General features: G+C 44.3%; 2 protein-coding genes across 3 annotated transcripts; both read right to left on the bottom strand.

The window, feature by feature from the left end:
- Window positions 1–17,831: 17,831 nt before the first annotated feature.
- Window positions 17,832–75,535, bottom strand: LOC122922794 (chemokine-like receptor 1). 2 transcript variants are annotated; one of them, XM_044273525.1, is made up of 3 exons: window positions 75,510–75,535; window positions 22,645–22,739; window positions 17,832–18,949 (listed from the first exon to the last, which is right to left on the bottom strand). In XM_044273525.1, the coding sequence occupies exon 3, from the start codon at window positions 18,934–18,936 to the stop codon at window positions 17,929–17,931; it is 1,008 nt and encodes a 335-aa protein (XP_044129460.1). In that variant the 5' UTR covers window positions 18,937–18,949; window positions 22,645–22,739; window positions 75,510–75,535; the 3' UTR covers window positions 17,832–17,928. The 2 variants fall into 2 exon arrangements, with proteins under 2 accessions (XP_044129460.1, XP_044129459.1); XM_044273524.1 differs by lacking the exons at window positions 17,832–18,949; window positions 22,645–22,739 and adding an exon at window positions 37,266–38,875 and having other exon boundaries at window positions 75,510–75,527.
- Window positions 75,536–100,605: 25,070 nt separating this feature from the next.
- On the bottom strand, window positions 100,606–129,609 carry LOC122922796 (C3a anaphylatoxin chemotactic receptor-like). The gene is made up of 4 exons (XM_044273527.1): window positions 129,541–129,609; window positions 114,689–114,782; window positions 105,926–106,242; window positions 100,606–100,649 (listed from the first exon to the last, which is right to left on the bottom strand). Coding segments are annotated over exons 2-4 (366 nt in total). The 5' UTR covers window positions 114,736–114,782; window positions 129,541–129,609; the 3' UTR covers window positions 100,606–100,647.
- Between the last annotated feature and the right edge of the window lie 8,065 nt (window positions 129,610–137,674).

Genomic DNA, 137,674 nt, shown 5'->3' with positions numbered 1-137,674 from the left:
AGGTGAATGGATACCATTACCTCAGGTATCTAAATTTGTTTCTGCATGGCTCAAAAAGCCATTAGAAAAATCAGCAAGAAACAAGTTACGATCAGAGTGCCCTAGACCCACTCTTCCACAAAAAAATTTCGGACACTCTGGACATTGATCCAACCCTGGTAAAATTTTTGTCGAAAAAATCCCAAAAAAGGAGTGGATCGTTTTTGGTCAGTCCTCTAACAAAAATTTTAGACTTGGCCAAGCAAGCTTCCACCTCTGATGATCCAGTGGACCTATCAGTTTTATAAGGTTGGTCTCAAAGGGCAATATGTTTATTAGGTAACACCAACGCAACTATATGTACAGAAAGAAAGAGGTCTGTTCTCATGAGATTAGATCCTCAGCTAACACACCTTGTCACTGTACATAATAGCCCAGATGATAACCCATCCTCCAATGGTTTACTTTTCGGAGACTGTTTTGTAAAGGACATAAATAAATATGTAGGGCTATTTTCATCCCTGGATAAAGCCCAGACTTCATTAAGATGAGTCTTTCAAGGCCGTGTTTTTGTAAGGGCTGGGAAACGAAAGGGCCGTTTTCCCAGCCGAGGTTCTCATGAGAGACAATATTTTAGAGCACCCCCTCCTCCTCAACAAGAATTCTCTACCTATCTGACCACCTCCTACACTACCACCCCTTTCTTTCCCACAAGAGGAAAACCGTGGCGCGCCAGAGGCAATAGAGAATTCTCAAGGTCAAGATCCTCTGCAGGTAAGGAATCTTCTTCTTCTACATTGTTCACACATTCCCTTGGGAGGTCGGATAAAACATTTTATCCACGTCTGGGCTATGATTTCAACAGACGTATCGATATTAAACACTGTGGGAGGGTACCAAATTGATTTTTGTTACAAACCAATTCAAACTCAAATACTCCATCCAATAACATTTTCTCAGACAGACCAGAATCTGATACAATTGGAAATCAAGGAAATATGTTCCAAGAACGCTTTAATAGAAATACCCGCACAATCCCCAGGTTTTTGAGCAAAACAGGAATGGCGGCCACAGTCCAGTAATCAACCTAAAAACCCTCAACAATTATGTCACTTACAGATATTTCAAGATGGAGGGTATTAATTTACTGAGAGATCTACTTTTGCAAAAGGATTGGTTAGCAAAAATAGACCTCAAAGACGCTATCTCACGGTGCCTATGCACCCAATGTCTCAACCTTACCTCCAATTTTTATGGAAGGTTCACAAATATCAATTCACTAGCCTACCATTCGGTCTGTCTTACGCTCCATGGTGTTTCACAAAATTATTAAAACCAGTAGTTGCAACCCTTCGGACACGAGGTGTACGTCTCATCATTTATTTAGACGACATCCTCATCATGGCTCAATCTCTTTCACTAATTCACCTCCATATTCACTGAACGTTAACTCTTTTAACCAATTTATTTTTTTATCAACCACGAGAAATTGGTATTAACCCCATCGAGACAGATATAATTTTTGGGATTCTTGGTAGATACTCAATACGCTACCCTTAGCCTCCCATCTAGGAAATTGAAAACTATCAGAAAAGAAATTTGGTCTGTCCTCAACAAAAATTTGGTATCTCTATGAACCATCGCTCAGATTGTAGGCCTACTATCGTCCTCAATCCAAGCGATTTTTCCTGATCCCCTACATTACATATTCCAGCAACTGGAGACTAGACCCAAATATTTTCCATCAAATCGATTTGCTTTGGGGTCCAATGTACCTAGACCTTTTTGCCTCTCGAATCAAACGTCAAATTCCTCGTTTTTTCAGTTGGCTTCCCGATCCAGAATCTCTAGGTACAGACACTCTATCTCAGTCGTGGCCCGCAGAAATTTTGTACGCTTTCCCTCCTTTCAATCTCATTCCGAGAACTCTTCTCCTAACCATGTTACAACAATCAACTCTGGTATCAATAACCCTACTCTGGACAACTCAAACCTGGTTTCCCCAGATACTAGCTATGACGATTATCCACAGATCCTTCCGATTCATCCGTCAATTCTTCTAAATTAGACAGGACAACAACATCCTCTGATTCTATCGAACCTTTTAACCTTAATAGCCTGGTTCATTTCCGCCCGTCAGTAATTGATTTCGAGATTTCACAATCCGCCAACAACATCCCCTCTGACGCCTGGGCTCCAGGCACCCGATCTTCCTACAGATCAGCCTGGAAGATTTGGTCTGATTGGTGCAGTCAACGGTCTTTGGATCCCGTATATGCACATTTAAATCAAGTTATACATTTCCTATCTGATTCTTTAGACACAGGGAAAGCATACAGAACAATTCATGTCTACCGATCAGCCATCTCTTTCTATCATTCTCCTATCCAAACCTTACCGGTATGCAAACACCCTTTAATTTGCAATCTTATGAAGGCATTAAATTTCAAAGGCATCCTATTCCGAAATATAGTTCTACTTGGGATGTCAATTTAGTTTTAAATTTGCTTTTAAATTGGGAGGATAATGATCTCCTTTCCTTGAAACTGCTGTCTTTTAAATTAAACATGTTACTATATCTTTTAAACACGTGTCAGATGTCCGATCTTTAGACATTTCTCGTAGACAGTTCCTACCTCAGGGAGTTCAATTTTCTATAGTTCGTCATACAAAAAACAATATTCTTCGGTTTTCTACCCTGCTTTCCCTTTCCAGGAAAAGCTTTGCGTAGTGAGATGTCTACAATTCTATGAATGTAGAACTTTACCTCTCAGGAATCCATCGATAGCCCAACTCCTTATTTCTTATTGCAAATCCCACTTACCTGTGTCGCCGGCAACGTTAGCTAGATGGGTCTCCCAAACAATGTCCTTAGCTGGGGTAGATACTTCCATTTTTGGAGCTTACTCCACTAGAGGAGCTATGCACACTAAAATTAGACAGGCCAGAAGATCCTTATCTGACATTTTGAAAGCAGCCAACTGGTCCTCCGAATCAACTTTTAAAACTTTTTATTTTAGACCGGATTCACACGTTTCCATGGTATTGTTCAGTAACCAGTAACTATGTCTACATAATTTGTTTAGAGTCATTTCTTAGAACATAAGCTTTGAACTTCTATAATAGAAGTCTCCTGTCTTAAAGTAAAATTGAAGATTTTCCTAGTTTTAATGAAGGAAAATATAGATTTTATGAAAGACAGGAGATGAGCATTGTCCCACCCTATTAACCCAACCCTTGTGGTTTATTTTTTCTTTTAATTTTAGTTTAAAACTCCAATTATATTGAAGATTATTTGATTCCTAACGGTTCATCGAGTGCAGGATTAATCTCCGACGTTTTACGATGCATTTTTATTTTCCTAGGTTCCCTGGTATCCTTCGCCATCATCAAGAAAGAAGGACGTTACTATGTGGGGCAAAACCTTATATAACCTACGCTGACTGTCCATTGGCTATTCCTAAAGGCTGATTTACATATCATATTTACATTTCTTTCTCTGTTGATGTTAACTATTTTGCTGCTGGGAGTAAAAAAAGATTTTAAGCATAATGTTCATCTCCTGTCTTTTATAAAATCTATATTTTCCTTTATTAAAACTAGGAAAATCTTCAATTTTAGCATATGTTACTGCTGCAGCAGTAACATATCTTTAGTTTCTTCAGCAATCTTTAGTTTCTTCACATACCACTGTTGTCCTTGAGTTTTTTCCAAAGTTACGTCTGTTTAAACATTTACAATATGAGGACCTTCTCAAGATGGCTCCTCTGCCAGTTGTCTGAGGCCAAAACTGCTTTCCCTCACTTTACATACACACTTGCTGTAGCCAGCAGCTTCCTGCCAGCCAATCAGATTGGATTACTGAGAGACACGCCTCCTCACTCTGAAGCCTAATGCAGGCAGGCAGTGTGAAGGACCGCCCCTCCATCTTCTGTTTATACTAAAAGGAAGACAAACAAGCCCTAGCAATGGTCTTTTAACCCCTTCATCACATAGCCATTTTTCAGCTTAAGGACCAGGCCAAATTTTGGAAATCTGTCACTTTATGTGGTAATAACTGGAATAATTTTACTTATCCAGGCAATTCTGAGATTGTTTTCTCGTCACATATTGTACTTCATGACAGTGGTAAATTTGAGTCAATACCTAATATGTATCCCGTATTTTCCAGCGTATAAGATGACTTTTTAACACATGAAAATCTTGTCAAAAGTCGGGGGTCGTCTTATACACCTGGGGTCGTCCTATATGCCAGTATACGGCGTGCTGAAACTTACTTCCAAGCCACACTGGAGAAGCTGTCCTTCTCCAGCTTCAGGGACAGGCGCCCTCTAGCTGAGCCACTGTGCGCTGCATCCCAGCCAGCCGCTCCTGAAGCAGCCCCCTCTCCCTGCTCTCAGTGGTTTTCTCATGCCGGCAGTATCACATTACGTACTACCGCTCAGATCGTCTTGGAGACACGGAGGGCTGAGCAGGCACGGAAAGCTGACCCACCCAACCCAAGCAGACTTTGTATGCAGTGTGCACAGATAATACCCGTACATCGCTTGCCGTGATTGGGGGATTGGCTGGTTGTTGTATACTGGGTTGGATTGGCGATTTTGAGGAAAGGCGGGGGGAAGCAGGAGCATCTGCACTTCAGCCAATTCTAATGTTGGAACGGCGGATCTCTAATGAAGTTTGGTGTGCATCTTATTTGTGGTGAAAAAACTGAGTCTATCTGAGGAGCAGATACATGTGGTGGTGAATACAGTACAGCACCAGTATCTGTACATACAGTACAGCACCAGTATCTGTACAAACAGTACAGCACCAGTATCTATACATACAGTACAGCACCAGTATCTGCACCTGTTCATACAGTACAGCACCAGTATCTGAACGAACAGTACAGCACCAGTATCTGTACATACAGTACAGCACCAGTATCTGAACATACAGTACAGCACCAGTATCTGAACATACAGTACAGCACCAGTATCTGTACATACAGTACAGCACCAGTATCTGCACCTGTTCATACAGCACAGCACCAGTATCTGAACATACAGTACAGCACCGGTATCTATACATACAGTACAGCACCAGTATCTGCACCTGTTCATACAGTACAGCACCAGTATCTGTACATACAGTACAGCACCAGTATCTGTACATACAGTACAGCACCAGTATCTATACATACAGTACAGCACCAGTATCTGTACATACAGTGCAGCACCAGTATCTATACATACAGTACAGCACCAGTATCTGCACATGTTCATACAGCACAGCACCAGTATCTGTACATACAGTATAGCACCAGTATCTGTACATACAGTACAGCACCAGAATCTATACATACAGTACAGCACCAGTATCTATACATACAGTACAGCACCAGTATCTGCACATGTTCATACAGCACAGCACCAGTATCTGTACATACAGTACAGCACCAGTATCTGCACATGTTCATACAGTACAGCACCAGTATCTGCACCTGTTCATACAGTACAGCACCAGTATCTGTACATACAGTACAGCACCAGTATCTGAACATACAGTACAGCACCAGTATCTGTACATACAGTACAGCACCAGTATCTATACATACAGTACAGCACCAGTATCTGCACCTGTTCATACAGTACAGCACCAGTATCTGAACATACAGTACAGCACCAGTATCTGTACAAACAGTACAGCACCAGTATCTATACATACAGTACAGCACCAGTATCTGCACCTGTTCATACAGTACAGCACCAGTATCTATACATACAGTACAGCACCAGTATCTGCACATGTTCATACAGCACAGCACCAGTATCTGTACATACAGTACAGCACCAGTATCTGCACATGTTCATACAGTACAGCACCAGTATCTGCACCTGTTCATACAGTACAGCACCAGTATCTGTACATACAGTACAGCACCAGTATCTGAACATACAGTACAGCACCAGTATCTGTACATACAGTACAGCACCAGTATCTATACATACAGTACAGCACCAGTATCTGCACCTGTTCATACAGTACAGCACCAGTATCTGAACATACAGTACAGCACCAGTATCTGTACATACAGTACAGCACCAGTATCTGTTCATACAGTACAGCACCGGTATCTATACATACAGTACAGCACCAGTATCTGCACATGTTCATACAGTACAGAACCAGTATCTACACCAGTATCTATACGTACAGTACAATACCAGTATCTGCGCCTGTTCATACAGTACAGAACCAGTATCTACACCAGTATCTATACGTACAGTACAATACCAGTATCTGTAGCTGTTCATACAGTACAGCACCAGTATCTGTACCTGTTCATACAGTACAGCACCAGTATCTGTACCTGTTCATACAGTACAGCACCAGTATCTGTACCTGTACATACAGTACAGCACCAGTATCTGTTCATACAGTACAGCACCAGTATCTGTACCGGTTCATACAGTACAGCACCAGTATCTGTACCTGTACATACAGTACAGCACCAGTATCTGTACAGGTTCATACAGTACAAGACCCCATCATGGCTCTACCAGCAAGAAGAAAGAAATATGAAGCCAGCTTCAAACTTAAAGTTGTAAACTTTGCCATGGAACATAATAACCGCGCTGGTGCAAGACAATATGGAGTAACAGAAAAGAAGGTTCGGGACTGGAAAGCAAATGAAAAAGCAAACAGCATGGCAGCTCCCATGGGTTTATTGTCTTATCCTTCCTTTCAGCTATAGAGTGAATCAGGAAATGTTTAATCCACTTGCACTGTTTAATGTTTACATGTTTGATGACAAACAGCCTTATGTTTATAAGTGACAGTTTTCCTGCTAAGTCCCTGCATGTCATAAGCATTTGAATTAAAATTACCACATTGAAATCAAATCTGATGTTTATTTATTTTTATTTGGTGTGCGTTGGAAGAGGGGTAGTCTTAGGCTACATGCACACGATCAGGATTCATGTGCGGAGAATCCGCACTGAAATCCGCAGGTGTTCACAGGCAAATTCGTGCGGTCAATCCGCATTAATTGGTGCGGATTTGCGTGCGGTTTTGCGTGCGGATTTGCATGCGGATTTTCTCAACATCTCTCTAGAACAAAAATAGACCCTTTTTTAACATAATTTCCTGTGACATCATTTGAGAATCGGATTTGAGAATTACGTTGAAATCGCGATGCGATTAATTTAACACAAAATAATCGAATTGCGATTTCAACTTAAGCACTGTTATGTTCCATATTCGTTAATTCTAGCCTACTATGGAATATAGCAGTGCTAAGTAGAAATCGCCATGCGATTATTTCGTGTTAAATTAATCGCATCGCGATTTCAACGTAATTCTCAAATCCGACAGTACATTCTAGTATATGGAGATGTTCCCATGGTGATGGGGACGCTCCATTAGTACTGCTATATTCCATATTCGGCGAATATGGAATATAGCAGTACTAAGTTGAAATCGCCATGCGATTATTTTGTGTTAAATTAATCGCATCGCGATTTCAACGTACAGTAATTCTCAAATCCGACAGTACATTCTAGTATATGGAGACGTATATTGCGTCTCCATATACTATATGTAGTATATTGCTTCCTTCTCTTGCTGCAATGAACAGACACAAAATGGTGGCTGATTCTCCTCCCCTTATTTCCCCTTCCTATTACATACATGCGGATTTTGATGCGGATCCGCATCAAAATCCGCACTGTGTGCGTGTACCATCCGGATTTTAGCCTCTCCATTGAAGTGAATGGAGAAAATCCGCAAGATATCCGGACAGGAAAAAAAAAGTTAATTGACATGTCGCGGATTTTAAAATCCGCACCGCAGGTCAAAATCCGCACGCGAAAAATCCGCATTGTGTGCATTGAGAATTTCAAATTCTCATAGAATACAATGGACATGACCTACGGTGCGGATTTTCCGCACGCAAATCCGCGCGGAAAATCCGCACGCAATCCTGATCGTGTGCAGGGGGCCTTATACGGCGAGTATAGCCCAAACCCTATATTTTAACTGGAAAAGTTGGGGGTCGTCTTATACGCCGTAAAATGTGGTACTTCTTTTTATTTATTTAAGTCTTACACACTAACTGCATTTTTGAACCCAAAAAAATCATGTTTTAGTGTTTCCATATTCTGAGAGCCATAGGTTTTCTTAGTTAGGGTCTCAGTTTCTGCGGGATGAGATGACGGTTTGATTGGTATGATATTGGGGTGCGTATGACTTTTTGATCGCTTGGAATTATACTTTTTGTGATGTAAGGTGACAAAAAATTCTGGTTGCCATGGTAACTATTGGGACCGCTGCCACAGCAGTGCAGCACCCGATTGGGGAGGGAGGGAGCCCCCTCCATCTGTGAACCTGTCAAGCATGGGGTCACTACAACGGCACAGCAGTGGCCCCATGGGAGAGGGAGGGAGCTCTCTCCCTGTTAACCCTTACCATACAGCAGTCCCTATGAAGGGGTTAAACGGCTGCCATTGGTGCCAGCACCGATGTCAGTTGTTTCAAGCAGAGTGTCAGCTGTATGCTGACATTCTGCTAACCGCTCTGGCCATCCTGAAAATGGTGTAGCGGGGCGGGTGATCGTGCGCTCACCCGCCCGCTTGGTCATTCTAAAATTAGGGGGGCAGATCAGGTCATTGACAGACTCAGGTATACATGCAGAGCTCTAATAAACTAGCAAATAAATACAAATATGACAGCTATCCTTTAAGTATATTTATGATTCCTTCCGTGTACATCAGGGATCAGCAACCCCCAGCTGTGGTGAAACTTCTACTACCAGGGGTGCACCCAGCCTTTCTGCTGCCTGAAGCGAAAACTGGAAGGGCACCCCCACTCCCCAATGCCAATTACTTAACCCAATTCCTTCCCTTCAGCCCATGGCCCTTCCGCTGCCCCCCCCCCCTCTTGGCCCTACCTGGTGCTACCTGAGGCGATCGCCTCACCTGGCCTCATTGGTGGTGCACTCCTGCCCAGCATGCTCCATTCATTTCTATGAGAGTTCTGAAAACAGTCAAGCTAGTGTGCATGCTGGGAGTGGTAGTTTCACCACAGCTGGAGTCCAAGAGGTTGCTGATTTCTACATAGTGCTCAGCAGGTTTAGTGTCAGCCCTATGGAAGGCCATAGTGACATCCCCCCATAATACAGCAGATAACACAGCCAGCTCTGCTACACTGATACATAGAATGAAGTCTAAACCTGTAGCAACATTCACCGATAGCCTAGTAATAAGAAACACTTATGTATCTGCAGTGCCACCTAGTGGAGGTTACTACACGATAGTCAATGGGTCATTGCCTCCACTAGGTGGCGCCACAGATAAACCTTTCTTTCTCTTGGAATAACAATTATCTGCATATGCTATTTCCTAGGGAGCATTGCTGTGATTTGCAGTCTCCACAAGAAGAAGCTGTATCCCCGAGACCTTATTTAATTGCATGAATATTTCTCCATTATTTTTTTTTTGTATAACATGGTCTTTTAAATTCTCAGTCATCATTGCAACCAATTTTATTATTGTAATTACTGTAATTCATTACTGTAATGCATTTATAATAATAAATTAAATAACCTTGCAAACCGCCTTGATTGAAAATCTCCTACCGTAATGTGTGTACCGATCTATGTGCAATACCGCAGAGCAGGGTAGCTGCACGAGGGTTCATTGTTGTACTGTGTTTTGACAAATTAAAATGTTCAAACTTGTTTCATCTGTCTACTCAATGGTACTGTATGGATAGGTCAGTGTTAATAACCTTGACTCAGCCCCTTTAGGTTACTAGGAGATGAACCGGGGTCCACCCCTAGTCAATATAGAGAGCCTAGCTGTGCTATTGAGAGGACACATGTCTGTCTGCTCCTCAGAACTAGGCTCAGAGAACTATCATTTCTAAGACCGCTATTCTCTATAAAATGCAATGAAATTGTGTGAAAGTAAAACAGGACCTTTCACCTGGATATCCTTAATCTAATTATTATCCTACCTTATAGTGCGGCCCCCACTGATGTCTTGGCACTTTTTTTTTTCTAAAGAACCCCCCGTTCGTCCGCTGTGGTCCCTGTATCTTTTGACGCCTCATATGCTAATGAGGCGACTAGGTTATACTAGGCGTGGACTTGTATTTGTTCTGGGAGCGGTTATCTTCTCCCTGGCTGCGAGCGCATCCAATCAGGGCGCCCCGCTCTTAGCCAAGGAGCTCAAGTTCTCACGGGAGAGGGAGCTGCAATTCTCGCGAGAACTTTAGCTCCTCCTCCCTGGCTCAGAGTGGGGCGCTCTGATTGGATGCGCTCGCAACCATGATTGGCCCAAAAGCAACTTAAGCAGGAAGGAATCATGACTTCAGATGAAAAAAATGACGAATATTCTAAAAAACGAATATACTGTACAGCACTATATTTGAAATATTCGCAAATTCTCGAAGTTGCAATATTCGAGATAAAAATTCGCTGTTCGAATATTCGCGCTCAACACTAGTCAATAGCAGTGGCAGTTACATCACAAAATGGTGGCAGATTACAGTGAGGCAGCAGGCGTGAGGCATCAGGTGGGTGGCATCAGGTGGGTGGCAGCATCTGAATAGTGGCTGAAGCACGTGGTCAGAAGTAACGAGGCATTTGTCGCAGTGTTCCAGTGTGGCAGCACACTGCCAGAATGATCTAATCTGAAGCCTCAGACACGGTGTCTGGAAATCCTGGCTGATCCAGGTCTGATTAATCTTTATGAAGGTCAGTTTCTCCACATTTTGCGTTGAAAGGTGAGTTCCCTTTGGGGTAACTATGGCCCCCGCCGCACTAAACACCCGCTCTGATGCCACACTACTGGCCGGCCAGGAAAGCTTATCCAGGGCAAACACGACAGTTGTTGCAACAATTCAAGTTTGGCTGCCCAGGAGTCCAGGGGATCTTGGATCATAGCTGACAGGGCTCAGTCCATGCAATCTGATGTACAGGGTGGGCCATTTATATGGATACACCTTAATAAAATGGGAATGGTTGGTGATATTAACTTCCTGTTTGTGGCACATTTGTATATGTGAGGGGGGAAACTTTTCAAGATGGGTGGTCACCATGTAGGCCATTTTGAAGTAGGACATTTTGAATCCAACTTTTGTTTTTTCAATAGGAAGAGGGTCATGTGACACATCAAACTTATTAGGAATTTCACAAGAAAAACAACGGTGTGCTTGGTTTTAACGTAACTTTATTCTTTCATGAGTTATTTACAAGTTTCTGACCACTTATAAAATGTGTTCAATGTGCTGCCCATTGTGTTGGATTGTCAATACAACCCTCTTCTCCCACTCTTCACACACTGATAGCAACACCGCAGGAGAAATGCTAGCACAGGCTTCCAGTATCAGTAGTTTCAGGTGCTGCAAATCTCGTATCTTCACAGCATTTGCCCACACATCCTGCATACTGTCAAACTAATGTCATCCAGCCACTTGATAAAAAATTCTCACCCTGCCGAGTATGGCATTTTACCACTCTGTGATGAATAGTGATGAGCAGCATAGGCAATATTCGAATTCGCGATATTTCACACATTTTTGGCCGAATATTCGCCATAAATTCACAAATTTGAGAATTCGTGATCTCGTCATTATTTTCTTGATTGCGAAAATCGGCAATGTAATATATTCGCGATAAAAAAAGTTCATGATTAGAATATTCGCGATGAACACTATGGGGTAGGCAACTTTCCTATTGGTTGCTAGGGATGTTGCTAAGTGCCGATATTCACAATAAATTCGCGATTAGAATATTCACCATCAACACTATTCGTGAATACGAATATATAGCACTATATTCTAAATATTCTCAAATTCTTGAAGTGACGATATTCGCGATTAAAATTTGCGATTCGAATATTCACGCTCAACACTAGTGATGACTGCCTGCCCCTGTCTTCATCAACCTGTGGTTCCGCTAGTTGTTTCCTGACAGGTAGACTCCTTCGTAACAGACGTTTTACCCTAGGTGCGTTTGGCTCCAGATCTCCCACTGCTTCCACCCTGCTGGCTCATTGCCACGCTGCCGCCGTACTGCTGTCTCACGGGCCTGCTGCCACCCTAACCCGCTGATGATGAAGCCTCCTTTTCACCCTGCAATCGGATACATCATCATCCACTACTCTCTGGTTGTCACTTATGTCAACCTCACCAGTCTCATGGCCGCTTGCCTGCCCGCTCATCATCGCTACTTCCACGCCTACAGGAGGAAGCTGTGGACCTCTCCTCCAAATCTAAGCTGGGCAGTAGCTGCTGACTGTCCTCAGTAATATCTTCCTCGCTGAAAAGTGGAGCAGAGCTGGTGGCACACATCACATACAGTATAGGAACGAGGCAGGTTCAGGACAGGTGAGGGGACAGAGTTTGTTCCTGGCTTTGGGTGTCGGATGTTGAAGAGCAAGTCAACTATTCCAGTACAGCCAGATTGTTGGTCAAAACACAACCCTGGATAACAGTGCCAGCTCTGATCTGTTACTGTAACTACTGCTACCATCATCCCTTCTTCTGCTGCTACTTGTGCCGGCTACAATAACATGTTTGCCACTGCCCCTTCCTTTTGAGGGCCCAGGCAACTGCCTGCTTGCCATAGTGTACAGTAACTGAATCGGTATTCTAACTATGTAACAAAGTATAAACGACGCAGCAGATGAAATAGATAAACGCACCTATATATTACACCGGCTGATGCACAGTAAGTCTATCTATAACTGATTAAGTATGAATGCAATTGCACAGTAACATTGCACAGTAAATGGAGTCTGTAGTTTCAGTCTATCTTTGACCACCTCGAATATTGACCTCCAGAACTTTCCAATCTCTGGACAGAGCCAGAGTAGATGCAAAAAATCTAGAAGACTACAACGTGGGCAAAGAGAGGTATCCTTTATGCCCATTATGTTTAAGGTGGGAGAATTATACAATCTGTGAATTACAGTATCTCACCTCACATTTTTGTAAATATTTTATTAAATCTTTTCCTGGGACAACACTGAAGATCTGACACTTTGATACAATGTGCAATAGTCCGTGTATGGCTTCTATAACAGTGTAAATTTGGTGTGCCCTCAAAATAACTCAACACACTGCCTTTAATGTCTACCAAATGCTGTCCGGGCATGCTGGGAGTTGTAGTTTTGCAACAGCTGGAGGCACACTGGTTGGGAAACACTTGTCTAAACCACTGGCAACAAAAGTGAGTACACCCCTAAGTGAGAATGGCCAAATTGTACCCAATTAGCCATTTTACGTCCCCGGTGTCATGTGACTCGTTAGTGTTACAAGGTCTCAGGTGTGAATGGGGTTAATTTGGTGTTATCGCTCTCCCACTCTCTCATACTGGTTACTGGAAGTCCAACATGGCTCCTCATGGCAAAGAACTCTCTGAGGATCTGAAAAAAAGAATGGTTGCTCTACATAAAGATGGCCGAGGCTATAAGAACATTGCCGACACTCTGAAATTGAGCTGCAACGCGGTGGCCAAGACCATACAGTGGTTTAACAAGACAGGTTCCACTCTGAACAGGCCCCGCCATGGTCGACCAGAGAAGCTGAGTGCACGTGCTCGGCGTCGTATCCAGAGTTGTATGAGTGCTACCAGCATTGCTGAAGAGGTTACAGGGGTGGGGTGGTCCGCCTGTCAGTGCTCAGACCATTCCCCGCACACTGCATCAAATTGGTCTGCAGAAGGAAGCTTCTTCTAAAGATGATGCACAAGAAAGCCCGCAAACAGTTTGCTGAAGACAAGCAGATTAACCACTTCCCGACCGCCCATTGACTATAAATGTCCTTGGCCGGTCGGTTTATCTCTGAATAGACGTTCTGGATCACGCTAATCGTGCAGCTGCAGAGCGGGGGGCCGCTGTCAGTGACAGCAGGGCACCCCAGAGAGAAGGCAGGGACAGTTCCCAGGTGTCCCTTCCTTCTAAATCTCTGTATACACAGTGCTCAACGAGCGCTGTGTGTACAGATCAGGAAGCGCTATGAAGCTCCCTGTCCTGGCCCGGTGGTCATGTGATCCCCGGGGCCGGGAGAGTGCAGGAGCTGTCGGATCTTCCACAGACCTTGATCAGTCCTGCACTGAGGCTGTACAGCCTCTCTGGGGGGTGTATTTCCCCTGTAACTGGGGCTACTATGTCAGCCCCAGTTACAGGAGAAATCAATAGTGAGAAAAAAAAGTTAAATGTCCCTCAGAGGTCTTGTATAAAGTGTAAAATAAAAAAAATAAAAATAAAAAAATAAAGCATTTTTATTTATTTTATTTATTAATCAATAGTTTTTATTAGTTTTAAAACATACATGATAGTCGATAAAAAACGGCTACACAGTCAGCGCTTTACATAGCCACATTGGCAGCGCCAACTTAGCCGAAACCAATACAGCGGTAAATAAACAACAGACAGTATAATAAACTGAAGAACATACAGTGCAATCATTGGACAGGTATCATCTTATACAACAAGCCATCATTATGCATATAGAACCATGTTAATCAAGAGATGATATTGCAAGCGGAGAAGACCTCCAAAGGCTCCATTCCCTCTCAAACCTTATAGATGCATGTCCAGCTCCCGCTACAACTTTTTCATGTATATAAGTGGAATTTAACTTACGGGTGACCTCTATTAGACTAGGGACATTCCGTGATTTCCAGTTTTGAGTTATTGCCAATTTAGTTGAGAGAAAAAGGTGTCCCAGCACCACCCTCACATCATGAGGTATCTTATCCAGATCAATCCATAAGAGGGCTAATGAGGGGGAAGGCAAGAGCTGGACACCCACCAGGTCCGAAGCAAGGGAGAATGTAGCGTTCCATATACCTTGTAGCATTTAGAATTTTTTTAAAAAAAAGTTTCACATAAAAAAAAAGAAAATTCCCCCCAAATCTATTTTTTTTTAAATGCTAAAAAATAGAAAAAAAAAAATTGACATAAACATACTTGGTATCATCGTGTCTGCAATGACCAGCTCTTTAATAATATCATATGATCTACCCCATCAGGTGAACACCGTAATTGCTAAATTTATTAAAATGGAAAATCTGCAAAAAAAAGTGACATTTTGAAATTTTACCTCTATTTTGCTTTAATTTTTGTGGAATACCTAAAGGGTTAACATCATTTCTAAAACCAGTTTTGAATAGTTTGAGGGGTGTCATTCCTAATATGGGGTCATTTATGGGTTGGTTCTTAAAAATGTTGACTTTGGAAATTTTCTTAAAATTTTTTAAAGTTGCTCCTAAAATTCTAAACCTTCTAGCGTCCTAAAAAATAAAATTACATTACTAAAATGATGCCGACATAAAGTAGACAAATGGGGAATTTTAATTAATAAATATTTTGAGGCATCACTATCCTAAAAGCAGAGAGATTCAAATTTAGACAACAGTGAATTTTTTTACATTTTCGTTAACTTTTAGATTTGTTTTATAAATAAAGGTAAAACATATTGACTCAAATTTACCATTAACATGAAGTACAATGTGTCACAAGAAAACGATCTCAGAATAGCTTGGAAAAGTGAAAGCATCCCAAAGTTATTACCACATAAAGTGACACATGTCAGATTTTCAAGATTTTCTGCCTCAAATGTTTTCTATTGATGAAAGGTCTGGATGGCAGGTGGCCAGTTTAGCGCCCGGACTCTTCTTCTGTGCAGTGATGCTGTTGTGATGGATGTAGTATGTGGTTTAGCATTGTCTTTCTGAAATATGCAAGGCCTTCCCTGAAAGAGGCATCGCATGGATGGAGCATATGTTGTTCTAGAACATATACTGTTCAGCATTGATATTGCCATTCTAGATATGGAAGCTGCTCACACTGACACCAATACAACCCCATACTATCAGAGATGCAGGTTTCTGAACTGCTTGCTGATAACAAGCTGGATGGCCCCTAAAACATGACATTTTTGGTTAAAAATCATTTCAAATTTTGAATCATTTGATCACAGAAACATTTTTCACTTTGTCTCAGTCCATTTTATGTAAGCTTTGGCTCAGAGAAGACAATGGTGTTTCTGGATTGTGTTGAGCGTGAATATTTGAATTACGAATATTTATCGCGAATATCGCAACTTTGAAAATTTGCGAATATTTCAAATATAGTGCTATATATTTGTTTTTTAGAATATTCGTCATTTTTTTCCATCTGAAGTCATGATTCTTCCTGTATAAATTGCTTGACAAGCAACTTAAGCAGTGAGGAATATACATGCTATATATTCCTTTATGACCCACGCCTGTATTGATCGCGTAATATTCGCATATCACGCAATCTTTGCATTGCCGATTTTTTTAGTAAAAAAAGTAGAATATAACGAATATTCGAATTCGCAAATATTCGCCAAATATTCTACAAAATATTCGCAAAATATGGGGAATTCGAAAATGACCCCACACCCTGACGCTTATCACTAGTGGCGACATATGGTTTCTTCTTTGCATGATACATATGCACAGAGGACTGTGTTCACAGACAGTGATTTCTGGAAGTGCTCCTGAGCCCATGCAGGGACTTCCAGTACAGGATCTGCCTGTTTTTAAAGCCACCTGAGGCATCCAGTATTGACCGTCAGACTAGTTCCTTTAGCCCATGGATTTCTCCACATTTTCTGAATTTGTTGTTGATATTATGTACTGTAGATGGTGGGATATTCCAAGTCTTTGTAACTTTAAGTTTAGGTAGTAGATCTTTATGAAACAATTTTTAGATGCATTTTTTTTTGCGTGTGTTTTTTTAGATTAGTGAACCTCTGCCTAATCTTCCATCCGGGAGACTCTGCTTCTCTTACATACTCTTTTTTTTACCCAGTCGTGTGACAGTAGCAGAATATTAGTACCACTTACTTTTCCAGCGTTTTGTTACCTCTTTGTCCAAGCTTTTTGAGATGTCCTGCTGCCATCAAGTTCATATGTGTCCTGTGATCTATCTCTGAATAAAATGTAGATCTCTGAGATTTGTAAATCACTGCATTCTGTTTTATTGACATTTATTTACATTTTACACTGTCCCAACTTTTTTGGGGGGGAATTGAGGTTGGCATTTTTTTTTATATAGAACAGCATTTTACTTAAAAAAAGAGTCTACTTCTTCATAAAGGGCTTTTCTGTGGAAAATGACGTTGGAAAATGAAAGGGGCTTTTACTAGTGTTGATCGCGAATATTCTAATCACAAATTTTCATTGCGAATATCGGCACTTCGAGAATTTGCAAAGATGTAGAATATAGTGCTATACATTCGTAATCGCGAATATTCTAGATCTTTTTTTTCATCAGTAACCTCCCTTCTTGCTTGTGGGCCAATGAGAAGGCTGCAATGTCTTTGTCTGAGCTTAGCAACATCCCTAGTAACCAATAGGAAAGCTGCCCCTCCCCTTACTATATAAGAACCTCCCCAGCAGCCATTGTCTGTAGTTTTTTGCAGTTCTGAGAGAGAGAGAGAGCAGTGTCATTGCTCTGCTCTGTGCTTTGCTGTGTTACATTAGATAGTTAGTTAGCTTATACATATAATACAGATAGTTAGTGGGAGATAGTCAGTGTAGGTTAGATAGTGATATAGTGTAGCTGATTCCAGTGCAGGGTGTTAGGTAGTGTGATAGGGATTACTGTACTGTGCATTTTCTCCAGTCTCAGGAAACTTCTAGCAGCTTGAAAAATGTAGCAAAAGTGATACACACATATTACATTGCTGATTTTCACAAGAAAATAATGACTGGAGATCACAAATTCTAGAATTTGCAAATTTATGGCAAATTTTAGACCAAAAATTCACTAAATATCGCAAAAACGAATATTGCCTATGCTGCTCATCACTGGCTTTCACATCTCAACAACCTCTGTTAAGAATAAAGCTTCCCTTTTAGGAGTCTTTCTTTCTTCACATGCTATAACCTTCCATTCCAGGTTCCATCTTACTCTGAACTAATCAAGGTTCTATATCCAAAACATCCTTCTCCTTGAATGTGTTTTCCAGAATAAATTTGATGGATTTGAATGATTTTTTCTTGAAACCTCTTCCAAAGAAGACGTAGATCATGGGATTAACACAACTGCTGAAGAAAATTATGCAGCATACAAGGTTGGATATGATCAAGTCAGCAGTCCTACTAATTTCAATATTTAGAACTTCTAGGAAAGTCCATATAAGGAATAGGAACCAAAAGCTGAAAAAGCAAAGTACAATAGTGATAATGACTTTCAGGCGCCTATTTGATCTTGAAAAATGTCTGCTTCTGTTTCTTCTCAACCGAAGTATGATAAGACTGTTACAAATGGCTATGATAGACAATGGGATGAGGAACATGGTAACTAATGTAATGATTGTCATAGTTTGCGTCATTGTGGTATCTGTATCATCATCAGCACCATAGATGGGGATACAATATGAGATGCCTTCCTCAGAGTCATGAAAAATGTTGAAGAAAGCAAGATATGGGGAACTAAGCATGAAGCAAGTTGTCCATATTATAGCTGAGATGGCTAATGCCAATTTGGGAGTCCTATGCTCTTTCGACCACAAAGGACACCAAATTGATGCGCATCGGTCAACACTCATAATCATTAGGAAAGAGGAGTTGATGGACATGTTAAGAAAGAGAATGGTGGAAACCACCTTGCACATGGTTTGACCAAAGGGCCAGTGGCCTTCCATAATTAACTCAGTTATCTGGAGAGGGGAGATCATATCACATACAAAATCAGCTATGGCCAAGTTCAGAAACCATAAAGTGCTGACTGTCTTCTTCATCTTAAATCCTGCAATCCAGATGACCAGTCCGTTCCCAGTAATCCCCAGGATGAAGGTTATGCTGTAAAAAATTATGTTGAATACGTAAATCATGCAGAGAATGATTGGGTTTATTTCTTCTGTATCTACTTCGGTGTCATTGTATGTTGTGTAATAAAATGTTGGAAAAAAAGAAGCATTCTCCATATTTCACAGTCTCCTGTAGTAAAGTAAAAGAAACAAAGACATAGGTATGAAATAATTAGGACTTTCCATTATTTTACTTGCTCACTGTTACTTTGTATTACACTTAAAGGATTTGTGCAAGATTGCAAGATAAGATCTGGTTTTGACCCTATATTTAGAACCCAAACTTTTTCCGTGGTCTATGTTTTGTATTATATGTTCAAGAAAACTGTAATGCAGCAGGTGTGGACCCACTGTGTACAGAGTTGGTTTGGGTCTACTCCTAAGGGTGCCATCTAAGTGGACCCTGGTCTTCATCCTTTCACTCTATATAGAAATCTGGTCTTTACTGCAGAGAACCACCAGGCTGCCACAGTACTCCTTGTTTCCATTTCTGCTCACTGACAGTTGACCTAGGTAGGACATTGTTACAACGCACTAAGGGCATAAGCAAAATTGTAGTCAGGCAACAAGCCAAGGTCAGGGTAGGCAAAGTTAAAGGGTTTCTACCACCTCATTTGGACCTAATTAGCTGTCAGACACTAGCGATTTTCTAGTGTCTGCTCTACCTAACCATGCTATTCTAAGACCTTTGTGTGCAGCCGTTACACTAAAAAAACAACTTTTATTGCTATGCAAATGAGCCTCTAGGTGCTATGGGGGGGTCTTTTCAGCACCTAGAGGCTCCGTCTACTCACCCTGTATTCCGCCCCGCTCGCCCGCCCATCTCCTTTAGATTGCCAGCCTCCATCTCATTCATCGGCCGAATTCTTGCGTTTTCGCCGTGTGCGTCTGTATTCAGCACAGGCGCTGTGACTGTCTGAATGCTCCCTGTGCCGGCATCTCCACTGCGCCTGCGCCGTCTGTTCCTCAGAGCACTCTGACGTAATCGGCGCAGTGGAAATGCCGGCGCAGGGAGCATTCAGACAGTCAAAGCGCCTGTGCTGAATACAGACGCACACGGTGAAAACGCGAGAATTCGGCCGATGAATGAGATGGAGGCTGGCAATCTAAAGGAGATGGACGGGCTTGACGGACGAGCGGGGCGGAATACAGGGTGAGTAGACGGAGCCTCTAGGTGCTGAAAAGACGCCCCCATAGCACCTAGAGGCTCATTTGCATAGCAATAAAAGTTGTTTTTTTTGTGTAACGGCTGCACACAAAGGTCTTAGAATTGCATGGTTAGGTAGAGCAGACACTAGAAAATCGCTAGTGTCTGACAGCTAATTAGGTCCAAATGAGGTGGTAGAAACCCTTTAAATCAAACTCATAAACAGACAATGGGTCAGGGCAGGTAGCACAGGTTCAGTATGTTCTACAGGGAGAGGTCAGGGCAGAAAAGGTTCAACACAGTAAACAAAGGTCAAATACGGGAGTTCAAACAACACACATACACTTTCACAAAGACTAAACCATCTAGAGACCTAGGCACATTCCCATAGGGGAAGTCACCTTAAATAACCCAAACTTTCATACTCTGAAAAAAGAATTTTGAAATATTTTTATTTGGTGTTCTCTAGTCTAATAGAGGGCTACTAAGGAATATCAAGCATACTGTAAATCCTTTCACATCGGATTTTGTCTACCGGGAGAAATTTGGTTAGTCTTGATTAAAGGCCATGTTCCAGTTTTTACAAACAAAGGCTTATGATCAGGATAGGGCATTAATATTTGATCTTAGGTGGGGTCTGACACCCTAAAACCCCGTTGAGTTGTTTCAGAGTAACTTTGGTGCCAGAAATGTGCTCCAGAACTACACATCTCTGTTCATTCTTATTCCATTTACCTGAATAGGATGAACACTGCAGTAACCAGCTCCATCCACTACACATTGGATGGAACCGTGTAGGTCCACTGCCAACTTCTGGCACCAGCTGATTGATGGGGTGTTAGTCAGTTTGTAATGCCTAATCCTGATGATTGGGTGTCAATTGAAAAATCTTGGACATCCGCTTCGAACGATAATGTTGACTTGGAGAGTTTTTTATGCTGTTCTTTTATGTTTCTTATTTAGGTGGGTAACTGCTGACATGGGTGGAAAATGTGGAGGATTAATTAAGGTGAGTTAACATTTGCTTCTGCATATTTTGTTGAGATGTACATTGTTGGATCATTTTTGTTATATGTGCCATGTTCTCTTGATGTGTTTATGATAAATACAGAGTTCAAGAGAAAATATCTATATGCATTGTTATGGATCAGTGAGTGGACCCACTGTGCCAACTAACCAATTTGGCATAGAGCTAACCTTAAAGGCATTATTCTGGCCCTTTCCAGATAACTCCTAAATAGGTATATAAACTTTGGTGTGGGGTAGCAACCACACTGCTATCTCCTGGGGTATTCCTGGTATAGTTGCCAGCTGACTTATTGAAGTCAGTGACTCCGGTGCAAGCACCAGTTGCTCATGATATAGAAAACAAACCAGAATTGCAGGAAAAACATAAATACAGTCTGAACAGTCATGGAGGCTTAGAAGTTTTTTTTTTTATCCAAGCAATGCACAGTTAACATGATTGAGGCTAGACACAGGATAGACTTGTGGACAGGAGAGTGGTGAAGCAGACACAAGGCAGTCAGAATAAGAAAAAGACTGCAGCACAAACTGGGTACAAGGACTGGGTATAGAACTGAAAAACAAATAAAATTGAACTAAACTAGAAGTGCAGGAGCATACAGGCAGGATGGGTACTGGGCCGGAACACAGGGCAAGAATAATGCAGGTAAATAGACTATCAAACAACTTTGAACTGGACCTTTCAGGGGCCAGAGGTGAGTGCATGCTCACCCTAAGCGAATACTGAGGCAACAACATGGAGATGGTGCTGGTGACCAGTACGTCAGATGGCATGGTGAGTGGCACAGCTTCCATGCCCGCAGGCTAAAGCAGAAGGTCGTAGACCACAGTCCTAACACTTGGGAATTTGTATTGTATATATTGATCAAGTACCCTACTGTTCTAATCCACCCTTTCTGTAGACAGAAGGAACATTACTAGGCTTATTCCAAAAAGGCAGGTTGGATCGGAAAATAGATAATAGTGAGCTAAACGTCCTGTACTATGGACCTGTACAACACACATTTGTAATGGATATTTAATCCAAAAGTCCATTAGAAAAAAAATCATATCTAGTAATCATTACTGAAGCCAGTTTGGAAGGAATCTACCTAATGAGCTTCTTGGAGCATTTTAGATGTCACAGCACTTTAAGAGAAGTCAACGTGATCAGTTGAGTGAGACCTTTGGATTACCCATAGTCATGAGCTCATTCTTAATGTGTAGAACACCTAAATAAATAATAAAGGTTCTAATTCTTCAGATGTAAATTATGTCCTGGGGATTCCTACTACTCTGATATAAACAGGTGAGGTAGAGGGACCTAAGGTATGGGGAAAATTGTCTTGTGGACAGTCGTAATGAGATCTACGCAATGAGCATCTTGGAGCATGTGAGATGTCACTGGCGTTTTAAGAGAAGCCAGCAGGAGCAGGTAGGTAAGTCTTCCAGATTACCCTTAGTCATAAAATAGCTTTCACTGTATAGAATACCTAAATTAATAAAAGAGGTGCTCTTTCTTCACATGTTAGTGATGGTGTGGTGGTTCCTACTTCTCTAACTTGTAGTTGAGTTAGAGGGACCTAGACTATGGGGAATAATGTTTCCTCTACCCACCATAATCTCCTAAAGGTAAGTTTTAAGTTGAAGAAAGGGGAAAACTGATAGTTTACCTGAGAATGAAAGTCTACAGTAGCTTTTCTTCTTTCTGGTCCAGCTACTGGTAATACTGTATGTGTCACAATGTGTAATCTACATCTCCAAAGATCTGCAAAACCAAATAGTAGAGTTATATTGTGCATTAACTTGTATACAATCTCCTTACAACAGTGGTCTCCAATCATTAAACCTATTGGGGCTACAAAACTAGAACGACCATCATGCTGGAGAGCCAGAGGTTGGAGAAATTAATTTACAGTATCTAAAATATATGTAATAAAAAAAATCGGCTCATTACCTGTTCACTGTTGAATAATTTTTGCCTCTCCACGCTTGGTGTTATCGAGGAATAAAATGTTCTCTGTATTTCTCTATCATTTGTCATTGGCACAAAAAGGAGGAAGGAAATGATAAGGAACCACACAGTCTTTGTGATCTTCAAAGATATTTTCTCTTATGAAGGGTTATGTTTGATTTAGATAAGACATGGAATCTCCTATCTTGAATATGATATTCTTATATTCAAGATTTAATACCCAACTAGTTCAATAGGTAAAAAAATAATTAGATATATATGCTAGGAAATAAACCTATAGGAATACAGAGACATGAGGCCTTTAGATCAGTGTTTCCCAACCAGCGTGCCTCCAGCTGTTGCAAAACTACAACTCCCAGCATGCCCGGACAGCCTTTGGCTGTGCGGGAACGCTGGGAGTAGTAGTTTTGTAACAGCTGGAGGCACACTGGTTGGGAAACATTGCTTTAGATGACATAATTTCCCATATGTTCTTAGACACCAGGATAGTGCTTGGTTATTGTAAATATTGTATCTAGTGTTGAGTGAAATTTGGGAAAATTTGATTCAGCTGCTTCATTGAATTTCACAAATTACTTCATCATGAAGAGCATTTCTTTGTAAGTAGTGGGCACAACGAAGAGGAACAACGAATGCATTTCCCCCCATTATTGAACCACTCAGTTGTCTTGTTCATCGCTGATCGCGGCATCTGAGATTATCTTTGAGGGCTTTCAGAGGTTAATCTGATAAAAAAAAATACTCATCTTATCCATTTGAGCATGAAGAGGCTGCTGCTGCTGTTATGTTGATGAAGATCCCACACAAAATCTCGCACAGTGCATGATGACATCATCACGCTGGCCGGTGTGGTGACATCATACGTTACCACACACGAGATTTTGAATTTTTCCTGAAATTCAGATCAAAGTCCACTTTGGGTACTTTGATTCTCTCAACACTCGATAATTAGATAATTGGAGACTTTTGATGTGTAGGAGCTACCCTCACAGCTGATTAATAGTAGAAACACTTCAGTTTGCTCCTTCCGAAAATGGGTTGAGCATTACAACTCGAGATGAGCGAAGTTTTCAAATTTCGATTCGGAAGCTTCGCCAAATAAAATAAATAAATATTACATTCGATCCAAAAATCAGTTATTTCCTGGCTGCAGGGAGACTGTATATTGGTGTATACTGTGCATTGCAGTAACACGCATAGGGAGTCCGCTGTGCTAGTGAAACAGTACTGTGAGTCAGTATGACATGCAGATGACAGGCGTCACTCTTAGAATCACTTCACACTTCCCTTATTTGGTCAGTTACAGGGTCAAAACTGACCAAATAACTCAGCCTTGCAGGTCAATAGTAGCACCAGGTATAAAGAACCGTGCAGTGGCCAAAGATTCTACTATAGAGTTAAAGAGCGCGCTCCTTTTACACCATAATCAGCTAATTCCACATAGATTTCTATAGAACCTGTTCTTTTCCAACCTGATACAAGTAGCGGGCCCATGACAGAGTGGAGAGGGTGTCAGGGTAAGTTTCTGTTGACGTCACTGTTTATTTTGCCCTTCTTCTGATCCGTCATAAGAACAACACCCAAAAAACGGATCCTGTCTTTTGAGCAACCGCCTTCAAATGGTCAGCATTAGGTCAGTAATCCATCAGTATTGCTAAGGCCCAAAAAAACCAGGAGTGGATCCAAAACAGAGATGACACGTGATTTGGGATGAGCAAACCCGTAGAAGTTCGGGTTTCACCGGGTTCGGCCAAACTTCAGGTCAAAGTTCGGATTCGGGATCCGAACTTGACTCCAAACCCGAACCCCATTGAAGTCAATAGGGACCCGAACTTCACTTTATTATTTTCCGTTATAACATGGTTATAGTGGAAAATAATAGCATTCTTAAGACAGAATGCAAAAGATGCAAAAGAATTTGGCAATTTAGGAGTTAAGAAAAAAACTACTTACCTCATCCCCATGATCGCGATGCAGCACTGTCTTCTATCTTCATTCAGCAGGACCTGCCAGAGTACCTGCGATAACGTCACCACGCTCCCCACGTCATAAGCGTGGTGACGTCATCGCAGGTCCTTTTGCAGGTCCTGCTGAAAGAATATAGAAGACACTGGTGCATACTCTTTTGCATTCAGTCTTAAGAATGCTATTATTTTCCGCTATAACCATGTTATAATAGAAAATAATAAAATTACTCCAATACCGAACCCGGACTTTGGTGAAAAAGTCCGGGTTCGGTCCGGGTACCCGAACTCGCAAAGTTCGGTATTAATCTGAACTTTGCAGTTCCAGTTCACTCATCCCTACACGTGATTGGAATGTTTGCATGTTTTCTGTGTTTTGTACCCTCTCCTGCTTTTGGCTTCCAAATCATGAGAATATCCTGATGCAAAATAGTGATACAGGCCATACAGATGCTCCAAAGACAGGATCCACTTATTTTTTGTATTTTTTTGTTCTTCTGACAGGTTAATGGTAAAATAAATAGGGATATCAACAAGGCCAAACAGGGACACTAGCGAGAGGAGTCAACATAGTGGCCCCGTCACAGAATGGTGAGGGTGGCAACCGCATGAGGGGCCAACACAGTGTCCCTGAATCAGGAGTCAACAGAGTGGCCCAGTGACACAGTGGGGAGGTGGTGGGCAACAGCAGTGGCAGTAACAGCACAAAATGGTGGGTGGCAGTAGGAGAAGATGGTACCTGAGGTAGCAGGTGTGTGGCATGAGACGCGTAGTTGCATCAGAATAGTGGCTGGAGCAGGTGACCAGAAGAAACTGGTGTTTTTTTTACATTTATCTAGTCTGATGCATCAGGCACTAACATGTGGAAATCGTGGCTGATCCATGTCTGATTCATCTTTACAAAGGTTAGTCTCTCAAAATGTTGTGAAGAAAGGGGTAACTATGCCCCGAGCTGCACTAAACTTTTTATCGTAACAATGTTCCCCACCACACTAGACACCTGATCTGATGCCACACTATTGACCTGGCAGGAAAGCTTGTCCAGGGCAAACTTGGCCAGTTGCGGCCACAAATCAAGTTTGGCTGCCAAGTAGTCTAGGGGATCTTGAATGAGGGGTGGCAGGGTGCTGTCCAAGTATGCCACCACCTGCATATTCAGGTTCTGCTCCATGCCCTGCTGCTGCTGGGTGTTTTTATCAGTAGGCGGGTGAAGAAAAGTGCTTATTAGAGACTCCAGACTTAAGGTGCTGCTGATGGAGCTGGTGCTGCTTCTGTTTCCCTCTTCCCCCACTCCAGCAGTCATGGCAGTGGAGAGTAAGCGCAGAAGACTCCATGGTCAGACCTTCGTGATGATAAGCGATGACGCACATAGGCAGCGGCCATCTGACTACATAGGATGTCTTGATACTAGTTGAGTTTATCCTCCCTCTCAGCAGGTGGAAAAAAGGCCCATATTTTGGAGAAGTAGCAAGGGTTTAACATGGTGGAGAGCCAGTAGTATTTTCTCTGCCGAAAGGTGATAATACGGCTGTCACTACGCAAGCAACTCAGCATGCATCTGGCCATTCTCGCAAGGGACTCCCTGTCTCCATCTCCACTGCATTAGTGATGAGCGAGCATGCTCAGCTGAATATCTGTTTGGCTCGAGCATCGGTATGCTCGGCACATGGCGGTACTCGACCGAGTACCTCATGTGCTCGAGAACAATGCTCAAGTCTCCTCCCCGCACGTTTCATCAGACCATGTTGGCTGCTGGCATTACAGTGATTGGCTGGCCAGAATGCGTCATCGGGTGCTATGACGCATGTTCGACTCAGACGTTGACAGGGAGAGCAGAACGTAGGAAGGGAAAGACAGAATAGGGAGCGAATTTCACAGTTTCTATTCTGAGAAAGCTTTTCCAAGACCCAAAAGTCCTTTTAAGGACTACTGTGTGTGTGTGTGCTTTAGAACTGCAATATTTTTACCTGCAGTGTCAGGGACATCCGTGCTCAGGAAAGGACGGATAGTGCAGAGAGAGAAATTTTAAGACCTTTTAAGGACTACTATATGTGTTTGACAGCAGCAAGATATTTTTATTTTATTCCTATTAGTGACATATAGTGTACATCATCCGCAGACTGTGGGCCAGATTTATCATTAGCTCAAGTCAGAATAATGGAGTGAAAATTGCTAAAACTGCGCAAAAATTTGCGACTTTTTTCTGCTCTGCACTATGCTCGCCAGTTTTCTGAAAGTGGGGGTGTTTTCTTATGTAAATGAATCTCTAGACAGATTTACTATTGCGACTATTTAAAAAGTCACAAAAAAATCGCAAAATAATGCGCAATTTCACTCCAGTGAGGACCATGCTTATCTTATGACACTTTTTAATAGAACAAGCGACTTTTTCGTAAAGACGTGCGACTTTTGTAAAGCTGCTTACTGACGGATAAACTGCTACCTTCAAACCACATTTATTACAGTATTAAAGGGCCGATCATAAATCTGACTTGGCTAAAACTGACTTTAGCCATATGTGAAAATGGAGTGAGCTGTCAGAGTCATGATAAATCTGGCCCAGTGTCTTTAATAATCTGGGCCACATCTAGTGTCCATAGTGTGTGGCTTTGTGTAAAAAATACTGAACTACATCTGCAAACTGTGTCTGTATTGCAAATTCCAAAATCTGGGCCTAATATAGTGTCCATATTCTGTGGTGTTCTGTGACATATACTGTCCTGCATCCTAAAACTATGTCTTTAGCGGACAGTAAAACAATCTGCACCACATCTAGTGACAAAACCATTAATATGAAGAAGCCGATCACTAAGGGACGGGGAAGTGGGCGTGATGCTGATGGTGCACGCAGAGGCCATGGCAATGAAACTGTGCCTGCTGCCAGTGCACCAGAAAAAAAAAACATCCACCATACCCAGCTTCATGTCCAACTTAGCTGGGCGGCGCAGGACAACACTGTCCAAGTCAGACCAGTGCGAACAGTTGATCGGTTGGATTGCTGAAGATAATGCTTCCAGTCAGTAAAGCACCACCCTCTCTTCCACCAAGTCCAGTCTCTGTAGCCAAGAGTCTGGTCAACCGAATCCTCACTTTGATCATCCTTCCTCCCACCATGGAGAGGCTTGCCAAACTCCCACACTCGGATTTTCAGAGGAGCTCTTTCCAGCACCACTATTAGATTTGGCCCTCGCGCCCAGCATGCTTGAAGAGGGACCTGAGATATTGTGCCCTGATTCCCAACCTCTTGAGCCTTCACAGTCTCAAGACGATGAAGGTGGTGAACGGCAATCATTCGTTCACGAAGTGGATGATGATGAGACACAGTTGGCAATCACTGAGGTTGTGGTTAGGTCAAGTCAGGAGGATAAATAGAGTCAGGAAGAGGTGCTACTTGAAAGCAAGGAATTCCTGCACTTACGTTTTTGGTAGCTAAAATTTTGTCTTTTATTCAGGCAGTAGACAATTTGTACAGGACATCCACCCATAAGTGTAGCAAACTTGACGCGTTTCGAACAAAAGTTCTTATTCTTAACAATGAGCTGTGGCTCCCTTGGTGGTTTTATACCATTTGGAAAAGCATTAGAACGCCTTCCACCTGGAGGGCGGGGAATGTAGGAGTAGGGAGACACATTAACCCTCTCTTTTCCAAAGGGAGCCCAGTTCATGTGTTTTACAATATAAAATTACGCATCTCTATAACCTCACTGAGTTTTACATGATAATCAATCTAAAGTGAAAATAACCACAAATAAACACAAGTAAAACAGTGAACATAGTTAAAAGGTTGCGATCAAGGAAAATTTATATTTGTAATACTAGATATAGATTAAAGAATTTAGTAACTATGAATTCATATATATTAAACAATATAAATTTCGACATTAGACCTTTTTTCTCTAATTCTTTTAGGACAGAATGGAACAGAGTCGAAAGTTGGAAATTCGACTGGAAATCAGAGGATACGGAAATATTTATGGAAATTGAAAATAGAAAATAGAAAAATCGGACCTTCTTCGATTAGTTTTATCTAGAAAAATCAGATTTTCGAATTTTCTTGATTTTGTGACTTAGAAAAATTGCATGAATTAGTTTTTCATATTGAGACCATTTGGATGTCTGGTATTCAATTTAAAAATCCAAAAGGCCTCTCTAAGTCTCACTATACGTTTTAGATCTCCTCCTCTTTTTGGTAATCTCACTTGTTCGATTGCATAGGCTTTAAAATTTCGCACTTGTCGTTCATGTTTGTTAATGAAGTGTTTGGCTGCGTTCGATGTGTTCACACTATGCAGATTTTTTATGTAGTTGAGATGCTCCAAAATTCGAACTTTGAATTTTCTGGTGGTGCAACCCACATACATCATGTCACAGGTTATGCATTTATGATATATATTACCCCTGTTGAATTACAATTAATATAAGATTTAATTGGATATGTATGCGAGTTATTGGCATCATGAAAAGTTTTGGTATTGAATGCAAATGAACAAGTGCGGCACCAGGAGCCTCCGCATTTTGTAAAGCCTTTGTATATAAACCAAGGATCACTCCTTTGTTTAACCCTTTGAGTATATAGGGAAGGGGATAGATCATTACCCAACGTTTTGGGTCTTCTAGACAGAATTTTACAACCTTGCTTTAGCATACAGTGCAATTGCTCATCATCATAGAGAATAGGCAGATATTTCTGAATTGTTTGTTGAATTGTTTTAAACTGTTTACTGTATGTCAAAACAAGTGTAGGTGTATTTTTAAAGGTGTCGTTATTTTTCTCGTTGTTGGACCTTTGTTTGTAACGGTTTATCTTTTCATTTTGTCATTTCTATCTTGTCCGAATTGAGGGATGGTTTTTGAAAAGAGTAGATCCTCTCTACTCTTTTTCTTCGTTATGGCCAAACCTCTTGCTATCATCCATTTGGGGTATGCTCTCTGAATCAGTCTATTTTCAATGATCTGAACTTCTTTTTCGAAAGCCGCAGCAGTGCTGCAGTTTCTATACGCACGTGTGAATTCTCCCACAGGGATCGATTTTATCGTATGAGCAGGATGGTGGCTATCTGCACGCAACAATGTGTTTCCTGTAATTTCCTTGCGAAAGGTTTTTGTTTGTATAGTTTGATCGGGTATTCCCGAAAGTGTTAAATCGAGAAAATCTATATTTTCGGAATGTTCTGTATATGTAAATTTTAAGTTATACTGATTATTTTCGAGGTAGTGCATGAAATGTTGTATGGCAGGCACATCGCCACTCCATATTAGGAGCATATCGTCGATGTACCTGCCATACCACACCACATGTTCTGCAAATGGATTTTTGATGTTGTATACATATGCTTCCTCCCAATAGGACATGGTTAGGTTGGCCAGGGACGGTGAATATTTGGCCCCCATCGAAACCCCTGAGATTTGGACATAGTATGTAGAATTAAACTAAAAATAGTTGTGAGACATAAGGAATTGGGTAAAGGCCAGAGTATATTCGATAAAATCATTGGAAAGACCACTATATTTATGCAGATGAAACTCGAGTGCTAGCATCGCCACATGGTGTGGTATCGATGGATATAGTGACACCACATCAATAGTTAACCACCTATAATTCTGAGCCCAAGTCATATCGTAAAAGGACTTTAAAACCGTTGAAGTGTCTTTAATGTAGCCAGGGATTCTTTTAACAAGGGGCTGTAGGCTACAATTCAGCCAATCTCCCAGCCTCTCTGTTAAAGATCCGATTCCACTGACTATAGGACGTAAAGGGGGAGGGAACTGTCCCTTATGAACCTTAGGGAGGGCATGCATTATAGGTGTAACTATATTCTCCACATTTATGTACGTGAATTGTTTTTGGTTAATGTGGCCATGTTCTAAACCTGTGCGCAAAATTTCAAGAAATTCCACCTTGTATTTAGGCAAGGGATCTATGTCCAGCCTACAATACACTGTGGGATCTGACAGAAGTTTGTTCATTTGATCACAATATAAGTCGCTATCCAGGACGACTACAGAGCCTCCCTTGTCGGACATTTTTATGACTATACCATTATTATCGGACAATTCTTTGATCGCCTTTTTGTAATTCAGCGACAAATTGGATGGCCCTCCTTCGTCTCGGATGCGACTATATATTTGTTTATGCTCTCTTTCTATAATGTCCTGGAAAATATCCATGTTGGTAGTTCTGGCCATAATTGGGTAAAAACCTGGGTTATATGTTTTAAACTTCTAGACATTGATTTTGCTATCATTTTCAGATGATTCATTGTGGAGATCGCTGAGACATGTTAGAGCCAATTGCTCCTGGAATGATAAAAACTGATATTCATTTTCAATCCCCTCCTCCTTACATGTCTGAGCGATATCCTGTTCAGGTTCTCTCATGTCAATATCACTAAAATGTCTAGCAACTGTCAGCTGTCTAACAAACTTATTTATATCCAACAGAGTAGAAAACAAATCAAAATTAACAGACGGTACGAAATTAAATTTGTTCAGCAGTGAGGATGTAGAAGACAGATTTATCACATCTAACTGTGCACAGTCCACTATCTTTGCTGATGTCGTGTGGATCTGGTTTGCGGCATTTTTGTGTTTATATCCCTGCCCGACGTATTCGTTTTTTAAAGATGTTGTCACATTGTCCTCTTTTTTATTAATGTTGCTGTTCTCCATATTCGTATTTTTCGATTTTTTGTAATACGATAGTTTTGGTTTAGCTCCATACTCCATCAGTTGTTGAGAGCTTGAAGATAGATCCTGTGAGCCGTCAGAAGTATCGACAGTATCTAGCTCAGAGGAAAAACTCACTCTCTGTGATTTATTTTGTGACTTTGATCTGTAGTTTCGATTGCCTCAGGAAGAGGTGGTGGTTGATGATGAGGTCACTGACCCAACATGGGAAGGTGAAAAGCAGAGTGAGGACAGCAGTACAGAAGGGGAGGTATCTGCAGCACCGCAACAGGCTGGAAGAGGCAGTGGGGTTGCAAAAGGGAGAAGTCAGCCACACAAAACAGGCCCGCAACCTTACACCGAGCACCCCCATGTGTGAAATCTACCTTGCCAAGGAGTAGGTGTTCCGCAGTATGGCGCTTTTTTGAGGAAAGTGCAGATGACAAAAGAGTGTTAATTTGCAACCTGTGCCATACCAAAATGAGTCGGGGCGTGAACACTAATAACCTTACCACCACCAGCATGATCTGCCACATGGCATCCAAGCACCCTAATAAGTTGGCCAAACGCCTGGGTCCACAATTTGGGTCTGCAGGTCACACCACTACCTCCTCATCCCCTGTGTTACGCACTGCTGGCCAATCCCCTGTCGAAGGTGCAGGCCCGGATGCCCCTTGCCCTGCACCTGGACCTTCGCATTAACCATCAGCAGCAACTTCCACTTCCCTGTCCCATGTGCAGCATCCAAATGTCCATAACAAAGTCATTTGAACGCAAGCACAAATACCCACCCACCCACAGGCCATAGCACTAAATGCGCAACGTTTCGAAATTACTGGCCCTTGAAATGTTGCCATTTAGGCTTGTGGACACTGAAGCCTTCCGCAGCCTGATGTCGGCGGCCATCCCTCGGTAAGCAGTCCCCAGCCACCACTATTTTTCACGGTGTGCCGTGCCCGCCTTACACTAGCATGTGTACCAGAACATCACCTGTGCTCTGACCAACGCAGTTACTGGGAAGGTCCCCTTCACCCTGGACACATGGACAAGTGCTGGTGGCCAGGGACGCAACATTTCCCTGACCGCACACTGGGTGAATGTTGTGGAGGCCAGGAGTGAGTCGTACCCTGCGATGGCACAGGTGCTACCCATGCCCAGGATTGCGGGCCCTACTGTCCATCAGGGTCTCCGGGAGCAGCTATGTTACTGGCTCCAACCCCCACTTCTCCTCCTCCACCGCCTCCTACTCCACTTCCACCTCCAGCAGCAGTCAGCCATCAGTTGCTAGCTGGAAGCAGTGTAGCACTGCTGTGGGTAAGCGTCAACAGGCTGTGCTGAAGATTATCTGCTTAGGGGACAAACAGCACACTGCCGCAGAGCTGTGGCAGGGTATAAGGGACCAGACCGAGCTGTGGCTCTCGCCACTCAACCTACAACCAGTCTTGAAAGGCGAAGACCATGTTGCAGCTGGTATTCCGCAACTGCCCTCTGCTGCTCACAAAGCCTGGCCAACATGTGGAACATAGAGTTCCAGCGTGTGCTCATGTCGCATAACAGTCGGTGAGCTGGAAGACGCAAGCGCTGCTGCAGCGATGACAGGCCGGCTGAAGCTGTTGACGACTTGTGGAAATGGGCACACACATAACGTTCCTTCACTAGTAGCTCTGGAAAATTGGGGTAGGTTTTGATAAACCGCTGAACCACTAAGTTTAAGACGTGGGCTAGTCATGGGATGTGTGTAAGTTTGCGGAGCTCCAAAGCCGCCACCAAGTTACAGCCATTGTCAGACACAACCATGTCAACTGCCACTATTCACAAGCGAGGAGTGGGCATTAATGTCAGACCTCTGTGAGGTTTTGAAAAACTTTGATGAATCCACACACATGGTTAGTGGACGATAACGCTATTATCAGAGTAACCATCCCATTGCTGTGTCTACTCAAACAATCGCTGCTCACAATTAAGGACGACGCTCTGAATGTGGCAGACAAGGAAATGGGGTAGAACATTACACAGGGTGATAGCAGACCACCCTCAGTTTGTCTTCTCAGCGCGAATTGGACCATGAAGAGGAGGAGGAGGAGCTGGAGACAGTTGCCTCTGCTACAGAGGGTAGTACCCATGGTACTTAAATTCCATCTGTTCAGCGTGGATGGGCAGAAGAGGAGGAGGAGGATGAGGAGATGGAGAGTCATCCTGATTTCGACATCAATGTCTTGCCTGATTGGTACTCTGGCACACATGGCTGACTTCATGTTAGGCTGCCTTTCCCACGATTATACAAATTTTAGATAACATGGATTACTGGGTGTTCACCCTTCTCAAGCCCCGCTACTAAGAGAACTTCTCATCTCTCATTTCTGTGGTGGAAAGGACGACTGAAATGGTGCAATACCAGAAGGTACTTGTTGAGAGATTGCTTCAAAACTTTCCATCTGACAATGCTGGCATCAGAGTCTGTACTTCCTTAGGCAACCGAGGAAGGGAGACAAGGGAAACACACTGCAGTTCCAACAAAGGCAGGGCAACACTCTCCAAGGCATGGGACACTTTCATGACACCCTACCAGCAACCTCACCCTGAAGCGCGGCCTAGTGGTACAAGGAGGGAAAAGTTTTGGAAGATGGTGAAGGAATACATAGCAGACAGTGTCAGCATCCTAAATGATCCCTCAGTGCCTTACAACTACTGGTGTCCAAGCTGGATACGTGGCACGAACTTGCGCTCTATGCCTTGGAGGTGCTGGCCTGCCCTGCAGCCAGCGTTTTGTCTGAGCGTGTATTTAGTGCTGCTGGTGGCATTATAACAGATAAGCGTATCCGCTTGTCCACTGGCAATGCTGGCAGGTTGACTCAGATAAAAATGAACAAGGCCTGGATTGCCCCTGACTTCTCAACTCCACCAGAGGAGAGCTGAGCTGATGATGAACATAAAGGCAATTTAAATCTATCATTTATAATGTACTCAATCTACTGTAGTGTATTCGCATGCACCTTTTCCACCACAAAAAAAGAGTATATGGTTGAATCTTGTTTTCTCCTCCTCCTCCTCCTCCTTATCCAGATTGTATATATTCCCTCAAGTCAAATTTTTTTAATAGGGTCAGCTCAACTGCAGGCCCTCAACTCAAATATCTTTATAGGGTCAGCTCACCTGCAGGCACTCGCATATAATGTTTTACAGCATCTGCTCACCAGCATGAACTCACATATAATGTTTTAAAGCGTCATCTCACCAGCATGCCCTCTCCCCTAATGTTTTAGAGGGTCAGCTCAGCAGGAGGCTCTCGCATATAATGTTTTACAGGGTTAGCTCAACAGCAGGCCCTTGCATATTAAGTTTTAGATGGCCAGATCAGCAGGCCCTTGCTCCAAATGTTTTAGAGGGTCACCAGCAGGCCATCAATCATAATTTTTCAAGGTTGTGTATAATGCCCTCCTTTATGTGTAATAAAGGGTGTATTGGAGTGCCGGTTCCTTGTAATTTTTGGCAGCCCTTTCACTTAGTGCATAGGCTTTATGAGTGTAGGAGTCCCACTACCTGAACTATTGTAGCACAATGTGAATGAGGCCCTCCTTTATGTGATATACAGGCTGTTTCGGAGTGCCTCTTCTTTGTAATTGTTTGCAGCACTTGCACTTTATACACAATTGAATATACAGGAAAGAATGTTTCCTAACATGTGCGCATTTTTGTCAGTCTGTAAAAGTGGCGTACAACTCAGACAACATGGTTCCCAGCAGTGACCATTCTGTTCCCGATCCATTTCGGTGGTGTTTCTGTCACTTTCTGACTTTTTCCAATGGACCAGGCACCCTCCCCTCTTCAGAGCAGTAAAAGATAAAAGAAAAAATTGGAGTGGATGTGTGGAAAGGGGGAATGGGACAAGGAAAGGAGGAGGGGTGAAGCGTAATTATGGTTATGGCATGTTTTTATATAGCTACAATATAAAAATAATAGACTCACCAACTGAACTGTTGTAGCTATTTTATCTATTATCATATATACATATATTTCTATACTGCTACCATTGTGATACCGGTCACGTGCAACTGGCGCCCCACTATACTGTTATGTGTTTCCTCTTCAGAGCAGGGGGTGCCTGGTTGTCTCCCATTGACTTCCATTATACTCGGTAAACGGAATCCATGTTTTTATAAGATTCACTCGGGTGGTCGGCCGAGCACACGAATATAGCAATGTGTTCGGGCCGAACACCCGAACATCCGAATGCTTTGGTGCTCGATCATCACTAGTAAATATGATTATTTTTAAAGTTTTTTTAGACTATTTTAGTTTAAAGCTACATGCACACAAACGTTTGTTTCTGTGCCCGTTCAATTTTTTTTGCGGATAGGATGTGGACCCGTTAATTTCGATGGGTCCGCAAAAAATGCAGACAGCACACCATGTGCTGTTCGCATCAGTATGTCCGTTCCGTAGCTCCACAAAAAAAATAGAACCTGTCCTATTCTTGTCCGTTTTAGGCATTGTTACAATGGATCTGCAAAAAAAAACTAATGGCATACAGATGTCATCCGTTTTTTTTTTGCGGATCCGGAATTTGCGGACCACAAAACACAAACGGTCGTGTGCATGTAGCCTAAATCGATTCGCTAACACAAAGCACGAGGAAATTCAGCTTCAAGGCAAATCAAATTTATCCTAAAATTCGGATCGAATTCCACTTCAGTGGATTCAATACCCTCATCTCTAGTTTTCATCATTTAAGATGGCTGTGATGGCCTCTCTGCTAGCAAATGGAAAAGGTGAGTACATATATATCTTTTTTTAACCCCAAATCAACGGGACCCTCACATGCCGCAATCAGCATTGAAAGCAGCATCTGAGAGGTTTAATGATGGGGGGTGGAGTGATTGCCGTTCCCTATCATTGCGCCCAGTACATACAATGGAGAAAGGAGATTTTAAGAAAACGGTACAACTAAAAGGAGGATCCTAGACCCTGTTGGACGCTTCTAGCTTGGGTACAAGATGAGATACTGCCTCTAGTCTGGGTACAAGATGAGATACAGCCTCTAACCTAGATACAAGATGAGATATAGTTCGGCATGGAGACAGGTTCCCTATTATATCACATTTGTCCACAGGTGTTACAGTAGGTTGCCAAAGCTGGCATCCCAGATGATCCCACAAATGCTCAATTGGTGATAACTCTGGTGACCGGGCAGCCCAGGAAGTGTTGTAATCTGGAGGAGACATTCCGGGGAAACCTTGCTATATGCAGGCGAGCATTATCTGCTGAGAAATGCCAGATGGAAGCCCTGCCATGAGAGGACCACATATGGCGGCAGGATGTCCTGCACATATGCCTGAGCTGTTTGTGTCCCTCAAATCACTACTAGGGGTGAGTGTCAGAGGATCAGATCCTTCACCCACATTGATATCCTTACAGTTAGCACCAATTATTTAATATATACATATATTCTAACAATTGAAACATATGGAAGAGCAGTTCATTGTTGATTGCAGAAGGGGAGAAAATAGCTAACTTCTCCTCCTATGTGAGTTTTCATAGAAACTGATGACAAATCAGTAGCAAATAGGTATAGCAGTTTTATTGTTTACTGTCCGAGCCTAAAATTTATTTTTAGTATAAAATTCATATAAAGCCATATTAATCCATATACAATAGAAATAGTAAGTACAAAACAGAGACGTGTTAATGATCAAGCCTTAGTAGTCCACTTATTATGTCATGTTTTCATTGTATTATTTGAATATGCTCCACAGATTAAAGGGGTATTAGAGGGGAACTATAGGCAGGCTATGTTGCCACATGGGTTCTCTGTTAAGCAACAAGTACATGTAATTTTCCTTTTCTATGAAATTACAGACATATAGAGGTACCAGATGGGTCCATAGGCTTCTGTTGATACTCTTATGAATCCAAACAACTCAAATGAAGCCATAGTATGGCCATCTGCACTAGGCATTTTAGGAATTTTTTCATTTACACGAAAGCCCACTGCAGTTTTGACCCAAGATAACCGTTCTACTAGTATTGTCTGACTAAAATGAGTATTGCCTTACAATTGTTATGGGAAACATAAAATTCCAAAAGCATATACTGTGCGTAAGTATTCCATTTCTTTCTCTGGGGCTTTCCTCTGGAGCCTGACGTATAAAGAATACAGAGTTTCAGTCCCATTAGAGAATGAAAAGTTGTTGTGACATCTAGACAATCACTAATGAAGCTCCCTATTGAAATGTTTTTCTTCATACAGTATAATCTTCCATTTCAGTTTCCATCACAGTCTGTTCATATTGAGGTTCTGTATCAGAGATATCCTTCTCCTTGAATGTGTTCTCCAAAAGAAATGAAATGGACTTGGTTAAAGTTTCCTTGAAGTCCCTTCCAACAAAGACGTAGACCATGGGATTAACACAACTGTTAAAGAATCCGATGCAGTATACAAGGTTGGACATAATAAAGTCAACAGTTATACTCAATTCAACGTTCAAGACTTCTAGAAAAGGCCACATATAGAACGGAAACCAAAAACAGAAAAAACAAAGTACAATAGCGATAATGACTTTCAGAGGTCTATTTGATCTTGCCAAACTTCTGCTTCTTCTAATCTGAAAAATAACAAGACTATAACAAATTGCTATTATAGAAAATGGGATGAGAAACATGGTGACAAATCTGACGACTGTCAAAGTTTGATCTATCTTGGTGTCTGCATCATAGTCATCAGCGTAGACTGAGGTACAATATGAAATGCTGTTCTCAGAGTCATGAATAATGTCTAAAACAGAAAGATATGGAGAACTAAGCATGAAGCAGGTTGACCATATCATAACTGAGATGGTTAATGCAGTCCTGGGAGACCTGTGGTTTTTTGACCACACAGGACACATGATTAATAAGCATCGGTCAATACTGATAATCATCAGGAAAGAGATGCTGACAGACATGTTAAGGAAGAGAATGGTGTATATGACCTTGCACATGGTTTGACCAAAGGGCCAATGTCCATCCAAAATCCACTCCGTAATCTGGAGAGGGAAGAGAATATCAAATGCAAAATCAGCTATGGCCAAGTTGAGAAACCATAAAGTGTTGACTGTCTTCTTCATCTTGAATCCTGCAATCCAGATGACCAGGCCATTCCCCGTAATCCCCAGGATGAAGGTTATGCTGTAAGACATGATCATAAAAGTCTGGACCATGTGATAAATTATTGGGTTTATTTCTTCTGTATCTTCAGTGTCACTGTAGATTGTATAATAAAATGTAGGCGAAATGGAAACGTTCTCCATGTTTGACAGTTTTCTGTAGCCAAATAAAAAACAAATCAATGGTATGAAAAACATTACCACCTCCCTTTATTTTACTCATTCTGTTACTTTTTTACACTTAAAATATTTCTATGAAATTTCAAAGCAGAATCTGCTTTTGATATCACTTTTTATTTTAGATTTTGAATTAATGTCTCAGGTATAGTTGTTGCATGCCACAGGTGCCTTAAGTGCCCTTTAACCCCTTGATCCATCATAAGAACAGAAAAATAAACAAAAAATTGATCCTCTGCTTTAAGCAGCCGTTATACTGTATCATCCATCTAAAAAAAGGCTCTCATATGGAAATGGCAAAAAACTGATAAAAAATGTGCTTTAATGAGCATAACGAATGCTTAAAATACAGGATACATTTTTTCTTTATTTTTATGTTCTTCTGAGGAAACAGAAGACCTGAAAACTAAATGGTGATCTGATTTCATATACAGGTAGAGACAAATGGACGGCACTCACCAACTTTGCGCTGTAACAAATTTTCCTTTATTTTCGGTAGAGAGTGGACATCATAAACAAGTGTGTACCAGCTGAATAGGCGATGGCCGTTTCGCACCTTAGTGCTTCATCTGGCCCTTAATCAAGTGAACCTTCCACCTGCTCTTTAAGAGATTCAGCCTGTGACGCGATATTACCTGCGCCAAACAGGTACTGCGCCCGCTCGGCGCTTACCCCCGTGCGTCAGAGTAAGCCGCGTCACAGGGAAAGACATACACTAAAACACAACTTTAAAATAGTACCATAATATTGCGACTATATATGCAACCTATTAAAGACAGAGTTTAGGTCCCTATAGGAATACCCCATGTTGATTTTATCATTCAGACCCAGGGGTCCCATTGCATTTGTACGTAGGATCCATTTGCTTCTCTTCTGAGAAGCTCCTTGTGTCTATCACCCCCTTGTGGTAAACTCTGTACTACCTCTATCGCAGCGAAGCTATGGGTGAGATGGTTACCTGCGTGCTATTCCCTCGCATGATTTATCAGTCGTACGCAGCCTTTGCCCGTGGACAGTGAATTTATATGTTCCCGGATCCTCTCCTGGAGACTCCTGATCGTTTTGCCTATATAAAACCTGCCGCATGCACATTTGATAAGGTACACCACGTATTTACTTTTACAGGTGATGAGGGTATTGTAAGGGATCGCCTCTTATTTGGGGGTCATTCTCACAGATACGACTTTAGGACACCAGGTTTCAGGTCCAAACCGTGCATTTATTGTGCACACTCCAACCAATACAGGTTATCATGAAGTCGCAGCTTCACCTTACACATGTGACATCCACATAAAATAATAAACACTTGCCCGGCTAGGCTCTAACTAACACAGAGTTTCCTGACTCACCTAAGTCCTTGTTCACACCCTGTGAACACAAGCAGCTTTCTCAGCCAATGTCCCACAGCCTCCTGGCTGTACAGAGCACAGTACGCCCACTGCCTCCAGTCCAGTGTCTCAGCACACATGGGGAATCGTGGTCTCTCAGCCCTCCTGGCTTGGACCACACAGAGCCTCCAGGCCTCTGTCCACAGGCAACACATTCCCCCCTTGCTGACACCCTGGGAGGTGCTTTGTGCCAGGCTGATTACTTCCAGCTGGTCTCACCTGTGGTGGAATAGGGGTGTGGACCGCACTATCCACCCCTTCCTTGCCTCTAACCTGTGTGAGACCTGTCACTGTCTCACATATCCCCCCACCCTTTGTTCAAGCCCATGAGGGTGAACACCTGCATAACCACGGGAGGCTGGTGAGAGGGCATCCACCTGGCCTGAACGTGGGGAACAGCCACCCACCCTGCTCTTTGGCTGCTCCCAATAAGAACCGGCCCAGATTGGCTTTACAGCCACACTAAGTAACACAGTGTCAGCGAGCACTAGCTGCCGCTGACCCAGAAAATGACCGGTTCTTATTTCACAGAGGCCAGGAACCTCGGTGACACGTACCTTCCCTTTGTTCTGCCAGACCCACGCCAGCAGAGCTTGGTTTATCACCAAAACCAACATCTTGCTTAACCGAAACTGCCTAAAGGCCTCATGTGCCCATCTCATGACCAGATACTCTTTTCCAACTTTTTCCCGAGTGATAATGATGCGCTGTCGTATATTTTGATCTCTTTCTCTTTTTAGATCCTCTGGCTCCTGTACATGCGCCTCACGTCCTTTCTTGGACTGCTGCAGCTCTTGCCTGAACTGTTCCCAGTCATGGTCATATCCCGACACTTTCTCCTTTGCTTTGCAGGGCTCCTTCAGCAGAGCATGCTTGCCCCTACTTGCTTCTTTTATGTGCATCTGGGTCACTTCTTCCTTCTTTCCAGCAGTAGTTACCCCAGTTACTATGGCAATTTTAGAGACCTCTGTTTCTTTAGCGGCTTTTGCCACTTCGGCCGCGGCTCCCTTTGGCTTAACTTTGGTCTCTGTAGCACCTGGGGACTTCACGTCAACCAACACATCGGCCTTAACTTTTTCAGTCTTTGTCTTCTTGAAGTCTCCAGTCTCTTTGACCGCCTTCTCATCCTTCTCGGACATGGCACCATACACTTGCCCTGTTAACCCCTCCCCCTCTTTCTCATCGAGGCAGGAGGCACCAGGGTCTTCAGCAGACTCCTCGTCTTCTGTCATTTTCTCCAGAGGCTCACCCAGGACACCGTTCTCCTTTTGGGGAGGAGTCAGGAGAGACAGCCCATCGTAATAGCCCGGATCTGCATACTGGTCGTCCATCTCCTCATATTTCTTCCCCAGCAGGCAGCTGGCTACTTGGAAGGCCTTGTAGGCGGAGGGGACGTCTTTTGCGACCTGGTCCTGGTTACACACTGTCGTGAGACTCTTGGCCTCTGCATCAACATCAGCCCCATCAACTGGTTCAGCGGATACCTTTTCCACCTTCTCTGCCTTGGCCAGCACCCTGGCACCACCATTTCCAGACCCACTCTTACCAGGCTCTGACTTCTTGGCACCTTCCAGAGGATCTTCCTCTTCAGGTTTCTCACTTTTTTCCACCTGCTGTGCAGGAGCACGCTTAGGCTTCTCCACCTCATAGATGGCATCTTTTGAGCTCATAAGAGCTTCCATATCTGCTCCGAGTTGCTTGTTCAGCCTCTCTAATTCATTTCGCTCCTCAAGCACTTCTTCAAGGGCTCTAGCCAAGGAGGGGGCCTTGGACTCTTTCTCCCGAGCATCAGCCTCCGCTCGGTCACGTTCTTCGGCATATCGAGCCGATATGTATTTCTCTTCAACCAAGAGCTGGTCAAACTTCTTTTGTTTCTTCTCCAATCTAGATACAGTTTGTCTCTGGTGGTCCAGGTCCACCTTGCGATCACATAACTCTTGATCAAGTTGAGACATCCTGGCTTCCAAATGTCTTTTCTCCTCCAAAAGAGCAGATTTTTCTGAGGCGCTGTTTAGAACCTCATCAGCCAGCTCATCTCTTTCCTGCTCTGCATGAAGTCTGGATCGCTCAGAAGCTGCAAGTTCCTCTTGAAGTTGGAGAATTTCCGCTTCTATTAGTGACTCCAGTTCCTTCAGTTCATTCATCTCTTTCTGTGACTCCTCTGGAGATTCCTGCAGTTGCTCTGCGAGAACCGCTAGCCCCATCTCTAGTGTATTTAGGGACTGTGCAGAGTGAGCGAAAACATCTTCAAGTTTGTAGCTGTACTGTCCTGTCAGGTCCTCTACAACTGTCAGGATATGAGCTTCAGACACTAGGCTGTCACCCGACTGAACTCTCGTCTCATCAGATATAACTGTCATCTGGTCGCTAGACTCGCTACTAGTAACCACTTTAGTTTTGCTGGGTCTTGACATGGTAGTCCTCACTCTCGGAGTTGCTGTCACGGCACATAGGCCACTTATACTGCTCAAGTCATTATTAACCCTGGCCTCTAGGGGCACCCCTGAGTCAATCCCCACCTGGGACATTTTATTAATCATAGAAACCTGTGGAGACTGCACATCCACCTCTGATCCGTGTGGTACACCCTCTAGCCCCGCCACATTGTCTACAATGGGGTCTCCTAGCGGTGTTTCTTCAACATTTATCAACACTTTTATATCAGACACATGTTTACCAACAGGGGGAGCTTTTTCCCCAATCACAGCCTGCAAAGGAAAAGGCATGTCATTATCACATATTTCATATGACATCACATTTTCCTTATGCATTTCCGCACTTTTGTCACCATCACTTTGCATTTGACCAGCACCATTGTTTCCAATGGTCAATATTCTTTCCCCATGCAGGTCAAAGTGCAGCTCCCTTAAAGGGACAGGTACAGGTTCTGCAGGAGTTTCTGCACTCTCTGCAGAAGTGTCTCCATTTCTCCACCACTCCCAGCATAAGGGAAAAGTACACCCAACACTCCCTCATGCATGAGCTTATCTGTAACATCAAGTTCATCAGTCTCTGTTCTCATTGGAGTCTCACGCTCAGTGAAAATCAGTGGATAGTCCTTCTCCGCACGACTGTCCAGCACCTTTATTATTTTACCAGTCTCAGGTTTCAATATTGTGCTACCCCTCACCCGGGCTAGCATGGGATCCCGGATCCTTGTCATCCCAAAACTAGCTTTGGTCATGGGCAACTGAGGTAACCCAGAAACCTTCTCCCCTGCAGGTTTCTTCGAGGGAGCGATCACAGCCGGCTTATCCACCTGTCCAGACACAGTTGTCTCTCTGTGTGACTTATTACCTACCGGCCCAGCAGATATCCCCCGCCGCCGGCTCACTGTCACTGGCTCTGCCACATAGTTAATAACAGGAACAGTCTTACCCTTTGTAATCAACCAGTCCGGTAAAGCAGTGACATCCTCTCCCGCGGACTCATCAAGGTTGTGGTTGCTCCTAGCAACAGCTTTACCGCACCTCCGCACTTCCCCTCTAGTACTCCGGGCACAGTCGCAGGGAAGATATGCGCTCCTGAGAACCGCACCGCTCTCCACCTCTTTGTCTTCCCGACGGTTGCCCTTGGCAACGGCACATATCTGCTGTTCATCGGATTCTCCAGGTACACAATTGGTAGCATTTTCTCCGCTCCACAGCTGCCAAAATAATGGGAAGTCTTTGCCAAGCACAAACTTTACTTCCAGGGTCTCACATTTTAAGAGCTCCCATTGCACAGGGCCATAGTCTGTTATTAAGGTCAGAGACACGGTGACATCTGTCTCTGGCCCTCTCTCCAGAAAGTCCAGCACTTCAGGCCTGACGCGAGACACCTGCTGCCGGGCATCTAGAGTGACCCCCAGTGGGATTCCCCCAATCACCAACTCGCAGGATCTTTCTGTATCGGATCTTCTGACATCACCATCCTCTTGGAACTTTGTACAGGGTCCATACAGTGTTGAGAACCCATTTCTCAAGGCCAGCTGCAACTGTGCCTCCAAAGCCTCTCACTCTGCATCAAATTTCACCAATTCATTTTTAGTGTAGCCAATTGCTATGGCCATTTCTTCTGCCTGCTGTATGCGCCAGAGCTGCCGGACGTACTCTTCCCCGAGAACCATGGTAGCAGGAAAAGCTTTCAGCCACAAGTCCACTTTTGCTGGGCTACTGGCCCTTTAATTCACTGCAGTTTTACTTGCACCACAGCAAAATAGTTCACACTCTTATGAGCAGCACCTGCTCCACTGGACAAAAAAAAGCTTCCGTTCCTTTAACGCCACACACGGCAAAAAACAGCTTTTAGCAGCACCTGCAGTCTCAGCATTGCCCCTAGCAACCGACTGTTGCCCTTCTCTCATGGACAACTTGCCCGCATCCTCCACCAATTGTAAGGGATCGCCTCTTATTTGGGGGTCATTCTCACAGATACGACTTTAGGACACCAGGTTTCAGGTCCAAACCGTGCATTTATTGTGCACACTCCAACCAATACAGGTTATCATGAAGTCGCAGCTTCACCTAACACATGTGACATCCACATAAAATAATAAACACTTGCCCGGCTAGGCTCTAACTAACACAGAGTTTCTTGTCACACCCTGTGAACACAAGCAGCTTTCTCAGCCAATGTCCCACATGTTGTGCCTTTTCATAGGTAAATGCATTGCTATCCAATTTATTCTAGTCAAGAAGAATGTTCATTCCATTTAAGAGCCATGCTCGATTATAGTTACAATTTTGTATGTCTTGAGTAGGCCAAGGTAAGGTCATACAAAGGTTTCTGCTCTTTAGTGTTATTCTTCTCATGAGTATACCAGTCTGAGAAGAATCCTCCTTGTCTACTTATAAATTTATGACGGGAGGTAAAGATAAGCTCTATGCAGCTGGTGATAATTACCTATACAATTAGGCATTTATCAATGAAGCAAATATATAATATTCTTGTATTCATTTAATGAGCCTTAGTCCTTAGCATAAGACAATCAGTAGGACATATATATACTTTATATTATACTGTTATATGTTATGAAGACATGTATCCAGTATATTATATATATTTCTCATTAGGAGAATCTTTGTCTCTAAAAGAGTGTCTGTGAAGATGTATGTTTTGTAACAATTATTCACCTCTTTGGTATGAGAGGAGGTACTGATATCTCTGAGAAAACAAAGCCATTGAAGTTATTTACGATTAACAAATAAACAGTGTGAGAAACATTTAGAGAGACGCCTAGAGGTCTGTCTCTAATTGCTACAAGTGTCAGAATTAATCCCTATAGCTTTGAATTAAATCTTTTAAGGTCAAAATGTATATTATACCTTTATTCAGACTTACAGAAGTTAACCGTTTATACTATGATGCAAATAGCTTACACAGCAGTGCCACCTAGGTATGAGTAGGTGACATTACAACAGTAGCAAAAGTGCATTCTGGGTAAGGTTATGATGTAATTTCTTATCAATAGTCACGCCCATCAGACTATGATTGGAAACTTCCAAATTAGGAAGGTGTGTCTAACTGATAAGCTTGTGATCATAAACCATACACAGGGGGGAGAAGAGACACACACAAGAAAGAGGAGAGAGAAGTGGAGCTCTCTAGAGGGGTCTATCAAGATGAAAGCCATAGTGAGATGCGCTATGATGGACCACCCAGCTTTCCTAAGAGCAGAAGTGAGATTTCTACTAGGACTTGGTAAGAGACACAGAAAATTATATTTCATTTTATTAAGACTAATTTGATAGTGTGGGTGAAATTATACAATCTAGATTGGCGAATAAATAAATAAATAATTAAATTAATTGATCATCTCCATATTGAGATGTAGTTTTAGGATATTGTGAGGCTTCATTCTACCTGCAGAAGAATCAAGACTCATAATTAGGGATGAGCGAACTCGAACTGTATAGTTCGGGTTCGTACCGAATTTTGGGGTGTCCGTGACACGGACCCGAACCCGGACATTTTCGTAAAAGTCCGGGTTCGGGTTCGGTGTTCGTCGCTTTCTTCGCGCTTTTGTGACGCTTTCTTGGCGCTTTTTGAAAGGCTGCAAAGCAGCCAATCAACAAGCGTCATACTACTTGCCCCAAGAGGCCATCACAGCCATGCCTACTATTGGCATGGCTGTGATTGGCCAGAGCACCATGTGACCCAGCCTCTATTTAAGCTGGAGTCACATAGCGCCGCCCGTCACTCTGCTCTGATTAGCGTAGGGAGAGGTTGCGGCTGCGACAGTAGGGCGAGATTAGGCAGATTAACTCCTCCAAAGGACTTGATTAACTGATCGATCTGCAGCTGTGGATCATTGAGCTGCTGATCCTCAATTGCTCACTGTTTTTAGGCTGCACAGACCGTTTGTCAGTCACATTTTTCTGGGGTGATCGGCGGCCATTTTGTGTCTTGTGGTGCGCCAGCACAAGCTGCGACCAAGTGCATTTAACCCTCAATGGTGTGGTTGTTTTTTGGCTAAAGCCTACATCAGGGTGAAGCTGTCACACCAAGTGCATTTAACCAGCAATAGTCTGTTCATTTTTTGGCCATATACAAAATCAGGGGCAAGCTGCGCCTGTCACCAAGTGCATTTAACCCTCAATGGTGTGGTTGTTTTTTGGCTAAAGCCTACATCAGGGTGAAGCTGTCACACCAAGTGCATTTAACCAGCAATAGTCTGTTCATTTTTTGGCCATATACTAAATCAGGGGCAAGCTGCGCCTGTCACCAAGTGCATTTAACCCTCAATGGTGTGGTTGTTTTTTGGCTAAAGCCTACATCAGGGTGAAGCTGTCACACCAAGTGCATTTAACCAGCAATAGTCTGTTCATTTTTTGGCCATATACAAAATCAGGGGCAAGCTGCGCCTGTCACCAAGTGCATTTAACCCTCAATGGTGTGGTTGTTTTTTGGCTAAAGCCTACATCAGGGTGAAGCTGTCACACCAAGTGCATTTAACCAGCAATAGTCTGTTCATTTTTTGGCCATATACTAAATCAGGGGCAAGCTGCGCCTGTCACCAAGTGCATTTAACCCTCAATGGTGTGGTTGTTTTTTGGCTAAAGCCTACATCAGGGTGAAGCTGTCACACCAAGTGCATTTAACCAGCAATAGTCTGTTTATTTTTTGGCCATATCCCAGTCTAATTCTGTCACTAAATCCATACCGGTCACCCAGCGCCTAAATACTAGGCCTCAAATTTATATCCAGCTAAATCTGTCCCTAGTGCTGTAGCTGGGCGAGTTATTTAGTGTCCGTTCAAGCACATTTCTTGTTCTGGGTTGAAATACAATTCCCAATTTAGCAATTTCATAATTTAGTGGTTTCTGCTATATCAGAGCTATTTGAAATCTATCCCTAAAAGGGTATATAATATTCAAGGTGCACATTGGGTCATTCAGAATAACTTCACACACACCCGCTACTGTGTATTTCCAAGTCTAATTCTGGCACTAAACCCATACCTGTCACCCAGCGCCTAAATACTAGGCCTCAAATTTATATCCCGCTAAATCTGTCCCTAGTGCTGTAGCTGGGCGAGTTATTTAGTGTCCGTTCAAGCACATTTCTTGTTCTGGGTTGAAATACAATTCCCAATTTAGCAATTTCATAATTTAGTGGTTTCTGCTATATCAGAGCTATTTGAAATCTATCCCTAAAAGGGTATATAATATTCAAGGTGCACATTGGGTCATTCAGAATAACTTCACACACACCCGCTACTGTGTATTTCCAAGTCTAATTCTGGCACTAAACCCATACCTGTCACCCAGCGCCTAAATACTAGGCCTCAAATTTATATCCCGCTAAATCTGTCCTTAGTGCTGTAGCTGGGCGAGTTATTTAGTGTCCGTTCAAGCACATTTCTTGTTCTGGGTTGAAATACAATTCCCAATTTAGCAATTTCATAATTTAGTGGTTTCTGCTATATCAGAGCTATTTGAAATCTATCCCTAAAAGGGTATATAATATTCAAGGTGCACATTGGGTCATTCAGAATAACTTCACACACACCCGCTACTGTGTATTTCCAAGTCTAATTCTGGCACTAAACCCATACCTGTCACCCAGCGCCTAAATACTAGGCCTCAAATTTATATCCCGCTAAATCTCTCGTTACCGCTGTCCTGTTGTGGCTGGGAAAGTTATTTAGTGTCCGTCAAAGCACATTTTTTGTTCTGGGTTGAAATACAATTCCCAATTTAGCAATTTCATAATTTAGTGGTTTCTGCTATATCAGAGCTATTTGAAATCTATCCCTAAAAGGGTATATAATATTCAAGGTGCACATTGGGTCATTCAGAATAACTTCACACACACCCGCTACTGTGTATTTCCAAGTCTAATTCTGTCACTAAACCCATACCTGTCACGCAGCGCCTAAATACTAGGCCTCAAATTTATATCCAGCTAAATCTGTCCCTAGTGCTGTAGCTGGGCGAGTTATTTAGTGTCCGTCAAAGCACATTTTTTGTTCTGGGTTGAAATACAATTCCCAATTTAGCAATTTCATAATTTAGTGGTTTCTGCTATATCAGAGCTATTTGAAATCTATCCCTAAAAGGGTATATAATATTCAAGGTGCACATTGGGTCATTCAGAATAACTTCACACACACCCGCTACTGTGTATTTCCAAGTCTAATTCTGTCACTAAACCCATACCTGTCACGCAGCGCCTAAATACTAGGCCTCAAATTTATATCCAGCTAAATCTGTCCCTAGTGCTGTAGCTGGGCGAGTTATTTAGTGTCCGTTCAAGCACATTTCTTGTTCTGGGTTGAAATACAATTCCCAATTTAGCAATTTCATAATTTAGTGGTTTCTGCTATATCAGAGCTATTTGAAATCTATCCCTAAAAGGGTATATAATATTCAAGGTGCACATTGGGTCATTCAGAATAACTTCACACACACCCGCTACTGTGTATTTCCAAGTCTAATTCTGGCACTAAACCCATACCTGTCACCCAGCGCCTAAATACTAGGCCTCAAATTTATATCCCGCTAAATCTGTCCTTAGTGCTGTAGCTGGGCGAGTTATTTAGTGTCCGTTCAAGCACATTTCTTGTTCTGGGTTGAAATACAATTCCCAATTTAGCAATTTCATAATTTAGTGGTTTCTGCTATATCAGAGCTATTTGAAATCTATCCCTAAAAGGGTATATAATATTCAAGGTGCACATTGGGTCATTCAGAATAACTTCACACACACCCGCTACTGTGTATTTCCAAGTCTAATTCTGGCACTAAACCCATACCTGTCACCCAGCGCCTAAATACTAGGCCTCAAATTTATATCCCGCTAAATCTGTCCTTAGTGCTGTAGCTGGGCGAGTTATTTAGTGTCCGTTCAAGCACATTTCTTGTTCTGGGTTGAAATACAATTCCCAATTTAGCAATTTCATAATTTAGTGGTTTCTGCTATATCAGAGCTATTTGAAATCTATCCCTAAAAGGGTATATAATATTCAAGGTGCACATTGGGTCATTCAGAATAACTTCACACACACCCGCTACTGTGTATTTCCAAGTCTAATTCTGGCACTAAACCCATACCTGTCACCCAGCGCCTAAATACTAGGCCTCAAATTTATATCCCGCTAAATCTCTCGTTACCGCTGTCCTGTTGTGGCTGGGAAAGTTATTTAGTGTCCGTCAAAGCACATTTTTTGTTCTGGGTTGAAATACAATTCCCAATTTAGCAATTTCATAATTTAGTCGTTTCTGCTATATCAGAGCTATTTGAAATCTATCCCTAAAAGGGTAGATCATATTGAAGGTGCACATAGGGTCATTCAGAATAACTTCACACACACGCTTCTGTGCATTTCCAAGTCTAATTCTGTCACTAAATCCATACCGGTCACCCAGCGCCTAAATACTAGGCCTCAAATTTATATCCCGCTGAATTTGAATACAATACATTGGGCCAAATAATATATTTGGAGAAAAACATCTAGTAAGGGACGCGGACGTGGACATGGTCGTGGTGGTGTTAGTGGACCCTCTGGTGCTGGGAGAGGACGTGGCCGTTCTGCCACATCCACACGTCCTAGTGTACCAACTACCTCAGGTCCCAGTAGCCGCCAGAATTTACAGCGATATATGGTGGGGCCCAATGCCGTTCTAAGGATGGTAAGGCCTGAGCAGGTACAGGCATTAGTCAATTGGGTGGCCGACAGTGGATCCAGCACGTTCACATTATCTCCCACCCAGTCTTCTGCAGAAAGCGCACAGATGGCGCCTGAAAACCAACCCCATCAGTCTGTCACATCACCCCCATGCATACCAGGGAAACTGTCTCAGCCTCAAGTTATGCAGCAGTCTCTTATGCTGTTTGAAGACTCCGCTGGCAGGGTTTCCCAAGGGCATCCACCTAGCCCTTCCCCAGCGGTGAAAGACATAGAATGCACTGACGCACAACCACTTATGTTTCCTGATGATGAGGACATGGGAATACCACCTCAGCATGTCTCTGATGATGACGAAACACAGGTGCCAACTGCTGCGTCTTTCTGCAGTGTGCAGACTGAACAGGAGGTCAGGGATCAAGACTGGGTGGAAGACGATGCAGGGGACGATGAGGTCCTAGACCCCACATGGAATGAAGGTCGTGCCACTGACTTTCACAGTTCGGAGGAAGAGGCAGTGGTGAGACCGAGCCAACAGCGTAGCAAAAGAGGGAGCAGTGGGCAAAAGCAGAACACCCGCCGCCAAGAGACTCCGCCTGCTACTGACCGCCGCCATCTGGGACCGAGCACCCCAAAGGCAGCTTCAAGGAGTTCCCTGGCATGGCACTTCTTCAAACAATGTGCTGACGACAAGACCCGAGTGGTTTGCACGCTGTGCCATCAGAGCCTGAAGCGAGGCATTAACGTTCTGAACCTGAGCACAACCTGCATGACCAGGCACCTGCATGCAAAGCATGAACTGCAGTGGAGTAAACACCTTAAAACCAAGGAAGTCACTCAGGCTCCCCCTGCTACCTCTTCTGCTGCTGCCGCCTCGGCCTATTCTGCTGCTGCCGCCTCGGCCTCTTCCTCCGCCTCTGGAGGAACGTTGGCACCTGCCGCCCAGCAAACAGGGGATGTACCACCAACACCACCACCACCACCTCCGTCACCAAGCGTCTCAACCATGTCACACGCCAGCGTTCAGCTCTCCATCTCACAAACATTTGATAGAAAGCGTAAATTCCCACCTAGCCACCCTCGATCCCTGGCCCTGAATGCCAGCATTTCTAAACTACTGGCCTATGAAATGCTGTCATTTAGGCTGGTGGACACAGACAGCTTCAAACAGCTCATGTCGCTTGCTGTCCCACAGTATGTTGTTCCCAGCCGCCACTACTTCTCCAAGAGAGCCGTGCCTTCCCTGCACAACCAAGTATTCCGATAAAATCAAGTGTGCACTGCGCAACGCCATCTGTGGCAAGGTCCACCTAACCACAGATACGTGGACCAGTAAGCACGGCCAGGGACGCTATATCTCCCTAACTGCACACTGGGTAAATGTAGTGGCAGCTGGGCCCCAGGCGGAGAGCTGTTTGGCGCACGTCCTTCCGCCGCCAAGGATCGCAGGGCAACATTCTTTGCCTCCTGTTGCCACCTCCTCCTTCTCGGCTTCCTCCTCCTCTTCTTCCACCTGCTCATCCAGTCAGCCACACACCTTCACCACCAACTTCAGCACAGCCCGGGGTAAACGTCAGCAGGCCATTCTGAAACTCATATGTTTGGGGGACAGGCCCCACACCGCACAGGAGTTGTGGCGGGGTATAGAACAACAGACCGACGAGTGGTTGCTGCCGGTGAGCCTCAAGCCCGGCCTGGTGGTGTGTGATAATGGGCGAAATCTCGTTGCAGCTCTGGGACTAGCCAATTTGACGCACATCCCTTGCTTGGCGCATGTGCTGAATTTGGTGGTGCAGAAGTTCATTCACAACTACCCCGACATGTCAGAGCTGCTGCATAAAGTGCGGGCCGTCTGTTCGCGCTTCCGGCGTTCACATCCTGCTGCTGCTCGCCTGTCTGCGCTACAGCGTAACTTCGGCCTTCCCGCTCACCGCCTCATATGCGACGTGCCCACCAGGTGGAACTCCACCTTGCACATGCTGGACAGACTGTGCGAGCAGCAGCAGGCCATAGTGGAGTTTCAGCTGCAGCACGCACGGGTCAGTCGCACTACAGAACAGCACCACTTCACCACCAATGACTGGGCCTCCATGCGAGACCTGTGTGCCCTGTTGCGCTGTTTCGAGTACTCCACCAACATGGCCAGTGGCGATGACACCGTTATCAGCGTTACAATACCACTTCTATGTCTCCTTGAGAAAACACTTAGGGCGATGATGGAAGAGGAGGTGGCCCAGGAGGAGGAGGAGGAGGAGGAGGAAGAGGGGTCATTTTTAGCACTTTCAGGCCAGTCTCTTCGAAGTGACTCAGAGGGAGGTTTTTGGCAACAGCAGAGGCCAGGTACAAATGTGGCCAGCCAGGGCCCACTACTGGAGGACGAGGAGGACGAGGATGAGGAGGAGGTGGAGGAGGATGAGGATGAAGCATGGTCACAGCGGGGTGGCACCCAACGCAGCTCGGGTCCATCACTGGTGCGTGGCTGGGGGGAAAGGCAGGACGATGACGATACGCCTCCCACAGAGGACAGCTTGTCCTTATCCCTGGGCAGCCTGGCACACATGAGCGACTACATGCTGCAGTGCCTGCGCAACGACAGCAGAGTTGCCCACATTTTAACCTGTGCGGACTACTGGGTTGCCACCCTGCTGGATCCACGCTACAAAGACAATGTGCCCACCTTACTTCCTGCACTGGAGCGTGATAGGAAGATGCGCGAGTACAAGCGCACGTTGGTAGACGCGCTACTGAGAGCATTCCCAAATGTCACAGGGGAACAAGTGGAAGCCCAAGGCCAAGGCAGAGGAGGAGCAAGAGGTCGCCAAGGCAGCTGTGTCACGGCCAGCTCCTCTGAGGGCAGGGTTAGCATGGCAGAGATGTGGAAAACTTTTGTCAACACGCCACAGCTAACTGCACCACCACCTGATACGCAACGTGTTAGCAGGAGGCAACATTTCACTAACATGGTGGAACAGTACGTGTGCACACCCCTCCACGTACTGACTGATGGTTCGGCCCCATTCAACTTCTGGGTCTCTAAATTGTCCACGTGGCCAGAGCTAGCCTTTTATGCCTTGGAGGTGCTGGCCTGCCCGGCAGCCAGCGTTTTGTCTGAACGTGTATTCAGCACGGCAGGGGGCGTCATTACAGACAAACGCAGCCGCCTGTCTACAGCCAATGTGGACAAGCTGACGTTCATAAAAATGAACCAGGCATGGATCCCACAGGACCTGTCCGTCCCTTGTCCAGATTAGACATTAACTACCTCCCCATAACCATATATTATTGGACTCCAGGGCACTTCCTCATTCAATCCTATTTTTATTTTCATTTTACCATTATATTGCGATGCTACCCAAAGTTGAATGAACCTCTCCTCTGCCTGTGTGCTAGGCCTAAATATATGCCAATGGACTGTTGCAGTGGTGGCTGACATGAAGCCTGATTCTCTGCTATGACATGCAGACTAATTCTCTGCTGACATGAAGCCAGATTGTCTGTTACGGGACCTCTCTCCTCTGCCTGGGTGCTGGGCCTAAATTTATTACAATGGACTGTTGCAGTGGTGGCTGACGTGAAGCCTGATTCTCTGCTATGACATGCAGACTGATTCTCTGCTGACATGAAGCCAGATTGTCTGTTACGGGACCTCTCTCCTCTGCCTGTGTGCTAGGCCTAAATATATGCCAATGGACTGTTGCAGTGGTGGCTGACGTGAAGCCTGATTCTCTGCTATGACATGCAGACTGATTCTCTGCTGTCATGAAGCCAGATTGTCTGTTACGGGACCTCTCTGCTCTGCCTGTGTGCTAGGCCTAAATATATGCCAATGGACTGTTGCAGTGGTGGGTGACGTGAAGCCTGATTCTCTGCTATGATATGAAGACTGATTCTCTGCTGACATGAAGCCAGATTGTCTGTTACGGGACCTTTCTCCTCTGCCTGGGTTCTGGGCCTAAATTTATGAAAATTGACTCTTACAGTGGTGGGTGACGTGAAGCCTGATTCTCTGCTATGATATGAAGACTGATTCTCTGCTGACATGAAGCCAGATTGTCTGTTACGGGACCTTTCTCCTCTGCCTGGGTTCTGGGCCTAAATTTATGAAAATTGACTCTTACAGTGGTGGGTGACGTGAAGCCTGATTCTCTGCTATGACATGCAGACTGATTCTCTGCTGACATGAAGCCAGATTGTCTGTTACGGGACCTCTCTCATCTGCCTGTGTGCTAGGCCTAAATATATGCCAATGGACTGTTGCAGTGGTGGCTGACGTGAAGCCTCATTCTCTGCTATGACATGCAGACTAATTCTCTGCTGACATGAAGACAGATTCTCTGTTACGGGACCTCTCTCCTCTGCCTGTGTGTGTGCTGGGCCTAAATATATGCCAATGGACTGTTGCAGTGGTGGCTGACGTGAAGCCTCATTCTCTGCTATGACATGCAGACTAATTCTCTGCTGACATGAAGACAGATTCTCTGTTACGGGACCTCCCTCCTCTGCCTGGGTGCTAGGCCTAAATATATGCCAATGGACTGTTGCAGTGGTGGGTGACGTGAAGCCTGATTCTCTGCTATGACATGCAGACTAATTCTCTGCTGACATGAAGACAGATTCTCTGTTACGGGACCTCCCTCCTCTGCCTGGGTGCTGGGCCTAAATATATGCCAATGGACTGTTGCAGTGGTGGCTGACGTGAAGCCTCATTCTCTGCTATGACATGCAGACTGATTCTCTGCTGACATGAAGCCAGATCGTCTGTTACGGGACCTCTCTGCTCTGCCTGTGTGCTAGGCCTAAATATATGCCAATGGACTGTTGCAGTGGTGGGTGACGTGAAGCCTCATTCTCTGCTATGACATGCAGACTGATTCTCTGCTGTCATGAAGCCAGATTGTCTGTTACGGGACCTCTCTGCTCTGCCTGTGTGCTAGGCCTAAATATATGCCAATGGACTGTTGCAGTGGTGGGTGACGTGAAGCCTCATTCTCTGCTATGACATGCAGACTGATTCTCTGCTGTCATGAAGCCAGATTGTCTGTTACGGGACCTCTCTGCTCTGCCTGTGTGCTAGGCCTAAATATATGCCAATGGACTGTTGCAGTGGTGGGTGACGTGAAGCCTCATTCTCTGCTATGACATGCAGACTGATTCTCTGCTGACATGAAGCCAGATTGTCTGTTACGGGACCTCTCTCCTCTGCCTGTGTGTGTGCTGGGCCTAAATATATGCCAATGGACTGTTGCAGTGGTGGCTGACGTGAAGCCTCATTCTCTGCTATGACATGCAGACTAATTCTCTGCTGACATGAAGCCAGATTGTCTGTTACGGGACCTCTCTGCTCTGCCTGTGTGCTGGGCCTAAATATATGCCAATGGACTGTTGCAGTGGTGGCTGACGTGAAGCCTCATTCTCTGCTATGACATGCAGACTAATTCTCTGCTGACATGAAGACAGATTCTCTGTTACGGGACCTCCCTCCTCTGCCTGGGTGCTGGGCCTAAATATATGCCAATGGACTGTTGCAGTGGTGGGTGACGTGAAGCCTGATTCTCTGCTATGACATGCAGACTAATTCTCTGCTGACATGAAGCCAGATTCTCTGTTACGGGACCTCTCTCCTCTGCCTGTGTGTGTGCTGGGCCTAAATATATGCCAATGGACTGTTGCAGTGGTGGCTGACGTGAAGCCTCATTCTCTGCTATGACATGCAGACTAATTCTCTGCTGACATGAAGACAGATTCTCTGTTACGGGACCTCCCTCCTCTGCCTGGGTGCTGGGCCTAAATATATGCCAATGGACTGTTGCAGTGGTGGCTGACGTGAAGCCTCATTCTCTGCTATGACATGCAGACTAATTCTCTGCTGACATGAAGACAGATTCTCTGTTACGGGACCTCTCTCCTCTGCCTGGGTGCCGGGGCCTAAATATCTGAGAATGGACTGTTCCAGTGGTGGGTGACGTGAAGCCAGATTCTCTGCTATGGGACCTCTCTCCAATTGATTTTGGTTAATTTTTATTTATTTAATTTTTATTTTAATTCATTTCCCTATCCACATTTGTTTGCAGGGGATTTACCTACATGTTGCTGCCTTTTGCAGCCCTCTAGCTCTTTCCTGGGCTGTTTTACAGCCTTTTTAGTGCCGAAAAGTTCGGGTCCCCATTGACTTCAATGGGGTTCGGGTTCGGGACGAAGTTCGGATCGGGTTCGGATCCCGAACCCGAACATTTCCGGGATGTTCGGCCGAACTTCTCGAACCCGAACATCCAGGTGTTCGCTCAACTCTACTCATAATCTAGCAAAGCATTAAATGATTGCTTATATATATATATATATATATATATATATTTGTGGTCAAGGCTCCGGGGGGAGTGTGGGAACGAAGGAGGAGACACCGGACGTGGTGGGACCTAACTGGCTAGTGGTGTGCCTTTAGCCATGTGACGTGGGTAGCCAAAAAAGGGGTCTAACCCGGGGAGACTGAGTTGAGGGTGAGACTGGAGATGAGGGAGGGTCGGGTGGGACACTGCACGAGCCGCGATGCCGACACCTGGGAGGAGAGCGTGGGGCCGGCTAAATACCCTACGCCCCTCCCACAAATGCAGGCTGGGAATCCAGCCTGCTATACTTGTGGTCAAGGCTCCGGGGGGAGTGTGGGAACGAAGGAGGAGACACCGGACGTGGTGGGACCTAACTGGCTAGTGGTGTGCCTTTAGCCATGTGACGCGGGTAGCCAAAAAAGGGGGCAAAACATGGATTTAGGCAGTTTATTGAATTGAGAAATTATAAGACCAAACTGGAGAAAGCTTTGGCGATCTCGACCCGTGGATATGGGATGTATCGGGAGAAACATGAAGATTGCCATCGACCCATCTTTCGTATGACGTGAGCGGGAACGCCATGTTTGGAAGCTGCGGATGCGGCCCCTATCCGGAAAGAGTGCCCGGAGATGGAGGCAGCATGGAACCCCAGACCTGAAACTATGGAGCGAATGTGCCTGATGAATTGCGCGGACGTCATTGGAAGCACGGGGAAAGGCAGTAAGGGGCTGTCGGGAGTTCTCTCGTGGAGAATGGAGAGTAGCTGATTGAATACCGACACTGGGCACCAAGGATTGGATGAATTGAAATACTCGATCTGGACCGGTGGACCGACTTGAGAGGTTTTGGAGGAAAGTAGAGAGAAGGTGAAGTGGTCTGAACTACGGCGTAGCTGACTAATTGCTGGCCCTGGGTTCTGGGCTGAGGTGCAGCAGAATTCCCCAGGCCTGAGGAACCCATAGAAGCTGAGATAGAGGGCAGCTTTGAGGATCAGACTTCGGAAAGGGCCAAAAGGACTGCCATCTAGGGCGCCAGAAATTTTTTGGAATAAATCCCCTGTGACTGGTTGTCTGGAGGGAGTGGGAGGAGAAGAGAGCTTCTGGATGCCTCTCAAGGCCGCCTTGACCGCCTGGGAGGAAAAGAAAGAGGTATGACTGGGGTGGCTAATCATGTGGTGGTGCTGGATGCCCGCTAGGTAAAGTCTGATGGTGTTGTGGGACAATCGGAGCTCTTTGTGGCAGTATGCCAGGAAGGCCAGGATGAAAGAGACTCTGTCCCTGTCCCCCCTGGGATGAAGGTGTGCGAACCGCCTGAAGGTGTTCCACCCCGTAAGATAGTTGCGGGCTGAATTGACCGAGTGACCTGCGGATGAGACCGTGGGCTGCGGAAATGTATTCCTCTAATCCATGATCAGGGCTTCGAACCCTGGTGGGTTGATCCCGACTCTCTGTGCTCCCGGCATGACCTGAAAAAACAAATTGAAATTTAAACGGGACAGAGCATCGGCTGCGGTATTTTTCTTTCCCTCTATGTGTCTGCAGGTGACATGAAAATTGTTCTGGAGAGACAGCCAGGTGAGCTTACGGACCAGACGCATGACCTTCGGTGAACTGGACCTACCCCTGGCGAGGATGTCGACGACTGCCTGGTTGTCGGTCATGAAACGCACCGGCCTGTTACTCCATGACTGCCCCCAGATGAGAGCGGCTGCGACTATGGGGTAGACCTCGAGTAGGGGCGAGGACCTGGCAGCCTCCTGGTCCGAAGAGACCTGCGTGGGCCAAGGGCCCGCAAACCATTGGTCCCCGCAGATGGCCCCGAAACCGAGAGAAGCCGCAGCATCGGAGAAAACCAAGGGGGAGGCATCGTCCCACTGAGGAACGAAGAGGGAGATGCCATTCCAACTGGACAAGAATAGGGACCACATGGCCAGATCTGCCAACGCATCGCGTCCGAGGTAAATGAGGGCATGCTGATCAGAGGCTGTTGGGAGGAGTCTGAGCAGGCCGGCGGTGAATGATCTGCCCTGTGGCATGATCCTGGCGGCAAAGTTGAAGGACCCCAACAGAGACTGGAGTTCCAACTTTGACACCGTGCGGGTACCCACAAGCCTGGCCACCGAGTCCTTTAGCCTGCTTAGTTTGTCCAGGGGAAGGCTGGCCTCCATTTTGACTGTGTCCAGGGTGATGCCCAGAAAGGTGATTACCCTGGAGGGGCCTTCCACCTTCGCTGGGGCCACTGGAACTTTCAGGCGATCAAACAGGCTGAGAAGGCTGACCAGCCTGTCCGGGGCATGCTCAGGCTGCTCGATGAGCAAGAAGTCGTCCAGATAGTGGATGACCCTCGGGCAGTGGACGTGATTGACCAGGACCCAGTGAAGAGCTTGGGCGAACTGGTCAAAGAGCCAAGGACTGCTCTTTGACCCGAACGTCAAGCGGGTGGCAAAATAATATTTTGCCCTCCATTTGATGCCGTAGAACTTCCACAGGTGGGGCAGGATAGGCAGCAACTTGAAGGCATCGGAGATGTCCGCTTTTGACAACCAAGCTCCTGCCCCGACCTGTAATATGAGCTCCACGGCCTCGTCCAGTGAAGAGTACTGCATGGAGAATTCGTCCGACGGGACCAGGGAATTTAGGCTGGGGACGCTGGACGCATGAGGAGCGGACAGGTCGTAGATCAATCTCTTTTTATTAGATGATTTTTTGGTCACCAAACCTATGGGGCTGACTCGGTACACAGGGAAAGGGGACTCGGCAAATGGATCGATCATGAAGCCCTTCTGTAACTCCGCCTCCAGCAGTTCATCCACCGCCCCGGGATCCGCAAGAGAAGAGAGAAGGTTGGGGCACTCATGAGTGGACTGTGGAAGGGTGACTAGCCCTGTGTGGAACCCCTCCGTGAAACCCTGTTTGAGGAACCGGACAAAACTGGGGTCATGATGTTGCTGGAGGAGGGAGAGTAACAGGTCAATGTTGACCCCGCCTAGTCACGGGCGTTTGGCTGTGCGTTGGGAACAAGAGGACTGAGGGTGGGCCCTAAAACAAATGGAGCAGATGTGCAAGGCTTTGCACTTATCGAAACTGCAGAAACCCAGGTTGAAATTATTGCAGATTTGATTCTTCCCTAGGAAGGTGATGGGACGACCTAGTTTGTCCGTGGCGGGGTTGGGTTTCTGCGCTCCGGAGCTGAACAATGGCCTGGCAGGGGATGGGTTAGGGACATGGGGGCACCAGTCAGAAGAATGGAGAACTGACTGGCAACCGGCACAAGCAGGGGATTTCAGCCCGGCGAAATGCCTGCAAAAGATCTCCATGTCCAAGACCGCCCAGTTGGTGACATGCTGGTGCTGGAGGAACGCTGCTGCCGCTTTGGCGGAGAAGGACCGGTGATATTCATAAAATGCGGAACCGCCATACTTGTATCCCAACTCAGTGACCTTGTACATGTAGATGTCCAGTTCCTCCCTGCGGTGGGGATGAATGGAACACACGATGTCCCGGTACAGGCTGAAGGTCAGCATAAACTCAGGGATGGTTAGCTTCTTGTTGAGGCGGACGTCTTTGGACCTTAGTACCACTGACACATCACCGCAGGCGATTGTCCGGTTTTCGACCGTGTCACGGGTGGAGATCAGGATGGCGGCCAAATTGATGTCCTTCCCTGCCAGGATATCCCGCCTGATGTTTTCTGGTATGAAGAAAGCGGGGGCGATGTCGGGCGCAGCAAGGCTCGTACCTGGGGTGTTAGCGTAGGAGGTTGACGGAACAACTTCGGGCTCTGCGGGAGGAGGAGGCGTGGCAATCGTGTTCTCGACGGCCTGGAGCCTGGAGTCGATGTGCGATATGGAAGACGCCAGGTTGTTGATGGTTGCATGGAGTTGGGTTAAGGAGAGCTGAATCGTTGACATGGAGACCAGGTCTTCAGCGGCTCCGGGTGGTTCGGGAGCCCTGGGTGACTGGGAAAAGAGCAGGCGATACAATTCCGCCTTTCGCGCTGATGCCGAGTGGCGGATCCCTTTCCTTTTGAGCTCGGCGACCAGCCTGGGGATGGTCCAGTGTCTGTAGGACCCGCGGCTGGCTGCCTCGGAGACCGCTGATTCTGGAATGGACAATGAGTCCTCAATGTCCGAAACGTGGGACATGGTCTCGGGGAGAGGGCACGCCGTTTGATTCGGACCCTTGGGCCCAGCGGAACTTGGGGTGGAAAAGGGGAACCTGGGAATGAGCAAGAAAGAAACCGGGAAGGTCCGCAGGGAGGGTGAGACTTGCACCTCGTAACCTGGGATTGGTGAGTGAGGTGGAAATTTAGCAGGTACCTGCGTGGAGAGGTATACCAACAACATTTCTGAAAATGGAACTTACGCGGATGACGATCAGGAAAAGAACGAGACCTGAATGGAGAAAAAAGAAACGACAACCTGAGCGGGTCAGGAATTACACGAGAGTGATGGAACGTGCCGGATGATCGGACTGAAGACCCTATGGTGTGCCAGGAGATGGTTGCTGGAAAAGAAGAAGACGGTGCCGTGGCCGAGTGGCCCTTGTGAAGGCCGTGATGGCAAGGTAAAAAACGAGAACGGAGGTGAGTGAAAGATGAAACATGACAAACCAAAGGCCTGCGCGTGAGGAAAAGAAGAAGCAAGAGCTGTTTGACAGGTGACTGGAAGGAGTTGGGTCCCGTGAAACAAACCGAAGGCCGAGATGCCTCTGGCGATGAGGCCTCAAATGTGCCAAAGTGGACTCCTACCAGAGCGACGGCCAGTGAGGCGACATGACCCGCGCATGGCGGCCACGGAGAGACACACGGGACCCGCGTGTGGGAGGTGAAGAGCCTGACCGTGATACGTATACAAGGCAGGAGAGAAGGCGTGACAGGATGGTGAGAGACGAGTTGAAACGTGGGTGTGACAAAGACAGGTGAAGGCCCTAACGGGGAAGGCCATGGAAGTGAGTGAGTGTGGGAGTGTCAGGCAACCGGCCCTGAAAATCCGTGCGTGATGGGAAGGAGACGAGAACGGGGCCTGACAGGGCAGGTGGACATGAAACCTGAACGTGCCAGGTGAACAGGACATGAACAGTGACGGAAAACGACAAGAACCTGAACGTATCAGGTGACAGGGCATGAAGTGAAACCGAACGTGACAGGAGACAGGACATGGAGCGAACCTGAACGTATCAGGTGGCCAGACATGAAGAGTGACCGGACAGGAAGGGAGCCTGGATTCAGGGTGCCTGGACAAGAGGAAAACCTGGGCGAGTCAGGTGACAGCACACGGAAATGAACCTGAACGTATCAGGAGACGGGACATGAAGACGGGCCTGAACGTATCAGGTGATGCAACGAGGAGAACCTGACATGATGGGTGACCAGACACGGAAAAGAACCTGAACGTATCAGGTGACTGAACACGAAACGAACCTGAACGTATCAGGTGACTGAACACGAAACGAACCTGAACGTATCAGGTGACTGAACACGAAACGAACCTGAACGTATCAGGTGACTGAACACGAAACGAACCTGAACATATCAGGTGAACAGACACGAAACGAACCTGAACGTATCAGGTGACAAGACAGGAAAAACGGACCTGAACGTATCAGGTGACAGGATGTGAAGAGTGAAAAAAGACATGACGAGAACTTACTCAGGTGACAGGACACGAAAAAGAAACATATCAGGGGACGGACACGGATATTTTACACGCCCCGGAGCGGAGCCTGGCTGCAACCCCCACAAGGCCGGAGGGCGTCACTTAGGGGAATGCATCCGGGCTCCCAGTGGGGTGCTCCCGGGCGTCGGAATGCGCAGTTGGTCCCCCGAGAGAAAAAAGGCGCGGCAGGGGTTAAATGTGGGAGAGACGGTGCGCCCCCTGACGAACGGCTTAGGGACGCCCAGCCGTCCGAATATCTGTGCCGGACTGCTGATATTCCCCGCTACTTCAGGGTCTGCCAATCTGGGAATTTTATGTTTGAAGCCCATATGCACGGGTCAATTGTGCCCCAGACCCACCATGGGTACCCAGCCCGTCCTGCCACGTGATCCCAAGACCGGACCCCCACGCCCGAGCGGGGGGAGAGCTGAAAGGGACCGGTCCCGAGAAGCGGCGCAGGAGCGGGCGGGAGATGGGCGGAGAAGAGGCGTGGCGTTCCGGCCGGTTTGAAGTGAGGCAGCGGGCGGTCATGCGCGATGCGGGCGGCAGTGAGCGGCGGACCCCTCAGGCCCGGAGGAAAGCGTGGAGGCGCGCGGCAGACTGCGGCCGCGCAAACACCCGACCTGTAAAGGAACCGAAGGCACGGAGCCAACTTACCAACGCCGCAGAGGAGATGGACGGAGCCGGGGGACGCGGTCGCCGCTGCACGCAGGAGCTGGGAGCCGGAACCGGAAGTCGCACAGGTAAGACGTCACACTGCACGAGCCGCGATGCCGACACCTGGGAGGAGAGCGTGGGGCCGGCTAAATACCCTACGCCCCTCCCACAAATGCAGGCTGGGAATCCAGCCTGCTATACATATATTGGTAGAACATTCTTCGCCAAGCTAATTGATGGATTCCCACAGGAAAGACATATTTCAAGTCCTTCCCATTTAAGATATGATCTAGCAATGATCCTAGATCCCTGTTATTTGTCTTAATAGTCTTACCAAAGTTATATGTGTGAAAATAGTCCAGGATGGTGCGGAAGGATACAGTTATCTCTTCTAAGTTATATCCTTGGATGGATTTGCCCAGCCTGAAGTCATGTGATGTGTAGTTGGTTAGAGGGGGGCGGAATGTATTTAGCATTCTATATTGATGTCTAGGATTAGACATGCCCATCCTGATATCATGAGGTTTTCTCTGAACAGTGGTAATATATAAATTATGTTCCTATTTGATATCCTAACCTAATAATAGCTTGGTTATAATGTGACAAGTTATTTCCACTCACATGTATTGTTAAGCTTGTTATGCTATATATATTCATTTGCATGTATCATTGTGTTTATTTACTTATATATGTTTATAATCTTGTAACCAATAAATCTGCATATTTTTATAATACTTGTGTATTATTGTATAATGCAGAACTACATGTTTTTTCATTAACGTCATCTCACGTCAAAAATAACTTCTTTATTTGAGGAAATAGTCGGACTCAGATGTGAATTGTATCAATTAGGTTGTCTACAATTCACCAGGTCATGATTTTAAGAATTTATGACAAATTTTATAAATTTTATTTTTTTATGGTTAATTATTTTTATGACCATAATTAATAATTCTTAATTGAATTATAACACCCGACACACAGCCTCCTAGCTGTACAGAGCACAGTACGCCCACTGCCTCCAGTCCAGTGTCTCAGCACACATGGGGAATCGTGGTCTCTCAGCCCTCCTGGCTTGGACCACACAGAGCCTCCAGGCTTCTGTCCACAGGCAACACACTCCCCCCTTGCTGACACCCTGGGAGGTGCTTTGTGCCAGCCTGATTACTTCCAGCTGGTCTCACCTGTGGTGGAATAGGTGTGTGGACCGAACTTTCCACCCCTTCCTTGCCTCTAACCTGTGTGAGACCTGTCACTGTCTCACAGTATTCACTTTGTTTTGTATCCCTCCAAACCTTAAAATGTTCCATTGGGGATTTAACCTGCAGCATGAACAATGTCCGCATCTGCGGTTTCCTTTCGGTCCCCAATTCTCTAGCCAAGTGACAGGTTTCTTCTCTAGGAATCTGCTGCGGACTAACCTGTCCCTCAGGGTGTGGCATCTCCTAAAAGCTATAATTAGTGCCACATTTTTTATCTCCCTTAGTGATTCGTCTCTTTCAAGTATGGACCAGTTGTCCTTAATGACCTTCTTACTTGAAAGAGAAGACAAAGGGACGGGAGCCCTCGTCGGCCACTGCCCTCTCTGTCTGAACGCTCCCAATGGGTACAGGGCAAATTTGGGGCAGGAGGGTTTCCGACTGGTGTCCCTAGACGTCGAGAGCCTGTACACACACATCCCCCAGGAAAAGGGCATTGAAGTAGTCACGGACATCTTGTCCAGTACTGGCAAGAGTGAGAAGTTCTCCAGTTTCGTCTGTGATGCACTGGGGTTCATTCTCAAGCACACTGCCTTTAGGTTTGGGGAGGCCTGGTACAGGCAAAAGTTTGATACCGCCATGGGCACGCCGGTATCATGTACTTTTGCGAATTTGAATTTAGCAAGATTCGAGGACAGGTATGTGTACGCACTCTCCAATCCCTTCCTTTCATGTATCCATACATATTTAAGATACATCGATGATGTGCTTATAGTATGGACAGGGACAGAGTATGAGTTTACTAAGTTTGTACAGTATCTTAACCAGGTGAATGACATGAACATGCTGTTCACACACAAATTTGGAGGTGACCGCCTGGAATTTCTAGACGTCGAGATTTCCATGAGAGATGGCGAGCTGGTGACCGAGGGTTATCGCAAACCGATGGCCACCAACTCGCTTTTACATTTCTCCAGTTACCATGCATCCAGTGTCAAGAGGGCGGTACCCTATGGCCAGTTCATCCGATTAAAGCGGATCAATAGGTTTGAGGTTGATTACAACCGGCAGGCTTTGGAGCTAAAGAATAGACTACTGGCGAGGGGGTATCCCCTTAGACTACTGAATCAGGCCATGAAGAAGGCCGCTCATATCAAACCCCAAATTTGCCCTGTACCCATTGGGAGCGTTCAGACAGAGAGGGCAGTGGCCGACGAGGGCTCCCATCCCTTTGTCTTCTCTTTCAAGTATGGACCCATGGCCTCTCAAATTAAGAAGGTCATTAAGGACAACTGGTCCATACTTGAAAGAGACGAATCACTAAGGGAGATAAAAAATGTGGCACCAATTATAGCTTTTAGGAGATGCCACATCCTGAAGGACAGGTTAGTCTGCAGCAGATTCCTAGAGAAGAAACCTGTCACTGGATCAACTTGCGGGATAACAGGCCGAACTGGATGGACAAATGTCTTTTTTCGGCCTTATGTACTATGTTACTATGTTACTTGGCTAAAGAATTGGGGACCGAAAGGAAACAGCAGATGCAGACATTGTTCGTGCTGTAGGTTGAATCCCCAATGGAACATTTTAAGGTTTGGAGGGATACAACACAAAGTGAATACCCTCATCACCTGTAAAAGTAAATACGTGGTGTACCTTATCAAATGTGCATGCGGCAGGTTTTATATAGGCAAAACGATCAGGAGTCTCCAGGAGAGGATCCGGGAACATATAAATTCACTGTCCACGGGCAAAGGCTGCGTATGACGCGTTGATAAATCATGCGAGGGAATAGCATGCAGGTAACCATCTCACCCTTAGCTTCGCTGGGATAGAGGTAGTACAGAGTTTACCACAAGGGGGTGATAGACACAAGGAGCTTCTCAGAAGAGAAGCAAATGGATCCTACGTACAAATGCAATGGGACCCCTGGGTCTGAATGATAAAATCGACATGGGGTATTCCTATAGGGACCTAAACTCTGTCTTTAATAGGTTGCATATATAGTCGCAATATTATGGTACTATTTTAAAGTTGTTTTATTGTATGTCTTTCTCTGTGACGCGGCTTACTCTGACGCATGGGGGTAGGCGCCGAGCGGGCGCAGTACCTGTTGGGCGCAGGTAATATCGCGTCACAGGCTGAATCTCTTAAAGAGCAGGTGGAGGGTTCACTTGATTATGGACCAGATGAAGCACTAAGGTGCGAAACGGCCGTCGCCTATTCAGCTGGTACACACTTGTTTATGATGTCCGCTCTCTACCGAAAATAAAATGAAAATTGTTACAGCGCAAAGTTGGTGAGTGCCGTCCATTTGTCTCTACCTGTATATGAAATTACTGAAGCGTAACTGTCTTGTTACATGTGGGACTGAGCACCAACGGCAGCGCCCTCTATGCAAACTTACTTGCTTAATCCCCAATTGAAGGGCTGCTGATACAGGAAAAGGGGCTTTTTTCACGTATACGCAGTGCCACTCCGACTTTTTCTACAGTGACCATTAAATGGTGATCTGAACCCAGCCTTACTGACATGACAAATTTTAACCTAAAGTAAAGTGCTAATAACATTTTTCCCCCGCAATGGTCATATCTTTCTTTTTTTTTTTTGCTTCAATGTAGCTGTATAAAACTTTGAATTTTACAAAATGAGTTTTTATAGGAATTATTTTGGGGTTCATATAAATTATAAAATTACTTTTTTAAGTTTTTATTGTGGAGGGAGGGGGTAATAAATAGTCACTCAATATTCTTTTTGGGATATATTCATAAAATGAAGTGTTAGGGGTGTTGTGCAGAAGGTACATATTGATAACTTATTGAGTAATCGTGACAAGTAGTTATAATTACACAGCACCATCTCTGCAAGTGAGACGACGTGCAGTTTAATTTTGAAGCAGAAGCATTGCTCGTACAAGACCACCTCCTCTTGAAACAGCTGATCCGCTGGAGTGTAAGGAGTCAGACCCCCCCTAATCAGATTTTGATGACCTATCTTGAGGACATGGTAGGTCATTATTATGTACTGGCTACACAACCCCATTAATGGCTAAACCAAAACAAGGACAGGAGAAAGGTCTTTGGCCTCCTCTTCCTCCAAACTGCCTGTTTGTCTCCCTCTGGCTCCCCCTCTCCTCCTCCATTCAGGCTGCATATACAGTATATGTAGGTCTTGATTGCACCTGCTGTAATTCAGGCTCTCTCTTATGAAAAGGTGTCTTTTTGGTCTTTTTTCAATGCTAAACTTCTTGTATTCTAGCCTGAAAATCAGAAGTGTCCGCCTCTACAGCCACACAGCCCGAGCTGGAAATGTGCAAAGCAATGTTGTCCTGTTCTTGAATGAATGAGGGGTTAAAGTTGCAGTTCTATTGTTTTCATATTTTTATAATTTAACTTAATTTTAGTATTTTATGATTTTAACTCAACTAAGACTAAAACATATTGATTTTCAATAATGTGTATGACAATGTTTTACTGCATTACAGATGAACTTATCCGATCTTTTATGTATTGAAGAGGAAAGAATTAATTTATGGAGGGTGCTTTATATGGTTGGATTTACAGTGTCTTGAAAAAGTATTCATATCCCATGAACTTTTCCAAATTTTTTTCATGCCACACCCACAAATGCAAATGTATTTTTGGGGGATTTTATGTAATAGTCCAACACAAAGTAGCAAGCATGTTTGAAGTAAAAAGAAAATTATACATGGTTTTCAAAAATTTTATAAATAAAAATCTGGAAACTTTAGTATACATTTGTATTGAGCCCCCTGTATTTTGATACCCCTAAATAAAATCTATTGTGACTGATTGCCTTCAGAAGTCACCTAATTAGTAACTGGACTCCACCTGTGTGCAATTTATTCTCAGTACAACTACAGCTGTTCTGTAAAGGTATCAAAGGTTTGTTAGAGAACATTAGTGATCAAACAGCATCAGGAACACACCAGACAGGTCAGGGATAAAGTTGTGGAGAAGGCTAAAGCAGGGTTAGGTTATAAAAGAAAATATCCAAATCAGGGAACACCTCACGGAGCACTGTTCAATCATCTTAAAATCGAAGGAGTATGGCACAACTGCAAACCTACCAAGACATTGCTGTAAAGTAACTAGTTCAGTGATAGAAAACAGAGGGTGGTTATTAATGGTACACACTCAGATTGGGTCACTGTCACTAGTGGGGTACCACAGGGGTCAGTATTGGGCCCTATTCTCTTCAATATATTTATTAATGATCTTGTAGAAGGCTTGCATAGTAAAATATTGATTTTTGCAGATTACACAAAAATGTGTAAAGCAATTAAGACGGAAGAGGACAGTATACTGTATATATAATTATATTATAGAGGACAGTGTACTGTATATATATATATATATATATATATATATATATACTATAGAGGACAGTATGCTGTATATATACTACAGAGGACAGTATACTGCATACATACTACAGAGACAGTATACTGCTACAGATGGATCTGGATAGATTGGAGGCTTGAGAAGAGAAATGGCAGATGAGGTTTAACACTGACAAGTGTAAGGTTATGCACATGGGATGGAATAACGCAAGTCACCCGTACATACTAAATAGTAAAACACTGGGTAACACTGACATGGAAAAGGACCTAGGAATTTTAGTGAACAGCAAACTAAGCTGTAGAAACCAGTGACAGCTGCTGCCAAGGCCAATAAGATAACGGGTTGCATCAAAAGGGGCATAGATGCCCGTGATGACAACATAGTCCTGCCACTTTACACACCACTAGTCAGACCACACATGGAGTACTGTGTACAGTTCTGGGCTCCTGTGAACAAGGCAGACATAGCAGAGCTGAGAGGGTCCAGAGATGGTTAACTAAAGTAATAACTGGAATGGGGCAACTACAGTACCCTGAAAGATGATCAAAATTAGAGTTATTCACTTTAGAAAAAAGACGACTGAGGGGAGATCTAATAACTATGTATAAATATATCAGGGGTCAGTACAGAGATCTATCCCATCATCTATTTATCCCTAGGACTGTGATTGTGACAAGGGGACATCCTCTGCATCTGGAGGAAAGAAGGTTTGTACACAAACATAGAAGAGGATTCTTTACGGTAAGAGCAGTGAGACTATGGAACTCTTTGCCTGAGGAGGTGGTGATGGTGAATTCACTAAAAGAGTTCAATAGGGACCTGGATGTATTTCTGGAGTGTATTAATATTACAGCTTATAGTTACTAGAGATGAGTTGTTGATCCAGAGAGTTATTCTGATTGCCGGAGTGGAGTCGGGAAGAAATTTCTTCCCCCAAAGTGAGAAAAATTGGCTTTTTTTTGCCTTTCTCTGGATCAACTTGCAGGATAACAGGCCGAACTGGATGGACAGATGTCTTTTTTTCAGCCTTATCAACTATGTTACTATATAAGCTGACAGCCCAGGCAAGAAGACCACTAATTAGAGAGGAGCCAAGAGGCCCATAGGTCACTCTGGAGGAGCTGCAGAGATCCACAGTTCAGGTGGGAGAATCTGTTCACAGGAAAACTATTAGTCACAGGAAAACTATTAATTCTCCACAAATCTGGCCATTATGGAAGAGTGGCAAGAAGAAAGCCATATTCAAATCCAAGTTAAAAGAAGTCCTGTTTGCCACAAGCCATGGAGGGGAAACAGAAAAAATTTGGAAGAAGATGCTCTGGTCAGATGGGATCAAAATTTAACTTTTCATCTCAAATGCAAAATGCTGTGTGTGGAGGAAAACTAAACTGCACATCCTCCTGAATACACCATCCCCACCATAAAACATGGTGGTGGAAACATCATTCTTTGGGGAGGCATTTCTTCAGCAGGGACAGGGAAGGTGGTCACAGTTGATGTGAAGATGGATGGAGCTAAATACAGGGCAAGTCCTGGAGGAAAACCTGGTAGATGCTGCAAAATACTTGAGACTGGAGTGGAAGTACATCTTCCAGCAGGACAACGACCAAAAACATCCAGCCAAAGCTACAACGTAATGGTTTTAATCAAAGCATATTCATGTGTTAGAATGGCCAAGTCAAAGTCCAGAACTAAATCCCATTGAGAATCTGTGGCAAAACTTGTAAATTACTGTCCACAGACGTTCTCCAATCAATCTGACTGAGCTTGAGCTATTTTGCAAAGAAGAATGGGCACAAAGCTGGTAGAGACCTACCCCAAAAGACTTGCATCTGTGATTGCAGCAAAACGTGGTCCTACAAACTATTGACACAGGGGGGCTGAATACAAATGCACACCACACTTCCCAGAATTGTATTTATCATAAACAAATCCTTTTTCAAGGCACTGTATATTTGGCATTCTCTAGTATAGTGAAGGGCAACCAGACTAACCTGAAAATTTGAATATTTTATCACTAAACTTATATTTAGAAGTTATCATGTGGATAGGACATCAATAGAGATGAGCGAATTGAAGTTGACGAAGTGGAATTCGATCTGAATTTAAGCAAAAATTTGATTCACACCGAAGCCGAATTTCCTCGCGCTTCGTGGTAACGAAACACATTTGTTCCTAAAATGGCTGCTGCAGGTGTGAGGACATGGAGAAAGGAACTCTGGGAAGGCGGGATCAACCATAATGCCATGCATGCAGTTAATCAGCAGCCAGCCAGCCCTGTGATGTCACAGCCCTATAAATAGCGGCAGCCATCCTAGATTCTGCCATTTAGCAGTCTACTTAGTGCTAATAGTGCAGGGAGAGACGTCAGCAGGTGCTAGGAACAGTGATAGGAAAGACTTAATTGTGGTGAAAAAACTATTTATAAGTGCAGTTAAAGGATAGGGAGGAATTGTTCCACAGCATTTGTGTAGAACAGGGATCAGTCAGGGAGGTTACAGCCTGGGTAATAGGAAGAATCCTATTACACCTTGCTGCACTGACTGGGGATCCAAATTGCCATTATACAGCTCTGTAATTCCAGCAAACCGGTCTTGTTATTAGGGGCACAAGTGCTGTGCGATACAGCCATTACCAGGGGTTATTACAAGGAAATATTTCTAGAGTACGTCTTATTTGCCCTTGTGTAGTGCAGTTATATGTTGTAAAGCCCTTTTTGCCGTATGTTGGATCCTCCATATGTTGGACCGACTGTACGAACAGAGAAAGGCCATAAACGATTTCATGACGATCCAAGCGGACAGGAGTACTCCCCTGTGTAATCTTCAATGTCAGCCAGTGGCAGCTCATGCGTGACACCTGCCGTTTGCACAGGCCCTTTGAGGAGGTCACGTTATTTGTCAGTCGTCAGGACTATGGGAAGAACTATTTGGCTGGTAAGGCGACTGGAGACGTGGCACCTAGATCTCACGGCCACATGAGCCCTGTGGGGGCTGTACTGGAGGAGGAGGAGGACTTTGGAGCACAGGCAATGTGTAGCGAAATGTGTGGTTTTGCTACGTAGGTGACAGGAGAGGAGGAGTAGGAGCAGCTGGAGGAGCTACAGAGGCGATGAGGAAGATAAAGCAGAGGACTCAGACACACCGTGGCAGTATGCAGTAGAGATGGAGGCAGGGAGTCCCTCCGAGTCACTTGCGCAAATGAAGATGCTGTTCCCACCCTTCCCACTTCATGACTGGGCCATTATTTTGCCTTTTTGGCTTGGCTGACATCATCATTTATTTGACCCTTATTCTGATCTGTCAGAAGGAAGGTAAAATGAGACGCACAACAAATCCTCCCTGTGTAGCAGCTGTAAGGCCTGTATGGTCCCATCAGAATTGGCTTATGAATTGGTATCCAAAAGCAGGAATGGGTACAAAAGACGGCATTAAAAGACGGATTTTTGGCATTAGCAATACTGATGGCTTACTGACCAAATGCTGACCGAGTGAAGGTGGATGCTCCACAGACAGTATCCTATTTTTTGTGAGTTATTGTTCTGACGGATCAGATGAAGGGCAAAATAATCAGTGACGTCAACGCAAACTTACTGCAGACACCCTCTCCACTCTGTCGGGGGGCTCTACTTGTATAAGCGTTTAATAGAACAGGTTCTGTAGACATTTGTGTGGAATCCACTGACGACGGTGTAAAAGGAGTGCACTTCTTCTTGGCGCTAACATTGACCTGTAAGGCTCAGTTCATACTTGAGTTAATTGGTCAGTTTTGGCCCCGTGACTGCCCAAATAAGTGAAGTGTGCCATGATTTTAAGAGCGGCGCCTGTCATCTGCATGTCATACTGACTCACAGCATTGTTTTACTACCACAGCCAGACTCCCTATGTGTGTTACTGCAAGGAAAAGTGTTGTACACCACTATAAAGGCTCTCTGCAGCCAGGAAATAGCTGTTTTTTAACTAAATTCGCCACAAATATATTCAGATTGAACAAAAATTTTCCCCAAAAATTAATCGAACCGGCGAATTAATTTTTGAAAAATTTGCTCATCTCTAGTCATCAACATTTAAGTGGAAAAACACTTTAATATCTCTCAATAATGCACAGAATGAGACACCATATTTAACATTACACTTCAAAAAGGTAAACTTATTTCAGTCGTACAAATCACCTATTTGCCCATGAGGTGGTATTGATAAGGCAAACCATACTCTTAAAGGGTCCCTGAGTTTTTGTAAATCATTTGACATATCACAAGTTTTGATCGGTGGAGGTCTGACAGAGAAGTGCAAAGCATATTGCACTTGCTTATCTTGCTGTACAGGATGGAGTCAAGATGGGCTGATAGGCTTCTATTGAGCCTGTCTCCTGCAGCGAGGAGAGAGAGTGCAGTATGTGCACACACTTCTCCCTCCTCATTCTAGCAATTGATGGGGTCTTAGCTCTCAAACCCACACCAATCAAAACGTTTTATATGTCTCTATGACATCAAAAGTTTCAACAAAAAGCTGTGACCTTTCAAGGTCTGGAGATTCTGTGAAGACATTTCGAGGCAAAGCTCACTCTTAATGGGTCACTTATCTTTTTATACATCATAGGGACATATCAAATGTTTTTTTTTTGTGTGGGTCTGAGCACTAAGACCCACATCAATCACTAGAATGAAAAGAGAGAAGTGCGCTCACATTGGGTTTTCTCCTTGCTGCAGAGGACGGAATGAAGACGGGACCATAAACTTCTATTGAGCCTATCTCCTGCATTGAGGAGAGAAAGCGCAATATGCTTGGACTTATCTCTCCTTGTCTTTGCAACAGGTGGGGAACTCAGTGCTCAGACCTCCACCGATCAAAACTTTTGATATGTCTCTAAGACAAATCAAAAGTTTTACCAGAATTCAGTGACCCTTTAAGGTCTGGAGATTCTGGGAAGATGCATTCTAGTCTTAAGTTCCATTAGCACACATTAGTTTGTTCTATCAATGGGGGGCGGAGGGGGGGGGGGGTAAACTACCATACTTAATTGGTAGTGATGAGATGCTTATTCCATCTGGTAAAAAACAGATTTTCAAAAACCAACCTATGGTGGCGGCTGGTTGTTTCATCTTGACTATGGATAACATTTGAAAAGTTATTGATGTAAATCGTGTTTAATCTTTTTTATATGTACGAGTGATATGGATGGGAAGAGTGGATCGTAAATTAAGGTGAGGTAACGTCTAACATTCACTTTTGTATGTTTTAAGAAGAATGTTGTTTGGTAGTGTTTGACTAAGGCCTTGTCCACATTTCCGTGTCAGTGTCACGTCCGGAATAAAAAAGCGCCCATGTTTGCTCAGCTGAAAATTAATTTCAAAAGCACCTCCTATCAGTCTTCAGTGAAAAACGGGTGCAACAAGGACGCAACACTGGTGCCATCTGTGTTGTGTCTGGGATTTTTACTGACCCGTAGACATCAATGGGCATGCTTGGTCCACACCACGGATCAAAGTGGTGCATGTCTCCATGATTTTTTTTACTGACTATGTTCACTGAAATGTGAACAGACATATTTAAATCAGTGGGTACGTGTGATGTCCACGAAAAATGCGAACAGCACACGTCAGTGAAATACAGAAATGTGGACAAGGTCTAATGTGTGTCATGCCCTTTAAAAGAAAGCCTTCCCAAGTGGGCTTCAGCAACAGTGCCCTATGTACAGCCATTATCTCTTCGGCTGGCTAATAGTGTGCAGTAGTTGGAAACCGGACGGAGCACCACTTTAGGAGCTGAGTAGACGCCCACAGTTTGATACTATCCCAATCTAACATGAATAATAATATTTTCATGGGAGTCAAAACCATAAAATTATCTATGAAATTCCATGTCATAAGAAATATATGAATGCATCTCAGCCTACAGACACACAGATAAAACTAGAATGCTGTAGCTTTCATCTTATGCACCGGAAGAGAGAAGCAAATTATCCACATGTCCGATAGATTACATTTTTATACAGTTGTCACTTTTGCTGTTCTATAAAGGACCTTACAAGACAGTAAAACTTCCATCAGCACTCATAAAAGATAATCCTAAAGTTTCCTAGTTAGTTTTTACCCCAAATATCCTTCTAAACTTCCATCTAAACTGCTGTTTCTGCAGATGAAACTAGTAGTTTCAGGTTTGTATCAAGAGATGGTAAGTGGGCAAAAAAATAGATGATATTAAGATATGGACCCTAAACTCTGTGCCCATAAATTATGATACAGCCGGGTGCATCAGTATTTAACCCAACAATCGACAGAGGACAATTTGAATGCGTTCTACCTATTGAACCTCTTGGATCATGTAAGGTGCCATTGACACTTTCAGAAAAGTCAACAGGAGATATCCTTGGACCATCCTAAGTCATTAGATACCTATTACTGTAAACAATACCTAAGTTAATAATAGAAGTGTCCTTTCTTGAAATCTACATCATGGCATAGTGACTCCTGCTACTCTTCCTCATTCAGAGTGTCTAGATGCATGACTGAGGTAAACCTATGGTCCTAACCTGAAGGGAAGAAAAAGTTCCTGTCCCAACTCTAAGCTCTTAAAGGTAAGATTTTGGTTGGAAGAGCTTATTTGCCCCATGGGAAGGAAAGTCTACAGTAGCTATTCCTCTGATTTGGCAACTCATGGTAAGATCTGCCACAACATGATCTGTGGCTCCAAAGGACTACAAATCCAGTTGGTGAGGTCAACTACTTGAGCTGTTTTGTGTATTCAATTTGACCCTGCTCTCCAATCTATAGATCTCTAGGGGCTCCTTAACTACAACTGGCAGCACGCTGGGGGTTATAATTATGTGGCAGCTACAGAGCTGCAAGTCATAGAATATGATCTTACAATATCTTAATATGCATAGGAACATTTGGCAGAAATGATCAGCTACTCACCTCGGCGCTCTTGTATAATCTTCGCCTCTCCGCACTCAGTGTCATGAGGAATATAATGTTTTCTGCTTTTCTTTCTATCATTTTTTTTATCATTGGTACATAAAAGGAGGAAGGAAATGATAAGGAATCACACAGCCTTTGTGATCTTCAAAGATACTTTCTCCTATGAAGAGTTATGCTTCGTTTAGATAAGAGTCAACGACTGCAGCAGAAGACATGAGAACTCAATGCCATAATTCACAATGTGGGAAAAGTCAATTTCTCATTTACTTTACAGCTTTATGATAAAACGTGAGAATAGTAGCCACCTAGGAGAACAAAACAGAAGCAGGCCAGAGTGGCGGAGACTGAATGGCATTATGTGAAAGAGGAGAAGTGTCCTAACCCTTTTAAAACCTGGTGATTTTCCAATTTTTCATTTCCATTTTTTACTTCCAGTCCTCACACACATAGCTCACACACATAGCTATTTGAGAGCTTGTTTTTTGAGGAACAAGATGCACTTTCTAATGGCACCATTGAAGGTTGCATAAAATGTGGTGGGAAGCGGGAAATAAATTCCAAAAAAAATAATTTCATCAACCACAGTTTTATGTGGGCTTTTTTTACACTGTTTCCTACGTGGTAAAACTGACCTATTACTTTTATTTTCCGGGTCACTACGATTACAACAATGCCACATATGCATAGATTTTCTTGCATTTTAATACTGAAAATAAAAATAAAACTATGGAAAAAAAGAATCTTTCCTTTGCATTGCCATATTCTGACCCCCATAACTTTTTTATTTTAATGTGTACGGAGCTGTGTGAGGGCTAATTTTTTGTGGAACAATCTGTACTTTTCATTGATACCATTCTGGTGTGTATGACTCTTTGATCAATTTTTATTTATTTTTTTGGGGAGAGGTATAATGACCAGAAAACAGCAAATCCGCCATTTTTGCTTGTTTTTCTATTTTTCATTTATTTGCACGAGGCAGTGCCCATTGTGTTCATTTTTCAAATCATTTATGTATTTTTATTTTGGGGAAAGGGGAGTGATTTGAATATATATATATATATAAAAAAAAGGGAAGCAATGGCGGCACCAGAATACAAAAAGGGTGCTATGTCCAGGGATGTAGCAGCTTACCCCATCAATAGGAAACGAAAAAAGGACAGCACTCCAAGTAAAAGTGATGATGATTTAATCACCCATGTGCAGGCAACGTTTCAGCTCATACAAGAGCCTTTGTCAAGCAATGAACACAGTAAAAGAAGGGGCATATATAGGCCAACCCCTATGACATCACAAAATATTCAATTAACAATAAAGTGCAAATAGTGCATCAATAATGTATAGAGAAAATACACAAAAATGTGAGACAGTGTAAAATACAATGACCAATCAATAATGTATCCAATACATTATACAATAAATGCATAATCGCACAGAACTGTATAAAGATAAATTGATTAGTCAATACATATCAGGTGTATAAGGTATATACTAAGTGAGAAGGACAGAACGATGCTGCAAAAAAAGGAGGAGCGATAGCCTACCCTGTGTTACCAACCATGTCACACACGCCATGTACCGCCATTGCGGCGTTCGGATGGGTCCAGTGCGCAAGCGCCAAGTCACGTGAAGAGCAAGATGTAACTTCCGCAAATGACGCAGCCCGGGCATGCGCATAGAGGTAAAGAGCTGCGGCGGCCATCTTGGAAATGGTACAAAGCCTCAGATGTAGAAAAAAGCGCAGATAATGAATATGCGCAAAGAAGTAGAGAAACAATACTGCTAAGCAATATGTAGTTATTCATCAATGTGTGTGCGCCAGCCTGATGCATTTATTGTATAATGTATTGGATACATTATTGATTGGTCATTGTATTTTACACTGTCTCACATTTTTGTGTATTTTCTCTATACATTATTGATGCACTATTTGCACTTTATTGTTAATTGAATATTTTGTGATGTCATAGGGGTTGGCCTATATATGCCCCTTCTTTTACTGTGTTCATTGCTTGACAAAGGCTCTTGTATGAGCTGAAACGTTGCCTGCACATGGGTGATTAAATCATCATCACTTTTACTTGGAGTGCTGTCCTTTTTTCGTTTCCTATTGATGGGGTAAGCTGCTACATCCCTGGACATAGCACCCTTTTTGTATTCCGGTGCCGCCATTGCTTTCCTTTTTTATATACATCGCTTGAGTGGCTGAGCACGGATCCTTCGTTTGAGCATCATCTGTTGATATCTTATCATGACTGACATTGACTTCCCATGTGGCTCTATGTACTCCCAGGAGGAGACCGATCGCATATTGCATGACATTGGGGGAGATGCTGATTTTCTGAATACCCCCTCTATCCATGAGCTCAAGAAGAAGTTTGAGTTTTTGTCCAAGAAGACGGCTTCACTTCGACTACACATGACCACGCTTGGTGAATATTTTAAAATGCAGAGAATTCCACGTGGCATGAGGTCCAACCTGAGACCTAATCTGTTTTCACATAATGCACTATTCTGCAAAAAGTTTGAATTGTTATCCAACCGATATTCACTGGATTTCATCCTTTTAAACATTCAGTATTTACAACAAGAATTATCTACAATTGCCATTGATACGGCTGAGATCGACCTTACATTACGGGCATCGTTGTCTACTGAGGAATATGCATTGTTCAGCGACAATGTACTAACTCATGTGGCACGTGCCAAAACTGAATTGGAGGAAGGTAAAAGATCTAAATGGAACCGTGACTCTGATGACTACAAAAGGGATGCGGTTTATACTTGGCAGTCTGACACCATGAATTCCAACTTCAAAGATCCTAGGAAGAAAAAAAGGAATACACCAACTACTTCTGCAGCATCTACTCCTTTTTTAGGGAACAATGCGGACACTCAAAGGAAAAACGTGGTCGGACCAGGAGAGGGGGTCGCAGACACCGTAGAATTAACTGTACCCAGAATCAACAAAACCAGAGCTCAGACCGGCAAATCTGTGATGAACAAGAAGAAGTGACTGTCATCAATTTATCCAGCAAGATGCTCACCCCATCTCAAGTGAGTGTTTTGAACAAAGGACTTTCCTTCTGCCCTATGTCCTCTCCTAACTGGTTTGATCTGGATACAGATTTGTCTGCATTCTTTCGCAGAATCAAGTTAAAAGTTTGGTTCAATACTAGGGCACGGATCGCGGCGCCTCAGACTAGTGAATTCTCTCTGAGACGCCTCGATCTGTCCATCAAGAGCCATTTCACTCCCATTGTCAATGAGGCCTCTGTTGATGCATTTATCTCCGCTGTTACATCTGATATTAATGCTTATAAATTGAGATCCAGGGATTATGTTTTTAAACATCCTAATATCTCTAAAGTGGAGGCTGAGGCACTTGACCAACTTAGGCGTGATCCTTCGTTGACCATTAAACCTGCCGATAAGGGGGGCGCTGTCGTCGTCATGGACACCAGTAAATACATCAGTGAGATTCTACGTCAGCTGGATGACAAGGATGTTTATTCTGTCGTCCAGACTGACCCCAAATTTGGGATTGCTAGACTTATCAGGGAATGTTTGGCTGATGCCGTGTTGGCTAGCACTATTGATGATGACTTGTGCACTTTTCTAACTGTTGACCATCCGGTCACACCTGTTTTGTATGTTCTCCCGAAAGTGCACAAATCTCTCCAGGATCCGCCCGGACGACCAATTGTGTCCGGTTCGGATTCTATCTTTAGTTGCATTGCCATCTTCCTTGATAAAGTCCTGCATGACTTTGCTACAGAGGCCGAGTCCTATATACAGGACACAACGGATTTTCTTTGTAGATTGAACGAGGTTGATTTTACTGGTGTCCATGAGGTCCACTTGGCATCGTTCGATGTCACCTCGTTATATACCTCGATCGATCATGATTTGGGGATTGGTGCCATTGAACGCATGTTGGGCTCTTCATCGTATTCTATGGCTGCTAGACGGTTTATTATTGATCTTTTACAGATCATTTTAAGACACAACTATTTTCTTTTTCAGGATACGTTTTTTCAACAACAAAGGGGTGTGGCCATGGGCTCTAACGTAGCACCTACGTATGCGAATATCTTCATGAGGTGCTTTGAGGAGGATGTCGTCCATGTGTCACACCACCGCAGCCGATTGCTGCGGTGGTGGAGATACATCGACGACATCTTCCTCATATGGACAGGAAGTGTTGCCCAACTTGATGAATTTCATCAGTTTCTCAACAGTATTAATAGAGACCTTCAGTTCACCTTGGTCCACTCTGAGACTGAATTGCAGTTCTTAGACACCACAGTCATTTACAATCAGGGTAAGCTACATACTCGGCTATACACTAAGCCCACGGACAAAAATACCCTTCTTTGTTTTAACAGTGGGCATCCTCGCAGTATGCTTAAAAGTTTGCCTTTTTCACAGTTTCTGAGGGTGAAACGCATTGTGTCCGAACCTGATCAGGTTGACCTGGCTTTGGACAACATGTCCAGGAAATTCCGGAGTAGGGGGTATCCCACCCAGCTCCTTGATTCTCACATACTTAAAGTTCGCAATACAGATAGGAACAGTACTTTGGAGAGGAGGGTGTCGAACGGATCTGTCAGTCGGATACCCTTCATCTCCAAATACACGGAGCAAAGCGAGACCATCAACCACATTATCAAGCGACACTGGGGGATTCTGGGTGGCTGTCACAGTGAGATCCCTGAATTTAGATCCCCTCCCCTCTTCTCCTTTTGTCGATCTCGCAATTTACGTGACCAACTCGTTAGAGCGGACATTGGACCTAGGTCCAAGTCTGTCCAAACTTCTTTAACTACACATGGCAAAGGCAGTTTCCCCTGTTTATGTTGCATTGACTGCAAATATATGGGCAGGGGACCTGCCTTTGTCCATACAACTACTGGAGTTTCTTATCCTATTCGATTCCATCTTACATGCAGTTCAAACTTTGTGATTTATGTTTTGATTTGCCCGTGTAAATTACTATATGTGGGTGAGACGTCGACGGACCTCAGAACGCGATTGAACAATCATCGATTGTCCATACGCAAAAAAAGAAAAGATCTCCCTATTGCCAAACACTTCACGGAGTTTCAACACTCCGAAAGAGATCTTAAATGTTGGGCCATTGACCACATTCCCATGCCCAGACGTGGGGGCAATAGGGTGTTGATTCTGAGGAAAAGAGAGCTTTTCTGGATCTATACCCTCAATAGCCTGAGACCCAATGGGCTCAATGCGGATTATAATCCAGGGTTATATATTTAGAGTATTACTTTGCCCCACAATTGTCATATATGCGTTATGTGTTTCCCTTGAGGATACTTAGTGTATTATGAACACTATTAAGCCAGCTTCTCATTTTCTCCTTTTTCTTCTTTTTTTCACAGACAAGAATGATGCTGCAGGTTGATGAGGTGAAGCGTACCCGATGTGTTCCACAATTGCCCACATGTCTTGAAACATTGTCCATGTTTTATAGTCTGGATGCATTTTTTTCTTATTTAATGCACTATGTTGTTCATTGTGTGTCCTTTATGATTGTGTGTCCATTGGGAACTAAGGGCCCTTTTGTGACATGCCTGCAGCTGTGTTGCGGGTTTTGTTCCAGTTGGTGCCTTCTTGAAATGGGCTGCATCTCATGTATGCATCCTCTTTCTTGTTCCCCATGGACACACTAACAGGCAAACGGCATTATTTCCGTTTAGCGCTATTCTGTCCATTATCAGGCTGGCGCACACACATTGATGAATAACTACATATTGCTTAGCAGTATTGTTTCTCTACTTCTTTGCGCATATTTTCGCCACACGATTATCGCATATACAATGCGGTTCATTATCTGCGCTTTTTTCTACATCTGAGGCTTTGTACCATTTCCAAGATGGCCGCCGCAGCTCTTTACCTCTATGCGCATGCCCGGGCTGCGTCATTTGCGGAAGTTACATCTTGCTCTTCACGTGACTTGGCGCTTGCGCACTGGACCCATCCGAACGCCGCAATGGCGGTACATGGCGTGTGTGACATGGTTGGTAACACAGGGTAGGCTATCGCTCCTCCTTTTTTTGCAGCATCGTTCTGTCCTTCTCACTTAGTATATACCTTATACACCTGATATGTATTGACTAATCAATTTATCTTTATACAGTTCTGTGCGATTATGCATTTATTGTATAATGTATTGGATACATTATTGATTGGTCATTGTATTTTACACTGTCTCACATTTTTGTGTATTTTCTCTATACATTATTGATGCACTATTTGCACTTTATTGTTAATTGAATATTTTGTGATGTCATAGGGGTTGGCCTATATATGCCCCTTCTTTTACTATGTTCATTGCTTGACAAAGGCTCTTGTATGAGCTGAAACGTTGCCTGCACATGGGTGATTAAATCATCATCACTTTTACTTGGAGTGCTGTCCTTTTTTCGTTTCCTATATATATATATATATATATATATATGCACATACACACCGCATTTTTTGCCCTATAAGACGCACCGGCTCATAAGACGCATTTATGTTTTAGAGGAGGTCAATAAAAAAACAATATATTTTTCATTAGACCTCAGGTCAGACCACCAGCTAGACCCCCAATGTTAATCAGATCTCAGATGACAGCCCCAATCAGACCCTCAATGTTAATAAGACCCCAATCAGACCTCAGCTCAGACCCCAATGTGAATGACCCCCAATCAGACCTCAGATAAGAGCCCCATGCCTCTCATTAGCCCCCATATGTCTCTCATCAGCCTCCATATGTCTCTCATCAGCCACCATTGCCATATTTCACCCCCCATAATAGCTCCATTGCCATATTTCACCCCCCATAATAGCCCCCATTGCCATATTTCATCCCCTATATCAGCCCCCATAGCCATGGTTGCATTGCCATGCCTCTCATCAGTCACAAAACACAAAACAAAAAAAAACCACTTACCTCTCCTGCTCCTGAATGCTGCCGCTCCTCACCTGCATCGCGATCCACTTCATCCTGCCGCCGGCTGTGCTGTGAACTGGCGCGCACAGTCACTGCACAGCCGACAGCCGAGGACCAGGAAGCGGTGAGTACAGAGCCTTCACCGATTAGCGTATCAACGTCAATTCTAAATATATGGACAGCTTGAATGAGGCGTAGAAGATGAAGAATGAGACGGGCCTGCTGGCACATCCCCTTCCCCGCCCACACCACTCCCCCTTTTTTAGACCTGGCGTAAGTGCGAAGAAGTTGCCGATTCTGCCGCACCATGTAATACGACAGAATCTGTGCCAGACATACGCCACAAAAGTGGTGTAGATCGGTTCGTAAATGACACCTTAAGTTTCCATGAAGCCCTGAGTACAGTGGCTGCCGCACACTGCATCCGGCTCCCCGATCCTCGCCGGGGTACCCTGAGAGCGCACACTCCTGGTCTTTAACTAGTGGTCACATTTGACCACAGAATCCAAAGGGTTAAATGTATGCGATCAGTATACATTAGTCCTGAGTGCCTGCTGGCGCCATTTTTAAATGCCCTATTACCAACATGAATTTACGTGGGGCGGTCAGGAAAGAGTTATTTGTGAATGTCACCACTCATCCCATATCTTGTGAAATTTTGTTACACAATTGCAATTTTTATAAACTTTCTTATAAGCCTGGTCATGAGTAGAGTTGAGCGAACACCTGGATGTTCGGGTTCGAGAAGTTCGGCCGAACTTCCCGAAAATGTTCGGGTTCAGGATCCGAACCCGACCCGAACTTCGTCCTGAAACCCATGTCAATGGGGACCCGAACTTTTCGGCATTAAAGAGGCTGTAAAACAGCCCAGGAAAGGGCTAGAGGGCTGCAAAAGGCAGCAAAATGTAGTTAAATCCCCTGCAAACAAATGTGTATAGGGAAATGCATAAAAATAAAAATAAAATAAATAAAAATTAACAAATATCAATTGGAGAGAGGTCCCATAGCAGAGATTCAGGCTTCATGTCATAGCAGAGAATCAGGCTTCATGTCATAGCAGAGAATCATGCTTCACGTCACCCAACACTGGAACAGTCCATTGTCATATAATTAGGCCCCGGCACCCAGACAGAGGAGAGAGGTCCCATAACAGAGATTCAGGCTTCATGTCAGCAGAGAATCAGTCTTCATGTCATAGCAGAGAATCATACTTCACGTCACCCAACACTGGAACAGTCCATTGTCAGATATTTAGGCCCTGGCACCCAGGCAGAGGAGAGAGGTCCCATAACAGAGATTCAGGCATCATGTCAGCAGAGAATCAGTCTTCATGTCATAGCAGAGAATCAGGCTTCACGTCACCCAACACTGGAACAGTCCATTGTCAGATATTTAGGCCCTGGCACCCAGGCAGAGGAGAGAGGTCCTATAACAGAGATTCAGGCATCATGTCAGCAGAGAATCAGTCTTCATGTCATAGCAGAGAATCATGCTTCACGTCACCCAACACTGGAACAGTCCATTGTCAGATATTTAGGCCCTGGAACCCAGGCAGAGGAGAGAGGTCCCATAACAGAGATTCAGGCTTCATGTCAGCAGAGAATCAGTCTTCATGTCATAGCAGAGAATCAGGCTTCACGTCACCCAACACTGGAACAGTCCATTGTCAGATATTTAGGCCCTGGCACCCAGGCAGAGGAGAGAGGTCCCATAACAGAGATTCAGGCTTCATGTCAGCAGAGAATCAGACTTCATGTCATAGCAGAGAATCATGCTTCACGTCACCCAACACTGGAACAGTCCATTGTCAGATATTTAGGCCCTGGCACCCAGGCAGAGGAGAGAGGTCCCATAACAGAGATTCAGGCTTCATGTCAGCAGAGAATCAGTCTTCATGTCATAGCAGAGAATCATGCGTCACGTCACCCAACACTGGAACAGTCCATTGTCAGATATTTAGGCCCTTGCACCCAGGCAGAGGAAAGAGGTCCCATAACAGAGATTCAGGCTTCATGTCAGCAGAGAATCAGTCTTCATGTCATAGCAGAGAATCAGGCTTCACGTCACCCAACACTGGAACAGTCCATTGTCAGATATTTAGGCCCTGGCACCCAGGCAGAGGAGAGAGGTCCCATAACAGAGATTCAGGCTTCATGTCAGCAGAGAATCAGTCTTCATATCATAGCAGAGAATCAGGCTTCACGTCACCCAACACTGGAACAGTCCATTGTCAGATATTTAGGCCCCGGCACCCAGGCATAGGAGAGAGGTCCCACAACAGAGATTCAGGCTTCATGTCAGCAGAGCATCAGTCTTCATGTCAGCAGAGAATCAATCTTCATGTCATAGCAGAGAATCATGCTTCACGTCACCCAACACTGGAACAGTCCATTGTCAGATATTTAGGCCCTGGCACCCAGGCAGAGGAGAGAGGTCCCATAACAGAGATTCAGGCTTCAAGTCAGCAGAGAATCAGTCTTCATGTCATAGCAGAGAATCAGGCTTCACGTCACCCAACACTGGAACAGTCCATTGTCAGATATTTAGGCCCTGGCACCCAGGCAGAGGAGAGAGGTCCGATAACAGAGATTCAGGCTTCATGTCAGCAGAGAATCAGTCTTCATGTCATAGCAGAGAATCATGCTTCACGTCACCCAACACTGGAACAGTCCATTGTCAGATATTTAAGCCCTGGCACCCAGGCAGAGGAGAGAGGTCCCATAACAGAGATTCAGGCTTCATGTCAGCAGAGAATCAGTCTTCATGTCATAGCAGAGAATCATGCGTCACGTCACCCAACACTGGAACAGTCCATTGTCAGATATTTAGGCCCTGGCACCCAGGCAGAGGAAAGAGGTCCCATAACAGAGATTCAGGCTTCATGTCAGCAGAGAATCAGTCTTCATGTCATAGCAGAGAATCAGGCTTCACGTCACCCAACACTGGAACAGTCCATTGTCAGATATTTAGGCCCCGGCACCCAGGCATAGGAGAGAGGTCCCACAACAGAGATTCAGGCTTCATGTCAGCAGAGCATCAGTCTTCATGTCAGCAGAGAATCAATCTTCATGTCATAGCAGAGAATCATGCTTCACGTCACCCAACACTGGAACAGTCCATTGTCAGATATTTAGGCCCTGGCACCCAGGCAGAGGAGAGAGGTCCCATAACAGAGATTCAGGCTTCAAGTCAGCAGAGAATCAGTCTTCATGTCATAGCAGAGAATCAGGCTTCACGTCACCCAACACTGGAACAGTCCATTGTCAGATATTTAGGCCCTGGCACCCAGGCAGAGGAGAGAGGTCCGATAACAGAGATTCAGGCTTCATGTCAGCAGAGAATCAGTCTTCATGTCATAGCAGAGAATCAGGCTTCACGTCACCCAACACTGGAACAGTCCATTGTCAGATATTTAGGCCCTGGCACCCAGGCAGAGGAGAGAGGTCCTATAACAGAGATACAGGCTTCAAGTCAGCAGAAAATCAGTCTTCATGTCATAGCAGAGAATCATGCGTCACGTCACCCAACACTGGAACAGTCCATTGTCAGATATTTAGGCCCTGGCACCCAGGCAGAGGAGAGAGGTCCCATGACAGAGATTCAGGCTTCTTGTCAGCAGAGAATCAGTCTTCATGTCATAGCAGAGAATCAGGCTATACGTCACCCAACACTGGAACAGTCCATTGTCAGATATTTAGGCCCTGGCACCCAGGCAGAGGAGAGAGGTCCTATAACAGAGATTCAGGCTTCATGTCAGCAGAGAATCAGTCTTCATGTCATAGCAGAGAATCATGCTGCACGTCACCCAACACTGGAACAGTCAATTGTCAGATATTTAGGCCCTGGCACCCAGGCAGAGGAGAGAGGTCCCATAACAGAGATTCAGGCTTCATGTCAGCAAAGAATCAGTCTTCATGTCATAGCAGAGAATCATGCTTCACGTCACCCAACACTGGAACAGTCCATTGTCAGATATTTAGGCCCCGGCACCCAGGCAGAGGAGAGAGGTCCCATAACAGAGATTCAGGCTTCATGTCAGCATAGAATCAGTCTTCATGTCATAGCAGAGAATCATGCTTCACGTCACCCAACACTGGAACAGTCCATTGTCATATATTTAGGCCCCGGCACCTAGACAGAGGAGAGAGGTCCCATAACAGAGATTCAGGCTTCATGTCAGCAGAGAATCAGTCTTCATGTCAGCTGTGGCGTGTTGACAAAACTTTTCCACATCTCTGCCTTGCTAACCCTGCCCTCAGAGGAGCTGGCCGTGACACAGCTGCGTTGGCGACGTCTTGCTCCTCTTCTGCCTTGGGCTTCCACTTGTTCCCATGTGACATTTGGGACTGCTTTCTGTAGCGCGTCTACCAACGTGCGCTTGTACTCGCGCATCTTCCTATCACTCTCCAGTGCAGGAAGTAAGGTGGGCACATGGTCTTTGTACCGGGGATCCAGCAAGGTGGCAACCCAGTAGTCTGCAAACGTTAAAATGTGGGCAACTCTGCTGTCGTTGCGCAGGCACTGCAGCATGTAGTCGCTCATGTGTGCCAGGCTGCCCAGAGGTAAGGACAAGCTGTCCTCTGTGGGAGGCGTATCGTCATCTTCCTGCGTTTCCCCCCAGCCACGCACCAGTGATGGGCCTGAGCTGCGTTGGGTGCCACCCCGCTGTGAACATGCTTCATCCTCATCCTCCTCCACCTCCTCCTCATCCTCGTCCTCCTCGTCCTCCAGTAGTGGGCCCTGGCTGGCCACATTTGTACCTGGCCTCTGCTGTTGCAAAAAACCTCCCTCTGAGTCACTTCGAAGAGACTGGCCTGAAAGTCCTAAAAATGACCCCTCTTCCTCCTCCTCCTCTTCCTGGGCCACCTCCTCTTCCATCATCGCCCTAAGTGTTTTCTCAAGGAGGCATAGAAGTGGTATTGTAACGCTGATAACGGCGTCATCGCCACTGGCCATGTTGGTGGAGTACTCGAAACAGCGCAACAGGGCACACAGGTCTCGCATGGAGGCCCAATCATTGGTGGTGAAGTGGTGCTGTTCCGCAGTGCGACTGACCCGTGCGTGCTGCAGCTGAAACTCCACTATCGCCTGCTGCTGCTCGCACAGTCTGTCCAGCATGTGCAAGGTGGAGGTCCACCTGGTGGGCACGTCGCATATGAGGCGGTGGGCGGGAAGGCCGAAGTTACGCTGTAGCGCAGACAGGCGAGCAGCGGCAGGATGTGAATGCCGGAAGCGCGAACAGACGGCCCGCACTTTATGCAGCAGCACTGACATGTCGGGGTAGTTGTGAATGAACTTCTGCACCACCAAATTCAGCACATGTGCCAGGCAAGGGATGTGCGTCAAACCGGCTAGTCCCAGAGCTGCAACGAGATTTCGCCCATTATCGCACACCACCAGGACGGGCTTGAGGCTCACCGGCAGCAACCACTCGTCGGTCTGTTGTTCTATACCCCGCCACAACTGCTGTGCGGTGTGGGGCCTGCCCCCAAACATATGAGTTTCAGAATGGCCTGCTGACGTTTACCCCGGGCTGTGCTGAAGTTGGTGGTGAAGGTGTGTGGCTGACTGGATGAGCAGGTGGAAGAAGAGGAGGAGGAAGCCGAGTAGGAGGAGGAGGCAACAGGAGGCAAAGAATGTTGCCCTGCGATCCTTGGCGGCGGAAGGACGTGCGCCAAACAGCTGTCCGCCTGGGGCCCAGCTGCCGCTACATTTACCCAGTGTGCAGTTAGGGAGATATAGCGTCCCTGGCCGTGCTTACTGGTCCACGTATCTGTGGTTAGGTGGACCTTGCCACAGATGGCGTTGCGCAGTGCACACTTGATTTTATCGCATACTTGGTTGTGCAGGGAAGGCACGGCTCTTTGGAGCAATAGTGGCGGCTGGGAACAACATACTGTGGGACAGCAAGCGACATGAGCTGTTTGAAGCTGTCTGTGTCCACCAGCCTAAATGACAGCATTTCATAGGCCAGTAGTTTAGAAATGTTGGCATTCAGGGCCAGGGATCGAGGGTGGCTAGGTGGGAATTTACGCTTTCTCTCAAATGTTTGTGAGATGGAGAGCTGAACGCTGCCGTGTGACATGGTTGAGATGCTTGGTGACGGAGGTGGTGGTGTTGGTGGTACATCCCCTGTTTGCTGGGCGGCAGGTGCCAACGTTCCTCCAGAGGCGGAGGAAGAGTTCGAGGCGGCAGCAGCAGAAGAGGCTGAGGCGGCAGCAGCAGAAGAGGTAGCAGGGGGAGCCTGAGTGACTTCCTTGTTTTTAAGGTTTTTACTCCACTGCAGTTCATGCTTTGCATGCAGGTGCCTGGTCATGCAGGTTGTGCTCAGGTTCAGAACGTTAATGCCTCGCTTCAGGCTCTGATGGCACAGCGTGCAAACCACTCGGGTCTTGTCGTCAGCACATTGTTTGAAGAAGTGCCATGCCAGGGAACTCCTTGAAGCTGCCTTTGGGGTGCTCGGTCCCAGATGGCGGCGGTCAGTAGCAGGCGGAGTCTCTTGGCGGCGGGTGTTTGGTTTTTGCCCACTGCTCCCTCTTTTGCTACGCTGTTGGCTCGGTCTCACCACTGCCTCTTCCTCCGAACTGTGAAAGTCAGTGGCACGACCTTCATTCCATGTGGGGTCTAGGACCTCATCGTCCCCTGCATCGTCTTCATCCCTGACCTCCTGTTCAGTCTGCACACTGCAGAAAGACGCAGCAGTTGGCACCTGTGTTTCGTCATCATCAGAGACGTGCTGAGGTGGTATTCCCATGTCCTCATCATCAGGAAACATAAGTGGTTGTGCGTCAGTGCATTCTATGTCTTCCACCGCTGGGGAAGGGCTAGGTGGATGCCCTTGGGAAACCCTGCCAGCGGAGTCTTCAAACAGCATAAGAGACTGCTGCATAACTTGAGGCTCAGACAGTTTCCCTGATATGCATGGGGGTGATGTGACAGACTGATGGGCTTGGTTTTCAGGCGCCATCTGTGCGCTTTCTGCAGAAGACTGGGTGGGAGATAATGTGAACGTGCTGGGTCCACTGTCGGCCACCCAATTGACTAATGCCTGTACCTGCTCAGGCCTTACCATCCTTAGAACGGCATTGGGCCCCACCTAATATCACTGTAAATTATGGCGGCTACTGGGACCTAGTTGGTACACTAGGACGTGTGGCTGTGGCAGAACGGCCACGTCCTCTCCCAGCACCAGAGGGTCCACTAACACCACCACGACCATGTCCGCGTCCCTTACTAGATGTTTTCCTCATTGTTACCGTTCACCACAATAAGAAAAATATTATTTTGGCCCAATGTATTGAATTCAAATTCAGGCCTTTTTTTACAGACACCTAACACTATCTGGCTATCTATTTAGGTACCGTATTACACTAATACAGGCACAGCAGTAACCACAGATTTAGCTTAATATAAATTTGAGGCCTATTATTTAGGCGCTGGGTGACAGGTATACGTTTACAGACATAATTAGACTTGGAAATGCACAGTAGCGTGTGTGTGAAGTTATTGAGAATGACCCTATGTGCACCTTCAATCTAATATACCCTTTTATGGATAGATTTAAAGTAGTCCTGATACAGCAGAAACAACTGATTTAGGGAATTGCTAAGTTGGGAATTGTATTTCAACCCAGAACACAAACTGTGCTTTGGCGGACACTAAATGAATTGACCAGCCTCAGCAATAAACACAGATTTAGCTGAATATAAATTTTAGGACTATTATTTAGGTGCTGGGTGACAGGTATACATTAGGAACAGAATTAAACTTGGAAATGCACGGTAGCGTGTGTGTGAAGTTATTGAGGATGACACTATCCGCACCTTCAATCTAATATACCCTTTTATGGATAGATATAAAGTAGGCCTGATACAGCAGAAACCACTGATTTAGGGAATTGCTAAGTTGGGAATTGTATTTCAACCCAGAACAAAAATATATCCTTTGCCAGACAGCAGACAGTATTACAATTGGCTGGCCACAGCTGAAACACCAGATTTAGGGTACTGCTATTTTGGCAATTGTATTTCACCCCTCAATAAAATAGCAAGCACAGCCAAGCCCCTGATGTAGGATATAGCAAAAAAATAACCACACTATTGATGGTTAAATGGACTTGGTGGCAGCTTGTGCTGGCGCACCACAAGACACAAAATGTCCGCCGATCACCCCAGGAAAAAGTTACTGAAAAACGCTCTGGGCAGCCTAAAAACAGTGAGCAATTGAATAGCAGCAGTTCAATGGTCCACAGCTGCAGATCGATATCTGAATGAAGTCTTTTGGAGGAGTTAATCACTGCCTAATCTCGCCCTAACAGCAGCTGCAACCTCTCCCTACACTGATCAGAGCAGAGTGACGTGCGGCGCTACGTGACTCCAGCTTAAATAGAGGCTGGGTCACATGCTGCACTGGCCAATCACAGCCTTGCCAATAGTAGGCATGGCTGTGACGGCCTCTCGTGGCAAGTAGTATGACGCTTGTTGATTGGCTGCTTTGCAGCCTTTCAAAAAGCGCCAAGAAAGCGACGAACACCGAACCCGAACCCGGACTTTTACGAAAATGTTCGGGTTCGGGTCCCTGTCACGGACACCCCAAAATTCGGTACGAACCCGAACTATACAGTTCGGGTTCGCTCATCCCTATTCGCAAATTCTCGAAGTGCCGATATTCGCAATTAATATTCGCTATTCGAATATTCTCGCCCAACACTAGTAGTGATGATTAGTCGCATGGGAGCAGGTGTTGAGAGCTATCAGGCTGTCAGGTTGGATATCTGCTTTTGATGAAGGGGGTATTGTACAGACCCCCGAAACGCGTTGAGCCGTATATATATTATATATTAAAAGAGAGATTTTCATAAAGTTGAGGATCCAGCTGCAAATTTTTCCTTCTTGATTGCGGACCTGGCATACTTACCTGGATCTCTACTATTCTACATACAATCTCGGCCCGGGGGGGACCCACCCCAGGTGTCTTGAGCTTGTCCTGGAGGTGACCCCCCTTGTGAAGTGAGTGGACAGTCCTTTCTTCCTCCTTTTATTTGGTACATAATTGTTCATACGTTTATTGCATATTTTTATTGCAGTATTTATTGCAGATTTTAAGTAGCCTCCGATACTTTTATCCCTATTAGACACATCAATATACTGGTGTCTAGTTTATCTTGGGTCACAGTGACTACCTGGATCTACCCATTTTAACAATATTGTATGAATTCATCCTATTCTTCTTCTGTAAAGGGTTATTCATTAACCACTATATTACTTATTGATTCTCAGCACCACTCAGAATATGAAAAGAAGTTTGGCGCTTCTCTCCTTCACTCATATCGGTGTGGTTTCATCCACTTGTTCCTGGACATTATCACTCCTATTGGCATTTGATATACCTTATAATCCTCAATCGAGTGTTAAGCACCGCTAACGCTAAGTGGAGCAGCCTGCTTCGACTATTTTCCACATTTTCTTTTATATCTACACACAGTCCAAGTCAAATTCCTGTTGGCGCCTCTTTCCACTTCTCCAGGGGCACTCCTTTGAGCCCCTAAAAGAATTTGGATAACTTCTTCTCTTTTTTTCTTTTTTACACGTAATCTACTTCTGGCCCTGAGACCATTGAGGGGGACATCAGTGACGTGCAGACAGTAGCTGATGATGATGATGATGAAGCCGATTGCACTTGGGAGAAGAGGGTGGCAGCTTGTGCGTGAGACAGTGGCTGAGCCAGCAAGGGGGTAGTGTGGCTGTGAGTCAGCAGGGTGGCAACAGTAGGAGGTCAAGAGCCAAATGTGCCTGGGGTAGACCACCCACTTCACAGGAGCCTACCTGCCTGGAAAGTAGCAGAGCAGGGGTTCACTGAGGCAGCGGTAGCAGGCAGTCAGCACAGAGTGTTGGTGCGAAAATGCCATACTCAGCGTTGTGGCAATTTTTTGTTAAGCTGCAGGAGGAGGTGAAAATGGCCATTTGCCAAATTTGTGGGCAGAAGGTAAAGCGTGGCCAGAGTGCCAATGTTGGCACCACGGCCTTGCGTCAACACATGCAGCGTCACCATGAAATGGCCTGGGAGAACCGTGGCTCCAATGTGATGGTCAAGCCTGCCGCAGCAACTGCTACATCACCCAGTGGCACGCACCTGATTTCATGCAGTCAGGGCTCCACTACCTCAGCTAAAGGGGGCTGTCTGTCCTTCCCATCATCTGCTGGTCCTGATGCTCCTGCTCCTCGCCCTCCTACTCCTCATCAATCATTTTGTCTGCAATTGATCACCGAAGTGCAGAAGCTGAACATGCTCCTGGCCAAGTTGCTGATGCTGCAGTCCCTGGCTGATGGCTTTTGCTGAGCTGAGGTGGAGAGTCCTAAGCCGTCATTTCTTTGCCAAAAAGGCAGTACCAGCCCTGCACACACATGTAGAACAGAAGGTGGGCCAGTCCTTGAGCCTGTCAGTGTCTGCCAAAGTGCACGGTAGTGCCGACGTGTGGAGCTGTAACTACGGTCAAGGACAATATATGTCCTTTATGGCCCACTGGGTAAATGTGGTTCCTGCCCAGCCACACCAGCAACTTTGCCAGGTGATGCCGCTTCCACGTTCTAATGCCATTGGTCCTGCGACAATGTCCGCCTCTGCCTCCTCATCTTCCACCATGTCCTTAGCCTCCACTGCAGGAACAATTCACAGTGCTCCTCCAACAAACCACATGGCGGTGTCACACTGTTCTGCACCTCGTTTGCCTGGGCAAACGGAGTCACACAAGGGAGGAACTGCTACGTGTCCTTTCTCAAGAAATCGAATCCTGGTTTTCTCCTCAACAACTCAAAATCGTAAACCATGGTGACCGACAACGGGAAAAACATGGTGTCAGCGCTACGTCAAGAAGGGCTGAGCCATGTCCCCTGCATGGCGCATGTATTTAATCTGTTTGTAAAGTGGTTCCTGTCTTCGCCCCATCTGCAAGACATCCTGAAAATGGCCAGAAAACTTTGCATGCACTTCATCCACTCATACACCGCAAAGCACACCCTCCTTGAGCTGCAATAGGCTGATATAGGACGATTCCACCCTTTGGATTTCCACCCTCCATATGTTGTACCGATTATACGAACAGAGATAGGCCAACAATTTCTTGATGATACAGGTGGACAGGAGTACTCCCCTGTGTAACTTCGATGTTAGCAAGTGGCATCTCATGCATGACACCTGCCATTTGCTCGGGCGCTTTGAGGAGCTAGTTTATTTGTCAGTCACCTGGACTACGGGATGAACAACGTCATTACACTGCTTCATGTCCTGGAACAGATGCTGCTAAATCTGGCTGGCCATCGAACAGGAGATGTGGCGACTATATATCACGGGCACATGAGCCACGTGGGGGCTGAACTAGAGGAGGAGGAGAAGGACATTCGAGCCAGGGGCAATGCTAAGATCTCAAATGATCTGGGGCCCAAGCCCCAATGAATATGACCCAGTTCTCTAAGTCTCCCCCCATCCGCCCACACACTGCATTTTGCTGTACTTGCTATGCAACAGCACATACCTGTCACATCCAGTGCCTCCCAGGTGACGTCTCCTCCGATGTAGATCTTCTCTGTCATCAACTTCTCCATTTGGTCGGAACAATTTCTTTCAGCCGCCTCGTCTCTGCAGAGTGTGACACACAGACATCTTAGCTCCCTCACATTTCTATAATCATCTCCCAACCTAGAGTCCCCACAGTGTCATCCTGCTGCTTGCTGTGCCCCCCAATACCCCCAAATATTATCCTGAAGAAAAATGAGTGCCCTCATAGTAATAGTGCTCCTCATAGTCCCACCAATAGTAATTCCCTTCTAAAATGCCCTCATTAGTAATACTGCCCCCCACCATGCTAAAGCTTCCCAAGAGTGCCCCCATTAGCAGAAGTGCCCTCCAGTATTAATAATACCCTCTCAGAGCCCCCAGTAGAAATAAGGCCCTCTATTGTTCCCCCAGTGTTAATAAAGCTCCCTACAGACCCCTCAGTAGTAATAAGGCCCCATAGTGCTCTTAGTAGAAATAAGGCAGATATATAAGTCCCTCCTATAGAGCCCCCAGTAGTAATAAGACGCCTATAATGTTCCCTGGATTTGCATTGCCTCCTCTAATTTTTCCTCCCTCCACCATACAGTCCTATGTAAATAACATCACTCCCCTCCCTTTAGCCTCTCCAACATACAGTCCCATGTAAATAACACTATTTCCCTCCCTCTGTTATAGAGTCCCATGTAAATAACATCACACCATCTCTCCAGCCCCCTTCAACTTACAGCCCCATGCAAATAACATCACTCTCTCCTACAGCCACCATCAACATACGGCCCCATGTAAATAACATAACCTCCTCCCCAGCCACCTCCAATATGCAATCCCATGTAAACATCACCCCCTCAACATTCAGTCCCATGTAAATAACATAATTTCCCCCACCAGCCACCTTCAACATACAGTTCCATGTAAATAACATTGCCCCCTCAACATTCAGTCCCATGTAAATAACATCACTCCCTTCCTCAGACTCCTGTAAAATTCAGTCCCATGTAAATAACATCACTCCCTCCCACAGCCACCATCGACATACAGTCCCATGTAAATGACATCACTTCCTCCCAGAGCCGCCTCCAACATACAGTCCTATGTAAATAGCATAATCCCCTCCCACAACCCCCTTCAACATACAGTCCCATGTAAATAACATCACCCTGCCCCAGCCCCCTCCAACACACATTTCCATGTAAAAAAAAAAAATCGCTCCCTTCAGCCATAATATACAGTCCAAGTTAAATAACCACAACTCCCAGCATTCCCCTGCCTCTCCCTTGACTTACCTCTCCTCATGTAGCAGACATCACCACAGCTTCTTCTCCTCTTCACAGCTGTTCTCTCCTGCACTGGTCACATGATGGTGTCATAATAGCAGGTCCTTCCCAATCACTGACTATTTTGCTGATGTCACCAGAGGTCCTTCAGCTCTTTCAGTGCATTAGATTAAATTGTATTGCCATCCTGAGGACAGCAATACAGTTGTATCTAGTGGGCAGGCAGGACATTCGGGGACTGAGACAAAACATCAGAGGCCGAGGCCCCGAATATTTTAACATAGCAATGCTCCTGATTCGAGCACAAGCAAAGAATAGAGAAATGGCTGACAGGTGACAGGAGAGGAGGAGCAGGAACAGCCAGAGGAGCTACAGGGCAATAAGGAAGAAGAGGCAGAGGACCCAGACACACAGTGGCAGTATGCAGTGGAGATGGAGACAGGGAGTCCCTCCGAGTTACTTGCGCAAATGGCCCAATGCATGCTTAGTTGCTTGCGTAGTGACAGCTGAATTGTCACCATTCGGCAGAATGATGACTTCTGGCTCTCCACCATGTTAGACCCTTGCTACAGGTCCAAAATGGGGGCCTTTTTTACACCCGCTGAGAGGGAGGACAAACTTAACTACTATCAAAACATCCTATGTAGTCAGTTGGCTGCTGCCTATGTGCGCCATCGCCCATCCTCACGCAGGGCTCTCTGTGCTTACTGCCATGGCTGCTGGGGGGGGGGCAGGAGCAATACCAGCTCCATCAGCAGCATCCTGAGTCTAGAGTCGCTAATGAAAAGTTTTATTCACCCGCCTACTGAAGAAACTACTCACCAGCAGCAGCAGCTAGACATAGAGCAGAACCTGAACCAGCAGGTTGTGGCATACTTGGCTTTCCTGCCCAGCCAGCAGTGTGGCATCAGAGTGGGTGTTTAGTGCTGTGGGGGCCATAGTTACCCCAAGGAGAACTTGCCTGTCCACCCAAAATGTGGAGAAACTGACCTTTGTGAAGATGAATCTGGCGTGGATCATCAGACTACTGTAGATCATCCATGGTGCCACACCTACACTTTGACAAAAGAGGCCTGTTTCTTCTGGCTACCTTCTTTAGCTACTATTCTGATGCTGCCACCCGCCTGATTCCACACCTGATGCGAGGTGCTCCTCCTGCCAGCCACCATCTTCAGCTGGTACTGGTATTGCCCCCAACTCCCCAGTCACTGTGCCACTCTGTGGTCTCCTCATGCTGCTGCTACATCAACACTATGTGATCTCCTCATACTGCTGCCATATCACCACTCTGTGGTCTCTTCATGCTGCTGCCACATCACCATTTTGTGGTTTCCTCATGCTGCTGCCATCTCACCACTCTGTTAATGGGCTACTCTGTGGTCTCCTCATGCTGCTGCTATCTCACCACTATGCTACTGGGCCACTCTGTGGTCTCCTCATGCTGCTGCCAACTCACCACTCTGTGGTCTCCTCCTGATGCTGCCACCTCACCACTTTGTGGTCCCCTCATGATTCTGCCACCTCACCACTATGTCACTGGGCCACTCTGTGGTTTCTTCATGCTGCTGCCACCTCACTACTCTGTCACTGGGCTACTCTGTGTAGACAGAAAAGACCGTCACTCAATTTATCTTCTGCTGATTAAATCTCTTTATTCGCCACATATGAGATATTCTGTGACGTGCGTTTCGGCTCCAATACGAGCCTTTCTCAAACAGATATAGTATACAAAATCACACAGGATACATGATTGATGGTAGGATGGTCACTGGACAGGGTCCGGTAGAGAAGGCCTTTGTGGACTATTTCCTGGATTTGTATAAAGCTGAATCTAAGATCACAGATGATAAGATGGATTCTTATCTTGATGGGATCGTCTTCCCAACTATTACTGAGGCGCAAAAAAAGCACTTGAATTAGAGGTCTCAACTCAGGAACTTGAGGGAGCTATTAAATTATGCTCAGCCAACTCCACTCCTGGTTCAGATGGACTCCCATATGAATTCTATAGTAAATATGGGGACTGTATTCTCCCTAGACTGCTGGAAGTCTTTTCTGAATCAATGGAGGATGGGAAGTTGCCAGATTCAATGATGGAAGCCGTAATAATATTAATTCCAAAAAAAGGCAAGGACCCCCTAGATCTAGAATCTTATAGACCAATCTCACTTCTTAATGCAGATGTAAAGCTTCTTGCGAGGGTCTTGGCTACAAGGCTTTCTAGGGTCATTTCCTCTATTGTCCATCCGGATCAGAGTGGCTTTATTCAGAACAAGGGTACACATTACAATCTACATCGGCTCTTTTCTAATATTCAGGCCCCTGGGGGGACGGCTCGCTCCATCCTGTCATTGGACGCCTCTAAGGCCTTTGACAGGGTGGAGTGGCGCTTCCTCTGGAAGGTTCTGGTAAGGATGGGCTTTGGAGAAAGGTTCATAGGTACTCTTAAGTTACTATATGGATCTCCAAGGGCAAAATTGAGTCTTAATGGAATCTTGAGTAGCAGTATTGATTTAAATAGGAGCACGCGGCAGGGCTGTCCATTATCCCCATTGTTATTTGATATTTATATCGAACCCCTTGCTATGGCCATTAGACAGGACGATCAGCTTAAAGGATTTGGTACGCTAGGAACACAAGACCGTATTTCATTATATGCGTATTTTTTATATGCGTATTTTTTTATAGATCATACGGAAATTACTCTTCCTAGGATTATTCAAATGGTTAAAGCATTTGGTGAGGTGTCTGGTTTTCTTATAAACTGGGCTAAGACCAGTTTGATGCCAGTGGATCCCCTCCCACAGAAAGAGGTCTCTGTGACACAGTTGAATATTGTTGATACCTTTCAATACTTGGGTTTGATTATATCACCTCGGGTTGAAAATTTTATACAACTTAATTTGATCCCCATAATGGTAAGCATTAGAGCTAAAATAGGGATCTGGCTGAGACTTCCCCTATCCAGAGCTGACCGAGTCTCACTGGTCAAAATGGTGATATTACCAAAATTTTTATATGTCCTTAGGAATACACCTATTTGGATACAAGATAAGTATTTTAAACTTATGGAAAGAATAATTAATGATTTAATATGGGGAAGAAAGCGAGTTCGAATAAAGCTGGATTATTTGTATAAATCAGTGGAGTGCGGGGGTTTAAACCTCCCTTACTTTAAAGGGTACTTTATTGCAGCCCAGCTATTGAGGTGCTACGAATCAGAGAACAGTGCACTGCTGGGGAAGTTGGTAATTAGCCACGCCCATAATAATATTTTTACCTTGTTGGAATCCGGGCTATTGAAGAGCTATGAGCGAGGCTACAGAGAGACTATAAAACTACTCCTGAAAGTGTGGGCTACAACTAGGACATGGTTGAAGATTAAGGGTTCATTTACATTTACGCCTCTTTGGCATAATGTGCATTTACAAAAGTTGGATGATATTGCAGCCGACACATTTTGGCAGTATCTCCTTTTCCTACTCTGTAATGTTTTGATATATTATTTAATAAAGACAATTAATTAAAAAAATAATAATAATAATTATACAAGGACTGAGGTTGAGTGGGTGAAAAAGTTAAGAGTGGGTGTTCTCTAATCCTCATGGGTGGGAGGTTTTACAGGAGGAATAAAATGCCTATAGACTTGGTTAATAGGACTAGGTAATCTTTTTTGGAATATGGAATAATGAAAGTATTTTTTTCTGTCTGTATGTGATAAAAAAGGAAATATATATGTACGGTGCAGACCAGGGGTTTGGACACACCTTCTCATTCGGAGAGTTTTCTTTGTTTTTATGGCTGTGGGGGTTGTGGGTTCACACTGAGGGCATCAAGGCTGTGGATTGGCACATGTGGAGTTATATGCGTGACGAGAGGTGTGAAACAGCTGAAGATGTGTCGTGTTCTAGGTTCTTCGGGGTGGCCACCTTTTGCTTTGGTTGCTGCTTTGCGCACTCTTGGCGTTCTCTTGATGGGCTTCAAGAGGTGGTCACCTGAAATGGTCTTCCAACAGTCTTGAAGGAGTTCCCAGAGATGCTTAGCACTTGTTGGCCCTTTTGCCTTCACTCTGCGGTCCAGCTCACCCCAAACCATCTCAATTGGGTTCAGGTCCGGTGACTGTGGAGGCCAGGTCATCTGGCGCAGCACCCCATCACTCTCCTTCATGGTTAAATAGCCCTTACACAGGCTGGAGGTGTGTTTGGGGTCATTATCCTGTTGAAAAATAAATGATGGTCCAACTAAACGCAAACCGGATGGAATAGCATGCCGCTGCAAGATGCTGTGGTAGCCATGATGGTTCAGTATGCCTTCATTTTGAATAAATCCCCAACAGTGTCACCATCAAAGCACCCCCACACCATCACACCTCCTCCTCCATGCTTCACGGTGGGAACCAGGCATGTAGAGTCCATCCGTTCACCTTTTCTGCGTCGCACAAAGACGCGGTGGTTGGAACCAAAGATCTCAAATTTGGACTCATCAGACCAAAGCACAGATTTCCACAGGTCTAATGTCCATTCCTTGTGTTCTTTAGCCCAAACAAGTCTCTTCTGCTTGTTGCCTGTCCTTAGCAGTGGTTTCCTAGCACATATTCTACCATGAAGGCCTGATTCACACAATCTCCTCTTAACAGTTGTTCTAGAGATGTGTGTGTGGCATTGACCTGGTCTCTAATCTGAGCTGCTGTTAACCTGCGATTTCTGAGGCTGGTGACTCGGATGAACTTATCCTCCGCAGCAGAGGTGACTCCTGGTCTTCCTTTCCTGGGGCAGTCCGCATGTGAGCCAGTTTCTTTGTAACGCTTGATGGTTTTTGTGACTGCACTTGGGGACACTTTTCAAAGTTTTCCCAATTTTTCGGAACTGACTGACCTTCATTTCTTAAAGTAATGATGGCCACTCGTTTTTCTTTACTTAGCTGCTTTTTTCTTGCCATAATACAAATTCTAACAGTCTATTCAGTAGGACTATCAGCTGTGTATCCACCTGACTTCTCCACAAGGCAACTGATGGTCCCAACCCCAGTTATAAGGTAAGAAATACCACTTATTAAACCTGACAGGGCACACCTGTGAAGTGAAGACCATTTCGGGAGACTGCCTCTTGGAAAAAAAAAACAAAAAAAAAAAAAACACAGTATACACGATTTAAATAGACCGCCTAAGCGGAAATGACATCAAGTAACCATTGTAATCAATCAAACAAAAATAAAGCAACAACAGAAACACGTGAGAAGCGACCCAACTGCAGCAGCATTAATCAAAATAGTAGTATTTGAAGGTCATATGGAATTCTTTCAATGATAATGGCGACTTCTAATTCAGATGATGTGGTTGGGGGTTCCTCACGTTTTCTGAAAAAATACATAAAAAAACAAATAAATACAAAAAATCTATATAAACATTATATAAAATGGAGCTTGGAAAATTACAGGAAGCTATTCAGATCATACTCCCGGTTTAACCCCATGGGTTCTAATGTCTGTAATGTATGAATCCAATAGGATTTGCGTTTTTTCAACATTTTAATCCGATTACCCCCTCTGCGAGGTTGTGCCACATGTTCAATGGTTTGAAAGCGCAATTGCGCAATGTTATGTTTGCAGCGATCAAAATGGTAAGGAACCGGTAGAAGCAAATTGTTTTTCCTTATAGTTGACTTGTGTTTAGAGAAGCGATCTTTCATTCGCATGGATGTTTCTCCTATGTATAGGAGTCCATAAGGGCACTTTAGTAAGTATACAATATAATTGCTGTTACATGTGAACAATATGTCACTGGGCCAATTTGTGGTCTCCTCATGCTGCTGCCACCTCACCACTCTGTGGTCTCCTCCTGCTGCTGCCACATCACTACTTTGTGGTCTCCTCATGCTGCTGCCACCTCACCACTTTGTCGTCTCCTCATGATTCTGCCACCTCACCACTATGTCACTGGGCCACTCTGTGGTCTCATCATGCTGCTGCCACCTCACCACTGTGTCACTGGGTCACTTTGTGGTCTCCTCATGCTGCTGCCACCTTACCACTCTGTCACTGGGCCACTCTGTGGTCTCCTCATGCTGTTCCCACCTTGCCCACTCCATGACTTGGCCACTATTTTGTCTTTTTGGTCTGGTTGACATCATCATTTATTTGACCCTTCTTCTGATCTGTCCGAATAAAGGAAAAATTAGATGCACAATGGATCCTGTCTATGTAGTAGCTGTAAGGCCTGTATGACATGGTTTCTATTTTGCATCAGAATTGGCCTATGATTTGGTAGTCAAAAGCAGGAGTGGGTACAAAACACAGAAGACATGCAAATATTCAATTTGCGTGTCATCTCTCTTTTAGAACCACTCCTGTTTTTTTTTGGGGCTTTAGCAATACTGATGGATTACTGACCAAATGCTGATTGAGCGAAGGTGGATGCTTAACAGACAGGATCCATTTTTTGGGGGTTAATGTTCTGATGGATCATAGGAAGGGCAAAATAATCAGTGATGTCAACACAAACTTACTGCTGACACCCTCTCCACTCTGTAAGGGGGGCTCTACTTGTATTAGTGTTTATCACCTTAAGGACCCAGCTCATTTTCACCCTTTAGGTGTTCCACAAGAATTAATGGAAAATACAGATACAATTTCAAAATTTCACTTTTTTGGCATATTTTCCATTTTAATAATTTTTTTTTTCAGTTACAAAGCAAGGGTTAACAGCCAAACAAAACTCATTATTTATGGCCCTGATTCTGTAGTTTACAGAAACGCCCCATATGTGGTCGTAAACCACTGTATGGGCACACGGTAGGACACAGAAGTAAAGGAATGCCATACGGTTTTGGAAAGGCAGATTTTGCTAGACAGTTTTTTTTGGACACCATGTCCCATTTGAAGCCCCCCTGATGCACCCCTAGAGTAGAAACTCCATAAAAGTGACTCCATCTAAGAAACTACACCCCTCAAGGTATTCAAAACTGATTTTACAAATGTTGTTAACCCTTTAGGTGTTCCACAAGAGTTATTGGCAAATACAGATGACATTTCAGAATTTCAATTTTTGGGCAAATTTTCCATTTTACAATTTTTTTTCCAGTTACAAAGCAAGGGTTAACAGCCAAACAAAACTCATTATTTATGGCCCTGATTCTGTAGTTTACAGAAACACCCCATATGTGGTCATAAACCGCTGTACGGGCACACGGCAGAGCACAGAAGGAAAGAAATGCCATACGGTTTTTGGAAGGCAGATTTTGCTAGACAGTTTTGTTGGACACCATGTCCCATTTGAAGCCCCCCTGATGCACCCCTAGAGTAAAAACTCCAAAAAAGTGACCCCATTTTAGAAACTACGGGATAGGGTGGAAGTTTTGTTGGTACTAGTTTAGGGTACATATGATTTTTGGTTGCTCTATATTACACTTTTTGTGAGGCAAGGTAACAAGAAATAGGTTTTTTGGCACCGTTTTTTTTTTTTTTTATTTACAAAATTCATCTGACAGGTTAGATCATGTGGTATTTTTATAGAGCAGGTTGTCACGGACGCGGCGATACCTAATATGTATACAATTTTTTTATTTTTTAAGTTTTACACAATGATTTCATTTTTGAAACAAAAAAATATATGTTTTAGTGTTTCCATAGTCTAAAAGCCATAGATTTTTCAGTTTTTGGGCCATTATCTTGGGTAGGGTATGATTTTTGCGGGATGAGATGACGGTTTGATTGGCGCTATTTTGGGGTGCATATGACTTTTTGATCGCTTGCTATTACATTTTTTGTGATGTAAGGTGACAAAAAATTGTTTATTTAGCACAGTTTAGTTTATTTTTAATTTTTTACGGTGTTCATCTGAAGGGTTAGCTCATGTGATATTATTATAGAGCTGGTTGATACGGACGCGGCGATACCTAATATTTATACTTTTTTTTATTAAAGTTTTACACAATAATACCTTTTTTGAAACAAAAAAAATCATGTTATAGTGTCCCCATATTTTTATTTATTTTTTGGGCCATTGTCTCATGTGGGGGTTCATTTTTTGCAGGATGAGGTGACGGTTTGATTGGTACTATTTCGGCGTACATGCGACTCTTTTGATCACTTTTATTACCTTTTTTGGGAAGTAAGGTGGGCAAAATTTCAATTTCCTGATAGTTTTTATTTTTTTATTTTTATAGCGTTCACCGTGCGGGGAAAGTAACATGACCGTTTTATAAATCAGGTCGTTACGGACGCGGCGATACCTAATATGTGTAGTGTATTTTATTTCATTTTAATTTTTTTCAGTGATAAATGTGTTTTTACAATCTTTACTTTTTTTCACTTTGTTTTACATTTTTGGGACCCAGACCCACTTGGTTCTTGAATATTTAGTGGGTCTGATGTCTGTATAATTCAGTACAGTACAATATATATTGTACTGTACTGTATTTTACTTACACTGAACAGATCTATGCTTTTAGCATAGATCTGTTCAGCACCATGGACAGCAGGACGCCTGAGAAGGCGTCCTGTTGCCATGGGAACCTTCCCCGTCTGCCACAACTGAGCAGACTTGGAAGGGGAAGGAGGGGAGCTCCCTCCCTCCTTCCCCCCATCCATCTGGGGGCTGCAAAGGCACAGCAGCCCCCCGATGGCAGAGGGGGGGAGCTCCCTGACTTAACCCTTTCCATACCGCGGTCCGTACGGACCGCAGTATGGAAAGGGTGAAATGGCTAAACGGCTGACATCGCAGCGATGTCAGCCGTTTATACCAAAGTGTCAGCAATGTGCTGACACTCTGGTACCACTGCGCAACTGCCGCACCGCCCACAAACCGCCCCCCTGCACCCCGCCACATAAATAAATTCAGGGTCGGGGACCGCAGTAATCAGAAACTACATAAAGCGTTGCAAACCGCAGGTCTGAATTGACCTGCGGTTTGCAGCGATCGCCGATATGGGGGGGTCACAGGACCCCTCTCGGCATTGAGCCTGGGTGCCTGGCTGTGTGTAACAGCCGGCACTCAGTGCTGTCACCATGTCTGCAGACATGGTGACAGTTTAATGCCAGGACGAGTATATTCGTCCTGGAGCGCTAAGTACCGTTGCTCCAGGACGAGTATACTCGTCCAAGGTCCTGAAGAAGTTAATAGAACAGGTTCTGTAGAAAGCTATGTGCAATCAGCTAACGACGGTGTAAAAGAAGTGTGCTATTTCACACTGTAGTAGGATCTTGGGCCTCTGCACGGTTCTTTATACCTGCCATTAATATTGACCTGTAAGGCTAAGTTCAAACTTGAGTTTTTTGGTCAGTTTTGGCCCCATAACTGCCCAAATAAGTGAAATATGCATTGATTCTGAGAGTGACACCTGTTATCTGCGTGTCATACGGACTCACAGTATTATTTCACTACCACAGCAGATTCCCTATGTGTGTTACTGCAAGGCACAGTGTTCTACATCACTATACAGGCTCTGTGCAGCCAGGAAATAGCCGTTTTTTTTTACGCAATTTGCCACAAATAAATTCGGATTAAATCAAATCTATTTGGAAAATTCTGTGAACCAACCGAATTTAATTTTTTAGAAATTTGCTCATCTATAGTCATAGCCATGGGAATGGGAAGTGTATAATGTGATGGAAAAATTAATCCAGCCAGCAAAGGAAGCAATATGGAGAATCACAATATATTAGTAAGTGCCTTGTATCAACTTTCCCTACATGATAAATGCCACTTGCTGAAGTGAGACAACCCCTTTAAGGTCATCACAGTCCTCATACTACTGTATAATGATTGAGAAGAAAATTAGTCTAAGAAATTAGCATCCTTGTCAGCCTCAGGGGAACAATCATGCTGACTCCAAATACTGCATCATAACAAAAGCTAATCAATTTTTATCCAATTTTTTTTAAATGTACAAAAATTTATTCTTCCAACATCATTCATAAGATTGAAGAAACATGGTTTACGGTTTTAGACATGGTGATAGCTGTATTGACTCCACAGTCAATATCTGACCTTTCATTAAAAAGTTTCTCCAACATGGTCGGTATGGACTTTACAAAGTGTTTTTGGAAATCTTGGGAAAATAAAATGTAAAGAATGGGGTTGATGCAACTACTAAAGTAAGCCAGGCAGACAGTGACTTCTGTGATGACCATATCTGTTTTCCAGTATCTAAAACTGATTTTTACTAATGGCCATGTGTTATATGGAAACCAGCAGATGAAGAAACTTATGATGACAGTGGTGATGACTTGAAAAGGCCTTTGCAACTTACTGGATCTTCTCATTTTTCTCAGCTGGAAAAAAAGTGTTGAGTATGAGAGAAGAATAATGGAAAAGGGAACAGCGAACATGCAAATATTTTTGGTGATGAACATGGCATCTCTTTTCTTCAATGTGTGAGTTTGATACAAATCAGCATATTTCGGAAAACACTCAGTAACATAAACGAAAGCATGGTTAAATACGACATAAGGGACGCTTAAAATAAGAGTCAACAGCCAAATAAGTAAGGAAATGATGGTGGCCAAACGAGGAGTCCTGTGAGCTTTAGTCCATACTGGCCATAAAACGCAGACACATCGATCCATGCTGATGACGGTTAGAAAATACACACTACATAACATATTTATGAACAAAATAGTAATACCAGTCTTACACAAGAAATGATCAAAGGTAATGTCCAAGTACAAAGCCCACTCTGAAATACGTAAAGGAAGAGAGACGCATGTGATGAAATCTGCGATGGCCAAGTTGAGAAACCACACGGCATTGACAGTCCTTGTCCTGGAGCCGGCAATCCAGATGACCAAAGCATTTCCGATGACCCCCAAAATTAAAGTGATGCTGTACCATATGATGCACATGGTGGGTATGTGTTCTAATATAGTATAGGAAATATATGTGGGATCTACGGTGTCATCTAATACTTTGAGGTTGGAGATTGAATCCCATAGGTCACTGAAGCTCAAATTCCTGCAATATAGTAGATAAACAAGTATAATGTTAAAATTCAGCTATTATATGATTTCTTAAAAATACCCATTAGTTGATGTAAAGAAACATGAAATTCTGAGTCATTACTATGTCTTTAAAAGTTTTTTCTTTTTTTTTTGGGGTCAGCCATTTTATAGTATGCACAGAAAAAAATCTATTAAAGTTAAACTGTTAGGAGAGGTTATCTGAGAGCAAGGTAGGAGAGGTTGAGATCAAGGATATAAAGATTTCATGGTTTGATTTAGCATCCTGCTTCCCCAAACTACTGATACAAAAACCCTGGTAGTCCTGCTTCCCGTACCAAATCATAGAGAAAGCCTATGAGTCCTGCTTCCCCAAACTACTGATACAAAAACCCTGCGAGTCCTGCTTCCCCTACCCAATCATAGAGAAAGCCTATGAGTCCTGATTCCCCTACCCAATCATAGAGAAAGCCTGTGAGTCCTACCTCCTCTGCTCATTTATAGACAAAGTCTGTGAGCGCACATCACCAGTTGGAGTATCAGCAGGAGCTATCTAGTTAACAGCTATTAAGCTGCATCTTCATCTTTTTATCCCCTGATGAATCTGTCAACACATACTTACAGAGAAAACGCGTCGGGACCCTTAATAGACAAAATATCTGGAATACATGAACTGGGAGTTATCTTTATAGGGCAAGTTATATCTAGGGTCAGCCACCAATAAGTGGGGTCGCTCTCTAGGGGGTGATTCTTCCGCATATAGGCAGGAGAGCTCTTCGCTTTCAGGCAGGGCTTCATAGAACCACTAGGGATACATCTCTAATCCCCCTTCCCTTATCTACATTTGGAAAAAGGGAAAAAGAAAATTCTGCTAAAATCTTTTGGATCCTTTCTGCAGCAGACGATTCTACAACTGAGGTCATCGGATCGAAAAGGACTCCTCAGCAAACATATCCATCTGATCAAGACCCAGACCTACCAAATCAGCCCAAAGTAACTGTACATCTAACCGTGAGTGGTTACAACAAATTCATCGCTTAAAATACATTAATATATGGTGAATGTGGTGCCAAGTACCTTTAATGCATGTTTATTTTCCAGATAACTAATTGCAGTCATCTACAACATTTATTTAATTGTGGATCTTATTTGAGCAAATATCTAATATAAAAGTTAAGTTTTAAGTAGGTTAATTATTTCAGTGAAATACAGTTTACAATATACCTACACAAAATGTATTAATACTACTGTGAATTTACAAAGTCTGTGAGATCTGCTTTCTCTGACCACTCATAGAGAAAGCCTGTGAGTCCTCCTGTCTCTGCCCACTCATAGAGAAAGACTGTGAATCCTCCTGTCTCTGCCCACTCATAGAGAAAGACTGTGAATCCTTCTGTCTCTGACCACTCATAGAGAAAGCCTGTGAGTCCTCCTGTCTCTGCCCACTCATAGAGAAAGCCTGTGGGTCCTGCCTTTCCTTCCTACTCATAGTGAAAGCCTGTCATACCTGCTTTCTAAACCCATTCATAGATAAACCCTGTGAGTCTTCCTGTCTCTGCCCACTCATAGTGAAAGCCTGTGAGTCCTGTTTTAATGCACACTCATAGATAAACCCTGTGAATCCTTCTGTCTCTGACCACTCATAGAGAAAGCCTGTGAGTCCTGCTTTCTCTGACCACTCATAGATAAACCCTGTGAATCCTTCTGTCTCTGACCACTCATAGAGAAAACCTGTGAATCCTTCTGTCTCTGACCACTCATAGAGAAAGCCTGTGAATCCTTCTGTCTCTGACCACTCATAGAGAAAGCCTGTGAATCCTTCTGTCTCTGACCACTCATAGAGAAAGCCTGTGAATCCTTCTGTCTCTGACCACTCATAGAGAAACAGTAGGTAATAAGCAGATGGCTCACTCTGAATTGTCACAGTTGGTGCACAGGTTCAGGAAGACACACCCCTAATTCTGTGCTGTATGACTATGTATTGGATGGAACCGGCACACAGTGAGACTGTGCATGGCCATGTACTGAAGGATCGATAATTGATAATCTTAACAGAGACAGGAAAGAGCTCCACTTAACTCACACATACGAAGCACCGTATTGGGACTTACGAGACAACTACCCGATACAAGACTCTCGCGAGACCAAAGGCGAGACCCCGGCAAAGCCGGAAGTAATACGAACACATCGGAGAAAGGAGGAAGCGTGGGACGCCACGGCAGTAACCGACTACGGGACGTATACAGCGCGCCTATACGGGACGCAGTGAGTAAAATACACAACTGAGAGAAATATAAGTGGAGCTACGCCATACCTCGGTGATAACACCAACACAGGCGGGACTTTAAAAATTTCACCGGACTGCTAATTTTGCTTAGGTGATACACTCAGACTCTTGAGAGAACCATATCAGAGGACTGGTGCATTATATAGTGCGAATTAATACTTGAAGGCTATATTGTATACCTGCTGCAGTGACATCTCACACAGCCATTTGCGTTAATTGTCAACTCATAAGGAGCCACACAAGTAGCCCTACAAATAGGTCGCTCTGCCATAGATGACTGTGATTCATTAGTCCCACTAAACAGGTGGGATACGGATGCAGCGACATATGGTATAGCGAACCTACAGGGCAACACAGTAGCGACTCCTTCTTTGATTACTGAAGGCTTTGAATTGAACGCGTGCATCAGCACATGATCTTAATGCTTTTATATTTTATTTAAGAAGTGCACAAACAGTATATTATTTAATAAAAGTTTTATATGTTTAAAACAATCCCACGTGCATTCCGACTGTTTGAGTGCCGGTTCCATCCAATACACACTCATAGAGAAAGCCTGTAAATCCTCCTGTCTCTGACCACTCATAGAAAAAGCCTGTGAGTCCCGCTTTATCTGACCACTCATAGAGAAAGCCTGTAAGTTCTGCTTTCTAAGCCCATTTATACAGAAAGCCTTTGAATCCTCCTGTCTCTGACCACTCATAGAGAAAGCCTGTGAGTCCTTCTGTCTCTGACCACTCATAGAGAAAGCCTGTGAATCCTTCTGTCTCTGACCACTCATAGAGAAAGCCTGTGAATCCTTCTGTCTCTGACCACTCATAGAGAAAGCCTGTAAATCCTCCTGTCTCTGACCACTCATAGAAAAAGCCTGTGAGTCCTGCTTCTCATTCCTACTCATAGTGAAAGCGTGTGATACCTGCTTTCTAAACCCATTCATAGATTAACACTGCAAGTCCTCCTGTCTCTGCCCACTCATAGAGAAAGCCTGTGAGTCCCGCTTTATCTGACCACTCATAGAGAAAGCCTGTAAGTTCTGCTTTCTAAGCCCATTTATACAGAAAGCCTTTGAATCCTCCTGTCTCTGACCACTCATAGAGAAAGCCTGTGAGTCCTTCTGTCTCTGACCACTCATAGAGAAAGCCTGTGAATCCTTCTGTCTCTGACCACTCATAGAGAAAGCCTGTGAATCCTTCTGTCTCTGACCACTCATAGAGAAAACCTGTAAATCCTCCTGTCTCTGACCACTCATAGAAAAAGCCTGTGAGTCCTGCTTCTCATTCCTACTCATAGTGAAAGCGTGTGATACCTGCTTTCTAAACCCATTCATAGATTAACACTGCAAGTCCTCCTGTCTCTGCCCACTCATAGAGAAAGCCTGGGGGTCCTGCTTCTCCTGCCTACTCATAGTGAAAGCCTGTGGGTCCTGCTTCTCCTGCCTACTCATAGAGAAAGCCTGTGAGTCCTGCTTCTCCTGCCCTCTCATAGAGAAAGCTTATGAGTCCTGCTTTCTAAGCCCATTTGTAGAGAAAGCATGTGAGTCCTCCTGTCTCTGACCACTCATAGAAAAAGCCTGTGAGTCCTGCTTTATCTGACCACTCATAGAGAAAGCCTGTAAGTTCTGCTTTCTAAGCCCATTTATACAGAAAGCCTTTGAATCCTCCTGTCTCTGACCACTCATAGAGAAAGCCTGTGAGTCCTTCTGTCTCTGACCACTCATAGAGAAAGCCTGTGAATCCTTCTGTCTCTGACCACTCATAGAGAAAGCCTGTGAATCCTTCTGTCTCTGACCACTCATAGAGAAAACCTGTAAATCCTCCTGTCTCTGACCACTCATAGAAAAAGCCTGTGAGTCCTGCTTCTCATTCCTACTCATAGTGAAAGCGTGTGATACCTGCTTTCTAAACCCATTCATAGATTAACACTGCAAGTCCTCCTGTCTCTGCCCACTCATAGAGAAAGCCTGGGGGTCCTGCTTCTCCTGCCTACTCATAGTGAAAGCCTGTGGGTCCTGCTTCTCCTGCCTACTCATAGAGAAAGCCTGTGAGTCCTGCTTCTCCTGCCCTCTCATAGAGAAAGCTTATGAGTCCTGCTTTCTAAGCCCATTTGTAGAGAAAGCATGTGAGTCCTCCTGTCTCTGACCACTCATAGAAAAAGCCTGTGAGTCCTGCTTTATCTGACCACTCATAGAGAAAGCCTGTAAGTTCTGCTTTCTAAGCCCATTTATACAGAAAGCCTTTGAATCCTCCTGTCTCTGACCACTCATAGAGAAAGCCTGTGAGTCCTTCTGTCTCTGACCACTCATAGAGAAAGCCTGTGAATCCTTCTGTCTCTGACCACTCATAGAGAAAGCCTGTGAATCCTTCCGTCTCTGACCACTCATAGAGAACGCCTGTAAATCCTCCTGTCTCTGACCACTCATAGAAAAAGCCTGTGAGTCCTGCTTCTCATTCCTACTCATAGTGAAAGCGTGTGATACCTGCTTTCTAAACCCATTCATAGATTAACACTGCAAGTCCTCCTGTCTCTGCCCACTCATAGAGAAAGCCTGGGGGTCCTGCTTCTCCTGCCTACTCATAGTGAAAGCCTGTGGGTCCTGCTTCTCCTGCCTACTCATAGAGAAAGCCTGTGAGTCCTGCTTTTATGCCCACTCATAGAGAAAGCCTGTGAGTCCTGCTTCTCCTGCCCTCTCATAAAGAAAGCTTGTGAGTCCTGAACCCCCTACTCACTCACACAAAAAGTCTTTAGGCCACGCTAACCTTGTGCACTACTTATCCTAGTCTGATACTGCCCACCAAGTCATAAAAAAGCCTCTGAGTCCTGCTTCTGTGGTACTTTCCCTGCCCAATCTTAAGAAAAACCTGTAAGTTTTGTCTACTGCATAATCCTCACTCCTGAATAGTGTTGATCACGAATATTCTAATCTCAATTTTTATTGCACTTCAAGAATTAGCGATTATCTAGAATGTAGTGCTATATCTTCGTAATTTGCGAATATTCTAGATTTTTTCATCAGTACCCATGATCCCTCACTGCTTCTTGCTTGTGGTCCAATGAGAAGGCTGCAATATCTTTGACTTTAAGAGTAGTGTTGATTGTGAATTTTCGCATCGCAAATTTTTATTGCAAATTTTCCGCTTGCCGATTTTTGCAATCAATAAAATAATGACTGGAGATCACGAATTCTCAAATTCGCATATATATGCCGAATATTCACCCAAATATTCGCAAAATATCGCAAATTTGAATATTGCCCCTGCCGCTCATCACTGCTCCTGAATAACATTGCAGCACACAGTATGGACAAATGTATAGAAAGGTAAGGAAGAGATGCATATTTAACTAATTACATCCAGATATTTTGCCTTGGAGCTAAATCAAGGGGGTCATTTACATAAAAGCAGATTACAGAGTGCGGCCGAGGTTACAGAAAAGGGTTGTCCCACAATAACCATTTCTCACTAATCCACACAATAGATGAAAAATGTCTGATCGTTGGGGACCACAGGTGCACCCACTGATTATGAGAGCACCCTGTTCTTGATGGAACCAGCCGAGTGATGCACTTGGCAGTTTTGTCAGTGCCAATAACTCTAAATGTACTGGCAGGACACATTCTTGGCCACTGCTACATTTAATTTCTCTTCATTGTGGTTGTGCAGGAGAACAGGAGGCTCTAGAACATTATTATGGGGATCTGTAGGGGTCCCAGTGGTGGGGCCCCAGGGCCATCAACCAATTATCACCTATCCTGTGAATAGGTGATCATGGTCATTGTAGGACTACCCCTTTAACTGAAATAAAGAATGCACATTTTTCAGACACATATACATATTTCTATACGTTTATGTCCCTTCATTAGGTTCCAACATGTAAAAAGATATTATTTTTAAAAAAATATGTTATGTCACAATTTGTTTTAGCTCTACCTATAGAAATATCTAAAATTTAGCAACCGAGTAGTTATTCCAAAAGAGACACATTCCTGACACAATGACACCATACATGGACTCAGATGGACTGCTTGACAAGCAGAAAGAATGTCCATGCTGTCTAGAAGTGAACCACTAACGTCTCATTATCACTGCCCTATGCTTATACTGGGAAGGGCAGTTTGTGGAGCTGCTGAGAATGCTGATAAGGAGACATCTGGACAAGTAAGCCAAGGTTTAGGGTTCATTTACAAGGGCCGGTATGAAGGGCAAAAATATGGAACTAACTGTTCATTCCAAATCATTGCTAGCTTGGGCAATCATCCTCATCATATCACTACAGAGTAATTGTTAGAAGCTCATCCCTGTTTATTCAGATGGATTAACTGCCTGCAAATAATGATTTCATGTGCCTCACAAATGAAGCAACACCCATTGTTTTGGGTAGTTATGGGCAGAGATGCACCTAGCCTTTCTGCTGCCTGAGGTGAAAACTCAAATGGTGCCCCCCAATGTCAATTTATTAACCTAACTCCTTTGCCTCAATGAAAGCGCTCATTGCCCATGGCCCCTGTTGCCCCTACCTGGTGCTGTCTGAGGTGATCGCCTCACCTAGCCTCATTGGTGGTGCACCCCTGGTTATGGGGAATGAGTGTTCCTATGTACATTAATTTCTGATAATTGCCCCAATAATCTGTCCATGTAAATGGGCCCTTACTGGCTATATCCACTCAACCAGGAATCGCCATCAGGAGAGCTGTCTGATACCTGTAGAAAAATGGAGGCTCCAGCACTCGTTGTAAAGTTTGTCAATCCCGGTCTTTATTGCACCAAATTGTATATACAAGTACAGTGGCACCCCTCTTCACTCTCCCAGATTAACGCGTTTCGAACTGTTCAGTTCTTAGTCATAATTGGGATTATGACTAAGAACTGAACAGTTCAAAACGCGTTAATCTGGGAGAGTGAAGAGGGGTGCCACTGTACTTGTATATACAATTTGGTGCAATAAAGACCGGGATTGACAAAACTTTACCACGAGTGCTGGAGCCTCCATTTTTCTACACGTTATGATGTCTGGACTGGCTTGGGTCTGCTCCGCGCACTGAATCACAGGATGAAATTGGGTGAGCTGGACAACGTACTATTTCTACTGTCTGATACCTGTTTTGTTTCTTTAAGGGGCCCAAACAAAGCAGCTGATCTCACAAGTCTGAACATGGAAGGAGCCTGCATAAACCACAGCAGTGTTGTTGAGAGTGAATATTCGAATATCGAATTTTTATCGCGAAAATCGCCACTTCGAGAATTTGTGAATATTTAAAATATAGTGCTTTATATTCGTTATATCGAATATTTGGCTTTTTTTTTTTCAATCTGAACACATGATTCCTCTCTGCTTCTTGCTTGTGGGCCAATGAGAAGGAAGCAATGTCAGGTTCACAACAATACTCAGTAATCAGTAATCTGTAGTCAGACCTGCTAAAATGTGAAGTTGCTCATAGTGCAAAAGAATATTCTAATCACTGCCGAATAGCGCAATTGTGAATATATTGGAGGACTTAACTCTATCTGCTTATAAAGCTATTGTAATGTTCTGCTGTGCCAACCATTTTCTCCAGTCTCAGGAGAAACTCTTGAAACCTCTATCAGCTTGAAAAATTTAGCGTGACCCACGCCTGTATTTTGTGTTACAAATTCAATAAAATAATCTCGAATTCTTGAATTCACAAATATATGATGAATATTCTACAAAATATTTGTGAAATATCACGAATTTGAATATAGCCCCTGCCGCTCATCACCAAACCTCGGTGCCAAGCAGCGTGGTTTACAAAGGAACTGCTCCGCTGCTGCCCATCAAAGAGCCTTCTCTGGCTTTCTGCAAAGGATTCTCTTTGCTGGGGCCAAGAGTTTTATGAAAATCAAAAGTGATACCTTTGGGCCCCAAAATGTAATAGTGCCTAAGGCCCCATACAGCATTACCAGTACTGGATAACATCTCTGGGTTTTTGTTCTATGTCAGGTTCTCACCACTTTTCCACTTTTCCACTTTGCATTGTTTTTTTTTATAATTTTCTGTATGCAGCTATAAAACCATGGTCACTTACTATATAGAAAAAAAAAGATTTGGGACAGAAAATAGACAAATATTCCCCACTAAGATGACATTAAGAGTTATTCACATGATTCCACATTACTCCGAAAAGGTTGATTTAATTTATGATAAATAATAAGAATATTACCCATAATCCGCAGTCATGTTTCGTATAGTGTCATTACTCAGCTCCATATTGGCTTTTCTCGTCCACCCAGAGTCAATGCCTACACTGGAAAATCCTAAAAAAAAATAATAATTCAGTTTCAGGATTACATATAGACTAGTGTTGATCAAGCACCAAAGTGCTTGGGTGCTCTACCGAGCACAATGGAATTCAATGTGAGAACTCAAGTATTAAACCCGCACCCCCTGCTCTGAAGAGAAGAGGGTGTCTGGTTCACAGAAAAAGTTAGAAATTGATGGAAACCCCAGCAAAATGGTTTGGAAACAGCATAGGGAGGACATCTGTATGCATCTTGGTCTCCTATTACCTATGACATTCAATAGACAACCACACAAAAGCTATATGCCAAAAGCTGAGTATGTGCAAGCCAACAATCCATCCATGAGACAAATACAGTCAGCATACCTTACAATGGCAGCCTTGTGCACTATGAGACAGTCAAAATCAGCTCTCATCTGACTGAGAGCCAGTAAACCTCAAAGCTATTTCATATCTGTTGGATGGCTTGGGTGGACATGCGCACCTAGATCATTATTATTAAGGTGGCAAAAAGTTTTCAAATTGTCCTAACATAATATTTAATAACCTTTCTATACAGTTTTGTCATGTAAGCTCATTTGCATAAACATGGGCATATGGGAAAGACATGCAAATGTGCAGAATCTGACTTTTCAGCTGAAAACCCATTTGCACAGAAAATTTGCGATAAAAATTTGCAATTACAATATTTACGATCTACATTACTCATGAATAGCGCCATCTATTGGATTCATAGTCTTGTCATAAGACTATGAAACCAATAACATAAAAAGCATTATCAATCTTTATATAAAGACGCACTACCATGAGACTACACAACAATAAATCCACATAAACTCCGAAATGAGACACTTTACACTCCAGGAATACCTATAATAAAAAGAAAACTTTAAACCACATCACCTGTATAGAAGGGGGGAGGGTTAGGGAAATGTTTAGGAGAAGGATTATTGCATTCTTTATATATGTTTTATCTTTGTTTTCACTGCACATCTGTAAAAAAGGAATATGACCTGTAATTTGATCCAATATGTACCTTTGAGTGTAAATGTGCAAATTATGTCAAAACCTAATAAAATGTATATAAAAAAAGACTATCAAACTAATAGATGAGTCATGAACAGCCCCATCTATTGGTTTCATAGTCTTATGACAAGACTATGAATCCAATAGATGGTGCTGTTCATGAGTAGCGTTGATTGCGAATATTCTAATCACAAATTTTCCATACAAATAGTGTTTCAGCTGAAAAACAAGCAGATTCAGCTAATGTGCATATGCCCGTGATCATGCAAATGAGTTTACATAACAAAACTGTATAGAAAGGTTATTGAATATTATGCTAGGACAATCAGAAAACTTTTTCTCACCCTAATGATAATGATCTAGGTGTGCAGGTCCACCCAAGCCATCCAACAGTTATGAAGCAACTTTGAGGCTTACTGGATCTCAGTCAGATAAGAGCTGGTTTTGAATGTCTCATAGTGCACAAGGCTGCTATTGTAAGGTGTGCTGACTGTATCTGTCTCATGGATAGATTGTTGGCTCACACATACCCAACTTTTGGCATATAGCCTTTGTGTGGTTGTCTATTGTATGTCATAGGTAATGGGAATCCAAGATGCATTCAGACATCCTCCCCATGCTGTTTTCAAACCTTTTCGGTGGTGTTTCCATCAATTTTTAATCTTTTTCTATGAACCGGCCACCCTTTTCAGAGCAGGGGGTGCCTGGTTTAATGCTCGGGTCTCCCTTTGATTTTCATTGTGCTCGAGCATACACCGTATTCGGCCAAACACTGCGATGCTCCGAGCCTGCTCGTTCACCACTAATATAGATGTGCTGATGGGATTTTTTTTTTTTTACTTTTTCAAAATTCTTTTTGTTGCATTTTATAAAAGAAATTAACAAGTACAGACATACCATACAACATTGTACGTAATCATGGATAATCATCATTATAGAGGAGATCAGCAAATGATAAAACCAGGTAAAACATAAATTGTGTCCACAGTTGTATCCTAAATAAAGACAATTAGAGAAAAACGCATGTCTCTTACACAGTCACGTTTATAAACATTGCCTATGAATCGGTATGTCTCATACATACAAACAAGTAGTTGTAATTCTTCATAACTATCGTAAAGGGAGGTGAAAACAGAGGTTCACCTAGCCTTTATGCTGCCTGAGGCGAAAACTGAAACGGTGCCCCCCCAATGCCAATTTTTTTAACCTAACCTCTTTGTCACAATGATAGCGCTCATTGCCCATGGCCCTTCCGCTGCCCCCCTCTTGCTCCTACCTGGTGCTGCCTAAAGCGATCGCCTCACCTGGCCTCATTGGTCGTGCACCCCTGGGTGGAAAGTGGGTGAGAAAAGATAAGGAGCACAGGGGGTCCACATAGTAGAATCTCAAGTACTCGTGGGTCTCAGCATAGCTGTAAGAAAACCATACCAGAATGGTCAAATATCTGTTTACACTCTGGGCAATATTAGCTAATGGGCATGTAATGATGAAGATGAGTCTATGTACATAATGAGGTATAAGGTGTGAGATATAAAATGTTCTGCTGGGAATTTTTATCTTAAAAATCTAGAGAGCCACAGGTTGTTGAGTCCTTCTAAACACACGTGAAAACTTCATTTGAGGCCAACATGTACAAACTGATCGATGGGAAATAATTTTTAATGGATTTTATAGATATATGACTTATTTTGATATTACATTGAGTTGTCATACTGTACATACAAACCAGAGCTAAAACAATTCAGGTTTCAGCAGGTCCAGTTACATTAATGCAAGGTTTTCACAAAGAGCATCTCTATCTCTGGAGGACCCGGAACATCAGTGCCTCCTTTCTCCAGTAGTGGCGCTGCAGGGGAATTGAACATTAGCTCTTTTCAATGGTCTCACAAGCAGGAAAAAAATTGACAGAATATTTGTCATTAAATTGTAGCAGTCACAGGGACTTATTTTAAGGCATAGTTTGAGGGAAGGAATGCTTTCGTCTTCTAATATGAGGTAACTGGCAACTCATAAAGGGTTTCCTTTTTGCCTTGCTCTGGATCACCACTGTCTGATAACCAGGGCCGGTTTTAGAAAAATTTGGCCCTGGGCAAAATCAAAAGAGGGGCTCCAAATTTTATAATAATGTACTAACAACAAAGTTACATTCTGTCGATTCCAGCCCTCCCTCACAGATTTACAACCCATAAAGCTCCTCACACAGATCTGCACCCTCATGGCCCCAGAATATGCCAGATGTCACCTCCCCTAACAGCAATGAGTTCCTTTCCCTCACGAAAAGCTACAGCATGTACCCCCGGGACTGTACTGCACACCTCTATACCCTCCCTCAACCAGCTGCTTGCAGGCATACACAACCCCTCTCTCTCAAAGTAGCTCTACGTGCTCCAGTGTCCGTGCAAAATGAAAGCTCTGTTCATGTTCATGTGACCATTAACCCCTTTCCGACATCCACCATAAATGTACGGCGCATATCAGGTTTTTAAAGTTGGTGGCTGCTCTGGAGTGGAACGGGTGCCATAGCAACCAGGTGCCTACTGTTTCATACAGCAGGCACCCGAGGCCAATGTCCACAATCTGCAGTAATGCTGACCTGGATATTTAACCACTCAGATGTTGTAGTCAAATATCACCACGGGATCTGAGAGTGTTAAAAACCAGAAGTGCAGGCTTCCTGTTCAGGCGTGCTTCCCCCGGCGGAGATCAGGAAAAGCACCCTGTTCTAAAAATGAGCTCCAGCCTGTACTAGGCTTCCAGTCTTTATCTCTTATCTATATAAAAATGAGTGTCTGTCTGTCTAGACGTCTGTCTGTATGGACGTTTTTTATGCGTGACCAAATGACTGGACCGATCTTCACCAAAGGACTTACCGTTCCTGAGATATTCCCAGAAAATGACCTGCATTAGCCAAAAGAAGCCAGCAAGCCTTTCACTTATATCCGAACTGCCATTTACACGGTCACATGTCCCTTATCAGCCAATAGAAGCTTGCAGGTCCTACTCCAGGTTGCCATAACAACTGATCACAGGTTTTAGCAGTTCGCAGGTCCTTAAATATTCAGTCATATGACGGACCAACTACACTGCTACATGCATGGGGGGCAGGGGCCATTTATAAACGGACGGTCGCTGTGGAGTTCACTGTTAAAGGGGCGGGCACTGTGGAGGTCATAGTTAAAGGGGCGGGAACTGTGGAGGTCAATGTTAAAGGGGTGGTCACTGTTAAAGGGGCGGGCATTGTGGAGGTCACTGTTAAAGAGGCGGGCACTGTGGAGGTCACTAGTAAAGGGGCGGGCACTGTGGAGGTCACTGTTAAAGGGGCGGTCACTGTTAAAGGGCCGGGCACTGTGAAGGTCGATGTTAAAGGGTCGGGCACAGTAGAGGTCTCTGTTAAAGGGGCGGGCACTGTGGAAGTCACTGTTAAAGGGACAGGCACTGTGGATAGCACTGTTAAAGGGGTGGCCATTATGAAGGTCACTGTTAAAGGGGTGGTCAATGTTAAAGGGGCGGGCACTGTGGAGGCAATTGTTAAAGGGGAGGGCACTGTGGAAGTCACTGTTAAAGGGAAGGGTACTGTGGAAGTCACTGTTAAAGGGGCGGACACTGTGGAGGTCACTGTTAAAGAGGCAGCCACTATGGAAGTCACTTTTAAAGGGGCAGGCACTGTGGAGGTCACTGTTAAAGGGGCAGGCACTGTGCAGGACACTGTTAAAGATGCAATTACTGTTAAAGGGGTGGGGACTGTGGAGATCATTGGGCGTGCAATGTGGAGTTCAATATTAAAAGGGCCACCACTGTGGAGGTCAATGTTAAAGGGGAGGGCACTGTGGAGGTCAATGTTAAAGGTGCGGACACTGTGAAGGTTATTGTTAAAGGGGCAGGTACTGTAGAGGTCACTGTTATGGGGAATACTGTTGATATCTTTTTACGACACACAGAAACATGAAGTGAAATAGATGGAATATACCCGTGCGAAGCCAGGTCCTTCGGCTAGTCTCTTATATAATATAAAAATGAGTTTCTGTCTGTCTGTCTGGATGTTCTTTATGCGCGACCAAATGACAGCACCGATCTTCACCAAATTTGGCACACAGGTATATCAGGTGTCCGGGAAGGTTTTAGACTGGGTCTCAGCTCTCTAGGACTTACCGTTCCTGAGATATTCCCCAAAAATGACCTGCATTAACCAATAGAAGCCAGCAAGCCTTTCACTTAAATCCGAACTGCCAGTTACACGGTCACATGTCCCTTATTAGCCAATAGAAGCTCACAGGTCCTACTCCAGGTTTCCATAACAACTGATCACAGGTTTTAGCAGTTTGAAGGTCCTTAAATATTCAGTCATATGAGGTGTGTCAGTCAATACAAGTTCATATTTAATTTATTCAGGTTTTCATAACAACATAGCCATAAATAGACTGTACACACGGTCACATGTCCCTTATCAGTCAATAAGTCACAGTTAAAGGGACGGTCACAATTAAAGGGGTGGTCACTGTTAAAGGGATAGCCACTATGAAGGTCACTTCTAAAGGGGTGGTCAATGTTAAAGGGGTGGGAACTGTGAATGTCACTGTTAAAGGGGCGGGCAGTGTTAAAGGGGCAGGCACTGTGGAGGTCACTGTTAAAGGGGCGGGCACTGTGGAGGTCACTGTTAAAGTGGCAAACACTGTGGAGGTCACTGTTAAATGGGTGGACACTATGGAGGTCAATGTTAAAGGGGCGGTCACTGTTAAAGGGGCAGGCACTGTGTAGGTCACTGTTAAAGATGCAGTCATTGTTAAAGGGGCGGGCACTGTGGAGGTCACAGTTAAAAGGGCGGGCACTGTGAAGGTCACTGTTAAAGTGGCAGGCACTGTGGAGGTCATTGTTAAAGAGGCGGGTACTGTAGAGGTCATTGTTATGGGGGATACTGTTGATATCTTTTAATGACACACGGAGACATGAAATGAAATAGATGAAATTTACCTGTGCAAAGCCGGGTCCTTCTGCTAGTTATTTATATATCTCAGTTCCTAGATGGCAGCACTGAACTGTGATATAATAATTTCTATACAGAATAATGGAGCAATTTTCAATATTCTGTATAAAATGCAATCTGATGATTGCAAGTTGTGGTTCACTTGGGGACCTAACAAAAAGTAAAAAAAAAAAAGTAAAAAAAGGTTTGAAAATGTAAAAAAAATGAAAATTCTAACCACTGCACCTTTCCCCAATATTAAAAATAAATGTTCAACGCTTTTTTCATCACTTTATCTCCCAAGAAAATTGAATATAAATTGATCAAGTCACGCACACCCCCAAATGTTATTGTCATCTTGCAAAAAATGAGCCCCCGCACATCTCTGTTGACATAAGTGTAAAAAGTTATTGGGATCAGAATATAGCAATGAAAACAAACATTTCTTTTTTCCTAAGTGAATCCTGAGGTTTATAGCACTAACGGAGGCTGGGCTGGCTGCAGTGAGCAGGCCTATAGAATCCTGAGGTTTATAGCACTGACGGAGGCTGGCTGCAGTGAGCAGGCCTATAGAATCCTGAGCGGGTGTTCTGTTAGGGTGGCCACCTTACCCAACAAAAAATACTGGCGAAGTTAAAAAGGTTGGCGTGGATTAACACAGGTGTTATTTGATAACATTTTATGTTTTGCTCCATTTTTTTCAATAAAATAAATTTTTTCCCTGTTGTGGATACCCAGTATATTTAAGTCTTATTTAGCCTCTATTTTTAGAGTGTTTCTGCCAGGATTCAAACTTACAACCATCTACATTAAAGGCGTTCTCCAGGCTAATCCTAAAATTGGGGCATAATACTAACCTGTGGAGGGAAGAATGTTGGTCTGGTACTTACCTTCCACAGCGCAGCCCGTTCCAATATCTACCACCTTGTCACGTGACTGCTCCTGTCGGGCTTTCTGGTCTTTCAGTGAGTTTCTGGAAGACCAGAAAAGTCTCTCTCTTCCTGTCTTCACCTCCTTTCTTGAGCAAGAGACGGGTCATCAGCTCGGCGGAGAGAACTACCCGACTGCCACTACCACCTCTTGACTCTATCTTCCCTGACAGACTGCGCTCCAGGGCTCTGAAAATATCCAATGACCACTCCCATCCGGGCCATCATCTCTTCAGACGTCTAAAGTCCGGCCGCAGGTATCAGGCCATCCCTGCCAGGACATCGAGGAGGCTGAATACTTTCTTCCTAACAGCCGTCAGACTGCTGAACTCACCAAGTCCCATCACCCGCTCATAATCCCTCGCCCCTTCTGTGCCCATCGCAGAACCTTCCTTCCCCCCTAGTACTATGCCTGTACCTGTGCCAAACCCAATTCCGAGCACGATCGACTGTGTCGTGTTTGGCGAATAAAGCTGAATCTGATCTTCATGAATGACGTCACCACCTCCTGCAAAAGAAAGCTCCGGCCATCCTCACTCACAAGCGCACTATGCAGAATGCTAGTGCACATGCGCAGGATTGCCGGCCGCTCTCTGCAGTGTACAGGCTTCTATGTGAAGCCTGTACTGACTCCTGCACAGCGCGATGTAAGCGCTGTGGAGGAGTGACAGCATAGCGATCAGCTATGTTGTGGATCTCACTGGGGGGATTGACTAGCACATTAGGGGGCACTGTGGATGGCAATGGGGGCAATGGCAGAACTGTTTATGGCACATGAGGGCACTGGATGTCACTGGGGCACTATGAACAAAGCGAAATATCACCGATCCCTTTCTTGAAGCGCTTTATATCCTCAGGTCCTGTGCTTTTGTCTCATGGGATTAATTACCATACGCGTTTCGGAGTGCTGAAGCAACCACTAAAGAAGGAGTTGTAGTTCACTCCGAAACGCGTATGGTAATTAATCCCATGAGACAAAAGCACAGGACCTGAGGATATAAAGCGCTTCAAGAAAGGGATCGGTGATATTTCAGCTTTGTTACAAAGAAAAGCTGGATACAAAGAAAAGCTGGATACAAAGAAAAGCTGGATACCTGCTGCCCTTTGTTGAGATCATTTTCCCTGGTGTAAACTAATCTTACGGACTTGAACCAAACCGCACTGAAGATATCTGTTACCAGGTGATCTCCAGAACAGCACAGCGACATACGACCACCGAGGATCCCGAAAGTTTGCTCACCATTCACCGCAGCAAGTTAAATCGCATCGCACCGCAGCCTACAAAGATCTTCACTATACGTGGGACGCCACGAGTGAGAAAACAAAATCGGTATCACCTGAAACAGTGAGTAAAATCATTCCGGTTCATGTCTGTAAATAGGCAGCGATATTACAGCGGCACTGTTACGATTCTGGCAAGTGGTAATTAAAACCACACAAGACTCAAGTGACTATCCTCTAAACAATCTCATCCGATTAATCTCTTTACCCCTGCCAGAGACATTGTTTGGGTTAATTAACCCTCAAGAGAGACTGCTTCTTATAATATTTCATTTAAATTCACTATTGGATGATATATGTTTTAAGGATTTTATAGTAATAATTTCAAGTATTTTAGTGTGTTTAATAATATTATATGTTACAACGATCAGGAATAAACATTTGATATACTAATTCTCTGTGTGGTATCAAGTGGTGGTGTGCCCTACTACTTTATTCCTTTTTTTCAATCGTTTCAGAGGATTGGGTGAATCCTCTCGCAGGAGCACCCATACCACTCTTGAGCAGCTGGTGAGCCCTCTCTAATATCATGAATTTTAACAGATAGGAGACTGGCTGTATCATACATTACTGTCATATCATCAGTTCCGTCAGGAGAGTGCGGTCGGCCTGGGAGATGCGGCGACACGTGGACCGTGTTTCCCAGGCTGATCATGGTCTTATCTCACGTGTATCACACATGATGGACCAGGATAAACCCTTCAGCAGTCAGGACCAAAAAAGATAGGATCAGGCCTCATGCCCAGGACCGTATGCGTTCTGCTTTCTCCAAGTAGCCGATCTGCTAAGGCTACTTTCACACTAGCGTTCGGGCGGATCCGTTCTGAACGGATCCGCTCATAATAATGCAGACGGAGGCTCCGTTCAGAACGGATCCGTCTGCATTAAAATGGCAAAAAAAAAGCTAAGTGTGAAAATAGCCTCGGACGGATCCGTCCAGACTTTCAATGTAAAGTCAATGGGGGACGGATCCGCTTGAAGATTGAGCCACATTGTGGCATCTTCAAACGGATCCGTCCCCATTGACTTACATTGTAAGTCTGGACGGATCCGCACGGATCCGCACGCCTCCGCACGGCCAGGCGGACACCCGAACGCTGCAAGCAGCGTTCAGCTGTCCGCCTGTCCGTGCGGAGGCGAGCGGAGCGGAGGCTGAACGCCGCCAGACTGATGCAGTCTGAGCGGATCCGCTCCATTCAGACTGCATCAGGGCTGGACGGCTGCGTTCGGGTCCGCTCGTGAGCCCCTTCAAACGGAGCTCACGAGCGGAAACCGGCGAACGCTAGTGTGAAAGTAGCCTAAATAAGGATACTGCCCGTGTGAGATGTGCATTTTTTTTCAGAGCCAATGATTTCTATGGGTTTGAAATCTGCATTATGAGGACCAGAATAAGACATGTTCTGTCATTTGCTGTACTGATATACGGATGTGGAGAGCACACTGATGAGGTCCATGTGTTTTCTGCTTCCGTATGTCAGTTCTGCAAAAAAAAACATGTCTTATTCTGGTCCTCATAATGCCGACCTGAAATCCATAGAAATCAATGGGACTCCAAAAAAAACAAACGGGTCGCACACGGACAGTATCCTTATTTAGTGGATCTGCGTCTCGCTGACCGCAAAATAGATACGGTAGTGGGCTTAAGGATTTAGATACACAGCTCAGCAGGCTGTATCATTGAAGATGGGATTAGATACACAGCTCAGCAGGCTGTATCATTGAAGATGGGATTAGATACACACTTCAGCTGGAAGTATAGCACACAACAGGCTCTGTATCAGGCACACATACAGGTACATGTTAGGATTAGATACAGATGTGTTTGGATGCGCTTGCTGATTCAAGCTGTTCTTCACACTCTGGAGATAGTGAGGAAAGAGCCTGCAGATGGTCAGTGATGGGATTAGATACACAGCTCAGCAGGCTGTATCACACAGGATAGGATTAGATACACATGTGAGGGCAGAGCCTGTGGACGGTCAGTGATGGGATTAGATACACAGCTCAGCAGGCTGTATCACACAGGATAGGATTAGATACACATGTGAGGGCAGAGCCTGTGGACGGTCAGTGATGGGATTAGATACACAGCTCAGCAGGCTGTATCACACAGGATAGGATTAGATACACATGTGAGGGCAGAGCCTGTGGACGGTCAGTGATGGGATTAGATACACAGCTCAGCAGGCTGTATCACACAGGATAGGATTAGATACACATGTGAGGGCAGAGCCTGTGGATGGTCAGTGATGGGATTAGATACACAGCTCAGCAGGCTGTATCACACAGGATAGGATTAGATACACATGTGAGGGCAGAGCCTGTGGATGGTCAGTGATGGGATTAGATACACAGCTCAGCAGGCTGTATCACACAGGATAGGATTAGATACACATGTGAGGGCAGAGCCTGTGGATGGTCAGTGATGGGATTAGATACACAGCTCAGCAGGCTGTATCACACAGGATAGGATTAGATACACATGTGAGGGCAGAGCCTGTGGATGGTCAGTGATGGGATTAGATACACAGCTCAGCAGGCTGTATCACACAGGATAGGATTAGATACACATGTGAGGGCAGAGCCTGTGGATGGTCAGTGATGGGATTAGATACACAGCTCAGCAGGCTGTATCACACAGGATAGGATTAGATACACATGTGAGGGCAGAGCCTGTGGACGGTCAGTGATGGGATTTAGACACTGGGTAAGAAGTAGATTCCTGTCTGGGTGTAGTAACATGGACACAGGAGTTGTAGTGGGTGTGGCTTCTGCAGACAGAGCAGAGTGGGGGCGTGGCCAGCCTGTGACTTATCACTGTGCAGTGCAGCCAGGCTTGTGTATCAATAAAGTTATGTATTCAACAAAACAAGAAGGGGAGAAAGTAAACAGATCTGCCAGGATAATGTGATGTCTTCCAGGGGGGAAGGAAAGCTCAGACATGAAAAACAGGTATTGGGGGCCTATGTATGCATGGTGAGGGGTGTTAGGAGCACATAAAAAGAATTTTGATTTTGGGACTGGACAACCTCTTTAACCACTTCAGCCCCGCTAGCTGAAACCCCCTTAATGACCAGGCCACTTTTTACACTTCTGCACTACACTACTTTCACCGTTTATCGCTCGGTCATGCAACTTACCACCCAAATGAATTTTACCTCCTTTTCTTCTCACTAATAGAGCTTTCATTTGGTGGTATTTTATTGCTGCTGACATTTTTACTTTTTTTGTTATTAATCGAAATTTAACGATTTTTTTTGCAAAAAAATGACATTTTTCACTTTCAGCTGTAAAATTTTGCAAAAAAAACGACATCCATATATAAATTTTTCGCTAAATTGATTTTTCTACATGTCTTTGATTAAAAAAAAATGTTTGGGCAAAAAAAAAATGGTTTGGGTAAAAGTTATAGCGTTTACAAACTAAGGTACAAAAATGTGAATTTCCGCTTTTTGAAGCAGCTCTGACTTTCTGAGCACCTGTCATGATTCCTGAGGTTCTACATTGCCCAGACAGTAGAAAACTCCACAAATTACCCCATTTTGGAAAGTAGACACCCTAAGATATTCGCTGATGGGCATAGTGAGTTCATCGAACTTTTTATTTTTTGTCACAAGTTAGCGGAAAATGATGATTTTTTTTATTTTTTATTTTTCTTACAAAGTCTCATATTCCACTAACTTGCGACAAAAAATAAAAAATTCTAGGAACTCGCCATGCCCCTCACGGAATACCTTGGGGTGTCTTCTTTCCAAAATGGGGTCACTTGTGGGGTAGTTATACTGCCCTGGCAATTTAGGGGCCCAAATGTGTGAGAAGTACTTTGCAATCAAAATGTGTAAAAAAGGGCCTGTGAAATCCGAAAGGTGCACTTTGGAATATGTGCCCCTTTGCCCACCTAGGCTGCAAAAAAGTGACACACATCTGGTATCGCCGTACTCAGGAGAAGTTGGGGAATGTGTTTTGGGGTGTCATTTTACATATACCCATGCTGGGTGAGAAAAATATCTTGGCAAAAGACAACTTTTCAAATTTTTTTATACAAAGTTGGCATTTGACCAAGATATTTGGATTCCGTGAGGGGTATGGTGAATTCATGTGAGATTTTATTTTTTGACACAAGTTAGTGGAATATGAGACTTAGTAAGAAAAAACAAAAACAAACAAAAAATTTCCGCTAACTTGTGCCCAAAAAAATGTCTGAATGGAGCCTTACAGGGGGTGATCAATGACAGGGGGGTGATCAGGGAGTCTATATGGGGTGATCACCCCCCTGTCATTGATCACCCACCTGTAAGGCTCCATTCAGACGTCCATATGATTTTTTACGGATCCACGGATACATGGATCGGATCCGCAAAACACATGCGGACGTCTGAATGGAGCCTTACAGGGGGGTGATCAATGACGGAGGTGATCAGGGAGTGTATATGGGTGATCACCCCCCTGTCATTGATCACCCCCCTGTAAGGCTCCATTCAGACGTCCGCATGTGTTTTGCGGATCCGATCCATGTATCAGTGGATCCGTAAAAATCATACGGACGTCTGAATGGAGCCTTACAGGGGGGTGATCAATGACGGAGGTGATCAGGGAGTCTATATGGGTGATCACCCCTCTGTCATTGATCACCCCCCTGTAAGGCTCCATTCAGACGTCCGCATGTGTTTTGCGGATCCGATCCATGTATCAGTGGATCCGTAAAAATCATACGGACCTCTGAATGGAGCCTTACAGGGGGGTGATCAATGACAGGGGGGTGATCAATGACAGGGGGGTGATCAGGGAGTCTATATGGGGTGATCAGGGGTGATCAGTGGTTCATAAGGGGTTAATAAGTGACAGGGGGGGTGTAGTGTAGTGGTGTTTTGTGGTACTTTACTGAGCTACCTGTGTCCTCTGGTGGTCGATCCAAACAAAAGGGACCACCAGAGGACCAGGTAGCAGGTATATTAGATGCTGTTATCAAAACAGCGTCTAATATACCTGTTAGGGGTTAAAAAATCACATCTCCAGCCTGCCAGCGAGCGATCGCCGCTGGCAGGCTGGAGATCCACTCGCTTACCTTCCGTTCCTGTGAGCGCGCGCGCCTGTGTGCGCGCATTCACAGGAAATCTCGCGTCTCGCGAGATGACGCATATATGCGTGACTGTGCGCAGCGCTGCCGTCTCCGGACCGCACATCTGTGTTAGGCGGTCCGGAGGCTGTTAAAGGAAAGAACCTTAACCACTGAGCTATAGCGCTCCATGTTAAACTGCTGAAAATATATTATGGCTCAAAACCTCAGTAGTAGTTTCCGATGTATTATGCATTTATATATATATATCAGAAGTATAATTTTATATATATATATTTTTTGTAATTACATATTTATTTTGTGCCATACATTTCTTTTTACAATTACTTAAAAATATAAAATGATACTTCTGCTGTATATGAAGACTTAATACTTGAGAAACAACTATGAGGTTCTGCTGCAACATTTTAACACTGAGCTCTGTAGCCCAGTGGTTAATGTTCTTGCCTTTAATGTAGATGGTTGTGAGTTCAAATCCTGGCAGAACTATTTCAAAGATGGAAGCTAAATAAGACACAGGTTGTGTATACCGATAATGCTTTGGGATACCCCCTTCATGTTCATAGCACTGACTCCATATATGGACCCAGCCAGAGCAGGGACTCCTAATCCCAGAGCAAAAATACTACGGGAGTTAGTAACACTGCCGAGTTCCAGCTATTCAACGGTCTACACCCCTGATGTTCAGCAGCACTGAAGCAGGGGTCCCTTACAGGATAAGGGTCCATTCACACATCCGCAATTCTGTTCTGCATTTTGCGGAACGGAATTGCAGACCCATTTATTTCCGCGTCTGCAATTCCGATCCCGAAAAAAATAGAACATGTCCTATTCTTGTCCGTATTTGCCAACAAGAATAGGCATTTTCTATTAAGTGCCGGCTATGTGCGGTCCGCAAAATGTGGAACGCACTGCCGGTGTCCGTGTTTTGCATATCCGTGGATCTGCAAAACACACACGGATGTGTGAATGGACCCTAAGGGCGCTGGGCAATTGAGATAGATGAACATTTTTAAACCTTGCTATGTTACTATGTTATAGTGAATAGTTTTTGTCATTATACATGGGTCAAGCCTAAGGATGAGCAAATTTTGAAAGAATTCTGATTTAGTAGAATCCAAATCCAGATCTATTTAGGTAGAAACTTTCCAGAGAGAGAGAGAGGGAGAGTCTAGGCGTGCAGTGTGAATTACATATCTCTACAAGCTCTCGGTCAAAAAGTCTATTGAGAATGCTCAATCATAAACATTAGTGTTCGTGTAGCTCATTACTAGGGCAATGAGGAATGGCCCTCCTAAAATTCAACCTGTTAGAATTCAGTTCCTTTGGTGGAAGGTGTTCTTCTGTCCCAGTAGATACTGGATTGTTGATGGATTCCAAGTACATTATATGGATTCTCTCAAAATGCAATGTTTAGTGCTACCTTTAGCCATCAGCTTGTCATGATGGTTGTGTGTTCATACAAAGTGCCTTTACTTTAGAGTTAGAAGATTTTTCTTACCTGCTACTTTTGAAGAGATGGTCTTGTAGTTCCTGTCTCCTCTACAGCTGGCATTATAAATGCTGAGAATACATCAAATCTTTTGATCTTCAGTTATAAGCCTCTGCATGGGAGTGTAGCCTTATGTCTGTACAACATTATCTTTTTGGCATGACTTATTGAGTGATTAGATGTTAAGATACTGAAACGGTTGAAACCCTCAAGTGTGTGAAAATAACAAAAGACTTTAACCCCTTAAGGACCCTGCCATTTTTCACCTTAAGAACCAGGCCATTTTTAGAAAATCTGACATGTGTCATTTTATGTGGTAATACCTTTAAAACGCTTTTACTTATCCAGGCCATTCTGAGATTGTTTTCTCGTTGAATATTGTACTTCATGACAGTGGTAAATTTGAGTCAAAATATTTCATTTTTATTAATAAAAAAATACCAAATTTACCCAAAATTTGGAAAACTTAGCAATTTCCTAAATTTTTATTTCTCTGCTTTTAAAACAGATATTGATACCTTCTAAAATAGTTATTACTTTATATTTCCCATATGTTCACGTTTGGATTATTTTGCAAATTAAATTTTCTTTTTTTGGAAGGTAAGAAGGCCATTTTTTTTCCAAAATCCACTTTTTTAAGACCAGTTCAGGTCTGAAGTCAGACGATGAAATTTCAGAATTTCACTTTTTGGGCATATTTTCCACTTTAATCAATTTTTTCCCAGTAACAAAGCAAAGGTTAACAGCTAAGCAAAACTCAATATTTATGGCCCTGATTCTGTAGTTTACAGAAACACCCCATATGTTGTTGTAAACAGCTGTACGGGCACACGGCAAGGCACAGAAGGAAAGGAATGCCATATGGTTTTTGAAGGGAAAAGTTCACTGGCATAATTTTAAGTTGCCATGTCACATTTGAAGACCCCGTGATGCACCCCTAGAGTAGAAACTCCAAAAAAAGACCCCATTTTGGAAACTACAGGACAAGCTGGCAGTTTTATTGGTACTATTTTAGGGTACATATGATTTTTGGTTACTCTATATTACACTTTTTGTGAGGCAAATAAACAAAAAAATAGCAGTTTTGGCAAAGTTTTTATTTTTTGTTATTTACAATGGTCATCTGACAGGTTAGATCATGTGGTATTTTTATAGAGCAGGTTGTTACGGACGCGTCAATAACAAATATAACTACTTTTTTCGTTTCAATTTTACATAATATAGCATTTTTGAAAAAAAGATTTTTTAGTGTCTCCATATTTTGAAAGCCATATTTATTTTTCTTTTTTGGGCGACTGTCTTATGTAGGGGCTCATTTTTTTCGGTATGAGATGACGGTTTGATTGGTACTATTTTAGGGTGCGTATGACTTTTTGATCGCTTGATATTACACTTTTTGTGATGCAAGGTGACAAAAAATGGCATTTTTGACACACTTTTTTTTTTACAGTGTTCAACTGAGGGGTTAGGTCATGTGATATTTTTATACAGGTTCTTATGGACACGGCGATGCCTAATATGTATACTTTTTATTTATTTAAGTATTACACAATAACAGCATTTTTGAATTAAAAAAAATCATGTTTTATTGTCTCCATACATTTATTTTGGGCGATTTTCTTAGGTACGGTCAAATTATTTTGCTAAATGAGATGACGGTTTGATTGGTATGATTGTGGGGTGTGTATGACTTTTTGATTGCTTGGTATTGCACTTTTTGCTTTTTTGACACCGTTTTTTATTTTATTTTTTTGACGGTGTTCATCTGAGGGTTTAAGTTTATGTGATTTTTTTTTTATTAATTATATTTTTATTAGTTTTTTTTTACAAACAAACTGTAGTACAGGTAAGTAAAGTAAAAATTATGAAGTCATCATGAAATTGAGATACCATGCATCTCTTTTTACAGTTAAGGTGCATTGTTACATATTTCTCAATAAGCTGGGAACATAAAAGAAGTTGGCATATTGTTATGGAAGACATTCAATCATTGCTTTTTGAATCAAACAGAGTCAATGACATTTTGTCCAGGCTCCTGCTATGGCTGTCTGGAGCTATTTTTGCAGATGGACCCCTATCGTGTGGGGCAGACAGAATGTCTGGGGAGGGGGATGGGATGAGATTACAGTCTCATCTGTTCGCTTTCTGTATATAAGTCTGTGCAGTTGTTTAATAAAGCAGAATTAGTTTCGCCTACACTGAGTCTCGTCCAGTAACTGGGGAAACTGGGAGCTACAGATCAGCGGTTTGCAATATCTCCTGAGGAAGGAAGAATACAGAAGCGGACATACTCTTCCTGAGTACTGGGGGTCCGTCACATCCCCCTTCCCCTCCCCAGACATTTCCCCCCCCCCAAAGGTAGACTAACCAGGTACCTGACCTCCTTTCGGTCGGTGCCTGAGTTAGTCGAGTAGCCCACCCTTAAACAAACACTGATCCTGTTGAACTCTGGGGCCTGGCTCTGTTCTGTATGTCCCCAGCTGTTGATTGGGCGTCTGCTAGTCCTTGCTACATTGTTGCTCTCTAGCTTGGAGCTGTGGGTACTTGGTGGGCAGAGGCCAACTGCTCTCTGCCCAGATGCCTCTTCTCCCTGGGTCTCCATCTGCCACTGGGGAGAGAGGTCGGCCACCTCTTCTCCCAGGGTCTCAATTTGCCACTTGGGAGAGAGGTCGGCTACCTCTTCTCCTTGGAATGCCCTCTGTTGTTGGAAAGAGAGGTCGGCTACCTCTTCTCCCTGGGTCTCCATCTGCCACTGGGGAGAGAGGTTGGCTACCTCTTCTCCCTGGGTCTCCATCTGTGCTGGGGAGAGAGGTTGGCTACCTCTTCTCCCTGGGTCTCCATCTGCTGCTGGGGAGAGAGGTCGGCTACCTCTTCTCCCTGGGTCTTCTTCTGTCGCTGGGGAGAGAGGTCGGCTACCTCTCCTCCCTGGGTCTCCATCTGTCGCTGGGGAGAGAGGTTGGCTACCCCTTCTCCATGAAACTCACCAGGCTGCTGGGTATGGAGGCCATCTGGCTCCTCTTCCTGGAACCCCAGGGCTGTAACAAGGGCTGGGTAGAGGTTTGTGGCACTCTGCCCTGTTGTCAGCGCCTTACCTGGGGACTCAGTGAGCTTTACAACCTCCACAGAAAAGTCAATTAAATCCACAGTATCTGGGTACGTGGCTTCCACTAGGTCTGGGACACTCTGCTGAACGTGTCCTAGCAGCTCCTTGTACGCCTTTCCCAGTAGCCATTCTTGTTTTACCACGTACTCCAAATAAACTCTCAGCTCTGAAACTCTCTCCCAACCAAGCCAGTCTTCCCAATATGCAAAAAGGTCCCCCAGGGCAGAGTTCCCCTCATCCCCAACCTTAAACCTATCCACAAGGGTGTCCCACAACAGTCCGGGGTAATCAAACTTGTAGCCCTCTGGATATTCAGCTGTAAATCCTGTCTGTGTTTGTTCTGCATACCAACGCAGGGCACGATACCATTCATCTAGCTTTACCCCTCGTTGAACTAACTTGTGCAAATCAGCCACCCAATGCTCCTGAGGCTGCTCTCCCAGGATACCCATTCACAGGCCCATCTGATCCCGGACCCTTTGTTCTGGAAATGGATGAAACCAGCCCCGGTGGGCCTTGGCAATATTCCATAGAGCTGTCCGAGCCGTCTGCCTGAGGGTGAAGTAGTCTTCCATAGACAGACCCTTTTCTCCCTTTGGACAGATGATCCCCAACAATTCAGAGTACTCCACTGCCAGGGTCATGGCTGCTTGAGTCAGTTCTCCTCAGCCGGCTGAGAAATAAATCCCGATGGTCATTTGAATGTCTCTTGAGGCAAGGAAGAGCATCCCACTGCTTGCCACCAATGTGACGGACCCCCAGTACTCAGGAAGGGTATGTCCGCCTCTGTATTCTTCCTTCCTCAGGAGATATTGCAAACCGCTGATCTGTAGCTCCCAGTTTCCCCAGTCACTGGACGAGTGTAGGTAAAACAAATTCTTCTTTATTGAACAACTGCAAAGACTTATATACACAAAGCGAACAGATGAGACTGTACTCCCATCACATCCCCCTTCCCCTCCCCAGGCATTCTATCTGCCCCACACCACAGGGGTCTACCTGCTAAAATAGCTCCAGACAGCCCTAGCAGGAGCCTGGACAAAATGTCATTGTCCTGAGCTCTTTCAGAGTACAGTGGGAGATAACGAAAGGGGGCTGCTGACAATCTTTTGATAACAAGTTACACAACATAACATAATTACACATATCCAACACCAGTACACATGTAGCTCAAACTGATGACCATGTCGTCACATAGCTCCCGCAAGTTAAAGGATGGTAGACCAGGTGAGACCTTCTACGGGTCCACTTGGGGATGTCCATGAGGGTACAGTCACCCTCTTCGGTTCCGTTTGTCGAGATAGTCCATGGTCATTGGCCTTGGGTTTCCAGAGCCTGTGTTGAATTGGGAAATTGGATGGCTGTAGGGCCAGGCTCCACTGCAACATCTATCCCTGGGCCCGGACACCCGGTTCAACCAAACAAGGGGGGGTCTCCAAATTCCTATGTTCGTAGTCGCTAGGAAGGAGGCTGGCCATCAGCTCCCTCCAGGAGCCCAGGTCACGGTGGGGTCCGTAACAGGGGGGGGGGAGTTTGCTTGTACCAATTGGCAAATTCTTCCGGTGAGCTGAATACCTAAATAGGTGATTGATGATTTTGCCCATTGATATGAGTAGTAGAGTAGAATGAGTATGAGTAGAAATATTGTTTTTTTCTTTATCTGTTATATTGATATCGAGCTTCTGGGAGTTATAGACATTAACCTTATAATAAGATGCTGAATCAATTAAGAACTTCTCTAACCACTCCCATAGAAATGCTTGGATTGGTGAGAAGGAGAATAAACATCGTCTGCAAAAAGGTTAATTTTGTGTTCTTGGTTAGCTACTTGGATTCCCCTGATACATGGATGGCATCTGATCATTTCTGCTAACAGCCCCATTACCCGTGAAAAAAGCAAGGGTGATAGCGGGCAACCTTGGCGGGTGTCATTTGTGATGTGGAAGGTTTTGGACATAATTCTGTTAACTAGTACCTGGGCTGAAGGTTTTAAGTATAAAGCTTGTATAGCCTTGGTTATGAAGTCACCAAATCCAAAATGGTTTCAAGTGGCAAATGCATATCCCTAGTGAACTCTGTTGAACACTTTTTCCACGTCTAAAGACAATAGTACAGAAGAGATTTGTTTCTTTTCTACCCAATGAATCAAATTTATAATATGCCTAGTGCCACCTGGAGCCTGCGTTCCTTTAGTGAATCCTACTTGATCCCCCTTGATAAGATCTGGTAAGATGGAAAGCAATCTATTTGCTTAAATTTTAGCATATAGCTTAATGTCGGCATTGAGTAATGATATTGGCCTAAAATTTGCGGGGTCATTGGGTTACTTACCTGGTTTGGGAAGAGTTATGATAGTTGCTTTGAGCATTTCTTCAGGGAAGTCACCTTTTTGTATAGCTATATTAAAAACAGCCTGAAGGTTTGGTATTAGTATGTCCCATAAGGTGTGGTACTATTCACCTGAGAATCCATCTGGGCCCTGGGGCTTTTTCCTTTTTTAGTTCTTTTAAAGCTTGTGCAACCTCCTGAACTGAGATAGATGTATCTAAGGCTGTTTTTTCAATGTCAGTAAGGGATAAGAGCTAAATCGAGTGCAAAAAATTGTTTATGTCAGACGGGGTTGGATGATGGGTATTTAGGCTATCTTTTAAGTTGTAAAGATAGTGGTAATATGAGCTAAACTCATGTGCTATCAGTTGAGGATTGGTGATTTTCCATTTTTCTACCTTTTCCTTTAAAAAGGCTATCCTGGCTTTAACATGTGCTGCTTTGACCCTATTCACCATTCATTTGCTAGCTTTATTATATGAGTTGTAGTATGACAGTTTAAGAGTCTTAGTTGCCTTATCAAAGGTGTGAGCTGTTGAGCTTTTTTCCACACAAGTGATCTTTTATGTGGGCTGTTTAACTCTTTGACATTCACTGAAACAAATGTAATGGACATTACTGGTTGAAACAAATGCTCTAATATCCATGACTCCTGTATCTTTAAGAACCAGGGAAACATAACGTACTTGCCGTACAACATTATTGGGACCTTTCTGATAGGTCAACATATCTAACTGACAGATTAAAGGTAAAAAGAATATAAATCAAAACAATACACTAAAGTATGTAGTGGGTAAGACTGCCCAAACCCGGGGAAGGTTTGTTATAACTGGTGCAGCACAGTGTCCTGCAATAAGTGAATGTGAATAACATATACATGACATATACACAACCTCATGGTGTTTTAGGAGATGTGGACCAGTCTCTGGTAATTTTCTAGGGCTCTTTTGACTTGTCAATTCTTGTCATAGAAGCTGGGATTGTGATACCCCATTTCTTCATGAGTGCCATTCCTTGTTCTAGAGTAGATATAACATGATAAGAGCCATTTATTGACACTAGAATCTTAGTGGGGAAACCCCATCTGTATCGTGTGCCCTATTGGCGTAGGGCTTGTGTAATAGGGTGCAGTTTTCTTCTAGCTTGCAATATTGCTTGAGATACTGTAGATCAGCATATAATGTGATATCTTGATATGGCTCCAGCTGTTTCTGGAGTTTTCTTGCCGCTTGCATAAGTTGTTCTTTGACATGGATAAAACGGATGCGTGCTATTGAGTCACGTGGAATATCCTCTGAAAGATTCTTTGGTTTCTGCAACCTGTGGACTGTGGATCAATAATCAGCTCTATATCAGGTACATGCGGTAAAATAGATTGTATAATCTGTTTGATATATGAAGATAGGTCTGTTGCATGAACCGACTCGGGTATCCCCCTGAGTTTGACGTTATTTAGTCTGTTTCTCTCCACAAGGTCGGCCATTTTGAGTCATATTGCCGCCATTTCTTCTGACATATTGTTATGGTCATCCACTAAATCATTATGAGCTATTGAAAATTCACCCATTTTTCTTTCGACTTGTTCCACTCTCTCCCCCAACTCATCTACGGTTGCTGCAATAGCTGTAATAGCCTTTTTTGATATCCTTTTGTAGAGAGCTCCTCAGTGCCAACATGGCCTCTTTCATGAATTGCTCGGATGCAGCTTTACTGCTAGGTTGCAATGCTGCCAAAGCGTCCCCACTATCTGCTTGGCCATCAGGCTTCTCTGAAACGTTAAATGATAAAGATGTGTCCCATCTGGATTTTTGCTTGACCGGGCTTGTGGTGTTTGATCCCAATACCGAGCTGCCTGTGTAGAGGCTGCTGCTCTTTGGTGGACTTTCATTAGCCTCCTTTTCCGCCCTGGAGTCTTGATGTCTTTTCATCCCGGGCCCTCCACCATGTTTGGTACAGGAAGGTGAGTAATATACCGGAGACGGGGTTCGGTGTTGAGAGAGTAAATTCTCTCTTTCATTTGCTGGCTCTCTGTTGGGTGAGGAGGGAGTCAGCTCATGTGGGCTCTCTTGGTTTCCTTCATGCTCTTGTCGTGGCCTCGCTTCTGGCGCCATTGGTTTATCTGTGTGGCCGTCATTACTCTCCGGCACTTGCACCTGAAATAACTCTGTCATAAGTTTTGGCGCCTCCTTCTTGATCTTTCTGGGCATTCTTTGTGACAAGCTGGGCTTGTCGCTCAAGTTTGGTAGGCTCAAACCTATAAGGTCTCACTTAATCTGCAGCTTTGCAGGATGCCTGTGAAGAGCAGATCCGTCACGCAGCCATCTTCCTCCTCTGCCAGGCCACGCCCCCGTCATGTGATATTTTTATAGAGCAGGTCGTAACGTACGTGGCAATACCTAATATATTTACTTTTTTTATTTATTTATTTTACACAATAATATCATCTTAGAAACAAAATAAAAAAAAACATGGTTTAGTGCCTCCATAGTCTGAGAGCTATAGTTTTTTTTATTTTTTGGGCGATTGTCTTAGTTAGGGTCTCATTTTTGCGGGATGAGATGACGGTTTGATTGGCACTATTTTGTGGTGCATATGACTTTTTAATCGCTTGCTATTGCATTTTTTGTGATGTAAGGTGACAAAAATAGTTTTTTGGACAACGTTTTCATTTTATTTTTTTGACAATGTTCACCTGAGGGGTTACGTCATGTG

Source organism: Bufo gargarizans, unplaced genomic scaffold, assembly GCF_014858855.1.
Source record: "Bufo gargarizans isolate SCDJY-AF-19 unplaced genomic scaffold, ASM1485885v1 fragScaff_scaffold_716_pilon, whole genome shotgun sequence".
Lineage (NCBI taxonomy): Eukaryota > Metazoa > Chordata > Amphibia > Anura > Bufonidae > Bufo > Bufo gargarizans.
The sequence above is the reverse complement of the archived record's forward strand: the minus strand, read 5'-3'. Positions and strand labels throughout refer to the sequence as shown.

Excerpts from the sequence above, each read along its gene's own strand:
- LOC122922794 (XM_044273524.1), bottom strand. The coding sequence starts at position 38,862 with ATGGAGAACGTTTCCATTTCGCCTACATTTTATTATACAATCTACAGT.
- LOC122922796 (XM_044273527.1), bottom strand. The coding sequence starts at position 114,735 with ATGGAGCTGAGTAATGACACTATACGAAACATGACTGCGGATTATGG. Across the intron at positions 106,243-114,688 it reads AACATGACTGCGGATTATGG|GAATTTGAGCTTCAGTGACC; the intron begins GTAATATTCTTA and ends ACTATATTGCAG.